Consider the following 144179-nt stretch of genomic DNA (forward strand, 5'->3'; position numbering starts at 1 on the left):
CACAATGATGTTTCCACTTTGAAAGACAACATTGTTCCAACTTTCCTCCAACGCAAAAATGGGAGCTACAGATGCTTAAAATGCGTGACATGTAGTGCACTTGAAATCGGTGACACATTTCAGCACCCTAGAACTGGAGCTAAACTACAAATACGTTTCCCTTTGACCTGCAGCAGCCAATACGTGGTATACTATATAAAATGTCCCTGCGGACTACTGTATATCGGTAAAACGATCAGACAGTTTAAGGAGTGTATTGCACTCCACAAATCCAACATTAAGGCAGCCCTTGGCAGCAAAGGTTCAGATCAACCTGTGGCAAGGCATTGGAAGGAATACAAACACACCATACCCAGCCTTCGCTATAAAATGATTGACTGTGTCCCACCTAGCGTTCGCGGAGGTGATAGAGGCAAATCACTTCTCAGATTAGAGGCACGTTGGATACACAAACTTGGAACTGTCAAACCACACGGCCTCAATGAACTACAACCGATGTCCTGCTTTTTATAAATTAACATCCTTTCAGCATAACTGTCAGACCTTGATGTTAGTCACCCATATACCCTTATCCCATCGAGCCGTTTAGGCTGCATCCGTTATGTCGGTTACGCAGTTGACTCAAGTCCATCAATCCCATGTTGACATTATACTGGGCCAGACATGTGCACATCAGACACATCCATCAAACCGTTTAGGCTGAGTCTGTCATACCGTGAGATGTTGTTCACACGCACCACACGGACTGCTTGTCGACATCGCGTTGTGTTTGACACTGGTACAGCGTCTTGGATGAACTTTATTGTACCGGGTTTGGTTCGGATACCCCCGATACACTTACCTTCATGTTTATATGTCAGACTTGTTCAGTGCATTTGCTCATCTCCGTTATTGCCTGATTTTTATATTCTTTACATGTTTCATTGTAGATGCAAACGTCACCTGTTCAATGTTCCCCTAGTCACATAGTCTGGTGCAGTTCACTCACGCTGCACAGCGTTCGTTCACATTTTTTCTTGGTTATCTGGTTACCCTGGTTACCTCGGCAGCATCGGGCAGACACCAGTCAGAAGCCGCGCTCAAGGGGACTCCCCGGGCACCCTCCTGCCTCATACACAGCAGCCTGCACAAATGACGAAGATACACCTGCAGACACAGGACGCCGTCCTAAGCAGCTTCCATTACCTGTAGGAGACGATCCCAGTACCAGATACGTGTACGCTGTACACAGACAGGTACCACTTTCTCCCGCACTCCCCCGTTACCCTTCCTGACTTGTGCTTCCCCCCTCCTCCTTCCCTCTGTCCCCTTCTCCTGCATTTTCAAATCTATTCCCCACTTACCACACTAGCTGGCCTCCTGATAGGTGCCGCTCACCCTCCACCACTATTGAACAAATATATATATATGTGGAGGATAGCAGCACACCTATCCCAGCACTGACTGTAAATTCTACCTGGGGTTTACTCCCTGCTCGGGGAACACTCATCCGGGCATAGCACCCATGACTCACCCTGCACTGGTAGATTTCCTAAACAGGGAACTCTGAGTGCTCACCCTGACAGCAGTTTCCCCACTTGACTGCTCTCGTCGTTTAGCCCTCTGTTTGCGCCCACACAAGCCCGCTCACCCGCCATACCTCTAAGGTCTGTCGACAAACTGACAGTAACCGGCCCGGGGCGTCTGAAGGTACTATGAGATAAGGGTGACCTCTCTCAAAAACCGTACAATATTCCACCCCGAGCCCACAGGTATACAAAGCAGGGCAGCAGCCGCTTGTTATAGAGGTTCACACAGAGCATTCTTTCATTTTTCACCACTGACCCTACACCCTTAGGTTGGGAACATCCCCCACAATACCCAAATAAGCCCACTCTCACCAAGTGGCAGCTGACAGTCGGAGTAGATAACCTGCCAGAGGGGATAGGAGACTTTCCAAACTCCAACCAGGCTCTCCCTTCTGTTACGGGTATATAAAGTCGGTGGGACTACCCATACCTACTGGGCAGAACGGGATCCCAATCCTTACCTGTATTCCATTCTCACTCAAACCTGCTTCATACTTTTTTCTCACCCTCCCTCCTCCCAGTCCTATCCCTATCTCCTTGCGGGAGAAACAGTTAGCCTATACTGCTACCTTTTTCCTGTCTTGTAGATGTGTCTGTTTGAATAAACTTCACATTGGCCATTTAAAAACCCAGTGAAGTTTCATGTAAACCAAACGGTCTTTTGTGCAGCTCTCATGTGATTTTATGAGACAGAACGTTTATCTGCTCATCAGGCAGATCAAAAGAATATTCACCCTTCCAAGGGATTATTGGTAACCAGGCCTCAAAGGGCCCACATATTGTGTCCTCCTGTAGGATCAACTTGATCCATGAGTTATTGAAAAATTCCTTTCTTTAATAATTTAAACTGTGTTTAGATAGCATGACTGTTTCTGATGCCTCAGAATGTTGCAATTGTAAAATTAACACATTTCTGTAAACTGCATACATTGTAGTCAATTTCTGCATAAAGGTTAACTTTGCTGAGAACATCATTACTCAGGAAAAGAGATATTGTGGCTTAAAATAGAAATTGATGTCTGCACTGTGATTCCTCTCAGGGAGGTGAGAGGGATCTTAAAAGATATCTTGGGCTTACAGGTGTTGATATCCTCCTCGCAAAAATAGACAGGTGTTTATATTCTCCTCACTATAAAGAGGATATCCTGGTAAACAGGTTTTTGTTCATATTGGAATTTGTTGAGTTGACTATGAAAAATTGGCAATGTGTCATGTAAATTTCTCCGTATGTACTGAGTAATCTGACCTGAGATTGCCTTGAAGATATATCTCTGGCCAGACCTGGACGAATCACTTGTCTACAGTGCGGACGCAGATAGGGGGTACAAGAACCTAAGTATTTGTAACTTGTATTCTAATCCCCTAAGCGGCGCACACACCACACTCTTTGAGAAAGAGTGAACCCTATGGGGTACTAGATCTCCACCTAGCCCCCTTAGTAAAGTTTCTCCTTGCACAAATTGTAATCCCAGAATCAGGCTCACCCACTGCAACAACGTCTAAACCCCATTAGTGGAACCCCTGACCCTTCAGTAAAGCTACCTCTTACAAGGGACAGGACCTAACTATCCCTTAGGGGACTCTAACACACTACCTACCGTAGAGGAGGCATTACTCTTACCTGGGATCACGTACACTACCTACCCAGGTGGAGGTTAAACAGGAGGACCCAGGGCCCCATTAGGCACAGATACTCAAGGGTTACCTCAGTTTGTCTATATGTCTAAATGTTTTGTGTTAAACGTCTGCTAATGTCTGTCTAGATACTTTTTTACTTTATACCTAATAAAAGTTAATTTTTAAACGTAAAATAACTCTCCTGGAGGGGAAACATTCCTCCTCTATTACAATGTTCAACTAGCATTTTCTCACTTCACTTCATAACTTTGAGCTAGTACCCTTAATCCCACCCACATTTCATTTCAGACTACCCAATACCTTTATATCTTCATAGATTACTTAATGTAATCATTATACTAAGAGTGCCCCAACACCAAAGAGAGTCGTTCCTTCTTCATCTTTCCAATTGTATTTACTCTCTAGGGTGCACCTCCACATCTGTGACTTTCTAGGGAACCTCCTGTTCTCATAATTAAATTCTATTGTGGACTGCTATTATTATTTTTCCATATCTAGACTACCATACCTACCTGTGCACTGGCCCGTTTTCCTCTCCCCCTTCCCCTAAACATTACCCTGGTAACCCGTTACACAGATCGCTACACGCCCCCTCACAGCTTCACCCTGCTGACTCCCCGACGTCATCAGTCCCCCGACAGCCATCTGAACAGGTGATGGTTGCTCACGAGTTGCTGGATGTACAGTTCACTATAAATGTAAGTACTTTTTATTCACCCACATGTCTTGATAAAGGGCACACAGCCCGAAACGTTGACACCATACCCTTGTGTCGGTATCTTCTTTCTGAAAGAGTTTCACCTTGCTGTAAAATCCCTGGAGTGCCGGCTTCCAGTCTGTATCTATATATGTATATATAAATAAGGGTAGACAAAGAGAACAAACTTTTAAAAACAGTCGGGTCAGAACCTGCCGTGTGCTCTCCTGAAAAAAGGGGTGTGGATTCACATAAGGGAGTGTAGCTTCACAACAATGCCGTTATCGCGATCAAAGCCCCTGTAGTTCATCGCTATGGGAGGCATGGCCAGCCCCCTGTCCCTTTGTCTCCATGACTAGATGCTGTGCACATGTGCCCAGCGTCTATTCACCTTTGCTTTGCTCAGTAGAGCAGCGAGTGATAGGGACTCTCAACTGCCCCACCACCACCGCGGGACACTACCGTGGGACAGATGGGAGATATGATATATGTGTATGTGACAGGATGGCAAACTTGTTTAAATGTTTCAGTTTGTTTTCCAAACTTTCATCATATGTATGGAACTCACTCACAGAAATCCTTCCTTTGCCACTGTACAAAGGATTATGACCTCAGTTAAAGGGGAGCAGAAAGTCATACTTAGCATTTAGCTCTTTTACAGACAATATAAACCATGTGGGTACAGAGTTAATGTCTGGCTCTCGCAGTCAATCACTGATGTAATGTATTGTACAAAACTGTAGCTATCTATCTAAGAGATATGCATAGCTCAGTATACTAATATGTACTGGGTGAGGCTATCTAATTTCATTGTTTCTGCATTGTACATGTTTATAAAGTAGAATGCTTTATCTACTGAAGCCTTAGGAGGCCAGTACACGCCTTAAGAAGGTGTACATTTCCAGGAATGCCGAGAGACACACCACACACTTTGGCAGATACTGTTGTATTTTAATTATGAAGGAAAAAAATATTCTGTACAAAAAGATAAATAAAAGAGAGAAGCGCAACACCCACTCATAAACATTTCAATCACACATTCCTTACTTTCTGACTGTATTTATTTTATTTCCATGCCATTTTAAACTAGATAGTTCAGAGAATACTGAAATATAATGGGGGAAATTTACTAAGATCGCAGATTATGGCCGATCCGCGGTACGAGCGGCTACGACCGGTATTAGCCATAATCGGCTGAAATTTAAATAGATGAGCCTCGTGCAGGTTATAGAAATACCTAGGGACCCCAGCTTCCCCCCCCCCCCTGTACTTTTTTGTGCTGACATGTGGTATTTCAGGCCCTAGGGCATGTTGGGAGAATAAAATAGTGTGCCAAGCGTACTTTCAGTGTCCATGTCAACATTCGGGTAAAAAAAAAAGGTGAAAAACCCCATGTCGACCTTTTGACTGTTGACCTAACTCATGTCAACCTTCAGTCATGTCGACCTGCCTGCATGTCGAACTAATGCTTGTTGACCTAGTTGGTTTCTATCCAATGATCCATACCCGCAAATGTATTATGTGCAGAGAGAGAGAGAGAGTAAAGGCCCCCATACACTATGAGATTTATCTGACCTGTAAAATTGCATCTGATTTCCCTTGCACTTCCCCAGCAGCTTCCCAGGAGGCCTACATACAATTTGACACTTGATGTGCCATTTTTTACATCAAATTTGTGTCAGATAAATCACATATGATTTATCACATGTGATTAATCACGTGATTTATCTGACGCAAATTGGATATGCCATGAGATTTATCTGATGGGATGGCCCTAGGGAGTGGCCTGAACAGTGCTATACCTTGCAGGTATTACTGTTCTGAGGAAAGGAGAATGGCGGTATATTTATATGTAGTTCGGGGGGTGTCGTCACTCATACAAAAAGAGCATAGAGCAACATCCTGCACCGTCTGTACGCTGGTATCATCTGCTCCATTAAATGTTCAGTACTTGTGTAGTAGCACAGCGCCCATCGCATCGCATACCATTTGGCATGCGATGGTATGCAATGCGATATTGCGCGATGTTAACCAATATCATACAATTTTAAAATTGTATGACATTGGATATGGCATACAATTCGATGGGATGCGATTTAAACTTGTATAAGCACCCTAATGGGTGCTTACAATGTTAAATGCACCCCCACGCCACCCCCCACTATAAACGTGGCGAGCGCAGCGAGCCCGCGAGGGGCGGCGGTACGTGTCCTCCGAACTTTTCATACCCCCACTATCCACGTCGGCGTGGAGTTGATTTTATAAAGTGTGGCGAGCGCAGCGAGGGGACGCGGATACCTGTGAAGCCCGTGAGGGGACGCGGATACCTGTGAAGGTATCCGCGTCCGCTCGCCACGCTTCGGGCTCGCTGCGCTCGCCACACTTTATAAAATCAACTCCACGCCGAAATGGATAGTGGGGGTATGAAAAGGTCGGAGGACGCTTACCGCCACCCCTCGCGGGCTCGTTGCGCTCACCACGCTTCGGGTTCACGTTTATAGTGGGGGGGGGGGGTGTGTGGTGGCGTGGGGGTGCATTTAACATTGTAAGCACCCATTTGGGTTTTCATCGAATAGGGGGCAAAAATCGCATCGCATGCCATCGGTGCATGGCATGCGATGCGATCAAAACATTGCGCGATCAATATTGGGGGAGCCGTTATAATACACAAGTACCAAATGTTCTATATGTCCTTTTAGGGTCGTCTTATATGAAACATAGGTGTGCAACTGAAGACTGCACCTCCAGTATTAGAACAGAACAGACAGCATAACCACTAGCAGCAGACATCTGTGAATGTCTAATGCACAGTCACTGACACATATACTGTAAACAGGGTTGCCGACCCTCCCAGAATTTCCGGGAGTCTCCCGAAAATCGGGGCTCCCTCCCGGCCCCCCGGAAGGGTGGGCAATCCTCCCGGGTTCAGGGGGAACCCCCGCTGTCCCCCGGATCGCGGCATTAAAATGCCGCAATCCTCGGGTCTCAGCGGAGGGGGCGGAGCTAAAATGACACAATCGTGTCATTTTAGCCCCGCCCCCTCCACAGAGATCACTGAATTAGCTGGTTTAACAGCATGGGGGCGGGGCTTAGCGATGTCACGCTTAAGCCCCGCCCCCTGAGCGGCTACTGAATCTCTCCTCTCCGGGCTTCTCCCGGAGAGGAGAATAAGAAAGTCGGCAACCCTGTACTATACGTTTATGGTGATCATTCATAATCTCAGAAACTATTCACCTTTCCCATAGCCCCGTCTCCTAGTACTAGATAACAGACACCACTGTCTGACACTTCTCCTCACAAGCCAAAGTTTATTTACTTTTATACGAGCAGGGGAAAGGGGGAGGGGGGTCCGGGCTCTGCTGCCCGTGGTGTCATTAATTCATTCAGCAGGGGAGAGGGGGGGGTCTGGGCTCTGCTCTGCTGCCAGTGGTGTCATTCGTACAGCAGCAGGGGAGAGGTCCGGGCTCTACAGCCCCATGAAGAGTGCAGACATTCAGGAGAGAGGAGGGGGCTCTACACCCCGTTCTTATATTCATCAGCAGGGGAGAGAGAGAGAGTCCCTTCCATCGCGCCTGCCCCTTCCTGTGACGCCGGCTGCTGCTACTGTCACTGACTGGGGGTTGGAGGATGCGATGGCCGAGCACCTGAAGGAGGTACCCATATAGATATATAGCATCTGAAACATCGTGGTGCTAAAAAGCACCCACGATGGCTCAGATTCTGATATATCTTATGTTCTGCAGGTACGACCACCTGATCCAATCTGATGAGCAGGGCAACGCGCATCAGATTGGATCAGATGTCACAAACATGCGATTTTGGGCCGATTTCACCCGATTTATCGGCCCAAAGTGCCGAAATCGGGTGAAATCGGCCGAAAATCGCATAATGTATGGGGGCCTTTAGATTTGAGTGAGTTATTTTGTTTCTGTGCAGGGTAAATACTGGCTGCTTTATTTTTACACTGCAATTTAGATTTCAGTTTGAACACACCCCACCCAAATCTAAAGGCCCATACACACTAGAAGATTATCTTTCCAATTTGGTTAAAATGAAAATCTGGACATTTTTGGGAACAAATTACAATCAACCATTTGCTCCCAAAAGTTGGAAAATGGACAAAAACAATAATCTGCATAAATTGATTTAATTTATTTGTCTGAATGACTATTTTTGTCTTTTTTCCATGTCCAGATTTTTATTCCAACCATTCAGATTGGAAAGATAATCTTCTAGTGTGTATGGGCCTTAACTGTTTCTGCACATGTTACATCTTCCCAACCTGCAGTGCGGTATTGCCCATTTTTTTTTATGCATTTGTCCTGTGATCAGGTCTGAATAGGGCCCAGTCCCACTTGGGGAAGGGTTTTATGTCCACCATGGGCCTTTCCATGACCTGGTAGTGCTGGACCATTGTCAATCCTCTATCCCTTTCCTAACTATGCCCTAAATTAGTGGGACTTAACTCCCATCTGTCCTCCAATTGACAAAAAAAGCTGTTGGGTGGTATGACTTTACCTGTAAACATGTTTCTCCCTATGGTCATATTCTAAAAACATAGCACACACTCCCTATCACCAAAACACATTACATTGTCCCCTAATCTTCAAGTCACCATGACAATACTAAACCACCCTAAACAGAGAACATCAACCCTCATACCAATCACACATCCATCTCAGTTTTCTACTCCCTTGATTTGTGTTGATTCAAGCTTAAACACCAATTTATATTTAAAGGTTCTAAATTTAACTTGTACTGGCTTATGTGTTGTAGTTGGACAGTTAATATCTAATTAACATAATGAGAAGTGCAGAAAAGCACCTGGGCATTGAGCGTAAATAGTGTATCACAGGGTTGCCTACCCTCCCAGAATGGCCGGGAACATCCCGAAAAGCGAGACCTTCTCCCGGTCCCCCGGGAAGGTGGGCAAGTCTCCCGCTTTCTGGTGATAGCCACTGCTCCCGCAGTTTTAATTACAGTAAATTGCAGGTCCGTGGTGAGAGGCGTGGCTTAAATTACGCGATCGTGGCCTGCGAAGCCCCGCCCCTCTCCGCGGCCTGCAAATCACTGCGTTTTCCGGCATGGGGGACGGGGCCAAGTGATGTCAGCCTTGCCCCCGCCCCCCTGACGTGTTGCCGCTCCAGGCTTCTCCCGGAGAGGTGAAATCTAAAGTCGGCAATTATGGTGTATCATATAATGAATGCCTGAATAACAACATGATATCCTGGGGGATTACAAAGTGCCCCCACCACACAGTGGGCCCCAACACCTAGCCACATTACCATCATCATACTGGTCTATGTGAGACACAGTTTGACCCAATAAATTACACTTTGACAAGTGGCATTGTCAGCTGGGCAGGACAAATTATGTTGAATAATATGAAGTGGGAGCATTCTGTTGAATTATGTGAACTGGGGCCAATGTATTATAATAGGGAGTGGGGCAATGTATGTAGCAATGTAGCATAAAGAGAACTGGCAATAGTGTGTGGCGCAATGTGAACTGGGGGCACTGTTTCATCATTGGGAGTGGAGGCACTGTGGCAGAATGAGAACTGGAGGTACTGATACTTATGGGGACTGGGGGGCAGTGTGTGGCACAACGTGAACAAAGGTACTACAGGATGTTCAACAAAATTTTGGTGTTAGTCGTTACACATTAAGGAGCTTTTCTAGTTCACACGCAAAGGCAAGTTCCTTCTCAAATGGACAAAACCATGTGCACTGCAGGTGGGGCAGATGTAACTTGTGCAGAGAGAATTAGATTTGGCTGAGTTATTATGTTTCTGTGCAGGGAAAATACTGCCTGCTTTATTTTTACACTGCAATATAGATCTCACTTTGAAGTAAAACCCAACCCAAATCTAACTCTCTCTGCACAAGTTAAATCCCCCCTCCCCCCCCCTGCAGTGCACATGCTTTGGTCCATTTGAGAAGGAATTTGCCTTTGCGAGTGAACCAGAATAAGGGCCTAAGTATGCATTTTTTTAATAACATTACAAGCATGTCATTTTGACACAATTATTGTGATAGGGGGTCTTGACAAGTGAATTTGCCCTGGGGTCCCCAAAAGCTGACCCTGTATATAATCTCATGGTGGAACCAGCAGGAACCAGCGAGGAGGAGCAGGATGTCTCCTATAACAGAATAGAAAAGAGTCTGAGACAGAGTGGCTGATGTAGAGGTCCTTCATGCAGCAGATGGATTGTATGACTGATTGTATGATGGATTGTGAGTAGATTGTGTGTCCAAAAACCACAAAGGACTGCCAGGGATTTCAAGGGAAATTGTACACAATCATGAGCACAATCGATCTTAAGATCGATCTTTCTGATGTATGGCCAGCTTAAGTGTGCCCTGAGGACTGTGGTTGGGAATGCCTGTGCTAGATAAATGGTAAGAAGAATCTGATTGTTCGCTATGGGCAAAATCTCCATTTCTAAAAATACTGCCGCTGTCACATTTTGTAGTTGAGGGTTGGGGCTTTCCAATGAGCCTGGCTCCGTGTCGCTAGCCCTCCGGGAACCGGAGATACCTAGCTAGAATGTTTTCCCCATAGAAAAACATGGGACCCGCTTATTCTGACCCCCACCCGGTTCCAATGGCTGCCAGTTCCCCCTCTGGCATCACAGAAGCTCGAGGTTGATCTCATTCGAACCGAAATCGCTGGGCCTTCAATGCAGGCTGGTACATATGGGTTAATTTGTTCCAGAGATATTGCGGGTGAACCAATTTTTTTTTTCTGAAATGTAATTTCATGGCTGTTCATGTTTGAGGGCAGATATCTCTGGAACCAAACGGCCCAGTTTGACGGGACCAAAATCATTTGAAGCCCACTTAAAGTTTCTTCAATATAATACTGGTCAGTTGGTTCCAAAGATATTGCCGGTTGGTTAAAGGGGAGAGGGGGGTGGTTTTCTCTCCCCCTCACACCGTAAAATGCAGGGACTAGGCTGGTGTAAAAGAAGAATGTCCCTGCATGATCCTGGGACCATATTCCAGGGTAAGTCCCACCATTTTCTGGTGTGAAAGGGGTATAATTTCAAATAGCCAGGACCTGCAGTGCTCTGAATACAGCCAGGCAGCCCCCTGCTCTCTGCCCGGCTGTCATGGGCTGTCACTTCTGCCCAGCGGCGGCTGGCCCCCAATTACCGCGAGCATGTATTCCCCCTTGGCAATGAACATGGAACCCCTGGCAATGAGCATGGAACCCCTGGCAATGAGCATGTAGGTAAGCAGCACTTATGTAGCATAATTTTTTATAGACATTATGGTGTTTGGCATAATATGTAATGGACATTATGGTGTGTGGCTTAACATGTAATGGGCATTATGGTGTAAATTTTTAATGCCCCTGTTTATGAAGCATATGATGAAGTTTTGCTCAATCCGTGTGGCAAAATGTGATTTTTGACTCAATCCGTCTGCCATAGTGTAAATTTTGGTTCAGGTGGTGTGAATTTTGGCTCATTCCATGTGGCATAATGTGTAAGAGGCAAGTACTTTATAAGGGAGTTACTATTGTTTTGCATGATTTGTATAAGGGGTAAATGGTGTGGTAAACTAATGCCCCTTTCAGACCGCACTTTGTAAACGGTATATTGCCGTTTTTTTACCGTTTTAAAACGGTAATCTGTGCGGTCTGAAAGGTGCAGGACCACTTAACCGGTTAGAAAATACCGTTTTTCTAACCGGTTAAAATGCAGGGTCCTACCTGTTTCAGAACCGGTATTTTAGGCTCAAAATCGGCTCTGAAACGGTATTTAGGACCCAGCCAATAAGCTGGGTCCTAAATTCAGTGCAGTGAATATTTAATGCGCTCATTAAATATTCATTGCGCAGGAGGCCGCCGCCCCCCCGCACGCGGGTTAACACATACAAACCCGTTAACCCCTCCGCACCCCCACCCCCGTTAACACCCCCCCCGCATTGTGTTTAAGAACACCCCCCCCTGAAGCCGGTACCTCCTCACATTGCAGTTGATCGGCAGCCGCAGTACTGTACCATGGCTGGCTTCGCGTATGAAAAAAATAAGGAACTTTCTGAAAATGGCTGCCCCATAGGAAACCTCATTTAAAAAAACTGTCTTTTGTATGGGGGCAGCCATTTTCCGAAAGTCACTTTTCTTATAAGAAAAGTGACTTTCGGAAAATGGCTGCCCCCGTACGAAAGACAGCTTTTTTAAATGGGGTTTCCTATGGGGCAGCCATTTTCAGAAAGTTCCTTATTTTTTTCATACGCGAAGCCAGCCGTGGTACAGTACTGCGGCTGCCGATCAACTGCAACGTGAGGAGGTACCGACTTCAGGGGGGGGGGGGGGTGTTCTTAAACACAATGCGGGGAGGGGTTAACGGGGTTGGGGGTGCGGAGGGGTTAACGGGATTGTATGTGTTAACCCGCGCGGGGGGGTCGCTGAAGACTGGCTTTGACCCTGTATTTGGAAGGTTTCCAAAAACGGGTCTGCCAGTGCAAAAAAACCGCACTTAAACGGTAATATACCGTTTAAGAGATGCGGTGTGAAAGGGGTTTTACCTGGCAGACCCGTTTTTGGAAACGTTTCCAAATACAGGGTCAAAGCAAGTTTTGCGGTCTGAAAGCAGCATTAGGAGACCACATAAAAGGTGCTGAAATGTTGTCTACCAAGTTTTGGCTTTCAGTATTTTTTTTTTTTTATAACTGGAGTGCCGCCTCACCCCACAAGTATGTTAGGTCATGGGCGCCTTGCGGATGCACCTTTGCAGGGCACCCGCCAATATATCTCCCTGCATCCCGTGAGTGTTGGGAATTGTTATATATAATTTCGTCCGATGCTCTCAGTGCTAGTGATACATAGTCGGTACTGAAGCCCAAAGTATCTGCAGCTTCTATTTTCCCTCTTTTCTGTGCCACACCCTTGCATATGCCAACCTCTTTGCCATTTTCCACCCTATACTGTACTAAACCCTTTGCATTTTTTTCTATGCCAGCCCCCTGCCTTTTCCAGGCATATATATTAATTAGTTGAAAATATTTACACAAATAGAGACACACCCATGAGCAGACCACACAACCAGAACACTGGTCATGCCCCCCACATTATTAGGTGCTGGCCACAACCCCTATTATTGCACATAATAGGCCCTTGATAATTTTCAGCTCCAGGCCCATTTAGACCTTAATCTGGCACTGGGGACGGCGAACAGGGACTTGCAAGCAGCTCACTCGAGAGCGTGTCCCCATCAGTAAGGCAGCAGGGAACTGGGGACAGAAGGCTTCCCTGCCCGTTTCTGCTTCAGGGAGACAGGCAGGGAGCGGAGGCAGAGCGTGCAGTGAGCGGAGAGAAGGGCAGAGGACTGCAGGGCTTCCGAGAGAATGGGGAGCGCGATCGTCTCGTGTAAACACGTGTCCCATTCTGTCGGACTTCGGTGGCTGATGGGCTATGGCGAATGGCGATCGCCAGGAGCGGCTCCATCTGTATACCCATAATAGAGTTACATTAATATAAAAATATGCACAATAAATAATAATAATTCTATTAAGATAGTGCCTAGCATTACAGCAAGAAGAAAATCTAATGAAAAACAGTGAACATAGCGCTTGATTCAGAACTGATCGCATGACTGCTAATTTGCAGCGGCCAGCAATCAGGTACTGTATATGCTGCCCCCACCGGAACAAAATCCTGCCTTGCGAATTGATGTGCATGGCATGAGAATACATAGAAGGAATGCAAATAGTCTCAAATCAATTTACAGCCCGCTCACATCTAAAGATTTTCCCATTGTGTGCGGACTCTGAGTAGCCCTGGACTTACTATGTGGCTGCGGTGGAAACTGGCTAATCGTGGCCAGAGCTACCGTCACACACCCTCCCCTTAAACGCCTTGGCACGCCCATTAAATGGGCGGTTTCCTGTCAATCACCTTGCGAACGGTTAATGATCAAAAAAGCCGACATTCATTGCAGGACTGCGTTCCACATTTCGGGCCAGACGAATGCGCAGTATATTGATAATCGGCCACTGTACAAATTCCCACAGCAGCACTCAGGACTAAATCAAGCCCATAGTGTACATCATGAACTTGATGCAGGGTTGGTACAGCCATTTAGGGCGCACTACATAGGTTACCCTATGTGGGTAACGATATTATGGTACACAATAGCTACTCTTCATACATCACCTTTAAAGTATATAAAGTGTTGATCAAAAATATGCTAATCAATACTATTATATATGTAATGAAAATAATTGTATTAGGGGACAAAAATGCACCCATGCAGTCAACCCTTAGCAGCCAGAACAGTGACAATTGACTGCATAAAGTATATATAAGATGTCAGATGGTCTTCATTCATGAGGTTTGGCTGCCACCTGCTGGATAATCTGTGTAGTGCAATAAGTAAAGATTGTACTATTTTGTTAGTTACCTGGTACCCTTTTATAACAACAGTCAGAGGCGAAATTACCATTGTTGCAGCAGGTGCAGTGCTTCTGGACCCCTTAGGACTAAGAGGCCTATTGCTGCTCCTGTCACGTTTCCCTTTGCCTGTCACCCTCTGCCTCTCCCTGTCTCCCACTGCATATTGTCAACTTGGGTTGCAGTGGAGGAGTGGAGGAGGGGGGCTAAAAGTTCCACCATTGACAACAGTAGTAGGTTTTGGAAAAGGATGTTCTACCCTGTGAGCTTAAATTGGCACTCAAATCTTTATCAACATCCGGCGCAATACAGAATTTTAAAATTTAATTTAATGGATTTACCTGGGCATGTTTTAACAAAACACCAAGATACATGGAAATAAACATATCTTCCTTAATAAATAACACAAATTATAAACTCATGAAAGAAATGTTTAATTCATTCAGTACAAAGTTCTATAAATAATGAAAGTATAGCACTACATTCTGGGCTACATTCTCTAACATCTTCTTATTAGATCATCATTTATCGTCTCCACTGGTTGTAAGATCTAGAATCTTTATGAAATCTGTTCCATTTAGGGTTTTCAAATTCCATCTGAAGATTGCTCAAAGTACATTAAATCCTGAAAACAAAATATAAATTTTAGACATTGGTATTTATTCCAGAATAGAGTACCATAACCTGCTGACATTATTATATTTATTTGATAAAAACTGTAACGCAAAATGTTAATTGGGCAGGTTCATGCGCGCTTTAAGACCCAGTTATGCAGAAATGTCTGATGTGCTAGGTGGATCTAGTCTTACGTCACAGTACAAGCATTTGTGGAGAAATACGGCTGAGGAGCAGCAAAGGCTGATGGGAGGAGATGTGTCCACAGACTTTCCCCTTTCACATCGCTAAGCAGGGTCGGAACAGGGATCGTGGTCTGACCCGGGTCCGCGCTTTCAAACTAACCCTTCTTATAACCCGAGTTGGTCAAACCAGGTAAAAAGCTGTGATGCTTTTACACCACACCTCGAACCAGGTTCATACATCACCAACCCGATCTGTAATGTGAAAGAGGTAATAGAGAGTATTTACTGTAAATCTGTACACAGTTTATGGGTCACTGTTGAAAAAGATTTTTAATTGGGGACCAAGATTGTTAAAATCAGATAAAGGGGTATATAGCGTTTATGTTAATGGTATTTATACCCATGTGGAGGGCAAACAGTCAATTTCCAGTCCTTAAAAATACTTACAATTTTATCTAGTTTGTTTGAGTTGTGGCCTATAATTTGGATGCAACATATTTTGCTCCTGACTTTTGCATATTGGCATAGCATCACATTACAACTTGCACTCCGACATATACAGTACAATACATATCTTCACACACCAAATTGACACTTGATTAAATAATTCAATCAATAGGCTTAAACTACTGTAACAGTATTGCTGTCAGAATGAATTGAAGGTGAAAACAGAAATGTTTTATTTACTGGAAGGTGCTCTAAAGTTCTATGTGTTTGGACATTGGTGTGGTGGTAACACGTTATATTGGAGGTTTAATGTGTTGTTCCTTTTAGTTTTCCGATTAAACCCTTCTGTCTTGTACAGTCATTGTATATGTAACATGCCCTTTGTAAGTGCGCACTATGGGACTGGTGTACTAAGCCTTGGAAAGTGATAAAGTGGAGAGAGATAAACTACAAACCAATCAGCTTCTATCTTTCACTTTTCAAACAAAGGGCTAGATTCTCTAAGCTTCAAAAGTGATAGAATGGAGAGTGATAAACAGCCAGCCAATCAGCTCCTACCTGCCATGTCACAGACTGTGCTTGAAAAATGTCAGGCAGGAGCTGATTGGCTGGCTGTTTATCACTCTCTATTTTATCACTTTTGAAGCTTAGAGAATCTGTCCCAAAGCCATTAATCTGGCAGCTGATTAGCTGGGAAATTATATCTGTCCACTTTATCTCCATGTAAAGCTTAGTAAATGGACCCCTAAATCTCTCCCCAATTTTTCAATCTCCAAAGCTAAAGGTGCGATTCTTGCTCATGGCCAATGTTGACAATATAAAATTTTACTGTGCTAAATTTGACTATCTTCCCTTACAATTTGGACTAATTGCTTTTTGGCCTAAAGCTAAAAACACTCTACACATAGACATAGTCAAAATTCTCTCGCATACACGGTCAATAGGGGTGTACACACAGTGCGATTTGGGCAGGCGATTTTTAATAGATAGTCAAAATCGCCTTGAAGGTTAGCCAGAATCGCTCCGTGTGTACACAGCTTTAGTACATATGTCCTCATGTAATATATAAAGCCTTCATTTTTTACTCTTCATAATAATATATTGTAAGCTAAAAATATTAATAGCCTGTGCAGGCAAGGCAGTTGTCACTAAGCCGCCGCACACAGTGTATTTGGCCGCGGCTGGCGATGGCAAGATGTAGTTAGCCATATATATCTCCGATGGCTAACTACCTCTTGTTTTTGACTTAGTTGCCGAAATCCCCATGTCTGGAGCCCGAGTGTACACAGCTTATCCCTACTTGCGATACCAACCTCCCAGGGTCTCGTATCGGTATCGCATGCAGCATTAGCACTGTGCAATTTAGGCCAACTTACTCAGCTTTAGTACATATATCCTCAGGTAATAGATTATGCTTTCATTTTTACTCCACACAATAATATGTCGTAAGAAAAAAATAATAATTAAAATAAAGCAGCCAACTTTTTCTACACAATGATCTCATAGCTTAAAATACTAAAATATTAAGCTAAATCTCATGTTTATCGTTTTATAAAAGTTTGTTTTGTGTTACTTCATACAAATGCATCACCTTGTACATCTGTGCTTAAAATACTTTACTTTTTATGTTTTAAAGCTTGTACGCAGCTATGCTGTACACAACACATCTTGTCAAGTTTTTGTTTGTAAATTTGCAAAACCAATAACATTGATTGAACCACATTGCTCTTGCCTTCCTTTGTATGCGTATATATTGTGCAATGATCGCCATCTTGTGGTCAAGAAATAGATTTAATACCATAGACTTGAGTTGCATGACCCAGGTCCTTCCTGTATCAACCCTGCAAGCTGGGCTTTTTTTGGGGGGGACCCTTTCATACCGAGCTGTGAGCTAGGCTAACCTGGCAATATAACCAGAGTTAAGTAGTGGTGTGAAAGGGCTATAAAAGTTTTCCATGGATGATGTAGGGCAACACATATTAATGAGAGTGTTAAATGTAAAATATTATAGTATGCTCATTGGTCACTCTTGCTAGGCGATAGATTGTTATTCATGTACTAGTAGCACAGCAGCAGCATAGAATTCTTTGACATTGTATTTACACAGGGTCACTTCTAGAGGCGGACAAGCCGTGCGACTAAAAGGGGGCAGCACAGCTGACTGCAGGAGGAGGAGCTGTGCCATTGAGCTACTTGCTGTAGGACTCTGCTGTCATCGGCTCCCGCAGCCCTCCTCCACTCTCTTCACCCCAGACTGTCACCTCTGACCACAGGTATGTTGTAAATCAGAGCCTGATTTTTTATTATGTCCGCAGATTGCCCAATTCTGGGCTGGCGCTGATGTCATGTAATGTCAGTCACCCACCCCCAGCAGACATAGCCACACCTGCATATGCAGGGGAACACCCAGTCACAGATGCACAGACTCAAGGAAGGCCACAACTGCATCCAATAGAATAAGGCCTTATGAGGAGGGGTCCTGCCCCCTTTGGCAGATCCCACCCCCATTAGGACTGCTTCCGTAAATTTCCCAGGCTGGTTTTTCCTCCCAATCTGCTCCTGCAAAAATACTGAATAATAATATTATTTTCTGTACTTACTATGAGGAAGCAGGTGCCAATTAAAGCAGCTTTCAGCTTTACATCAAGGTCTAAAGGGAATTCTATTCCAAAATTATCGGCATTGGTGAAAACGTCATTTACAAATCCTGACCAGTATTTGGAAATCTTTCCAATTATTGATTTTTCATTTAGTGTTTTCACCTGCAGAGTGTGATAGAAAAGGTGTACAGTTATTCAGTAGCATTCTGATTCTTTTAATAGCAAACAGATACAAAAATGCAGAAGTGTCCTTACTATAAACTGTAATAAAAGCATTTACAATAATAGAAATGTAATACCAAAATAAATAACAGCAAATGGAAAAACCCAACAGTTCCAGGCAGTGGATACTCATCAGCCAGGATCACTGTGGATTTTGGCTGCTCTTTATTGAATTTGAATAAGGTGCATAAAAATAGTTTTTTCTTAACAAATTCCATTATAATTGATTGATTTTTTAACAAAATTGTATATACCTTTTTAGTTTATTATGTGTTGTCTATATACGTATATCACTCAATAAATTTAAGCCAGGTCAATTAATGACGCATAGCAATTAATGAAATCCCATATTGAGACCACTTAGCACTGAGGTGATACACCTTTCGAGCGTATTCTGGTTGACTCACAAAGCTGCGAAATTCGCAGCTTTGCGTGTCATTTAAAAACCACCCGCACGAACGCCCATCCCAGCTCACACACCGAATAGCATATACACCTACAGTTTTCGCAGCCTTGTGTGCAGGGACAAATCATTGGATGGTCGCCAACCATTGCATAATTTTGCAAGCGCTCACAGATCTAAGACTCCTCTATGGTGTCTTAGATCTGCGGGCTCTCTGTACGGGAAGCGGGTGGGCAGTATTTACGTGGCACATTTACATGGGAATGCCCAGCGTTTTCATGGGGACGTCCTGGACAAAAGATTTTAGCTTAACGTACATTTTCCAAATACTTATTTTAAAGATCTGGGGCGAAATGTAATGGGTGGCGGTTTTTTTTTTGCGTTTTTTTCCGCAAAATATGCGGTTTTCGGGCATTTCCTGAAAATCGCATATTTTATAGGGTGCGATTTGCAGCAAAAAATCGCACTTTTTGCCACGAAATCGCACATATTGAAGTGGTGATTTTTAGTCACACTTCAATTCGCATCCAGATGTTTTCCCATTGGAAAGCATCTAACTCGCAACTTGTAATAGGGTGCGATTTTTGGTAAAGTTTACCATGGTTCTGTCAAACTCGCCAGCCAGAACCTGGTCTGGCTGGCGAGTTTGACAGAACCATCATCGTGATCTGTGCATGGTTCTGTCCAAAAAAAGGGTTAAAAATAAAAAATGGCAAAAAAAACGGCGTGGGGTCCCCCCTCCTGAGCATAACCAGCCCCGGGCTCAAAGAGCCAGTCCTGGTTTCATAAAATCACAGAAACAAGCAAGTCGGGGTTCTGTGGATTTTATAAAACCAGCACCAGGCTCAAGGGACTGTCCTGGTTCCCAAAATACGGGGGACAAAATGACTAGGGGTCCCCCGTATTTCAAGAACCAGCACCGGGCCCAACCTGCCAGCAGGGTAATGCCACAGCCGGGGGGAAACTTTTTATACAAGTCCCCCCGGCCAAAGCATTAACCCTACCGACCGCTCAGCATGGGCAGGGGTCCTGGGGAAGTGGGGACCCCCCCCCCAAAGAAGGGCTGTCCTCGATGCCCCTGGGCGGTGGGCATCGAGCTGATGATTGTGTAAAAAATAGAGAAAAACTATTGTATACTGCTGTGGAACTATGAGTCCCAGCAAGCCTGCACCAGATGCAGGGACTTGGAGAACCACAAGTCCCAGCATGTGGGGCAATAAAGGGCCCACTGGGACTTGTAGGGCCCACTGGGTGCAACGCAAAGAAAGTTCTGCAATAGTAAATGGGAACAATGCGTGTGGATGAGGGACGTAGATCTTGTGTGGAGGCATGAAGAGGCATGATTTTTATTGTAATGACCACCAGCTATATCAGGGATGGGCAACACCGGCCCTCCAGATGTTGATGGACTGCACATCCCAGCATGCCTTGCATCAGTTTCAGCATGGCCACATAGCAAAACTAATGCAAAGCATCCTGGGATGTTTAGTTCATTAACATCTGGAGGGCCGGTGTTGCCCAGCCCTGAGCTATATGCTCATTTCACACAAAAAATCATGCCTTGAATTGCATCTAAAGGTGAGTGCCCTCTTCAGCTCTTTTATTGGATTTAAGTGTTTACAATACAGAGAGGAATCCCAGCCCATGCTAGTGGAGAATATGAGCAGCACCTCTGAGGGAATCCCCTGCTAGATAGGATTCAGAATTTTTAGAGATGAAGAGAGGTAAGTTCAGAGGGCGCTAAAATCTATCAGAAAATCATTTCACAATGCATTTATGAAAACATATTTCATATAAAAATTGGGGTTGTCAATGTAGTAGGTCGAGTGGATACCACTGTTGATGAGTTAGGCTGAAGTATGCAGGATTAGTTTTGGGGTGGAGCTTAGAGTTAGAGGATCTGGCCACCAAATTAAATCAAATTAATTAAATAATAAAACAAAAATTAGCTTAAATTATTTTCAAATAAATTCAGCTAACAATTTCTGCCAAACCTATGTCTCCGAGTCTTTATTTCTGGTCCTGAGTGTTTTATTTATTAACTTATCATGCTACACATGCCAGGGGTCACACATCTGCCGTTAGAATGTTTAGTACATATGGTGATGAACCAAATAGATGAATTGTAACAGCAACAGGATGGAAAGGGTCTTTTTTTCTGCTTTACCATGGCAATGCCTCCATGCACAAAGGTCAAGTTTAGGACAGGAGAACTTGACAGGTCTTCAAAGAACCCTGACTACAACCCGATAAAACAGCTTTGCAATTAATTGAAAAACAGATGGTAAAATAAGCCTAATCGTCAAACATCAGTGCCTGACATGACTAATTATCTGATGTATTAATTGTAATTTTGACCCACCCGACTGCCGATGTAACAATGTTCTAATAAACTGACGCTGAGTTAATAATCTCTTTTATGATTGCGAAGAATGGTATGATGTAAAGGCAATGCTAGAAAACCATGGAAGCAGTTATGGTGTCATAATGATTCCAACTCCATATTAATACGAATATAATTTTAGAATGAAATATGAAACACATATTTCAGAAAATGAAAACATGTAATAAAGGAAGTAATTTTAGATATATAAAATAGGGTATGTAGTCTAAACCCTCGTTTCTTTCTTTATAATTCCCGATTCCTCTTATCCTTACACCAGTGGTTCCCAAATGGTGTGCCTAGGCACCCTGGAGTGCCCTGGAACACTTGCAGGGGTGCCTTGGATTGGTGGCCTAACACTATTGTGTGTGTGTGGCATGGAAATATCTATTATAAAGTGGCAGAGAGACAGTACATGGCCAGTGCAATATGTAGCATTCACCTTCACGTTTTGTGACTTGTACAAACCTTTAAATAGAGCTGTCCCTATCTTTTTTTTAATCTATATTTGTTATTTTCAATGAATGTTCAATGCATACAGTAGGTCAGAAATGGTTTTGATGCTTACTCACATTACATGCTTACAGCTCCCTACCTCTCTTCACTGATCTCTATCCACACACTGGAACAACCTCCCGCCACCCATCAGGCTATCTGATTCTCTTACCTCCTTCAAGCGTTCCCTCAAAATCCACTTTTTTTGACTAGCCTATCCCTCCTCCTAACCTCTTTTGATCCTCCTATCCTGCCTCCGTTCCCCTCCGTTCCTACTTATCCTATTGTATTTCGTTCGTCCACCCACCTATTTTTAGTATGTTAACTCTTATGAGCAGGGCCCTCCTTCCTCACGTACTCACCCTACCTCATTACCTCACCTGTGCTCCTGTCCTGTTCTTCCCTTCCTCTACTTCATCTTCAGTCTCCTTGACAATTTTGACACCTACTTCTGAACTGATGCTGATTTTAGTTCTACCAGCTATACCCCTATTTATACTGTATCTTTCAACACACCCTGTACGTTACCTTGTAATTTGTTTTTTTTTTGTTGTTTGCTATGTACGGCGCTGCGGACACTTTGCGGCGCCTTATAAATAAACGTACTACTACTACTCACATTCCTGTCTATTGGAAATGCTTTTCTCATTGTTCCCTGCTAGTCCTGTCACACTAGCCTGCTCTAATGCAGCACATTGCAGCCCTCACTCTTGTTTTCCTGTCGCTGGATACTGGAACCTTCACATTGGTAACACATTACTGCCAGCTCCGAATTCATCATAACGTAATCTGAGAGAAAGGGAATTTTTAATGCGTTTTTTAGTCAAATCTTCAAAGCTCAAAGCAGACGTCTTTGCCTCGTAGGCTGTTTTTAGTCTTAGATTTACTTCACTGCACCTGCAATGCATGCTGGTTTTGGTGCCAACAGAAAGAATTTCAGAAACAAAGATCCACGTGAGTCAGTCATGATGATAATTAGATGCAAAGCCAGTAGCTAGTGAGATTTACCAAGGACTCAACGTAACATGTTATTGCTGCTTGTCAATAACTGGCAAATGCAATAGAGTACAGGATTTATAGCCAGAGGATACAACTGATAGATGGTTGAATATGTTTATTATATATAAACATTTAAGGTTATTGAAAAACAGGAGAAATTTGTGCCATGTTGTATTGAAGGTAGGACAGATTTAAAAATGTGCAGAGAGATTTACATTTGGGAAGGGGTGTTTGTTAATGCTTAATTCTGAATTTCGTTATCAAGTAATTGCCATACTGTACTTGTCAACTTTTTCACAGTAAAATGACTGCCCATACTTTCCCAAAGAGGAGCAGTAGCTAGGCACTTCTGGGGGCGGGGCCAGTCATTCAAAGCATCACGGAGAGGAGCAGCAGCTAGGCACTTCTGGGGGCGGGGCCAGGCATTCACAGCATCACGGAGAGGAGCAGCAGCTAGGCACTTCTGGGGGCGGGGCCAGGCATTCACAGCATCACGGAGAGGAGCAGCGGCTAGGCACTTCTGGGGGCGGGGTCAGGCATTCACAGCATCACCAGAAATCTCACAAATCACGGGTCATCAGGGAAGGGAATGGGCTAAATAGTGAGGATTTAAATCATTTTTGCCGTCTCCTCCATACGGACCTATGATTTTCAACATTTTCTCCCTATGCTGCCCCCTAAACATGGAAGTGGGTGGGATGCGGGAGAAGTGCCCACTATTCTAGTGGGTGCAAGGGACTATCCAAAAAATCATAAGTCTTCTGTGACTTCCATGAGCGTAGGTAATACTGCCCAGTATGCAAAAATCTAAATGCATTTTCACCCCTTTGCTCAAAAAATAGTTTGTTCCAGGTTCGAATTGCTCATAGTTGTCAGGTCTTCAGAAATTGAGCAGCCCGGGACTGACAAAATAGGCAAGGCCCCCCTTCCCTTTCTTGAACACCTGGAATGCCTTGTGAGATCTCAAGTGTCCTCAGCACTGGCTGCACTACTCCACCTCTACATTGCATCAAGGGAAATGTGAACTTTGTTTATGACAAATTATACTTTATAAGGTCATCCAAGGGTTTATTAGGAATGACTTTTCTATTAAAGAACTAACTTCTATTTTCCCATTGGATGATAAATAGTTGTTTTTTTATACAGGTAAACGCTATGTCCAATGGTAACCATTGGTTTTGGTTTAGAACCGAACCGATGTTTAATCTGATTGGTTGGCACTTTTATCTCTCTCAATTTATCAGTTTTTAAGATTTAATAAATCTTCCCCTACAGTATATGTCATTTGTTTGTGCAATGCATTAATTTCCCATATAGGGACCTATTGGTGTACAGTTTGTATTTTCTCTATGTGTGTACTCTGCTTTTCCATTTTTCTCTGTGTGTGTGGTGTGTGTGCACTGGCATGTGTTAAGGAATTGTGAATTTAAGCTGATATGAATGACAACTACATGCACAACGCTATGTAAAATGGTGGCACTATACAGGTTGAGTATCCCGTATCCGAGTATCCGTTATCCGAATTATTCCGAAAACCATACATTCCAGAAAGTGAAAAAAAATATTTTTTTTTGCTAAAAACTCACTGGGGACATTTGTAACAGCCCTACTGAGGACATGATATGTAACTGGCACTATATATGTGCAAGACAATGATTGCTTGGCATTCAAATTCAATATCTGAGATAGTACACAAATTTTGTTTCATGTTTGGAAACCTTGTTTTTTGAACAAATACAATATATTTGTGTGTATTTTATGTGGTAATAAAATATATTTGTGTGTATTTTATGTGTTTATACAGCATACATGCAAGATACTTCAAAATACATAATTGAAATATTAAAATATTCCGAAATACGGAATAATCCGTTATCCAAAATTCTCCTGGTCCCGAGCATTTTGGATACGGGATACTCAACCTGTATTATCTATATAAAATTATTGATATGGTCAGAAACCAATTAACCTACCAGTATTTAAGAGTAGGACACACAAAGGAAACATAAAAGTATTTGGAGAAATCAAATACTTAATATTATTATTATTATTATTATATTTATCATCACCGGTATTAAAATCACCATCAACAACAACTTGACATAGTCTTTGGATCGTCAATAGGAAGGCATGCCTATATAATAACTGAGTGGTTATTATGGTCACAACTTCCAATCTTACAGTTATACTGTAGTTGATTCCTGTGGAACATTTATGTTGAGTGGATATGTCCCTTAAGGCTTTACGCCTGTTGCACTGTAATCTTAAAACACCACTAAACCTATTACAAATGCTGGAATTGGGTGGTCACATTATATGTGCTGTTTAATATTTGCCAGAGAACCACGTACACACTGAGCTAGCATAGTGTGTACCGGCTGTAAGGAGGATGACAGCAGCTAAAGCTGGGGACACAGTTACCAGATCAACATTAAACCCCATACACACTAGACAATTCGCTCAATGAGTTAACAATATCGTTCAGTGATGTACATGCACTGGATGACTATAGTTAAAATTGAGCTACTGTACATGTGCAGAAGACAGAGAACATCTTTAATGCTATTGAGCGTACACACGAATGAGAAATATAATTTATAAGATTGCTTTGCTTAGTGTTGTATGGGACTTTAGTGATGTCTTCTGTCAATCGGCAAAGAAAGAATTGCATCCAGAACATGCTTCCACAACAATATGTATATCTTCTCTGTAGTGTACTCCTGGGGCTAGGGGTAGACTAATGGTCTTCTAAGACTACAATAAATGCTGTTTGCTTTACAACAAAGAATACATTAAAAAGATATAATGATTGTTAATAGATGAATTTTAAAAAGGAATCTTCTGTGAATTTTACTAGTCAAAGATGTTGGTACGGTACTGTACCTATTGGAATTGCTTTTCAATTATTACAGCGGTGAGATGACCTCTGCAGTACAGGGTTGCTCTCTACAGACAGGAGACATAAATTATTTGCTTTAGGCTACAATCAGGGTCCATAATAGGGATTCTGTCCAATAATATGGCAGCATAGAATCAAACGCAATAGTGCACATTTTACATCCCCATTATCTCGTTCAGGTATTATAGCAGTCATCCATAAACCAGTTTATACTCCTTGGTTCAAATGAAGGAATACAAGGTAACGATTAGTATAATACTAATATTATCTCTATGGTGTGTGCAGTCTTCGGAGCATATTGCAATCTAGTCACTGAACTTTATTGTTGATAATAAAACATTTGATTGTATGGCAAGTGGTTATTAACAGGATATGATGGAAAGGCTAACTTGTAGAGACAGAGAGCATTTAGGTGTACGAATATTCATTGGACATTTCAGTCAAAATTGTCTATAAAATGTGCGGATTGTGCGGCCTTGTATTATGTTCTCCAGAAAAAAAGGATTTTCACAATTGTAATTGCGTAGTTACATATTGGTTAGGATGTTTGAGCGCTAGGTAGGGGTGTGGATCATTTGGTCTACAACAACTGGGTCGACAAGCATTGGGTCGACATGGGTCTAGGTCAACATGGATCTATGTTGACATGAGTTTAGGTCGACAGGTCATTAGGTCAACACACACATTAGGTCAACATGGGCAAGGTCGACAGTCAAAACGTAGACATGGGGTTTTTCACAGTTTTTTTACCCGAATGTTGACACAGTTTGAAGTGCACTGCATCCCCTCGCATCGCTCACTGCGCTCACCATGTTTTGGGCACACTATTTTATTCTCCCACCATGCCCTAGTGTATAGTAGGGCATGAAATACCGCCTGTCGGCCCATGTCGGCTCAGAAAACCCCATGTCGGCCTTTTGACTGTCGATTTTGCACATGTCGACCTAATGCTTGTGTCGACCAAGTAGTGTCGACCCAATGCTTGTCGACCTAGTAGTTGTAGACCAAATGACCGTATCCCCTAGGTAGCATTGTTTTTTTGCAATACTGATGCTAAATAAGACCCAAGAGAATGTCAATAATCATTATTTCCATAACACATGATCACAAATAACTCATCCTACTGCCTACCATCCAAGCATAAACCATACCTCCCAACATTGGAATATCTCTCGGTGGGACCCCCATGTGCAGCAGCTCCTGGAAAGGATATATAAAACTTTATACTTGCTGCTTATTATAATTGTTATGAATAATTTCCATACCGTTAGCTCTCTCTATATAACGTTTAAAAACATTGAAATGTACTTTACCATCTGATCAAAATATCTGATCTTTGATCTCGTTCTCTTTAATGTTCTCTAGTTAGATTGGGATTCTCTATATAGGCTTTATACTTTGGTCGAATTACGCATTATATCTCTTTCTGTCATTGTAGTGCATACATATGTCCGATGTTCATTTGATGCTTCCATCGTGTGGTCAGATTTTGGAACGCATGTGCGCTCCAAGTGTGGGAAGAGATAGTTTGAATGATCGGAGATCCCGTTCACGTGGCTGTTCACGTCAAGTAATGACGCTGTAAATGACTAGTGCACACGGAGGATAGCGCTGTCATATGACGCGACCCTCTGTGTCTCCCACGTGACAACTCATCCTTCAAAGCCGCTATATACTTCCGGGGTATAGGCGGAAGTAATTGTGCCCCACTGTATTTGGAACGCATTATGCGTTCCACAGTCACGCTTATTATATATGTCGTGTTTATATACACTTCTACGCTCCCCTATGTCCTTCACAATATTTATGCTGCTGATTACGCTATACAACCATCTGGAAACACCTATAATTATCCCCTTATATGATGAATATTCCTCTATATAGTGTGTTAGTATTCCGATCACGTGACCTTCTCAAGTCACGTGACCGGAGTTGATTGTTAATAAAAGTCTCTTTTCTGTATACAATTTTGAATGTACACTAAATTACTAATATTAATTGATATGATATATGTCTGCCTACCTACTTTTTATATTGATTTTCTGCTTATTTTGTGAGTTTGAACTGTCAAATTGCATCTCACAGGTGCACTAACTTACTCATTAAGGAAGGTATATATACCTGAACCAGGTACACAGTCCCCCACACCTTTGATAAAGCTGCAGGACGCAGTGAAATGCGTTAGGTGAATTTCCCCCCCTCCTTGCCTCAGGACATTGCTGTGAAATCTACTCCATTGTGGACATCTATTTACTATCTCTCATCTGGACATCATACAAAGGCGGACACCGTGCTCCAAGACACCGCTGGTAACAACATCTAAACCAGTGAGGTCATCTTCTTGGGCACGGAAGCCATATCGTATTCATTGCTGGAACTGTACTGGTCATATCGCCACAGTAACATCCCTCCGGTGTTTGAGATACTCACCATCTGTCTCACACCCCACAATAGAGGACTGATTCCATCCTGCGATCCCTGACTCCTCCAGCGGCATATCAAGCAGCCGCATACATCGTGAGGATTCTCCAGCTACAATACCACTTCTCAAAAAGGATCCAGAACTTCTTGCTGGTAAAGTGCACTTACCTGCTCTCCACAATTAAGTGATCACACTATTTTTTCACCTCATAAATGTCCACTGAGGCGGGATATCTTTTTTATACTTGAATTCATTAATTCCAATTTACTTTTATTCCCCACCTTTCCCATTTTATTAAGTTGTATTTGTTATTGTTTTATTCATACGAATGTATAATTGTATTTATATGCATTTTTAAACAGTAAAATTTATACCTTTCATACGCAATTTGGTATATTCATTGACATAAGCGCTGCCTTAACTCGCCTTGTGTGAGTATTTTTTCCTTTTCTACCAGTGGGGAGTGACTACCCTCACACCCAGGCAGCTGCTTATATTGAAGGATCAGCTCATTGTCAAAGCGCCTGATTATTCCCAGTGAATTTTCCTTCAGCTCCTGGAAAGAGGCATTTCTTTGCAGCAATGCTTCTTTCACAAGGCCACGCCCTGGCAACTGTAAGGCTGGAGGGCAAACACAAGTCAGTGGCCCTGACTTTTCTGAACAACAAAAGACATTAAAACCAGTGGCGGTTTTGAGACTGCACTGGCTTCACTGTAACTGGCAGTGATTTCCTTTTGGAAGTCCGACCTGCCAGTCACCAAGGCAGTCCCATTGGGAGGTGTTCCCTCCTATCAGGACGCCTTTCTGTGGGCTGCTGTGCAAAATTGGCAATTGCGCATGCGCAGTACCTATATCGGTACTGTGCACGGGCTGGTCCCGGTGCCTGTCATTTGTATTGTACAGGTGCCGGGACCAAGATTCCTTCTATGGGCTGTTGCTGAAGCAGCCCATAGAAGCTGGCCACATGCGCAGTACAGATGTTTGTCACGGCGAATGTCATCATAACACAAGCGCCGGGGACCAGGAGGAGAGCGGGTCTGTGCAGCGGCAGTGACGGCTGCGACAGGGGGAAGGGGGTCCCTGCATCATGGTACCCCTGCAGAGGCTGCAGCCAGAGGCAGCTCCCCTCCCCCAAGAAGGTACGAGTCACCACTGATTAAAACACACGTGCATGGAGCAGCCAATACTTTCCAAATGTCACATGAGGAAGTCTAAAAAAAAAAAAATGTCAGGCTCCGATCCGATACACACATACACATAGGGCCTTATTCTAGTCCACTCTTTCTGACAAATTCCTTCTTAGATGGACAAAACCATGTGCACTGCAGGGGGGCAGGTGTAAAATGTGCAGAGAGAATTAGATTTGGGTGAGTTATTTTGTTTCTGTGCAGGGTAAATACTGACTGCTTTATTTTTACACTGTAATATAGATCTCACTTTGAAGAAAAACCCCACCCAAATCTAATTCTCTCTGCACAAGTAATATCTGCCCCCCTGCAGTGCACATGGTTTTGTCCATCTAAGAAGGATTTTGTCAAAAAGAGTGAACTAGTATAAGGCCCATACAGAGGTCGAAGGGGAGTGTATGGAAAACTGAAGGCCGGAGATGTGGCCACTCAAGGTGTGTGTGGCCTGTAGTGTTTATTACACATTATGCCACATGGAATGGAAAGAGTCAAAATTCATATTATGCCACATAGAATAATCCCAAATTACATGAAATGAGCCAAAAATTCACGTTATGCCAGACGTAATAAGCCAAAAATACACATTATTCACGTTATGAGCAGAAAAAAAAAATAGCATGGAATGAATCAAAATTCATGCTATGCTACACGGATTGACCCAGAATTCACATTGTGCCACAAGTGTTGATCCAAAATTCACTTTATACCACACAGATTTAGAAAAAATTTACATTCTGCAATACGGATTGAGCCAAAATTCACATTATGCCACATGAATTGAGCCGATATTCCGGGACAGAGAGAGGGAGGGTCAGCAGATACAGAGACAGTGGGGAAGCAGGGACAGTGACGCATTATAACAGGATGTTTACTTTTCAAGCCTACCAGGGGTCCAGCAATGGTGTCTAGCGCTGCCATTGCACAATTTTTAATAGAATTTTTTTTTAATAAAAACACTTACGAAGTTTTAAATACTACTTACTGGTATGCCATCCTTAAACCAGTGGAGTGACTTAAACAAGTAGCTTACCCTTCATGCTGTCCGCTCTGCTCTGTCCATGACTTCCTAAATTTTCCTTGCAGCAGACTCATGCATTCTGATTGGTGGAAAGCTCCAGCCATCCATCAATCAGTGCAGCAGAACGGAAACTTCTTTACATGTCCTCCGTCACTCCTGCTGACTTCCAGTGAGTGATATGCCTATGCGCAGCAGCACAACTGTATCACACACTGCATTGTTGGTATGAAGGGACCTACAGGGCTTCCATAGTCCTGTAGGATAACAAGGGAAGAGCGGTGAACAAGTGATTGCAGCTGCTTTTTGATTGTGGACCACCGGCAGCAGCCGTGGTCACCTGATCATCGCTCTTCCCTTGTTATCCTACTGGGCTATGGAAGCCCTGTAGGTTCCTTCATACCAACAAAGGAGTGTGTGATACAGTCGTGCTGCTGTGCATAGCCACATGAAACACTAGACCAACAGGGCACTGAACTGTTTAAGGAGCTAGCCAGAGACTCTCAGTGACAGAGCAGCCCGGGGGACACCCTGCCACCTGACCCAGCCTGCCACTGGCCGGGCCCCCATTGTGGCCACTGTGGGATCATGGCCAGTACTCTGTAAGCTGCTGGCTGTGCCCCCAGCACTGTCTCTGAATAGATGCTGCTTTGCTATGCAGAGCAGCACTGACAGGGGGGAATCCCAACTAACCCCTTCCCACCATTGGACACTACAAGCCACCAGTGGGATGCAGGACAGTCCCCCAAAAATGGGACTGTCACATGAAAATCGGGACAGTTGGGAGGTATGCACAAAAACAAAGGTGTGTCCTCTGCACTTTGTGCACCAATTAGTGCAGTGTCCATGAATGTAAAATTCCTGGTGGATACACATAATAGTAACAGAGGCATAGTTCATGCAAATAACGTTTATCACCAAACACTCAGTATATGCTAACTACTACCCACTGACCTTTTTCCCCTGAGAGGAAAACTACCACTAGATACAGCAACTTTATCTTACAGGGATCATAGGCAAAGGAGGGGGGGTCACCTTCCAATCCTTGCACATTTGGATGCATGGCTGTACACCAAGGAAGAGCTTTTTAATGACTTCCGCAAGTCGCAGGTGTGCAAGTGGCAAGTTACGGATACACGAATGTGTCTATGTGTCATAGTGAGCTGGAACCCAGCACCCACTGCAATAACCTGGGGGTCTGACCAGCTGCTTTTCCCTATGAACTGGCTTTCTTGGTACCATGTTTCCGGCACTAACAAGTGGTTGCAGCTACCAGGTGTGCCAAAAATGTGACATCACATTTAATGCTAAATTTTAATCCTGCCTATAAAAGGAAGTCCCTGGGCATTCTCCTGTGCCAGAGTATATACTCTATACCATACTCCAGTGGTACAGCCTTCCCTGTGCTTAGTCCCTGGTTCCATAGGTTCTGCCCCTGCCATGCTAATGTCTGCTCCTAGTTCCTCTTCCATTTCCTGATCTTCTGCCCAGCTCTGACCCACTCAGTATGTGTCTACTTGTTTCACATCAAATCTCCTAGTACTATCTCCAGTGTGTTCTTGGAGGTCATTCTAATTTGATCGATCCCCCACGTGTTCGCTCGGGTGTCCAATGTTTCTGCCCTGTGCATGGATATATTCTCATATGCACATGTGTAGGGTTTCTGTGCGGGTGCCTTCACCGCCCTGCACTGTTAGTGTGGTGCTCGCACAGGGTGGGGGGGAGGGGTGGGGTGTGTGCAGGACAGGGGTGTTGGTGGTGCTCCAACATGGGAAAGCCCAGCGTTTCATGGACGTTCCCATGCAAACGCAGGTTATTCCCATGTAAATGCGGCCGTAACACGGTGTGCCAGGGGCGGGCAGCTGACGTCACATGACGTCCGCTGCCGCACTGTCTTCTTCCTAGAGCCCGCAAATATAAGTCAGTTTCCACTGACTTATATTTGTGAGCCCAGGAGAAATCATTTGATGGTTGACGACCATCGAATGATTTCTCCTGCTGCGGGCACAGACGAGGGGGTGTGTTTTCATAACACATCCCCACGCATAGTTTTTTCAGTGGGGCGGGCATTCTGGGACTGAGTAAGCTGTGATCTTCGCAGCTTACCGAGTCAACTAGGCCCCTGTGCGTTGGGCACAGCAAATCCCAAACCTTCTTGCAGGGATACCAGGTGAACACAACTGGCATGTTATGCTCTGCTCTGTTCTGGGTCTCTGCCAATCCTACAGCACTGGATAGCATCCACTAATCCATAGCGACACTGCATCTGACTCAAAATCCACCCCACTATGTACATTTTATGCCACTTACCACAATTAGAACAGACTTCACAATTAGATCCATTAGATTTGGCTCCTTTCCCGGGAGTCCCGGAAGGACATACATTTTTGGGAGCCTCTCAGCAACTGTTCTTTACACACTGCAGCTATTTTATGGAAAATGGCAACATCCAAATTGTACGAATTCACACCCTAGGTCAGGGCTGGGCAACACCGGCCCTCCAGATGTTAATGAATTACACATCCCAGGATGCTTTGCGATCATTTTTCTATGTGGCCATACTGAAACTGATGCAAGGCATGCTGGGATGTGTAGTTCATCAACATCTGGAGGGCCGGTGTTGCCCAGCCCTGCCCTAGGTGATATTAAGTATCACCTAAATGGTTTGTGGAGCAGTTTTTGTGGAAAACAGCTTCAAACCCTTAATACACATGACTACACAAGTGCTGTTGCTTAGAGCTTGCCAATGTCCGTATTTATCCCAATCCGCATCCGTGATGCTGATGGGATGAGATAAATTTGACCAAAATAGCATTGCGATAATTGAATACATTGACAGGATATATCAATCATATATGAGAAAGCTCCGTCCATGCAAATCTGTTACCACAATTTTCAGGGAATTGTTTTGTGAAAAAATCTTTCTATCTTAAGGTCCCCATACACGGTCCGTTTATCGATCCATTTTGTACTTATATAGCACGCATCGCATTGCATGCCTTGTGCATGCAATGCGATGCGATGAAAAGCAAGTACAAAAAGTATGTGCAGCACATACTTTTTGTACTGTACGATGAGATGCCGCTGGAGCGCTCATCTCAAAGTACAAAATGGACCCGCCGCGAACGGACCGTGTATGGGCACCTTAAAACTAAAAATAATTAGGGATTTTTTCATGCAATCTGTTGATCATTCATTACTACTATAAACTTACATTTTATTACTGTTATTTTATAGTAAAACATAAATCAATTGTACCTCAAAATGCACATCCCCTAAGCAACTGAATGTTAAATATGGGCCAACAATCTTCAGTACGTCTTCTTTACTTTCATTTTGAATTGTGAACTTTGGCACAAGAGGATCCCATTTCTGTACAATGAAGCCCACTGTTGTACCTGGAGGAGCTTGCACTTCCAGCTAAAAGAGAAAGTTCAGTTAGCCATAATGTCTGAGGTAAAAGTGCATCCAAAACAGTAACTTTCAATACCCTTGAAATTTGCAGAACACAGAGGGAGATTATTACTTAGGGCTGGCTGTCAAAGCAAATTATTCAGTAATATCCGTCTTCTGTGATATGTCCATTATAAAACAAAGAATGCTGTAATTTCTTTTGTGTGTGTCAAAAACCCTCGCATATGTAGCAAAGTGTTTAATTGTGCACAAAAATGCATTACTCAGAGCTCTGTGCTTCTGAATGAGTAGCAAAATAGTTATGCACATGCCTGTGTGTCTATATATATATATATATATATATATATATATATATATATATATATTTACTAAATGCTTTGAAAGGTAGATGTAGTTTCACTTGCTGCCAACAGATGGTAGTGTTTTGGTGACACACGGACACTAGACATATATATAGATGATTGTTGAGCAAAGTCGATTTAAAAAGCTTGTAGAACTGTATCCCCCAACTTGTTAATTTCATTATTACAACTTACTTTGGCTCAGAATTATTTTAATTTTAATGGAGCATTCTTTCTCCACACATCTGGCTGTGCCATGGGGTCACATTGGCATCATCCCTGGCTAAACACTATATGTGTTTTGTAGAAAAAGATTTTGTATTTTGATATCTTGATTTCACAACATTTGTTTGTAAATTTACTATATACAGTATAGATAACCTTCTTTGGTCTGGACCAAATGAATATCTCATAAAAGTGCTGGAAGAAAACCCTATAAAATGTACATATGAAATAGACAATGTACAGGAACATTACTTAGATGTTCTGATTATTAAATTCAGGTCAACATTAGAAACATCTATGTTCTCTAAAAGTACAGATTGTAACAATATGTTACATGCTAAGAGTTTCCACCCACCCAGTATGAAATACAGTTTGCCATACTCACAATTTATACATTGCTGTAGGATTAATAGGGGTGCCAACGGGGTCCGGACAGTCGGGATCCCGACATTCATTTACCCGGTGTCGGGATCCCGACTGTTAAAACACTTACAGACGGGTTCCCGACGGCTACCCGCTATTCTCCCTCATGGGGGTCCACGACCCCCATAGAGGGAGAATAGAACAGGCTGGGAGCATAGCAAGCCACAGTGCCCGCAGCATGGCGAGGGCAGCAAGCAGCCATGCTGTCTGAGTCCGGCCAGTCGGGATCCGGACGTCGGGCTAATGACTGTCGGAACCCTATACCACACCCCATTAATAGCAACAGAAAAGCACTTTGAACAACTGGATGTGTTGTTCAAAAAAATGTACAAAGGGGCTGAGATACTCAGATTCTATTGCAGTAAAAAACAAATAAAACCAAATACCTACAACAACCAAGAAATTTACTAGTTCCCTCCAAAACATCCCATGGCCTGCAGTCATGTATTCCCTGGGTGACTGGGTATAATACAGGCAGTAGCACAATAAGAAAATAGGTACGACAACATTGGCCATTCATTTCATCTGATTCGGAAAAATAGGTACGACAACATTGGCCATTCATTTCATCTGATTCGGAATTACCGTCCCTAAACAAACTATCACACATTGTCACACTAGGGGTAAAAGCCTGGATGATTTATTAGTGAAGTCTGATGTCTCTCCATCAGTAACCAATAGTGGGCAATATTACAAACTAGGCTGCTTTAAATTGCCTTATTGCAGGTCATTAATTCCAGGAGAGAGTTTTAACTATCCATCCCCGAACAGGCAAGAGATATATCAGGCCCAGACTAACCTGCACATTGCAATTAGTGATCTATATAATCACCTGTTTTTGTAGCAAATGCTACATGGAAAGACAGCGTGAATGTTTAAAGAGCATATGGAGCTTCATATAAGTGCGATTAACATACTTCTAGAAAAAGGTTCAGCCGACCAACCTATAGCAAGACATTTTTTGGACACAGCCACATAATCTTTCAGAGCTTAGATACATATAATAGATCAGGTACCTGCTATTTTCAGAGGGGGTGATAGGGGTTGTAAATTACTTAAACTGTAATCCAAATGGATTCATCTTTTGGAAACGCTAGCTTGGAAGGGCTTAAAGAACAATAAGGATTGTATTGTTTTCTTTAATGTCATGGCTTTGTCATGTCAATGTCTTTATTTGTCCATGTCATTTGTTAGTATACTGTAGCTACTGTTAGAGAAAATACCTTGTGTTGCTAAATTTTACATACAGTATTAGGGCTAGTTACTAACCAAATATGATGGATAGATTGAACTGGTCTTCTTGCTTACAGTATCTATGCTAGTGTAACTTTTATTTGCAACATTGTTTCTAATGCTGTTTCCAAAAGCTATTGGAGGAAATTTACTAAGCTAAAATCGTAAAAAATAGGTGTTTTCATATACAAAAATCCCCTATTTTTTACGAATTCGTATTTTCGGGATTTACTATCATTCATGGCGCATTCGTATTTGTATTTACAAATACGAATGTATAAGCCAACGACAGAATACGAATAGGAATTACCACTCAAAAGAATGGTGATTCCTAATTTACTATTATTGAAAATACAGCCGCTAATTGGTGGAAAACGTCTGCCAATTCCTGGCCAAATACTCCAGTAAATACACTTAATTTTCCTGGCATATTTGGCAGAAGCCTGCGTGGATCAGTCCGATCCGTGCAGGCTTCAGTGTAAAAAAAAATAGAAAAATAAATAAACAATTTAAAAAACGTCGTGGATCGGTTTTTTTTTTTTTTTTGCCAAGTCCCTCTGGATGCCTATAAGGACAGAAGCGGACCGATCTATGCCGGAGGACCCTTGTAAGTATAATTTCCTTCCACAGGTACCCCTATGGATTTCTTCAGGACAAATGGATAGATGGATGGCGACCTACGGGCTCAAGATAGGTAAGTATCTGTATACTAATACAACACCTTTCGGAAAGGGGCGAATTATGATGGTGGGGGGGTCTGCACATGCGTAAGCGCGTATTTGCGCATGTTCAGACCACGGCAATGAACGACTTCCGTAAGTTACTGACTCGCCAGGCCATTCTTTGCAGGGATGGAGGGACAGGGACCAGGAGCGGGCGGGAATGGGGCGTGAACGTGACCATGGGGACGCCCAGTGTTTCATAGACGTCCCCATGAAAATGCTGGACGTTCCCATGAAACAGAGGTGGGCTGATGCCGGCCGGGGGGCATAATGCTCCTAAATAAAAGTGAGTTCAGACTTTTATTTCCAAAGCCAGAAGAAATCATTGGATGGTCGGCAACCACCAAATGATTTCTCCTGTTGGCAGATGCATGTGAGGGGATGTGTTAGCATCCCATCGCATGGTACCGAGGGGATTCAGGGGCAGGGGTGGCGGACGTTTAGTGGGGCAGCATTAATCTGCTCGAACGACTGCTGCTTACTGAGCGGTCTTAAATCACCCCCTGTATGTGTTAATGAGCGCTGGCAATGTGTGTGTACAGTATGCATGGGTGTGTATGATTGTTTGTATGTGTGCTATTGAGTGTTGGCAGGATGTGTGTGTGTGTGTGTGTGTGGCATACTGTATTAGTTGGGGAATTTCTATATAGTATATTATGAAATCGGGACACTGCTGTGTGGCATATTATAAACTGGGGACACTGCTGTGTGGCATTTTGTGAATTAGAGGGAGCATGGATGGTGGGTGAAATGTAGCACCTAGGGTGCCAAGGGACCTTGCACCAGCCATGCTCTTTTCAGCAATTTTGGCGTTCAACGTTGCTCTCGCCATGAGGAATCTCAAACTTTTTTCTTAAAATAAATAAATAATAATAATAATTGTCATTTGCACATGGTTTATTCAGACTTGAACCATTTGACTGTATGACGAAGATTAAATGCTCACTTCCTCAATTAGTTACAATACAAGAACATTTATCCTTCTGTTGCTGATGAATGGAATACACAGTGATTAGTTTGTGTACCTCCACGTATTTCAGCTGCAGTGACTGAGGAGTATGTAATTAATTAATGTGGAGTGGAAAAAGCACAAGTAGCAATCCCCTACATCACCAGTAACCAGCAATCCCCTACATCACAGTAACCAGCAATCCCCTACATCGCCAGTAACCAGCAATCCCCTACATCACAGTAACCAGCAATCCCCTACATCACCAGTTACCAGCAATCTCCTACATCGCCAGTTAACAGCAATCCTCTACATCGCCAGTTACCAGCAATCCCCTACATCGCCAGAACCAGCAATCCCCTACATTGCCAGTAAACAGCAATCCCCTACATCACCAGTAACCAGCAATCCCCTACATCACCAGTAACCAGCAATCCCCTACATCACAGTAACCAGCAATCCCCTACATCGCCAGTAACCAGCAATCCCCTACATCACAGTAACCAGCAATCCCCTACATCACCAGTTACCAGCAATCCCCTACATCGCCAGTAACCAGCAATCCCCTACATTGCCAGAAACAGCAATCCCCTACATTGCCAGTAAACAGCAATCCCCTACATTACCAGTAACCAGCAATCCCCTACATCCACAGTAACCACCAATCCCCTACATCCCCAGTAACCAGCAATCCCCTACATCACCAGTAACCAGCAATCTCCTACGTCGCCAGTTAACAGCAATCCCCTACATTGCCAGTTACCAGCAATCCCCTACATCACCAGTTACCAGCAATCCCCTACATCGCCAGAACCAGCAATCCCCTACATTGCCAGTAACCAGCAATCCCCTACATCCACAGTAACCACCAATCCCCTACATCCCCAGTAACCACCAATCCCCTACATCACAGTAACCAGCAATCCCCTACATCACCAGTTAACAGCAATCCCCTACATCGCCAGTTACCAGCAATCCCCTACATCACCAGTTACCTGCAATCCCCTACATCCCCAGTAACCACCAATCCCCTACATCGCCAGTAACCACCAATCCCCTACATCACCAGATACTCGCAATCCCCTCCATCACCAATTACCAGCTATCCCCTACATCACCAGTTATCAGCAATCTCACACATAACCAGTAACCAGCAATTCCCAAATCCATACTGATGAACCATCCTTGAATGGCTGGGAGGCTACAAAAAAAAAAAAAAGATGTTGTTCCCAGCCCCCCGGAAAGGTGGGCAAGTACAGTATGCCGCTTTCCCCACAAACCCCTTTGGGGTACCTGGTGACACGTTTCACTCTGAATAGCATCATCATAGCCTCGCCTTCTGTTGTGCAGTGTCTGCCTTTTTTGGCACTGTATCGTGGGATGCAGGACCATGATGATGTTACACACCCACAGGCCCCTTTGTGCCTAACTCGCTGCCCCCTACCCAGAAGCTGGGAGAGGCTACATTTTTTGGGGTAATTTCTCGCAGCTCTGGAAGAGAAGAAGACTCTCCCACATCCTGCCCATTTGAAGAAGACACTATTACATGTTAATCACTAGTGAAGAATTCACGATTGCATGTTACTCACCAGTACTTGCGGGAGCTATGGGAAGGGGTTGGGGCTAAATGACTGAATCCCATCATTTAGCTTCACTCCCTCACCGCGGACTCATGAATCATGGACGTTAACCTATATTGGGGGAAGGCCTAATGACCAGACCATTCGGCCCTCCATGGTTGGAGACTTGCATAGTATGTAAGTTTGCCTGAAACTGGAATAGTATTGTCTAATGCCATACTGGCTTACTTTTGAAAAAGCAGTTCAGGCAGAACATGAAAGTAACACCTATAAGCGGGTGTGGGTTTTTAGGTCTACACCAACTAGGTCGATAAGAATTGGGTCGACACCACTAGGTCGACAGGCAGCAAGGTCAACATGGGTCTAGGTCGACATGGGTCAAGGTTGACATGTGTCTAGGTCGACATGGGATTAGGACGACAGGACATTAGGTCGACACAATCATTAGGTCGAAATGGGCAAGGTTCGACAGTCAAAAGGTCGACATGAGGTTTTTCACTGTTTTTTTACCCGAATGTCGACACAGTTGACATGGACACAGTGTGAAGTGCACCGCATCCCCTCGCATCGCTCGCCATGCTTCGAGCATGGTGCGTCGCTACGCTCGGCACACTATTTTATTCTCCCACCACGTCCTAGTGGATGGTAGGGTATGAAATACCGCCTGTCGGCACATCGGCTCAAAAAACAGTGAAAAACCCCATGTCGACCTTTTGACTGTCGACCTAGCCCATGTCGGCACAATGCCTGTGTCGACCTAATGACCTGTCGAACTAGACCCATGCCGACCTAGACACATGTTGACCTTGACCCATGTCGACCTTGCTGCCTGTCGAACTAGTGGTGTCGACTTAATGCTTGTCGACCTAGTTGGTGTAGACCTAATGACCGTATCCCCTATAAGCATATCTCCCAATTGCCATGTTTTTCGCGGGACAATCCCCTTTGGGTCGGTCCCGCATTCCAACCGGAGCTAGCAGTGTCCCACGGTGGTGGGGCAGTTGGGAGTCCCCCTGCTACCCGCTGAGCAGCAGAGCAGTAGTGAACAGACGCTCAGAACTCTCAAAAGATTACTCAGCCCACAGAGCTGTGTTAGACCTGTTCTCCGGTGAGGACACTGACCGTGCCCTGTGATTAAGTAGATTTATCCAGCATGCTGGATATAATCGCTGGGCAATAGTTATGGCCCCTACACACGGAGAGATGTAGGGGCATTTTCTAAGCGATCTAGTGAGATCGTTTGAAGATGCCCGAAATCTCTGCATGTGTATGCCCCATTAGAGCATTTGGTACTTGTTTCTTATCACGGCCACAATCGCGGGCATCGTGTGCCTTAACTTTAAGGCACACGATGCCCACGATGCCCGCGATTTCCTTTGAAAAAAAACTGTACTCGGGTACATTGCGTCGGTCGTGTGCCTTAAGAAGGCACACGACGCGACCGACGCGATGCCCACGATTTCCCCATAGGCTTCAATGTTAAAATATTTAACATTGAAGCCTATGCGATGGACCCGATTTGTCCATAGGCTTCAATGTTAAATTATTTTAACATTGAAACTGAGTCCATTTAACATAGTAAAAAATGGGAAAAGGCCGAATAAGGGCCATTTCTCATTGGGTATGGCCCCGTCATGTGTGTAAAAAATAATGGCCCCCCATTGTGGCCACCACGCCCACGATTGACGTGAACCCGAAGCGTGGCGAGCGCAGCGAGCCCGCGAGGGGCGGCGGTGCGCGTCCTCCGACCTTTTCATTCCCCTACTATCCACGTCGGCGTGGAGTTGAGAATAGATTAGTGTGGCGAGCGCAGCGAGCCACTGAGCCCGAAGCGTGGCGAGCATAGCGAGCCCCGCGAGGGGACGCTGATACCTGTGAAGCCCGCGAAGGGACGCAGGGATCTGTGAAGGTATCAGCGTCCGCTCGCCACGCTTCGGGCTCGGTGGCTCGCTGCGCTCGCCACACTATTCTATTCTCAACTCCACGCCGACGTGTATAGTAGGGGAATGAAAAGGTTGGAGGACGCGCACCGCTGCCCCTCGCGGGCTCGCTGCGCTCGCCACGCTTCGGGTTCGCGCCAATCGTGGGGGTGGCGGCCACAATGGGGGGCCATTATTTTTTACACACATGACGGGGCCATACCCAATGAGAAACGGCCCATATTGCCCATTTTACCATTTTTTACTATGTTAAATGGACTCAGTTTCAATGTTAAAAAAATGTAACATTGAAGCCTATGGACACGATGGACACGATTTCTCCATAGGCTTCAATGTTAAAATAATTTAACATTGAAGCCTATAGACACGATGTACCCGATTTCTCCATAGGCTTCAATGTTAAATTATTTTAACATTGAAGCCTATGGAGAAATCGGGTACATCGCGTCGGTCGCGTCGTGTGCGTTTTGGTATGCACCCGACGCGACCGACACAATTTTTTCCGACACAACCACCACGATAGAAATCGTGGTGGCCGTGCTAGGAAACAAGTACCGAGCATTTATTTTATCTTCTAAAGCAGGGCTGGGCAACACCGGCCCTCCAGATGTTGATGAACTACACATCCCAGCATGCCTTGCATCAGTTTCAGCATGGCCACATAGCAAAACTAATGCAAAGCATCCTGGGATGTGTAGTTCATTAACATCTGGAGGGCCGGTGTTGCCAAGCCCTGTTCTGAAGGGTGCCAACAAATTTGTCTGAGTGAAGTGCTTGGCCGACGCCTCACAGAGGTCCAGAGACATGTACCACAGCCAGATGCCGTGCTCCGAGTCTGGAGAGACACATATCTCCACACCGCAGTGTGAGTAAAGCAACCAGCTGCCCCATTGCCACCATTCCTTTCCAAATCCAGCGAATAACCTCCAAAGGTACTGTATATATGGGACCTAAAACCTTTTGTCAGCACTTACTCTCACAGAGTTTAAAAAGGGATAAAATAGAATTAACAGCACACAAACTTGTGAACTAATTAATCTATACAAATATTGGGTGACAGTTAACTGACACTGGGACGACAGTGTGGACTGTCAATTATCTTATCTATCTATACGGTGCAGACTCTATCAAGAATTGTTAGTTATACATAACACGGATTTATTTTATGCCATTTTATTTTCCTGCAAATTAAAAAAAAAAAACCCTCAGGGCCCTGATATATTATTGCTCTATTGTGCTAAACTATTTATATTGTTACTTTTTGTGTTTTTGCTGTGACATTTGTGGAATGAATAATATATTGTACTTGAAAGTTTATCTTTGTTTGGATTAACAGATGACCAAAGTGCCACTATATTTTATATCTAAATAAGTGTGTAATAATCCTTTTCATTTCTTTGAACCTATTAAGAGTCTGGGACCAGACTCTTTAATCACTAGCAGTAGGGGTAATTACAATTAAATTTAGAAATAGATTGCAGATACACCAGTTAAACTATATGAGTGGAAATTAATAGACTGATAGATTCAGAAAAAGAGAGATTTGGTAAGAAATCTCCAGGGGTTTTTTAAAGCGGCAATCATTTACACACAAAGTGGTTTTGTAGTGTAAATGATTGCCGCTTTAAAAAAACTGGAAATTTCTTACCAAATCTCTCACTTTCCAAATCTCTCATCCTATAAAATTTCCCTCTATATATTTCCATTTTTCTTACGCCAGGAGAGGTAGTGCATGTACACTACCAGACATTTTCTACCCAGGCCATTTTAGAATATTTATTAGAGAATAAGCAATATGTATGAGGATGCATCTGTAGTTATAGAGTTATGTATATAATTTATGTATAGAATGAAACCTGATTATTCAAAATGGCTGCTGTACATTGCCCTTCACACACAAATAAAAAATCAAGGGGATGCACATACAGTACTTACTAAAACATTTCTTATTTATTAAAAAATGGGTATAGTCACTGTAGAAATAAAAGGGATTCACAAAATTCATTCAATTTCAGTGGCACAGTTAAGGTTTATTCAAATAAAGTGGTCAAAGCTAATATTTACTATAATAGCGGAGGATCATTTACTCTTGTTTCCCTGGAATTCCCCAGTCACAAATACCAGAAGGGGGGGGGGAGCAATGCTACTTACTATTGGTTTGAGCATCTCTAGGTGTGTGTGTATATTCATTTGGGGATGAAGACCAGGACTAATGGCAATAGTTTCTAGAAACCACATTCAGTTTTCTTAAACCGGATGTGATGTAAGAGTTTTAATAGATGCAAATTGTTGGAAAATGTAGAGGTTTGGAGGACAGAACTCCTAGCGACAATATGTGTAGATTTGGGAAAAACTGAACCTTTAATAAATTGACCCCTTCCTTGCAAGGAAAAAAACTCTCACCCCTTTCCTCCCAATAACCACCTTGACGAATAAAAATCCCATGCGCAAAACCACCATCATCAACAGATGGCCCGAATTCGCTGCTCTACGAGCAGGTCTGAATGATATCGGCCCCATAGTGAGGAATTCTGTTTTACTTACAAGCATGCATTAAATACATTTAAATTGTTATAAAGTTAAGCTATCGTAAATCTGTTTCTTGCTGCCCTTTCTCTTTCAAAGATTTTACAAAATGAATCATGTTGGACTAATTACTAAAAAATGCGGCAAATTAATTATTTTTTTTTACTCTCTCATTGTGTTGTTTTGTAACATATATTTTCATCACTAAGCCAGAATTGGCTGATCTAATATTCTCTGAAAACCTATTAATATATAATGTTATTACCCTCTGAAACTCTTTTTATAGTTACTAGGACATCTAGGAAGGTTTAACGAAGTACATATTCTGCTCATCAAAAAACTGGAGTGATTAGAACAAGCGTGATAAAAACACAAAGTCACTAACCTCTTGTAAGTAGCAGGGAAAGCAGCAAGTAATGCACCTCAAGGGTCTAATAACTGTGATTACTTCCCGGCCTGTGTTATTAGAAATGTGCATAGTGAAGGGCCGCAATGGCCCACACAAGTTTTTATTAAGATAGATGTTTTCTTCCCTTGCAAAATAAAGTCTTTGTCCAAAGTTGTCTTTTATCTCATACTTGTTGCTCTTTTCAGTACCAAGAAAAACTGAAAATCAATAAAAAATGACATTACTGCATTATCAATGTTACATAAAGTTTTTATATAGGCAGTGGTAACAAATGATATCATTTACAAGGTTATCATATATATGTCCAGCTTTCGATGTGTGGTGCAGTTTTAGTTAGGCTATCATAACCTCAAACCTTCTACCAAGTAAAAAACTCTGTGTTCCTGCAGTTACCTTTTCATTTACAATTACCATCACCTGTGTTGAAACTCCTTTCTCATCAATTCAGCAGATGTGCCTTCAATCATAAATTAAGAGGGAGCAGAGGCGTTTGTAGCTCATGGTAGGGACTATGTTGGAGGGTATGGGACAAGGTTCTCCTTCTGCATTTTTTGGTTTCCTGTCTGTAAGCACTAGTAATATCATCTTGGGGGGAGGTGGAGGTATTTGGTCCTAAGAAATGGATGGAAGTGCCGCTGGCAGTGTCGGATTTGGGCTTGAAGTGCCCAACTGTGGATTATAACTAAGAGGTAGAGGCCCAGGCACATGGGAGTGGCCAGTCTCCAGAGAGGTTTGGCTAAATGGTCTAGGCCCATTAATCAATTATAGCTATCTATCTATCTATCTATCTATCTATCTATCTATCTATCTAAGAAACTAATAACCCTGCACTCTCACCATTAACCCAGGCGTCCGCTGGGGTGCCGTTTAGAGAGTACTGTAATGAGTGAGCACTCCGAATTACATACCCAGAAATCCCAAAAGAGGGAAAAACAGCACTCACTGGTCTTCTCATGAAAGTATAAGTCCAGAGCTTAATCCAGTCGATAGCCTGCCGACGTTTCGGTCCTGGTGCGGACCTTTGTCAAGGCGATAGCAATATAAGCAGCAGTAGTAAACAGCAAACCAACAATGGGGTAGGGGTACTTGGACAGGATGCTCACCCCTTGTCCCAGTACCACTACCCCATTGTTGGTTTGCTGTTTATATTGCCATCGCCTTGACAAAGGTCCGCACCAGGACCGAAACATCGATTTGGATTAAACTCTGGATTTATACTTTCATGAGAAGACTGGTGAGTGCTGTTTTTCCCCTCTTTTGAGAGAAAAAGAGCTAAAACATGTGACAGCTGATAGCCAGTAAGATCCCATTTTGAGATCCGGGTTAATCCGGGTAAATCCAGGTAAATCTGGATCTGCACATCCCTAGTTTATACCTTTTGATCTCATGTACATTACAGGTACAGAATAATATAATGCAGACCCATGTTAAAGTTGGGGCATGGCCATATCCTCTTGGAAACCCATTCCCTGAGAAGGCAATGTCTCATCTCTGTGGCTGACTGGAGCTGTCAGTCTCCCCAGACAACCCCATAGTAATTTAATAAGTACAACTAGAAAATAATTGATAACTAATTTTTCAATTGAAAAAGAAAAAAGGAGACTGTCATTACATTATAAAATTAACTCTTAATATGATACAGGTCATAAAGTTAATGTGACACTCATTTGAATTACAGTGCCTTCTTTGGTACTGCTTTCATATGGGAGCCTCAACTGCCTCTGCCTTAGGACTCTCTGACACTGCCGCAGAGCGTCACATGGTGATGTTAAATACAGTATGTCACATAGTCATGGACCAGGTCAACATAGGGTCAAATATTACCATTACAAATGAAAGCACCACCTACTGAAATATGTTCAATAAATAAATAACTTTATAAAAAGAAATACATACTATATATTGTCTTTGACATTTAGCTGGCCATACTATACTGTGTGAATATAATTGCACTGTGTAACTTTAAATCCTATGCTGATTTGTAATTGTTTTACCCTACGACTCGTAACGTGCTGTTTTTCAATCAATTTGTAATTTAACATTTAGCTACTGGTTAAATTCCTCGAGCAATATTTAAATTCTGTGCAAGTAGCTAAACCAAAAACAGCAAAGTGAGTGATGAGGTGATGAGTATAGCATTTAAAAGCTTGGGGGATGTTTCACAGTTCCTATCATGGAGATTCCATCAGTGAATATTATATGAAATACAAAATATGCATCCCACAGTGATCGATCAAGCTTGAACAGTTTCTCTTTTTAACCACCCCTCCCCAATACTACTCTTTACGTGATTATAGAAGGCAAACCATTAAATATCACAGTCTTTGCAACAACAAAAAAAAACGAAGGCATCAAAGTTTGTATCGCTGTAGGCAAGAGTATCTGCATGGAGTCAGTTACAAGCTGGGCATGTTCTCTTGTGGGCTCCTTCAGCTATGTTGTTTAATACTTGTCTCCTACTAAGACACAAGTCTTAATTGAATCTAAGACAAAACGCCCTTTTGTTCAATCTCTCTATCATCATGTACATTATCGTATTCATTTTCGTTCCGGAAATCTTAAAGCTAATTGGTGCCAGTTTTCCTGTAAATACAACTTGCATCATGGCAGGAGTGAAATATCATAAAAAAAGCATAACTAAATGGCACAGTTTCCTTGTTATATTTACAGATGTACAGTGATCCAAAAAGCTCTAATTTAAATCCAATTTACTATTCACAGAAGGTGCCAAATTTGAATGCTAGGAAGAACCATATGTGGAAATCATGTGGGAAGATAGATTACACTTATAGCATTGTGTGCATTTTATATCTTGTATTTATGTCTAGAAATTTTGAGCTCATTTCGCTCCTTATATCTGTGAAGGTTTTTATTTAGTTCTTTTCAACTAAGCTACATATTTCTTTGTAATGTAAAGAGTATACATATATATATATATATATATATATATATATATTAGTAGTATATAGTATATATATATATACACACACACACACACACACACACACACACACACACGTGTGTTTATGTGTATGTGTAAATATATATAGATATATATATATATATATATATATATATCTATATATATATAGATATATATATATATAAACACATTTTGCTTAGAATGCATATGAAATATATTGGATTCTGTAGAGTATATGTGCCTAATTAGTGGCATATTTCTAATGGGTGCAAAGGGCCCTCCTATACTTGCATCCTTTAATGCATATTTCCATTTATATCTTTGAAAAGATGGCATCTGCAGAATACCTAGCAACACCTATGTGGTCTGTAGAGAACCTAGCAACACCTTGAGGGTCTGCAGTGAACCTAGCAACAATTCTGGCATCTGCAGGAAAACCTAACAACAACTCGGGTCTGCAGAGAACCTAGCAACAACTCTGAGGTCTGCAGAGAACCTAGCAACAACTCTGGGGTCTGCAGAGAACCTAGCAACAACTCTGGCATCTGCAGGAAAACCTAGAAACAACTCGGGTTTGCAGAGAACCTAGCAACAACTCTGGGGTCTGCAGAGAACCTAGCAACAACTCTGGCATCTGCAGGAAAACCTAGAAACAACTCGGGTTTGCAGAGAACCTAGCTACAACTCTGAGGTCTGCAGAGAACCTAGCAACAACTCTGGGGTCTGCAGAGAACCTACCAACAACTCTGGCAGCTGCAGAAAACCTAGCATCAACTCTGGTACATGTCAGAGTCTATAGCAGTGATGGCTAACCTTGACACTCCAGCTGTTGTTGAACTACACATCCCAGCATGCCCTGCATCAGTTTTAGCATGGCCAAATAGTAAAACTGTAGCAGGGCGTTCTGGGATGTGTAGTTCAACAACAGCTGGAGTGTCAAGGTTAGCCATCACTGGTCTATAGTCTCATCTACACATGTACCATCTTTTCGAAGAATATACTCTCGGTAAAAATGGTGCTTAAAACAGGTATGGAGCAATGGCACACCCTAGGGGGGTTTTAAGTGTACAATTTGTTTCTAAGATAATGTTACAATTCACATGATGGGGAGGGTGGATGGCCAATATGACCCAATATTATAAGAATCACAATAGATGCTCGTGAAATTAGTTATAGATTTAGGTAATTTTTTTATTAAAAGTCCACTAATAAAATCCTGTGACTCCTCTAATTCAGTAAATACATATCTTGTAGGTAACTATTCAAGGTTACATGTCACTGCACAGCACCACTGAAATGGAAACAGTAATACCAGATCAGTTATTTAATTGTCCATTCTACCCACATCGGAAAGGTTGGTGCACTCACACTACAGATATTACACAACTGCAATTTCTGGAAATCCAATATAACTACCATGGGAATGAGGCCAATTTGGGCTTATACACATTGCAACTTGCAGCCAATTAGATTTAAAAGAATCTAACTGACTGCTAGTATCAGAGCTTCTATGGGCATTCTACCACTTTAATGCCACTATTACTACAGCATCCACCTGGATAGTTTCATAAGCAAAAAAAATTTCATCATTTTCTCTCTACTTGTAGTCTCCTCAGGATTGTGTTAGAATTTATTCTACCTATATAATAAACGGGTTCAGTATGATTTACCGACAATTGAAATACCAACAATCACTTGGCCGATACTGTTATACCAGCAGGTATAATGTCAGAATTTTGATGTTGTCAGTATTTCAATTGTCGGGTTCTGTACCTGACGGTATTTTGTCCCCCCGGCATTTGATTGTGGGAATTCTGTCAATCGTCATTTCATCCATCTGCAACTTAACTACATATCTAATACATCTTTATTAAATGTGTTTTTGCCATGTTAACTGCAGATACTACTTACCTCCCAAGAGCTCCACCTGCTGGTGAATAATGATCTGTTGTATCTACAGTAAACAAATAAAAAAGAAGCAGCTACTCAGTATACTGTACAAATTAACATAAGGGTGCATTTACAAAGCAAAGCTTTTCATAACCTCTGTTTGTCTGTGACTCTGGACATAGGAAATTAAAAGAAGTGTTGACAACATTTTCAGTATGTTATAGACATCCAAATTAAGGCATCATACTGTATATTCATGTTTATAGAATGCAAATGTATTTATTCCTGAATAAATACAGAGTTGCTTTTGAGGATGCAACTTTCCAGATGTGTGTACTGGATGTGCCCATGAAGTAACTCCATATTCTATCGCATACAGGGCCGGCGCCACCACTAGGCAGCTCTAGGCATTTGCCTAGGGCGCCGGCCACTGGAGGGCGGCAGTTTGGAGCTGGTCCCCCATGCCACCACATCACCCGACACCCCCCGCCCCTGGCAACCCCACTGGAAGGATGCTGTGGCCTGCCACTGCAATACCCGCCGCAACCCCCGTGTGGAGTGGCAGCACCCCTTCCCCCCGGGGAGCGGGCGAGCACCGGAGAAGCCCCCCTTGAACAATGCTTTGGCCTACCGCCGCAATGCCCGCAACCCCTCCGTGTTGAGCAGAACCCCCTCCCCCCCGGGGAGCGAAGGAGCGGGCAAGAACCGGAGCAACCCCCCACCCCCTCCCTGGAACGACGATGCGGACGCAATTTACTGTGTCTGTCGGCTCCTTCCTGTCTGTGCTGCCGCCGAGGAGAAGCAGCAGCCCTGACCCAGCACAGCAGAAGCCGCCAGCCTCCCGCCAGTGCTGTGTACAGGTGGGGACAGACTATAACCAACGCTGCCCTTTCAGACACCTCATTCATACTGTGATACACACCACACCTCAGCTAGCAATTATTATTATTATAAAAAAAAATTTGGGGGGGGGGGGGGGGGGGCAGACAATTTGCCTAGTGCAAAGAAGTCTTGCACCGGCCCTGATCGCATACTACAGTACATTATCAAGCTATATGTTTGACATATCCAACAAAAAGAAAGGTTTAAGAGTGTAAACGTAAAAGTACAAGGGGCATACGGAAAATGTGAGAATGTGGATTATCTATGGCATAACGTGCCAGATGGATTATGTCATTTTTATTTAAATGTCTCTGTGATTCCATGTAAGTGGGTAAAACCAAAAGGACTTTTCACAAGAGGATGTCTCAACATCCTAATTGATTGGCCTTAAATTGGGGTCAAACTGATGAACCGGTAGCGGCACACTTTTTGGCTATGGGCCATCAGGTTGCATCTCTTAAATACATGCTAATAGACTGGTTACCACCTCCCCTACGCGGTGGTGACAGAGGCCTCACGTTATTGAAGAAAGAGGCAAAATGGATCCATATGCTGGATATCGTGTCCCCACGGGGCTCGGTGGGTATAATCTAGAGATGTGCAGACTCGGATTCCGGAGATCCGAGCCCCCACAGACGTCATCATTCCGAGCCCGGTTCCGAGCAGCGCTCAGAGATTCCCGCCTGACTCGGGTCCATCCGCGTGGTCAGAACGTCATCTTCCGGCGCCTGATTTCGTGAGGCTTTAAAAGCGACTGCTGCGCCCGCTATCTTCACTCCAGTCTAGTAGTGGGTTGGGAGAGGGTGTGTTGGTGCTGCTGCTGGGACATAAACTTGAGCTTGACCTTGAACGCAATATTTTTTAATCGCTGGGGCTGTCTCTCAGTGCTGCTGTGTAGTCTAACTGTGTACTTGTAGTACTACTGTCTCCTCTGTGCGGTCTATCTCTGGTGTGCTGTGCTGTAATTATTTTATTCGCTGGGGCTGTCTCCCTCAGTGCTGCTGTGTACTCTGTTCTCCTCTCTGCTTAGGGTGGGATCTCCCTAGCAAGGAGGACAGTCTAACTGTGTACCTGTAGTACTACTGTCTCCTCTGTGCTAGGGCCTACCTCTGGTGCTGTGCTGTAATATATATTATATGAATAATTAATTATATTATATATAGCCCACTGGTGCTGCCTGCACTGAATCTGCCAGTATTATTTAGTTACTCAGTCCACTGTTGCCACTGGCAGTGCTACTGCCTATCTAGTGTACCTACCTAGTACATACTAGGCTGCTTTATCTAATTTAATTAAAAAATAATACTTGTGCTGTGTGGGACTGTAAAAAATAATTTCATGCTGCTGGTGCACTGATGTGTGCCACTGAGTGCCACTGCCAAGCAGTACCTGATAATAAAATGAATTATTATAAATTCTGCTGGTGCACTGCATAAAGCTACTGGTGGTGTGTAATATAACTACCTTTTGTGATGACCACTGGCAGTGCTACTGCCTGCCTGCCTGCCTACCTACCTATTAGTTTATTTTCTCTACCTACTAGGCTGCTATATTATTAATAATTAATTTAATGATATATAGTCCACTGGTGCTGCCTGCACTGAATACTGTGAATAGAGGTTGCCAGTATTATTTACTCAGTCCACTGTTGCCACTGGCAGTGTTACTGCCTAAGTGTACCTACCTAGTAGTACAACTACATACTAGGCTGCTATATCTAATTTAATTAAAAAATAATACTTGTGCTGTGTGGGACTGTAAAAAATAATTCCATGCTGCTGGTGCACTGACGTGTGCCACTGAGTGCCACTGCCAAGCAGTACCTAATAATAAAATTAATAATTATAAATTCTGCTGGTGCACAATACTAGTATTGCTGACGTATATACCTGTCTTGTGCCTAGTACTGTCTTATCTACCTGTCTGGTGCCTAGTACTGCCATATCTACCGTTTGGTCTGGGGCTCACTGCCTAATACTGGCGTATCTACCTGTCTGGTCTGGGCCTCACTGCCTAATACTGCCGTATCTACCTGTCTGGTCTGTGGCCCACTGCCTAATACTGCCGTATCTACCTGTCTGATCTGGGGCCCACTGCCTAATACTGTCGTATCCACTGTCTGGTGCCTAGTACTGCCGTATCTACCTGTCTGGTGCCTAGTACTGCCGTAACTACCTGTCTGGTCTGGGTCCCACTGCCTAATACTGCCGTATCTACCGCTGCAGTGTCACTCTTACATGAGCCACGTGTTTGTGCCGCACACTTGTGTGGCTTAGCATAGTTATCCAGCTACCTCAGTGCAACCTTTTGCCCTAAAAACAATATTGTAAGGTGTGAGGTGTTCAGAATAGACTGAAAATGAGTGGAAATGAATGTAAAGCCCCCCATACACGGTCCGTTAATCGGATCCGTTGTGTGCTTAAACAGCACACATTGTATCGGATCGCATCCCTTGTGCATGCTTTGTGCATGCACTATGATCCGATACGATATGTACCTAGTACAAAAAGTATGTGCAGCAGTTTTTATGCTTTTTTAACAAAAAAATCAGAACCCAAAACCCAAGAAATCCAAACACAAAACACTTAGGAGGTGTTTTGGCAAAACCCATTAGAACCCAAAACCCCAAGGTAATCAGAACCAAAAACCCAAAACCCGAAAATTGGCCGGTGCACATCCCTAGTATAATCATCGTAATATATTTTTTGAGTCAGTGTCAATACACAATTATGTGATTATACTGGAGCTGCATGTGCTCTTCACCTGATACCTGTACAAATTGTTTTTGTGGCTATATATATATAAGAGTCCAAAAGAACAGCACTCAGGAGGCAGTAGGTAACAAAAGATAAAGTCTGTATTCAAAGAACGAGCTTTCGGGGTGTGACCCCCTTCATCAGGTACAGACATATATATAGCAGGCGATTATACCGAACCCAACGGACTTAGCATCAGTTTGGAATAAGACTCAAAGTCGTTTCTTAACCAGCAACGTTTCGGGATTAATTTCCCGTCCTAAGGCTGTAGAAGTCTGTGTCTGTTGTTCTACAGCCTGAGTGTCACACGCAGCCGCGGCGGTGCGCGGCGGGCATATTACTCACCCATTCGCGCCCGCCGTTGGCTAGCGTGTAGTGGTCTCCGGGTCAGCGGGCAGCGGCAGTCTGGTGGGCAGCAGGCAGCGTGGGACGCCGACAGGTGTAGCAGTGTGTGCTGTAATGGCGCCGGGAGGCCGGCGCCGCCATCTTGGTTAAGGGCAAATAGCAGATTGGCCCAGGTCTGAGGTTTCCGCCCATACTGACCTGACAGCCAATGGCAGCCGCCCTCTTGGGATATAGGGGATCTGCCTAGGGCTGTTCAGTGTCAGTACAAAGAGTCTCCCGAGGCGTTCACAGCTCCCAGCTGACTCCGGCTCTCTGACTCACCTCTCCTGACCTTGGTGCCTTGCTCGTGCTCTGTGCTGGTCTAGGCTACTGCTTAACCCCATCGCTGCCAGTTCTCTCCACAGTCTGGCCTCTGCCTGTATCCCTGAGCTTCCTGGCCTAGCTCTTCAAGTCTCCTGCTTCCAAGCAATTCTGCAATCTTCATTTCATCATTCATCTTCTTCCAGTCTTCAAGGATCCTTCATTTACCATCAAGTACATTCTCTTTCCGGATCCTCTTATTCTTCAAGACCCCTGCCTGTCGTCCTGTGCTATTGAACTGTCATTATTCAAATGAACTTTCTTCTTCTAAAAGTGCCTTGCTGGCTCAAGTATTATTTACCACTAACTGCCACTTAAAGAAAGTATTCAAGTGTGTATTGTTTCCATTGATGAATTCTATTATTAAACCTGCACGATTTAATCCTTCCTCCTCTGGTCCGCCCTTCAGTTGTGACACTGAGGACCCCACTGTGTCAGTGTATCATTTTATGAAGCCCCCAGGAGTGCCACTGTACCGGTCTCTATCTTATCCCCCTGAGTGAAGCACCCGGGCAGTTGCGCTTTGTGTTTCCTGGAGTGCCAGTGAATGCCCACTTATATATATATATATAGACAGTTGGGTTCTCAGGTTGGCACTCTGGTTAAAGATAAAACTGGCCAGGCACATAATGTGGTTAATAGAAAGCACTTACCCCCTCGGAGAAAGGATTGGAGCCGGCACACGGTAGTAGGTGAAGAAAAAAAGGGTTTATTGCAATTACATCATTGCACAAAGAGACAGCTGCCGACCTGACAGCCGTTTCAACTGCATGTGAAACTGCTCACTGATGAAAACTGCTCACATGCAGTTGAAACAGCTGTCAGGTCGGCAGCTGTCTCTTTGTGCAATGATGTAATTGCAATAAACCCTTTTTTTATTCACCTACTACCGTGTGCTGGCTCCAATCCTTTCTGCGAGGAGGTAAGATGCTCTGTATACAAGATGCTGGGGGGGGGGGGCAGCGGCACAAGATGCTGGGGGGGCAGCGGCACTCAGAAATAAGGACAGGAGACAAGCGGTGTGGGTAACCGATGTTTCAAAAGCCCGCAGGCTTTTTTTTATCAAGGTGCTGTGGTGAGAACACTCACCACAGCACCTTGATAAAAAAAGCCTGCGGGCTTTTGAAACATTGGTTACCCACACCGCTTGTCTCCTGTCCTCATTTCTGAGTGCCGCCGCCCCCCCCAGCATCATATATATGCAGCGTGGAAACACACTCCTTGTTGCCTGATTATAGATGTGCCCAGGTGCCTTCCTCCTTTCAGCAGGTGTGATCCCGTTAACCATATACAATAACAAACCAGGCGGCACTCTAGGATACTTGCAAACAAAGTAAACCTCTAAAGGTTTATTGAAACTGACGGCAACGTTTTGGGGCTGCGCCCTTTTGTCAAACCATTTTTTTATTTTGGTAAATAGTGCTGCCTGGTTTGTTGTTTTTATATGTGTATATATATATATATATACAGTCCTGGGGCACAGCGATGGGCACAATTTTTTGCCCCGGGGTTCGCCAACCTCTATTTGGGAGAATGGGAGGAAGAGTGTATATATAGAAATAACTCCTTCGCAGCCAACATAACCCTGTACAGATGATATATCAATGATATTGTTCTAATTTGGTCAGGGTCTGAACAACTATTTGTAGAATTTGTTAAATACCTTCAGAATAATACGTATTATTTAAGCTTTACATATAAATTCGCTAGTACAAGTATTGTATTCTTGGATCTCACGTTAACCGCAAGGGAAGATTCTAAGGTAATTGACACTTGTACCTACATTAAACAAGTGGATAGTAACAACTATGTTGAATTTGATAGTTGCCATTTGAACAAATGGAAATCAAATTTACCATATTCCCAGATCCTCAAAGTGCAACGTAATTGTAGTACCATACAACAATTTGAAGAACGGGCCGAAATTTATTGTTTGCGCTTCAAAGAAAAAGGTTATCCGTCACAGTTAATTGAGGAGGCTAGAGATAGTTGCCGTAAAATGGATAGAAAATAAATTATACAGCATAAGCAAAAACAGAAAATAAAATATTTTGTTCGTTCATAACTCAATTTAATGCAAAAAGCAATGAAATAAGGAAAGTCTTGACAAAGCATTGGTCCATTAAAAAGATGGATCCAATACTGGGAGAAGTAGTTGGGATACGTCCATAATTGGTATTTAGGAGGGCAAAGACATTAAGAAACAAATTAGCCCCAAGTATGTTATCTATAGAAAATACTTCCAAAAATACAGTAGATTCCCATTCTATTATTCCATCATTACATTTTTTTTTTAATTGTGGTAAATGTAAGATGTGTCCGTACTATTTTATATATTTTTTTTTATTTTTAAATTAATATTGCACTTAAATATGCACTATTGTTTTGGAATTCCTATTATATATGTATTGGCACTTTAACTTATTATTATTCATATGTTGTGAATATATAGGCAATTGCACTTTAAATCATTTATAATTGTACAACACTTTTGTTGGTAAGCTGCTCAATCAGAGGTGTGTCATTCAGGTGCCAACAGGGAGGGGTAAATCTGGTTAGGAAAAAAAAAAAAACAGTTTGTATCCCAATTGCACACTGAATGAGAAAATAACTACATATTATTCAGATAATACAGAGATCTTGGTTGCATATATCTGCAGATATAGGGCTAAGCCCCCAGGCCGTGCGTCAAGGCCTCTCTGTCACTGGGGGTCCCTAATACTGGGTATGGGTCTGGGGTGTGGGCCCCCAACATGCCGACACAGGCTGAGTACTCCAGGGCAGCACACAAATGAAAATTAGTAAGGGTTAATAAGAAGCACATAAGTGCTATGTAGGGAAGTGAAGGTGGGATTAAAATACAAAATATATACAATGTGATAGGAAAAATAAGAGTTAATAAAGTGTTAGGGTGTGCTGACCTGGAGCAGACCAGCCCTACCAACACAGGGGGAACCACATTCAAAAACCCATCCCATAAGCAATAACATATATGTCTGGGCTTAATAGCCCAGTGTAAGGCCACATGATAATGGCTTATAACGTCTGAGAGCCAGCTTACCTGGAGATACCCCTGGCTTCTCCAATGGCACTCAGGTGTCAGCAATCCCTCCTAATGCTGACCCATCTATGCCGCTCAACTGCACAACACTTTTGTTGGTAAGCTGCTCAATCAGAGGTGTGTCATTCAGGTGCCAACAGGGAGGGGTAAATCTGGTTAGGAAAAAAAAAAAAAACAGTTTGTATCCCAATTGCACACTGAATGAGAAAATAACTACATATTATTCAGATAATACAGAGATCTTGGTTGCATATATCTGCAGATATAGGGCTAAGCCCCCAGGCCGTGCGTCAAGGCCTCTCTGTCACTGGGGGTCCCTAATACTGGGTATGGGTCTGGGGTGTGGGCCCCCAACATGCCGACACAGGCTGAGTACTCCAGGGCAGCACACAAATGAAAATTAGTAAGGGTTAATAAGAAGCACATAAGTGCTATGTAGGGAAGTGAAGGTGGGATTAAAATACAAAATATATACAATGTGATAGGAAAAATAAGAGTTAATAAAGTGTTAGGGTGTGCTGACCTGGAGCAGACCAGCCCTACCAACACAGGGGGAACCACATTCAAAAACCCATCCCATAAGCAATAACATATATGTCTGGGCTTAATAGCCCAGTGTAAGGCCACATGATAATGGCTTATAACGTCTGAGAGCCAGCTTACCTGGAGATACCCCTGGCTTCTCCAATGGCACTCAGGTGTCAGCAATCCCTCCTAATGCTGACCCATCTATGCCGCTCAACTGCACAACACTTTTGTTGGTAAGCTGCTCAATCAGAGGTGTGTCATTCAGGTGCCAACAGGGAGGGGTAAATCTGGTTAGGAAAAAAAAAAACAGTTTGTATCCCAATTGCACACTGAATGAGAAAATAACTACATATTATTCAGATAATACAGAGATCTTGGTTGCATATATCTGCAGATATAGGGCTAAGCCCCCAGGCCGTGCGTCAAGGCCTCTCTGTCACTGGGGGTCCCTAATACTGGGTATGGGTCTGGGGTGTGGGCCCCCAACATGCCGACACAGGCTGAGTACTCCAGGGCAGCACACAAATGAAAATTAGTAAGGGTTAATAAGAAGCACATAAGTGCTATGTAGGGAAGTGAAGGTGGGATTAAAATACAAAATATATACAATGTGATAGGAAAAATAAGAGTTAATAAAGTGTTAGGGTGTGCTGACCTGGAGCAGACCAGCCCTACCAACACAGGGGGAACCACATTCAAAAACCCATCCCATAAGCAATAACATATATGTCTGGGCTTAATAGCCCAGTGTAAGGCCACATGATAATGGCTTATAACGTCTGAGAGCCAGCTTACCTGGAGATACCCCTGGCTTCTCCAATGGCACTCAGGTGTCAGCAATCCCTCCTAATGCTGACCCATCTATGCCGCTCAACTGCACAACACTTTTGTTGGTAAGCTGCTCAATCAGAGGTGTGTCATTCAGGTGCCAACAGGGAGGGGTAAATCTGGTTAGGAAAAAAAAAAACAGTTTGTATCCCAATTGCACACTGAATGAGAAAATAACTACATATTATTCAGATAATACAGAGATCTTGGTTGCATATATCTGCAGATATAGGGCTAAGCCCCCAGGCCGTGCGTCAAGGCCTCTCTGTCACTGGGGGTCCCTAATACTGGGTATGGGTCTGGGGTGTGGGCCCCCAACATGCCGACACAGGCTGAGTACTCCAGGGCAGCACACAAATGAAAATTAGTAAGGGTTAATAAGAAGCACATAAGTGCTATGTAGGGAAGTGAAGGTGGGATTAAAATACAAAATATATACAATGTGATAGGAAAAATAAGAGTTAATAAAGTGTTAGGGTGTGCTGACCTGGAGCAGACCAGCCCTACCAACACAGGGGGAACCACATTCAAAAACCCATCCCATAAGCAATAACATATATGTCTGGGCTTAATAGCCCAGTGTAAGGCCACATGATAATGGCTTATAACGTCTGAGAGCCAGCTTACCTGGAGATACCCCTGGCTTCTCCAATGGCACTCAGGTGTCAGCAATCCCTCCTAATGCTGACCCATCTATGCCGCTCAACTGCACAACACTTTTGTTGGTAAGCTGCTCAATCAGAGGTGTGTCATTCAGGTGCCAACAGGGAGGGGTAAATCTGGTTAGGAAAAAAAAAAACAGTTTGTATCCCAATTGCACACTGAATGAGAAAATAACTACATATTATTCAGATAATACAGAGATCTTGGTTGCATATATCTGCAGATATAGGGCTAAGCCCCCAGGCCGTGCGTCAAGGCCTCTCTGTCACTGGGGGTCCCTAATACTGGGTATGGGTCTGGGGTGTGGGCCCCCAACATGCCGACACAGGCTGAGTACTCCAGGGCAGCACACAAATGAAAATTAGTAAGGGTTAATAAGAAGCACATAAGTGCTATGTAGGGAAGTGAAGGTGGGATTAAAATACAAAATATATACAATGTGATAGGAAAAATAAGAGTTAATAAAGTGTTAGGGTGTGCTGACCTGGAGCAGACCAGCCCTACCAACACAGGGGGAACCACATTCAAAAACCCATCCCATAAGCAATAACATATATGTCTGGGCTTAATAGCCCAGTGTAAGGCCACATGATAATGGCTTATAACGTCTGAGAGCCAGCTTACCTGGAGATACCCCTGGCTTCTCCAATGGCACTCAGGTGTCAGCAATCCCTCCTAATGCTGACCCATCTATGCCGCTCAACTGCACAACACTTTTGTTGGTAAGCTGCTCAATCAGAGGTGTGTCATTCAGGTGCCAACAGGGAGGGGTAAATCTGGTTAGGAAAAAAAAAAACAGTTTGTATCCCAATTGCACACTGAATGAGAAAATAACTACATATTATTCAGATAATACAGAGATCTTGGTTGCATATATCTGCAGATATAGGGCTAAGCCCCCAGGCCGTGCGTCAAGGCCTCTCTGTCACTGGGGGTCCCTAATACTGGGTATGGGTCTGGGGTGTGGGCCCCCAACATGCCGACACAGGCTGAGTACTCCAGGGCAGCACACAAATGAAAATTAGTAAGGGTTAATAAGAAGCACATAAGTGCTATGTAGGGAAGTGAAGGTGGGATTAAAATACAAAATATATACAATGTGATAGGAAAAATAAGAGTTAATAAAGTGTTAGGGTGTGCTGACCTGGAGCAGACCAGCCCTACCAACACAGGGGGAACCACATTCAAAAACCCATCCCATAAGCAATAACATATATGTCTGGGCTTAATAGCCCAGTGTAAGGCCACATGATAATGGCTTATAACGTCTGAGAGCCAGCTTACCTGGAGATACCCCTGGCTTCTCCAATGGCACTCAGGTGTCAGCAATCCCTCCTAATGCTGACCCATCTATGCCGCTCAACTGCACAACACTTTTGTTGGTAAGCTGCTCAATCAGAGGTGTGTCATTCAGGTGCCAACAGGGAGGGGTAAATCTGGTTAGGAAAAAAAAAAACAGTTTGTATCCCAATTGCACACTGAATGAGAAAATAACTACATATTATTCAGATAATACAGAGATCTTGGTTGCATATATCTGCAGATATAGGGCTAAGCCCCCAGGCCGTGCGTCAAGGCCTCTCTGTCACTGGGGGTCCCTAATACTGGGTATGGGTCTGGGGTGTGGGCCCCCAACATGCCGACACAGGCTGAGTACTCCAGGGCAGCACACAAATGAAAATTAGTAAGGGTTAATAAGAAGCACATAAGTGCTATGTAGGGAAGTGAAGGTGGGATTAAAATACAAAATATATACAATGTGATAGGAAAAATAAGAGTTAATAAAGTGTTAGGGTGTGCTGACCTGGAGCAGACCAGCCCTACCAACACAGGGGGAACCACATTCAAAAACCCATCCCATAAGCAATAACATATATGTCTGGGCTTAATAGCCCAGTGTAAGGCCACATGATAATGGCTTATAACGTCTGAGAGCCAGCTTACCTGGAGATACCCCTGGCTTCTCCAATGGCACTCAGGTGTCAGCAATCCCTCCTAATGCTGACCCATCTATGCCGCTCAACTGCACAACACTTTTGTTGGTAAGCTGCTCAATCAGAGGTGTGTCATTCAGGTGCCAACAGGGAGGGGTAAATCTGGTTAGGAAAAAAAAAAACAGTTTGTATCCCAATTGCACACTGAATGAGAAAATAACTACATATTATTCAGATAATACAGAGATCTTGGTTGCATATATCTGCAGATATAGGGCTAAGCCCCCAGGCCGTGCGTCAAGGCCTCTCTGTCACTGGGGGTCCCTAATACTGGGTATGGGTCTGGGGTGTGGGCCCCCAACATGCCGAAACAGGCTGAGTACTCCAGGGCAGCACACAAATGAAAATTAGTAAGGGTTAATAAGAAGCACATAAGTGCTATGTAGGGAAGTGAAGGTGGGATTAAAATACAAAATATATACAATGTGATAGGAAAAATAAGAGTTAATAAAGTGTTAGGGTGTGCTGACCTGGAGCAGACCAGCCCTACCAACACAGGGGGAACCACATTCAAAAACCCATCCCATAAGCAATAACATATATGTCTGGGCTTAATAGCCCAGTGTAAGGCCACATGATAATGGCTTATAACGTCTGAGAGCCAGCTTACCTGGAGATACCCCTGGCTTCTCCAATGGCACTCAGGTGTCAGCAATCCCTCCTAATGCTGACCCATCTATGCCGCTCAACTGCACAACACTTTTGTTGGTAAGCTGCTCAATCAGAGGTGTGTCATTCAGGTGCCAACAGGGAGGGGTAAATCTGGTTAGGAAAAAAAAAAACAGTTTGTATCCCAATTGCACACTGAATGAGAAAATAACTACATATTATTCAGATAATACAGAGATCTTGGTTGCATATATCTGCAGATATAGGGCTAAGCCCCCAGGCCGTGCGTCAAGGCCTCTCTGTCACTGGGGGTCCCTAATACTGGGTATGGGTCTGGGGTGTGGGCCCCCAACATGCCGACACAGGCTGAGTACTCCAGGGCAGCACACAAATGAAAATTAGTAAGGGTTAATAAGAAGCACATAAGTGCTATGTAGGGAAGTGAAGGTGGGATTAAAATACAAAATATATACAATGTGATAGGAAAAATAAGAGTTAATAAAGTGTTAGGGTGTGCTGACCTGGAGCAGACCAGCCCTACCAACACAGGGGGAACCACATTCAAAAACCCATCCCATAAGCAATAACATATATGTCTGGGCTTAATAGCCCAGTGTAAGGCCACATGATAATGGCTTATAACGTCTGAGAGCCAGCTTACCTGGAGATACCCCTGGCTTCTCCAATGGCACTCAGGTGTCAGCAATCCCTCCTAATGCTGACCCATCTATGCCGCTCAACTGCACAACACTTTTGTTGGTAAGCTGCTCAATCAGAGGTGTGTCATTCAGGTGCCAACAGGGAGGGGTAAATCTGGTTAGGAAAAAAAAAAACAGTTTGTATCCCAATTGCACACTGAATGAGAAAATAACTACATATTATTCAGATAATACAGAGATCTTGGTTGCATATATCTGCAGATATAGGGCTAAGCCCCCAGGCCGTGCGTCAAGGCCTCTCTGTCACTGGGGGTCCCTAATACTGGGTATGGGTCTGGGGTGTGGGCCCCCAACATGCCGTGGCCTTACACTGGGCTATTAAGCCCAGACATATATGTTATTGCTTATGGGATGGGTTTTTGAATGTGGTTCCCCCTGTGTTGGTAGGGCTGGTCTGCTCCAGGTCAGCACACCCTAACACTTTATTAACTCTTATTTTTCCTATCACATTGTATATATTTTGTATTTTAATCCCACCTTCACTTCCCTACATAGCACTTATGTGCTTCTTATTAACCCTTACTAATTTTCATTTGTGTGCTGCCCTGGAGTACTCAGCCTGTGTCGGCATGTTGGGGGCCCACACCCCAGACCCATACCCAGTATTAGGGACCCCCAGTGACAGAGAGGCCTTGACGCACGGCCTGGGGGCTTAGCCCTATATCTGCAGATATATGCAACCAAGATCTCTGTATTATCTGAATAATATGTAGTTATTTTCTCATTCAGTGTGCAATTGGGATACAAACTGTTTTTTTTTTTCCTAACCAGATTTACCCCTCCCTGTTGGCACCTGAATGACACACCTCTGATTGAGCAGCTTACCAACAAAAGTGTTGTGCAGTTGAGCGGCATAGATGGGTCAGCATTAGGAGGGATTGCTGACACCTGAGTGCCATTGGAGAAGCCAGGGGTATCTCCAGGTAAGCTGGCTCTCAGACGTTATAAGCCATTATCATGTGGCCTTACACTGGGCTATTAAGCCCAGACATATATGTTATTGCTTATGGGATGGGTTTTTGAATGTGGTTCCCCCTGTGTTGGTAGGGCTGGTCTGCTCCAGGTCAGCACACCCTAACACTTTATTAACTCTTATTTTTCCTATCACATTGTATATATTTTGTATTTTAATCCCACCTTCACTTCCCTACATAGCACTTATGTGCTTCTTATTAACCCTTACTAATTTTCATTTGTGTGCTGCCCTGGAGTACTCAGCCTGTGTCGGCATGTTGGGGGCCCACACCCCAGACCCATACCCAGTATTAGGGACCCCCAGTGACAGAGAGGCCTTGACGCACGGCCTGGGGGCTTAGCCCTATATCTGCAGATATATGCAACCAAGATCTCTGTATTATCTGAATAATATGTAGTTATTTTCTCATTCAGTGTGCAATTGGGATACAAACTGTTTTTTTTTTTCCTAACCAGATTTACCCCTCCCTGTTGGCACCTGAATGACACACCTCTGATTGAGCAGCTTACCAACAAAAGTGTTGTGCAGTTGAGCGGCATAGATGGGTCAGCATTAGGAGGGATTGCTGACACCTGAGTGCCATTGGAGAAGCCAGGGGTATCTCCAGGTAAGCTGGCTCTCAGACGTTATAAGCCATTATCATGTGGCCTTACACTGGGCTATTAAGCCCAGACATATATGTTATTGCTTATGGGATGGGTTTTTGAATGTGGTTCCCCCTGTGTTGGTAGGGCTGGTCTGCTCCAGGTCAGCACACCCTAACACTTTATTAACTCTTATTTTTCCTATCACATTGTATATATTTTGTATTTTAATCCCACCTTCACTTCCCTACATAGCACTTATGTGCTTCTTATTAACCCTTACTAATTTTCATTTGTGTGCTGCCCTGGAGTACTCAGCCTGTGTCGGCATGTTGGGGGCCCACACCCCAGACCCATACCCAGTATTAGGGACCCCCAGTGACAGAGAGGCCTTGACGCACGGCCTGGGGGCTTAGCCCTATATCTGCAGATATATGCAACCAAGATCTCTGTATTATCTGAATAATATGTAGTTATTTTCTCATTCAGTGTGCAATTGGGATACAAACTGTTTTTTTTTTTCCTAACCAGATTTACCCCTCCCTGTTGGCACCTGAATGACACACCTCTGATTGAGCAGCTTACCAACAAAAGTGTTGTGCAGTTGAGCGGCATAGATGGGTCAGCATTAGGAGGGATTGCTGACACCTGAGTGCCATTGGAGAAGCCAGGGGTATCTCCAGGTAAGCTGGCTCTCAGACGTTATAAGCCATTATCATGTGGCCTTACACTGGGCTATTAAGCCCAGACATATATGTTATTGCTTATGGGATGGGTTTTTGAATGTGGTTCCCCCTGTGTTGGTAGGGCTGGTCTGCTCCAGGTCAGCACACCCTAACACTTTATTAACTCTTATTTTTCCTATCACATTGTATATATTTTGTATTTTAATCCCACCTTCACTTCCCTACATAGCACTTATGTGCTTCTTATTAACCCTTACTAATTTTCATTTGTGTGCTGCCCTGGAGTACTCAGCCTGTGTCGGCATGTTGGGGGCCCACACCCCAGACCCATACCCAGTATTAGGGACCCCCAGTGACAGAGAGGCCTTGACGCACGGCCTGGGGGCTTAGCCCTATATCTGCAGATATATGCAACCAAGATCTCTGTATTATCTGAATAATATGTAGTTATTTTCTCATTCAGTGTGCAATTGGGATACAAACTGTTTTTTTTTTTCCTAACCAGATTTACCCCTCCCTGTTGGCACCTGAATGACACACCTCTGATTGAGCAGCTTACCAACAAAAGTGTTGTGCAGTTGAGCGGCATAGATGGGTCAGCATTAGGAGGGATTGCTGACACCTGAGTGCCATTGGAGAAGCCAGGGGTATCTCCAGGTAAGCTGGCTCTCAGACGTTATAAGCCATTATCATGTGGCCTTACACTGGGCTATTAAGCCCAGACATATATGTTATTGCTTATGGGATGGGTTTTTGAATGTGGTTCCCCCTGTGTTGGTAGGGCTGGTCTGCTCCAGGTCAGCACACCCTAACACTTTATTAACTCTTATTTTTCCTATCACATTGTATATATTTTGTATTTTAATCCCACCTTCACTTCCCTACATAGCACTTATGTGCTTCTTATTAACCCTTACTAATTTTCATTTGTGTGCTGCCCTGGAGTACTCAGCCTGTGTCGGCATGTTGGGGGCCCACACCCCAGACCCATACCCAGTATTAGGGACCCCCAGTGACAGAGAGGCCTTGACGCACGGCCTGGGGGCTTAGCCCTATATCTGCAGATATATGCAACCAAGATCTCTGTATTATCTGAATAATATGTAGTTATTTTCTCATTCAGTGTGCAATTGGGATACAAACTGTTTTTTTTTTTCCTAACCAGATTTACCCCTCCCTGTTGGCACCTGAATGACACACCTCTGATTGAGCAGCTTACCAACAAAAGTGTTGTGCAGTTGAGCGGCATAGATGGGTCAGCATTAGGAGGGATTGCTGACACCTGAGTGCCATTGGAGAAGCCAGGGGTATCTCCAGGTAAGCTGGCTCTCAGACGTTATAAGCCATTATCATGTGGCCTTACACTGGGCTATTAAGCCCAGACATATATGTTATTGCTTATGGGATGGGTTTTTGAATGTGGTTCCCCCTGTGTTGGTAGGGCTGGTCTGCTCCAGGTCAGCACACCCTAACACTTTATTAACTCTTATTTTTCCTATCACATTGTATATATTTTGTATTTTAATCCCACCTTCACTTCCCTACATAGCACTTATGTGCTTCTTATTAACCCTTACTAATTTTCATTTGTGTGCTGCCCTGGAGTACTCAGCCTGTGTCGGCATGTTGGGGGCCCACACCCCAGACCCATACCCAGTATTAGGGACCCCCAGTGACAGAGAGGCCTTGACGCACGGCCTGGGGGCTTAGCCCTATATCTGCAGATATATGCAACCAAGATCTCTGTATTATCTGAATAATATGTAGTTATTTTCTCATTCAGTGTGCAATTGGGATACAAACTGTTTTTTTTTTTCCTAACCAGATTTACCCCTCCCTGTTGGCACCTGAATGACACACCTCTGATTGAGCAGCTTACCAACAAAAGTGTTGTGCAGTTGAGCGGCATAGATGGGTCAGCATTAGGAGGGATTGCTGACACCTGAGTGCCATTGGAGAAGCCAGGGGTATCTCCAGGTAAGCTGGCTCTCAGACGTTATAAGCCATTATCATGTGGCCTTACACTGGGCTATTAAGCCCAGACATATATGTTATTGCTTATGGGATGGGTTTTTGAATGTGGTTCCCCCTGTGTTGGTAGGGCTGGTCTGCTCCAGGTCAGCACACCCTAACACTTTATTAACTCTTATTTTTCCTATCACATTGTATATATTTTGTATTTTAATCCCACCTTCACTTCCCTACATAGCACTTATGTGCTTCTTATTAACCCTTACTAATTTTCATTTGTGTGCTGCCCTGGAGTACTCAGCCTGTTTCGGCATGTTGGGGGCCCACACCCCAGACCCATACCCAGTATTAGGGACCCCCAGTGACAGAGAGGCCTTGACGCACGGCCTGGGGGCTTAGCCCTATATCTGCAGATATATGCAACCAAGATCTCTGTATTATCTGAATAATATGTAGTTATTTTCTCATTCAGTGTGCAATTGGGATACAAACTGTTTTTTTTTTTCCTAACCAGATTTACCCCTCCCTGTTGGCACCTGAATGACACACCTCTGATTGAGCAGCTTACCAACAAAAGTGTTGTGCAGTTGAGCGGCATAGATGGGTCAGCATTAGGAGGGATTGCTGACACCTGAGTGCCATTGGAGAAGCCAGGGGTATCTCCAGGTAAGCTGGCTCTCAGACGTTATAAGCCATTATCATGTGGCCTTACACTGGGCTATTAAGCCCAGACATATATGTTATTGCTTATGGGATGGGTTTTTGAATGTGGTTCCCCCTGTGTTGGTAGGGCTGGTCTGCTCCAGGTCAGCACACCCTAACACTTTATTAACTCTTATTTTTCCTATCACATTGTATATATTTTGTATTTTAATCCCACCTTCACTTCCCTACATAGCACTTATGTGCTTCTTATTAACCCTTACTAATTTTCATTTGTGTGCTGCCCTGGAGTACTCAGCCTGTGTCGGCATGTTGGGGGCCCACACCCCAGACCCATACCCAGTATTAGGGACCCCCAGTGACAGAGAGGCCTTGACGCACGGCCTGGGGGCTTAGCCCTATATCTGCAGATATATGCAACCAAGATCTCTGTATTATCTGAATAATATGTAGTTATTTTCTCATTCAGTGTGCAATTGGGATACAAACTGTTTTTTTTTTTCCTAACCAGATTTACCCCTCCCTGTTGGCACCTGAATGACACACCTCTGATTGAGCAGCTTACCAACAAAAGTGTTGTGCAGTTGAGCGGCATAGATGGGTCAGCATTAGGAGGGATTGCTGACACCTGAGTGCCATTGGAGAAGCCAGGGGTATCTCCAGGTAAGCTGGCTCTCAGACGTTATAAGCCATTATCATGTGGCCTTACACTGGGCTATTAAGCCCAGACATATATGTTATTGCTTATGGGATGGGTTTTTGAATGTGGTTCCCCCTGTGTTGGTAGGGCTGGTCTGCTCCAGGTCAGCACACCCTAACACTTTATTAACTCTTATTTTTCCTATCACATTGTATATATTTTGTATTTTAATCCCACCTTCACTTCCCTACATAGCACTTATGTGCTTCTTATTAACCCTTACTAATTTTCATTTGTGTGCTGCCCTGGAGTACTCAGCCTGTGTCGGCATGTTGGGGGCCCACACCCCAGACCCATACCCAGTATTAGGGACCCCCAGTGACAGAGAGGCCTTGACGCACGGCCTGGGGGCTTAGCCCTATATCTGCAGATATATGCAACCAAGATCTCTGTATTATCTGAATAATATGTAGTTATTTTCTCATTCAGTGTGCAATTGGGATACAAACTGTTTTTTTTTTTCCTAACCAGATTTACCCCTCCCTGTTGGCACCTGAATGACACACCTCTGATTGAGCAGCTTACCAACAAAAGTGTTGTGCAGTTGAGCGGCATAGATGGGTCAGCATTAGGAGGGATTGCTGACACCTGAGTGCCATTGGAGAAGCCAGGGGTATCTCCAGGTAAGCTGGCTCTCAGACGTTATAAGCCATTATCATGTGGCCTTACACTGGGCTATTAAGCCCAGACATATATGTTATTGCTTATGGGATGGGTTTTTGAATGTGGTTCCCCCTGTGTTGGTAGGGCTGGTCTGCTCCAGGTCAGCACACCCTAACACTTTATTAACTCTTATTTTTCCTATCACATTGTATATATTTTGTATTTTAATCCCACCTTCACTTCCCTACATAGCACTTATGTGCTTCTTATTAACCCTTACTAATTTTCATTTGTGTGCTGCCCTGGAGTACTCAGCCTGTGTCGGCATGTTGGGGGCCCACACCCCAGACCCATACCCAGTATTAGGGACCCCCAGTGACAGAGAGGCCTTGACGCACGGCCTGGGGGCTTAGCCCTATATCTGCAGATATATGCAACCAAGATCTCTGTATTATCTGAATAATATGTAGTTATTTTCTCATTCAGTGTGCAATTGGGATACAAACTGTTTTTTTTTTTCCTAACCAGATTTACCCCTCCCTGTTGGCACCTGAATGACACACCTCTGATTGAGCAGCTTACCAACAAAAGTGTTGTGCAGTTGAGCGGCATAGATGGGTCAGCATTAGGAGGGATTGCTGACACCTGAGTGCCATTGGAGAAGCCAGGGGTATCTCCAGGTAAGCTGGCTCTCAGACGTTATAAGCCATTATCATGTGGCCTTACACTGGGCTATTAAGCCCAGACATATATGTTATTGCTTATGGGATGGGTTTTTGAATGTGGTTCCCCCTGTGTTGGTAGGGCTGGTCTGCTCCAGGTCAGCACACCCTAACACTTTATTAACTCTTATTTTTCCTATCACATTGTATATATTTTGTATTTTAATCCCACCTTCACTTCCCTACATAGCACTTATGTGCTTCTTATTAACCCTTACTAATTTTCATTTGTGTGCTGCCCTGGAGTACTCAGCCTGTGTCGGCATGTTGGGGGCCCACACCCCAGACCCATACCCAGTATTAGGGACCCCCAGTGACAGAGAGGCCTTGACGCACGGCCTGGGGGCTTAGCCCTATATCTGCAGATATATGCAACCAAGATCTCTGTATTATCTGAATAATATGTAGTTATTTTCTCATTCAGTGTGCAATTGGGATACAAACTGTTTTTTTTTTTTTCCTAACCAGATTTACCCCTCCCTGTTGGCACCTGAATGACACACCTCTGATTGAGCAGCTTACCAACAAAAGTGTTGTGCAGTTGAGCGGCATAGATGGGTCAGCATTAGGAGGGATTGCTGACACCTGAGTGCCATTGGAGAAGCCAGGGGTATCTCCAGGTAAGCTGGCTCTCAGACGTTATAAGCCATTATCATGTGGCCTTACACTGGGCTATTAAGCCCAGACATATATGTTATTGCTTATGGGATGGGTTTTTGAATGTGGTTCCCCCTGTGTTGGTAGGGCTGGTCTGCTCCAGGTCAGCACACCCTAACACTTTATTAACTCTTATTTTTCCTATCACATTGTATATATTTTGTATTTTAATCCCACCTTCACTTCCCTACATAGCACTTATGTGCTTCTTATTAACCCTTACTAATTTTCATTTGTGTGCTGCCCTGGAGTACTCAGCCTGTGTCGGCATGTTGGGGGCCCACACCCCAGACCCATACCCAGTATTAGGGACCCCCAGTGACAGAGAGGCCTTGACGCACGGCCTGGGGGCTTAGCCCTATATCTGCAGATATATGCAACCAAGATCTCTGTATTATCTGAATAATATGTAGTTATTTTCTCATTCAGTGTGCAATTGGGATACAAACTGTTTTTTTTTTTTTCCTAACCAGATTTACCCCTCCCTGTTGGCACCTGAATGACACACCTCTGATTGAGCAGCTTACCAACAAAAGTGTTGTGCAGTTGAGCGGCATAGATGGGTCAGCATTAGGAGGGATTGCTGACACCTGAGTGCCATTGGAGAAGCCAGGGGTATCTCCAGGTAAGCTGGCTCTCAGACGTTATAAGCCATTATCATGTGGCCTTACACTGGGCTATTAAGCCCAGACATATATGTTATTGCTTATGGGATGGGTTTTTGAATGTGGTTCCCCCTGTGTTGGTAGGGCTGGTCTGCTCCAGGTCAGCACACCCTAACACTTTATTAACTCTTATTTTTCCTATCACATTGTATATATTTTGTATTTTAATCCCACCTTCACTTCCCTACATAGCACTTATGTGCTTCTTATTAACCCTTACTAATTTTCATTTGTGTGCTGCCCTGGAGTACTCAGCCTGTGTCGGCATGTTGGGGGCCCACACCCCAGACCCATACCCAGTATTAGGGACCCCCAGTGACAGAGAGGCCTTGACGCACGGCCTGGGGGCTTAGCCCTATATCTGCAGATATATGCAACCAAGATCTCTGTATTATCTGAATAATATGTAGTTATTTTCTCATTCAGTGTGCAATTGGGATACAAACTGTTTTTTTTTTTCCTAACCAGATTTACCCCTCCCTGTTGGCACCTGAATGACACACCTCTGATTGAGCAGCTTACCAACAAAAGTGTTGTGCAGTTGAGCGGCATAGATGGGTCAGCATTAGGAGGGATTGCTGACACCTGAGTGCCATTGGAGAAGCCAGGGGTATCTCCAGGTAAGCTGGCTCTCAGACGTTATAAGCCATTATCATGTGGCCTTACACTGGGCTATTAAGCCCAGACATATATGTTATTGCTTATGGGATGGGTTTTTGAATGTGGTTCCCCCTGTGTTGGTAGGGCTGGTCTGCTCCAGGTCAGCACACCCTAACACTTTATTAACTCTTATTTTTCCTATCACATTGTATATATTTTGTATTTTAATCCCACCTTCACTTCCCTACATAGCACTTATGTGCTTCTTATTAACCCTTACTAATTTTCATTTGTGTGCTGCCCTGGAGTACTCAGCCTGTGTCGGCATGTTGGGGGCCCACACCCCAGACCCATACCCAGTATTAGGGACCCCCAGTGACAGAGAGGCCTTGACGCACGGCCTGGGGGCTTAGCCCTATATCTGCAGATATATGCAACCAAGATCTCTGTATTATCTGAATAATATGTAGTTATTTTCTCATTCAGTGTGCAATTGGGATACAAACTGTTTTTTTTTTTTCCTAACCAGATTTACCCCTCCCTGTTGGCACCTGAATGACACACCTCTGATTGAGCAGCTTACCAACAAAAGTGTTGTGCAGTTGAGCGGCATAGATGGGTCAGCATTAGGAGGGATTGCTGACACCTGAGTGCCATTGGAGAAGCCAGGGGTATCTCCAGGTAAGCTGGCTCTCAGACGTTATAAGCCATTATCATGTGGCCTTACACTGGGCTATTAAGCCCAGACATATATGTTATTGCTTATGGGATGGGTTTTTGAATGTGGTTCCCCCTGTGTTGGTAGGGCTGGTCTGCTCCAGGTCAGCACACCCTAACACTTTATTAACTCTTATTTTTCCTATCACATTGTATATATTTTGTATTTTAATCCCACCTTCACTTCCCTACATAGCACTTATGTGCTTCTTATTAACCCTTACTAATTTTCATTTGTGTGCTGCCCTGGAGTACTCAGCCTGTGTCGGCATGTTGGGGGCCCACACCCCAGACCCATACCCAGTATTAGGGACCCCCAGTGACAGAGAGGCCTTGACGCACGGCCTGGGGGCTTAGCCCTATATCTGCAGATATATGCAACCAAGATCTCTGTATTATCTGAATAATATGTAGTTATTTTCTCATTCAGTGTGCAATTGGGATACAAACTGTTTTTTTTTTTCCTAACCAGATTTACCCCTCCCTGTTGGCACCTGAATGACACACCTCTGATTGAGCAGCTTACCAACAAAAGTGTTGTGCAGTTGAGCGGCATAGATGGGTCAGCATTAGGAGGGATTGCTGACACCTGAGTGCCATTGGAGAAGCCAGGGGTATCTCCAGGTAAGCTGGCTCTCAGACGTTATAAGCCATTATCATGTGGCCTTACACTGGGCTATTAAGCCCAGACATATATGTTATTGCTTATGGGATGGGTTTTTGAATGTGGTTCCCCCTGTGTTGGTAGGGCTGGTCTGCTCCAGGTCAGCACACCCTAACACTTTATTAACTCTTATTTTTCCTATCACATTGTATATATTTTGTATTTTAATCCCACCTTCACTTCCCTACATAGCACTTATGTGCTTCTTATTAACCCTTACTAATTTTCATTTGTGTGCTGCCCTGGAGTACTCAGCCTGTGTCGGCATGTTGGGGGCCCACACCCCAGACCCATACCCAGTATTAGGGACCCCCAGTGACAGAGAGGCCTTGACGCACGGCCTGGGGGCTTAGCCCTATATCTGCAGATATATGCAACCAAGATCTCTGTATTATCTGAATAATATGTAGTTATTTTCTCATTCAGTGTGCAATTGGGATACAAACTGTTTTTTTTTTTTTCCTAACCAGATTTACCCCTCCCTGTTGGCACCTGAATGACACACCTCTGATTGAGCAGCTTACCAACAAAAGTGTTGTGCAGTTGAGCGGCATAGATGGGTCAGCATTAGGAGGGATTGCTGACACCTGAGTGCCATTGGAGAAGCCAGGGGTATCTCCAGGTAAGCTGGCTCTCAGACGTTATAAGCCATTATCATGTGGCCTTACACTGGGCTATTAAGCCCAGACATATATGTTATTGCTTATGGGATGGGTTTTTGAATGTGGTTCCCCCTGTGTTGGTAGGGCTGGTCTGCTCCAGGTCAGCACACCCTAACACTTTATTAACTCTTATTTTTCCTATCACATTGTATATATTTTGTATTTTAATCCCACCTTCACTTCCCTACATAGCACTTATGTGCTTCTTATTAACCCTTACTAATTTTCATTTGTGTGCTGCCCTGGAGTACTCAGCCTGTGTCGGCATGTTGGGGGCCCACACCCCAGACCCATACCCAGTATTAGGGACCCCCAGTGACAGAGAGGCCTTGACGCACGGCCTGGGGGCTTAGCCCTATATCTGCAGATATATGCAACCAAGATCTCTGTATTATCTGAATAATATGTAGTTATTTTCTCATTCAGTGTGCAATTGGGATACAAACTGTTTTTTTTTTTTCCTAACCAGATTTACCCCTCCCTGTTGGCACCTGAATGACACACCTCTGATTGAGCAGCTTACCAACAAAAGTGTTGTGCAGTTGAGCGGCATAGATGGGTCAGCATTAGGAGGGATTGCTGACACCTGAGTGCCATTGGAGAAGCCAGGGGTATCTCCAGGTAAGCTGGCTCTCAGACGTTATAAGCCATTATCAGTGGCGTTACACTGGGCTATTAAGCCCAGACATATATGTTATTGCTTATGGGATGGGTTTTTGAATGTGGTTCCCCCTGTGTTGGTAGGGCTGGTCTGCTCCAGGTCAGCACACCCTAACACTTTATTAACTCTTATTTTTCCTATCACATTGTATATATTTTGTATTTTAATCCCACCTTCACTTCCCTACATAGCACTTATGTGCTTCTTATTAACCCTTACTAATTTTCATTTGTGTGCTGCCCTGGAGTACTCAGCCTGTGTCGGCATGTTGGGGGCCCACACCCCAGACCCATACCCAGTATTAGGGACCCCCAGTGACAGAGAGGCCTTGACGCACGGCCTGGGGGCTTAGCCCTATATCTGCAGATATATGCAACCAAGATCTCTGTATTATCTGAATAATATGTAGTTATTTTCTCATTCAGTGTGCAATTGGGATACAAACTGTTTTTTTTTTTCCTAACCAGATTTACCCCTCCCTGTTGGCACCTGAATGACACACCTCTGATTGAGCAGCTTACCAACAAAAGTGTTGTGCAGTTGAGCGGCATAGATGGGTCAGCATTAGGAGGGATTGCTGACACCTGAGTGCCATTGGAGAAGCCAGGGGTATCTCCAGGTAAGCTGGCTCTCAGACGTTATAAGCCATTATCATGTGGCCTTACACTGGGCTATTAAGCCCAGACATATATGTTATTGCTTATGGGATGGGTTTTTGAATGTGGTTCCCCCTGTGTTGGTAGGGCTGGTCTGCTCCAGGTCAGCACACCCTAACACTTTATTAACTCTTATTTTTCCTATCACATTGTATATATTTTGTATTTTAATCCCACCTTCACTTCCCTACATAGCACTTATGTGCTTCTTATTAACCCTTACTAATTTTCATTTGTGTGCTGCCCTGGAGTACTCAGCCTGTGTCGGCATGTTGGGGGCCCACACCCCAGACCCATACCCAGTATTAGGGACCCCCAGTGACAGAGAGGCCTTGACGCACGGCCTGGGGGCTTAGCCCTATATCTGCAGATATATGCAACCAAGATCTCTGTATTATCTGAATAATATGTAGTTATTTTCTCATTCAGTGTGCAATTGGGATACAAACTGTTTTTTTTTTTCATTTATAATTGTATGTAACACATATAGTCATTATTTAATTATTATATATATTGATCGTTAGCTAGGTATGTACCTTTAAACTAGTAGCAGCATGCACAATATATTTGTATGTTTTTGTGAACCCATTTGAAACTTTTTTTTGTATATGATAACTTGATAACTCAGTTTATCCTCTATGTAATTCACTATTCACTTTTCAACATAGTCCCCATCCCTTTCCACGCATGTGCGGCAACATTTGATGAGTCGGTCAAACCCGTTGGAGAGTAAAGCTGGTGGTTGTTGTCGACACCAGGACCGAATTGAAGTTTTCAATGTGTCATCAGAGTTGAAGTGTTATTCACAGCATCAGTGTGTGGCTGAAAAGCTAACACACTCCACGAGAGAAGTCCAGCCATCTGTGCTGAAGTGCCGCTAGGATCTCTGGCAGGCAGTGGAGTATAGGAGGTTACTACACGTCCACATATCCTAGGCAACCTACGATGCGGGTGAAGCCATGCCTCCCTTGGTGCCGGGCCGTTAGCGTGGATGCACAGGAGTGGTGTCACTGGATTCCGGGTGGGAGCGATGGGTGCTCGCTATCTGTAAGTATGTCTTTTTCTGTTTAAGTGTATGTTGTGTAGTTAATTTTCATGTCTTAATAAAAAGTGAGCCCCTGAAATGTTGACACCGACTTGAGAGAGCCTGCATGATTATTTCATTTCACCACCCACAGACTTCTATATCTTTATCTTTGGGATCTGCACCAGAGAAAGGTGTTTGGATTATGAAGAAGTGCCAGATCCTAATTCCCTCTATGTTTGGAAAAATACAGTTGCTCATCCTTCAGCTAAGGAAATATATAAAGCTGTCGCACAAGGCATATTTATTAACCAAGCTAAAGTTGTTTTATTTGCCAACAATAGCTATAATGGCTCTGACACAACAGAAATTCATAAAGTATAAATATCAACAAATCATAACCTTGCTCAAATGTTCTAGACCAGGAGGTACCAGGAAACAGTATTCTGGCGGTTTCTTATTGGAAGTTTTTAATGGTGGAAAAGAGTCTGTCTTCTCGGTTTGTTCAAGAGGAGTCCCAGGCAAAAAATTATGAAAATCTTTGTCCAGATGAGCTTGATTTTCTAATAAAAAGGAAAAATATGAATGTAAATGTTCATTTTACATTAGTATCAAGGATGCCTCCCGACATCAGTGCATGTGTCCCAGCATGGTGCATGCTTCCCAACATTAGTGCATGTGTCCCAAAATCAGTGCTTCTCTCCTAATATTGGTGCATGTCTACCAACATTAGTGCAAGCCACCTAACATTGGTGCATGTGTCCCAGAATCAGTGCATGCCTCCCAACATCAGTTCTTGTCTACTAACACCAGTACTTCTCTCCTAACATTGGTGCATGTCTACCAACATCAGTTCTTGTCTACTAACACCAGTGATGCTCTCCATACATTGGTGCATGCCTGCCAACTTCAGTTCATGTCTACTAACACCAGTACTTCTCTCCTAACATTGGTACATCTCTACCAACATAAGTTCATGCCTGCGAACATCAGTGCTTCTCTACTAACATTGGTGCATGTCTACTAACACCAGTGCTTCTCTCCTAACATTGGTGCATGTCTACCAACATCAGTTCATGCCTGCCAACATCAGTGCTTCTCTACTAACATTGGTGCATGTCTACCAACATCAGTTCATGCCTGCCAACATCAGTGCTTCTCTACTAACATTGGTGCATGTCTACCAACATCAGTTCATGCCTGCCAACATCAGTGCTTCTCTACTAACATTGGTGCATGTCTACCAACTTCAGTGCATGTCTACTAATACCAGTACTTCTCTACTAACATCAGTGCATGTCTACCAACATTAGTGCATGTCTACTAACACCAGTACTTCTCTACTAACATCAGTGCATGTCTACCAACATCAGTTCATGTCTATTAACACCAGTATTTTCTCCAAACATTGGTGCATGCCTGCCAACATCAGTCCTTCTCTCCTAACATTTGTGCATGTCTGCCAACATCAGTGTATGTCTATGAACGCCAGTGCTTCTTTCCTAACATCAGTGCATGTCTACCAACTTCATTTCATGCCTGCCAACACCACTGCATGCTTCCCAACATTTGTTCAAATATTCCAACATTATTGCATGCCTCCTATCACCAGTGCAATTCTTCCAAAATCAGTGTATGGTCTCTCAACATCAGTAAATGCCTCTCAAAATCGATGTATGCTTCTCAACATCTGGAAGATAATATATATTGATAATCATATTCTGGTTATGCATGTCTAGATCGCAGTCGCCATACATCTTCAGTTTTTCATGAAATTTGCACAAACTTGCAATTGGTTAGGTAAGAGTGTAGTTGACAAGAAAGGTATTTATTGCACCTTTGTTTTACACTACTGTTAATGTCCTGAAGACGGGCTCAGCCCGAAACGGCGTAGACATTGCGCACTAAACTTTTTTTGTGATTGACACCAGACCCGGAGTGACGTGCATCTTTGCTTGGCTGTACATGTCGGTGAGTTTTCGCCCTCAGCACGGGCACCTGGGCAAGTAACATAGCTGCACCTGTCAGCGGAGGAGTTGCCGGACACTACCCTTTGTATATATATATATATATATATATATATATATATATATATATAAAATCTTTAATGCACAATGCTCTTTTTTACCAAATAAAGACTAAATATGTATCAAAATGAAAAAATGAACAGGATGAATTGTCATTGGTTCCTATTACTGTTCTACCTTATGGGTATAAGGAATTATTTGCTCACTAGACTGTCATGGCTTTTCATGCAAAGACTATGGTATCCTTAGGACTGGTGTGGCTCATAGGGTCGACAGGCATGAAGAAGGCAGTGTCCAGGACTACCCCAATATGTTGACATGCGCAAGGTTGGTATGGAATTTTTTTTGACACTAACAAAGATTGACACAGAAATGGGAAACACATGAAATGATCGACTAGCCTTTTTCCTATTTTTCTGGTGTCGATCTGTACATTAGAGCACATGGACCCCCAATTAGTGTACCACGTCCCCTCTCATGGCTCACTTTACTCGCCATGCTTCAAGCCAGGTGGCTCATTCCGCTACTGCTGCGCTTGGCACACTTTACCGCACCCAATAATGAAAAAAGTGTCAAACTTTTCCTAACGTTAACTTATTGTCTATGTTGACAAAATGCATGTTACCCCAAAGTCCGTAGCCCCCCGGGAATGAGAGAATAGGTGTGTTGCAATCTACCACTAGTGTAATCTACCACTAAGGGGCTAATTCAGATCGATTTGTATGGGTTCAAATTTGTCCCCTCTTCCAATGGTCGGGGTCTGCGCATGCGGGTATATGACCCCCTGTGTGAACGCCTTTGGCGAGTATCACACTTGCTGAGGTGTTCACTTGGGCAGGGGGCAGCATGAAAATGCTGGACGTGATGCGGGCGTGATGTTGTCTGCTCAGGGCGAGTGACTGACGTCACCTGATGTCAGCTCCTGCCCCATATTTGACGATCAGCGGCGGACATAAAAGTCACTTTAGACTGATTTTTATTTCTTAGGGGAATGAAATCATTTGATGTTCGGCGACCATCGGATGATTAATCTCCACTTCGACCGCTTGCAAGAAGATGTGTTCTCGTACACATCCTCTCCCATGCAAGCATGGGGCGATGCTGACCTGTTTGCTAGGCTGCGAGAATATGCAGCCTAGCAAACAGATGTGAATCAGGCCCTTCGTGAAAAAATTTGCTGATCCAATGGTCATTTTGTAAAAGGTTTCTTCTGTGGGCTATTTTATGTATGTATTTATTTGTGTGTTTATTTTAAACCGATCCCATTTGACAACGGCAATATTTCTAGGAAGAGTACGGTCCCCTCCCCCCCCCCCCCCCTTATCTGAGAAGTGGAGTGTCAGTTCTGTTATCATTTGCTTCCATTACTCTGTTAGCAACGGCTGCTTTCTTCTAATCAGTCTGAATAATTGCTGTACTGACATCCTTAATGCCTGTGAGTGAAATGCCTTTTGTGAAGTCCTTTTCCAGCCTAGCTGCTCTAAACATGAGTGAATGGAGTAAATGCCATTTACTGCACATTGGCTCTTATGTGTTAATTAGCCATAATGGAACAGAAACACTTCAGCGTCTGACATCACAAGAGAGCCTCGCAGTTACATATCACTTTCTCCTGCCAATGTTTCTTTTTTTCTCCATTATTTAGTGCCAGACCACCCTGAAAAAGTTTCCAAAACCTCTTTGAGTTTCTATTTAAAAATGTATAAGTATGCTGTAAATAATTCATCCCCTGAGCTCAGTTGTGCTGTCTTCAGCGTCTCATTGCTCTATTCCTCTGTGTTATAGATGAGAAGTAATTAAATTAGATGATTTTATGTAGTAGTTTAAAAATCATCTTGTTCGTCAGTATATTATCATGTTCATAAATAATAGGGCAAGAGTTCAGTTATATGGGTTTTTTCTGAGCAATGTTCCAGCATGCTGAATTCCAGAGCTATTGTCGGAGCTAATCTAGAAATAACACCTGGATGTATCAATTGTTTTAATTAATTAATTACCATTTGAGATCTACGTCTACGAAAAATGCAAATTGATGCCATGCACAGTAGAGCCTTAATAGGTGATTATTATTATATAAATACTTTACTACCTTTTTGTTAAGAACATAATATGCCATAATGCAAGGTAACGGGGGGGATATATCGCCGAGCAATATAGCGCTCGCGATGAGCGATATATATTGCTCAGTGCCCCATTTGCATCAGTGACCAGAGATGGTCGCTGATGAAAAAGAAACTGGCGGGCGAGCCCGGCAGTGGAAATCAGCTGGTCGCAGGAGCATGTTCCCGCGACCAGCGATCACTACAGGGGAGAAAACGGGAGCGCGCACCCGGCGATATATCGACCATATTGCCTGTGATATAAGACAAAATCTCCCCTGTGTGTACACAGCCTTAGAGATGGAGTCTTTGTATGGCAGACTACATCATGCTGTCCTACTATAAGATCATGGGACTACATAGTCAGATTGGTCCTCATACTGGTCAATGTGATATAATATTATTAGTGGAAATGTATGAATATGATCCTAGCAGCACTTCATGAATATTGAATCACCTATAGTAGCTTCCAAATAACTAAAATCAGAGGCACAGACAATAGCTGGTTGGTTAAGTACAATGCTGAGTTAAGGCCCCCATACACATAGGCGAATCCAGAATTATGGTAATGGGTGGTCCCAGATCTAGACATAATAGCAAGGGGACCTTGAGGCAAAAAGGGGGCGTGGCATCATGGGAAGGAGGCGTGGCATCACAAAAAGGGGTGTGGTATTACACTTTAGAGTAGACCATACACAGTAATGCCAATTACACATATTAGCAAACTCCGTAATACCCATTACACATAAAGCCACACGCCGTAATGCCAATTACACATAAGGCCACACACCATAATGCCCATTACACATTGTGCCACACATCATGATGCCCATTACATACTATATAACACACCGTAATGCCCATTACATATTTGCCACATAAGTGCTGCTTACCTACGTGCTCATTGCTAGGGGATTCTTGCTTGATGGCACCATAGTACCCATTACACATGATACCGCACACCATAGTACCCATTACACATGATGCCGCACACCATAGTACCCATTACACATGATGCCGCGCACCATAGTACCCATTACACATGATGCCGCACACCATAGTACCCATTACACATGATGCTGCGCACCATAGTACCCATTACACATGATGCTGCACACATAATGTCCCTTACACATGATGCTGCACACATAATGCCCCTTACACATGATGCTGCACACATAATGCCTCTTACACATGATGCTGCACACCGTAATGCCCCTTACACATTAAGCCACACATTATGCGTAAGTCCCCCAAAAACCGCCACTTTTTAGCGTCCCTTAAGCAATGCCCCCAAAAGTGCCACTTACTGTAAATTTTTATATGAGCCTTCGCTGCTGCTGCAGGGAGAGATGGAGAGCGGTGCAGCCAGTGGCGTAAGTTTGTTCCAGTTGCCCGGAGGAAAGATATATATTGGTGCCCCCCCCCCCCCCACACACACACACACACACAAATACGTACACACACAACCCTACATAACCTTATATAAAATATATATATTCTGTTCAGCATATAGATAGATCGATCGATCGATAGATGGATAGAACATGTATATATATTTCAGAACTCAGCCACAGAAGCAATATCGTTGGCTTTTAAATAACTGATTTAAACTTCCAGGGAGAGGTGCCCCTTTGGGAGCAGGAGCCCGGCGGCAGATGACTCCATTGCCTCCCAGAGTTCTGCCTCTGGGTGCAGCTGCTTCTATGGGGAGAGGAGCAGAGCGCAGCGCAGAGCACGCTCCCACTTCCCTCCTGGTGTCCCCTCACAACAGAAAATGCAGGGATTTACCCGGGCTGACCCCTTATACACCAGCCTAGTTCCTGCATTTTCTGGTGTGAGGGGGAGAGACAACCACTCCCCTCTCCCTACCCCCCTTTAACCAACCGGCTATATCTTTGGAACCAACTGACCCATTTACATGAGACCAGTATCATATTGAAGAACTTTTGAGTTGACTTCGAATGATTTTGGTCCCGTGAAACTGGGCTGTTTGGTTCCAGAGAAATCTGCCCTCAAAGAACAAAAACAGTCATGAAATTACATTTAAGAAATGAAAAAATAAAACGGTTTAACCTCAATATCCCTGGAACCAATTAACCCATATGGATCCAGTCTGGTTTCAGATTGAAGGCCCAGCGATTTGGGTTCGACTGAGATCAACTTCGAGCTTCAGTGATGCCGAAGGTGGAACTAGCAGCCGTTGAACTGGGTGGGGGTCGGAATTAGCAGGTCCCATGTTATGGGTGGTTCGGTGCACCCCCGGACCACCCCCTAGATTCGCCTTTGGCCATACAATATGAGACTTTGGTCTAATTTCACCCATGCCCATCGGATCAGAGTCAGAGGTTGGCTGGCTTATGTGCAGCCATCAGCAGCACAATGCGGGTGCTAAGCACCAGCAATATATTGCATTCAATGGTGCAGGTTTGCATGGTGCGGGTTCTGGGGTGCAGTGGGTGGGGTGTGGAAAGTGAGGTTCAGCGGGCGGCGAGCGAGGTGCGTTTGAACGGTGGGGAGAATTGAAAAATCCTATTCAAAAGACTGGGGGGCCGCTGATTGGCTGAGATTTATCATGTAAAAAAAAATGGCACATCAAGTGCCAAATCTTAGTGAGCTCTCTCGTGGAGCTGCCAGGGGAGCTCAGGGGAAGTCAGGGCCTACTTCTCTTTAGGACAAGTCGGCCTAATGTATGGGGTCCCTTAATAAGCGATGTTTACTAAGGCCTTCTATCTCAGCCAGTGTGCAACACATGCATTGAAAGGTCCCTGAAAGAGCAGCACAAGCCTCTGTCTACGTCTGCTAGAAAATTGTTAGCTACCATGTTAATGTTTTCTTTTTTCAGTCAGCAATAGAAAATAGTTACTTTTGGGTCATATTGATACACTGATTGATAAAATGTTAAATTGACAAATTGCTTAAATCTATTTGACTAAACCATTTCCTCCGAATTATCATTTTGTTGATTGTCAGTTGCTCCCATACATTAACAGATTTCGGTTCCAACCAGAAAGTTCGGACAGATAATCTTAAAGTGTGTATCTAGCATTAGACTGAACATACTGCTAAAAAAAAAAAAAAAAACCCTCCCCTGTGCCATTTCAAATTTCTCACAGGTCACCCCCCTCCCCACAAACATTTAAACGTTGGTCATTTATGAAGGATCACATTTACAATGTGATTTGGGTGGAATAATACCACCCAGAATTTTATTGTAAAATGCGATCCTATCACTGGGATGTCTTATCCCATGCGTGCAGGCACAGGGCTCTGAAAGGAGCTGGTCACTGTGATGTGCTGAGCTGGGTGCCGGGGGGTCTGCGCATGCGTGGTTAGCTTTATTTTGGGAACTTAGATTTTTATCTTAGCTTAGATTTTGGGAACAGGATGGTACATCCTCACTGCACTGTCACCAACTGAAAGTGGGAAAAAGACTGGGCCTTCTTAAGAGCATCAGGGACTTGGCAATCCTCCTATTAGTGCCTCTGTGCACAGTGGCATGCAGGGCACATGCCCCACTGGGCCTCCTTTGTTCTGCCACTGAGCAGCCCTGCCCCCTGCCAGCTGCTGAGCCTGAGATTGCAATCTGCACTAGCTGGCTCTCCCCCACTGTTCCAATCCCCTCCCACACATGCACACAATGCTAATGAGCCTTTCTCCAGCTGGCTCTGCCCCAGCACCAAGGCTCAGACTGCACACGCAAGAGCAGAGCCAGTGGGGAAGGGGCATCTGCCAGGGGGGAGCAGCTCGGCCGGACAGCATCACTCAGTCCCAGGGACCATCACCTGGCTGCCGCCTCACAAGTGCCTGGTGAGCTCTTAAGCACATGTGGCAAAGTGGCACTAGATGGGATTTGAGCAATGCTGACTCACTGCTATCATGCCCCAGCAGCAGGGGGGGTGACAAGGCCGCTGCGATCTCTCAGAAGACCACCACACATGCAGATGTACAATCGCTCAGAAAGTGGCTGAATATCACTCTATGTGTAGGTCTCTTTAGAATGTCATTCCAAAGATGCAGAGTTTTAGCTGGAGTTTAAGCTGGATTTGGACTGGATATTCTACCCTCTATAAGCTCAGAAATAGTGCAAGATCTCAGGCATTGCAATCCCAGCTTGCTACTAGTAAGGGCCATTTTAACAACATTGGCAAAAAAATGCACTAAGGCCACTAAACCCATTCACTTGAACCAACATCATAACAATCTCCTCCTTTGGTTCTGAAGCATCTCTCTACATGCTGTCATAGCTCCAACCATTCACTGTGGCACTACAAGTATCAGTATGGTAGCACTTGTTACTATGTTTAAAATGACAGTGTTTAGTCAAGGCCCTCCCCCATTTATTTTGTACATGTGTGCTTGGACTAGCACCAATCCCACCAGGCCTAATGTGTTTTTAATTAGCATAGGGTGACTACTTGGTTGTGGATCACTAGGTCGACAGTCATTAAGTCTTAATTAACCCATTTAATATGTCGACCATTGCCATGTCAACCTACTGCTGTGTCCAACTTTCGGCAATGTTGACCTTTTGACCATGTCCACCTTTTGCCTATGCACCTTTTGACCATGACCACCTTTTGCCTATGCACCTTTTAACCATGACCACCTTTTGCCTATGCACCAGTGTCGACCTAACACATGGAACCACATTGCTTTTGGAGTAGCCACTATGAATGGTCACAACGCCGTTATCGTTAAACGGTCAATTTATGCGTACACAACTTGTGCTGGCATCATGCAAGTCTGCACTGATGGTGTAATGATTTGTAATACTGCCTCACAGCACTAAGTCATGGGTCCGATTCCAACAATAGCCCTAACTCTACATTGTTTTTATTATTATTTTATTTATGTGTCATTTTTGTGTATTTCTTAATTATTATTAAATATACTGTAAAGATCATCCAATTTCCAACCATTATATTTATTTTTGCTAGCGCTGCTTTCTTTTTCTCGTGACCAACAATACACAGGAGTAACTAACCTGTATACAGCAGCTGTTGAGGGCCCACACACACCGAGCGCCCAATTAGTCCCTAACCCAGGGCTGGGCAATTGCGGCCCTCCAGATGTTGATGAACTACACATCCCAGCATGCCTTGCATCAGTTTCAGCATGGCCACATAGCAAAACTAATGCAAAGCATCCTGGGATGTGTAGTTCACTAACATCTGGAGGGCCGCAATTGCCCAGCCCTGCTCTAACCTATCCAAGGTTAGGTTCTAGTCATTCCATTTTTCCTAACATTGCTGAGTTTGTATATTCTCCCCGTACTTGCTAGTGTTTCCTCCAGTACTCCAATTTCCTCCCACAATCCAAAAATATAAGGGTAAGTTCATTGGCTGCAAACAAATGAACCCTAGAATGTCTGTGTGTACGTGTACATGTTGTAGGGAATATAGGACCTTATTCTGGTACACAAGTAAAGCTGCAAAATTAGCAGCGTGGATTAAACGCCGCCTGCGCGCATGCCTTTCCCCCCCATTCGCACACCGTGTGCCCCCGTATGCATGCAAATGGGTGTTTAGCACAAACATCCATTTGCAGTTTGCATGCAGGGAGGAAATAATTTTATGGTTGCTCTTAGGTCTGTGGGTGCCCTGTGCGGGAAGCGAGTGGGCAGCTGACATCCGCTCATGTCCGCTGCCCACCCCAGCACCATCGTTATTACCATGGGAACGCCCAGCATTTTCATGGGAATGCCCATAAATGCATATGCGATAAACATCGCTGCCCCATGGTAACATGAGGGGCAGCAAATCAATTCAAATAAACCCTCAGAGTGCAAGGTCCACTGGGGCAGAAACTGATGTGAATGTTCAAGTGTTCTCTATACAGCGCTGCGAGATATGGGGCCTGACTATGGTTCACCTGCAAAAGCAAATTCTCTCTCTAATGGACAAAGCCATGTGCAGTGCAGGTGGGGCAGATATAACATGTGCAGAGATAGACAGATTTGGGTGAGTTATTCTGTTTCTGTGCAGGGTAAATAGTAATACTGGCTGCTTTATTTTCACACTGCAATATAGATATCAGTTTGAAGTACAAACACCCACCCAAATGTAACTCTCTCTGCACATGTTACATCTGCCCCCCCCCCCCCCCCCCTTCTGCAGTGCACATGGTCTTGCCCATTAGAGAGAGAATTTGCTTTTGCAAGTAAACCAGAATCAGGACCTATGTGTGCGCTATATAAATAACTGGTAATAAATAAATAAACAATTCTGCATATTGTAGGTACATATGCATAAGCCAATTTTCTATTTTAATGCAGAGTGATTACACATATACAGTAGGGGGTAATTCCGGGTGACTCGCAAAGCTGCAAATTTCGCCACGTCTGTTTGCAAACAAAACCTGCACATGCTTATGCGCAGAAGCAAAACATTGCTCCCCCTGCGGAGCGAATAAACCAGAATGACCTCCATACTATATAATGAAAATATTACTTTTAATTTGCATAGCCCATGTACATTATATAATTATTGTTATATTTTACTAGCATTGCAAATAATTCAGATATCTCGTTTTACTGTGATGTCATTACTACAAAGCGTGGATTGAATGGAAAGCAATTGGAAATCAAGTGACACATTTGATAAATAAAATGCATTTAGCTGAACGATAATGAGATACAGAGTAAAACAGTAAGATCAGCTTGTAAAATGCCTTATCTGACATTCATAAATATGTCTTATCTTGGTTTTCTCGCCTGATGTTATTGCTCATTACGTTATCATGATGGATTGTGTGACTGCATAATATATACCAGTTTAAAGTTAAGAAGCATTGTTTATTGACTTACCTTGAGAAGCCATGGAAGTGCCTAAGCCACTTCTTCAAAGAGAGCTAGGTTAAAAGCAATATCTTCTTCTCTCTGCCATATGGAAGGCAGATCTCAGCAGGTACAATAACTACAGAGGCTTCCAACCTGGTATTATGTTCCACAAGAACAGGTAGGAAGCAACTTTCCCGTCTCATGTTGCATACTCATGTATATCACCGGTACAGCTCACAGAAAAAGAGTCAATTAGAAGAAATATTCATAGGTAGAATGATGTCAACACTCACTACATATTGTATACATATAAACATGAATTAGACAGCGCAGGGAAAGGGATATTGGACTAACAAGTACAGTTGTGCTGTTTTGTTTATGATCTTGTGCAGTCAATTATTCAGTCATTCGCAATGAGAGCGTTTCACAGGGTAGAAATTACACAGACATCTCTTGTATAATGTTGTCACTCGTAACAAAGAGCTGAAATGAGATCTAAAAGAAGAGTTGAAATGAGTTTGTCTGCAGCTAAAGACATTTTATTTGATGCCATCATTTGTGAATGATTGGAGTAATTAATAAATAATAAAAACACAATGAAAACAATTACATATTTCACTGCTCAAATTATAATTCTTGTCATACACATGACAAAGGTTGGTGTGCAGTGGGGTGAGGCAGGTGAGGCACATCCTTTCCTGTCATACTAGCGCATATGACGGCGCTTTGAATTGATAAAGTATGTCAAAAATATAAATAATTTATAAAAATATTCTTATTTTTATTATTCTAATCATTTTTATAGTCAAAACGATGGAGTAAAAAGTCTATGGCAGGTGAGGCAGTGCCTCACCTGGCTACCTTTTCTGCACATCTCTTATCAAAACTCAGTGATTCTCCAGCAATACACACTGCTTGACATGTGTATAATGCTGGTATGTACCCCATGGCTCATATATTGTGTGCATATCTGGCTCTGGTACTTGCCAGGGACTCTTGAGCCATTTACCTCACCGCACGTAATTTACGCAGCTGTGAGCAATACACCACCCCCTCTTCTCTCTGTGCCAGCTACAGTTCTTCTTACCACCTCCAATACAGACCACGCTCTTCTTAATCATTTTTTACACTGTACTTTAGACTAGATGGGCCAAGTGGTCAAACTGGATGGGCCAAGAGGTCAGACTAGATGGACCCAGTGGTCAGACTGGATAGGCCAAGGTCAGAGTGGATGTGCCAAGTTTGCACATGGAGGTGCAGAATGCCACATAATGGTTGTCAAAGAGGTAAGTACACCACTTTGGCCCAGTATCTCCAGGTTTACAATGTTCATTATGGTGAATGCCAGAGGCGTGTCGGCAAAGAGGTAAATTCCCCACTGGGGTCCAGAATCTCCAGATTATTAATGCTCACGATGGTGCTTATTATAGTACTTATCCCCATGATATGGGCAAACATTTACAATTAGCCTATCTCCCTTAACCTCTAACATGCTGTAGGTTTTTCTTTGGAACATTTTCAAAAAGAAGCCTGGTGGCTGCCAATCATAAAATGTATGAACAATACAGCTATTTTCCCCACCACATAACTGAACCTGAGGGTGACAGTTAAGCACAATTTATTTCATTTTTTTTTTTTTTTACATAAGAAACTTTTTTATTAGGAGTGCCTTGAACAAATGCTGATATTCTAGGGCGCCCTGGTCAGGAAAGATTAGGATTCAGTAACATACTGTACATGTTAGAATTTGCAGAAGGTGCCACCTTGTCCAAGACACTGCAGCCCAGAGTGAATCATCGGACTGAATGGGTTCGGATGACAGTCCGACAGTGGAGATACCAACAATCAGTATCCCGACATTGGGATCCCGACTGCCGGTGCTCCGACAGGGGGGATCCCAACACACAGGGGCTATTCTTCCTTGAGGGGGTCCACGACCCCCATAGAGGGAGAATATAACCTGTGGCAAGCGTAGCAAGCCACCGGGCCTGCAGCGTGGCGAGCGCAGCGAGCCTGAAAGGTGCACTCGCCCCCCTGTTGGAGCACCGGCATTCGGGATACTGACTGTCGGACTGAACACACTGTGCTTCACATGTTGTAAAGTATATACTGTTACCATGATTATTTAAACTTCTGCCATGGGTGCTGCTATTCGGAATCACTCAATGTATACACCTTCTACCACATGTCAAAAAAAGAGAGGGGGGGGGGGTAGTTGCGCTGAAAAGGTTAATACAAAAGTAGCAATTGTAAACTATACGTATATATGTACATATTAACGAAAAGGCTGTTAGTCCACAAATATGTATTAAAATTACAATAACAAGGAAAAGTGACATTTTGCGTACACACAGAGGTGCCACTAGTGACTGGGTGTGGCAACTCTGCAGTAACACCCCACCCCACAAACCTGGCAACCCAGAAAGGGGGCATGGTCTAATTTAAAGGGGCATGACCCCATTGCAATGGAGATGCTGGCCCCAGGAGAGGGTACGAAGATCCGTCAGTATCTGCAAAATCGTTCATACTATTGTCTAGTGTGTACCCAGTTTAAGAGTTTGTTTAATTTCCAATCAATCACCTCTGTATGTTAATGGAAAATGTCTCATCTCCCTGCCACTTGCCCTTGCTGATTAATTGGCCCTGTTACAACATTTGTTTGTTTATGCCTTCTATACTGGTTGAATTCTGTCCTTAAAATATATTGCATTGTTAGATTGTTTCATGTATTCTGCAATCTGGATTATTAGTGGTTCATTACAATACACTCAATTACATTGAAACATAGAGTTTGATGGCAGAAAAGAACCACATGGCCCATACAGCCATCTTTAGGGTTAAAATATAAAGGTTAGTCATTTAGGGGTTTATTTTAGTTCATAAGCCTATTGTATATTTACTGTGTTCTACTTTTTGGAGTTTCATTTTATGTAGTAACCCTAATGGTACTTATAATTATTTACAACTAATTTGTTTAACATAACACCACTTTTCCACAATAATCCCGGGTCAAACCCGAAATGTTTGACTCGGGAGTTTTTCAGGTCCCCCCACTGGGGTCCCTGTTTCCACTGCACTGTGTTCCCAGGTTTATCCAGGGTATACACCATTTCTACTTAAGAGAAAACATGGTAAAGCAGGGCAGTGGATGGGGACCAGCAGGCATCGTTGGGCATTGGAGGAGACCGGAGGGCATCTGTGGATGTGTTGTGAGCATCAGCGGGGACCAGCGGGTGGGCAGTAGGCAGTAGGAATTGGCAGATATTGGGCATCAGCGTGACCAGCGGGCAGGCAGCAGCGTGCATTGGCAGTCAGCCTCCCCTGCCCGGTCAAAATTCCCAGGTAAGAGCCGTTTCCACTGCCCTTTACCTGGGTTTTACCTGCTAAAAATCCTGCTTGGATTTTTACCTTGTATCCACTCCACTAACAAAAATCCTGGGTAGGTGTGCATCCCTATAGATTGTAAGCTTGCGAGCAGGGTTCATCCTACCTATATGTCAGTTTGTTACTACTCAGTTTGTTTTATCACTGTTTCAATTGTACAGTAAATCGCAACTGTATATATATATGAGAGAGAGAGAGATGAAAAATAAATAAATGATAAATATAGGTACTTGTGTACTAGCACGGCGTCCATCGCATCACAGACCGTATTGCATGCGATGGTATGCGATGCGACGCGATATCGGCCGATGTTGTACAATGGCATACAATTTTAAAATTGTATGCCATTGTATATGGCATACAATGCCATACAATGCGATGCGATGCGATTATAAATTGTATAAGCACCCTAATGGGTGGTTACAATGGTTAAATGCACCCCCACGCCACCCCCAAGTATAAACGTGAACCCGAAGTGTGGCGAGCACAGCAAGCCGGCAAGGGGTGGCGGTACGTGTCCTACGACCTTTTCATACCCCCACTATCCACGTCGGGGTGGAGTTGAGAATAGAAGCATGGCGAGCGCAGCGAGCCCCGCGAGGGGACGTGGATACCTTCACAGGTATCCGCGTCCCCTCTCGGGCTTCACAGGTATCCGCATCCCCTCACGGGGCTCGCTGCGCTCGCCACGCTTCGGGCTCAATGGCTCGCTGCGCTCGCCACACTTTCTATTCTCAACTCTACGCCGACGTGGATAGTGGGGGTATGAAAAGGTTGTAGGACGCGTACCGCCGCCCCTCGCGGGCTCGCTGCGCTCGCCACGCTTCGGGTTCACGTTTATACTTGGGGGGTGGCGCGGGGGTGCATTTAAGCATTGTAAGCACCCATTAGGGTGCTTATACAATTTAATATCGAATATGAGTTAAAATCGCGTTGCATCGCATCGCATGCCATCCGGTGTATGGCATGCGATGCGATTCGATTAAAAAATCGGGCGACTAATTATCAGGGCGCCGTGCTAGTACACAAGTACCTAAATATATTCATGTGCAAAAACCTGGGATTAGTTGGTAGTTGAGTAATACCCCTTTTCTACTGCCGCAGTAACACAGGTTATTGCTGGGTCTACCCAGGTGGCAGCTTGGTGTAAAAGGGTCCTACAGTAGATAAATAACCTGGTCAGATCCAGAAAGGACATGGGTAAGGGTGCAATGTAAACAGCACAAAATGTGTTATCAAACCGGGTTCACCTTGAAAATGCTTGTTTGACCTCCTTTGGCTCTCCATCGTAATGTGATCTCCAAAGATCACACAAAGCACACACAGCATGGTTATGGACTGAGGCTAAAGTTGAGGAGCTGCTGGCTATTAAGGAGGAAAATCAGAATCAGAAGGTAGAGACTGTCACAGATGCACCTGTCTACAGACTCATCTCACAGATCCTGATTCCTGGAATCCAGAGGCATTAACAGATCCCAGCAGCAGGCTGTAAATAAATTCAAGGCACTGCACAAACATTTTAGCAAGGTGTACAATCACAACCACAAAAAAAAAGTGACGCTGCATTTATTCCCCGACTGCATGTATTGGCATTATTGCCTATAACTACACTCACCAACTAATATCCATATACCCAAATTTCTACTGGTATAAAATAAATAACCAAAGGGAGTCCCCAATCCAGCTTTCCCAACACTCAATGCAGCCCACCATCCCAGTTGAATTATGCCAGATGACCTAACTGACAACAGTGAGTTGGAATCCTCCACCAATGATTGTCACGGCCTGCAGCAGGGGGACGTCAGCGCAGCGGGGCGTACCTGTGCGGGCACTCTGGAGGGGCTCCACTGGCGGGGGTACGGGGTGCTGGTCCTGTGTGCAGGAGAAATCTGGGCTGTCTGAGGACGGGAGTTACTCTCTGAGCACCGGACTCCCGCAGCTCCATCTTGGTTATGGGCAAACAACAAGTTTTGCCCTTACTTCCCTCCAGGATGTCGCAAATGGGTTGGAACCGCCCTAAAGGGTATTTAGGAGAAAGGCCTGGTACAGGAAGTTGCCAGTGCAACGTCTCCACAGTCTAGTACTGTGGCCATAGTTCTCTGTGCTCCACTGCAGTTTTTGACTAAGGGTTCGGCTTCCAGCTGTTCCAATTGGTCCAGTTGCCAGTTCCTGCTGAGGTCCTGCCTGCCAGTATATACCTGCCTGCCTCTACCCCATACTCCCGGTGGTCCTCCAAGTCTCCACGTCTGGTAAAAACCCGCCATCAAGTGCCAACCCTCGCGTCAGCAACGTCGACAACCCAGCGGGTGAACTCTCTCCTTCTGTCACAGTTCTTCCAGTAATAAACCTCTTCAAAGTCAGTCATTTGTCCAGCACGTTTGTTATACCGAAGTCCAGACACCCCTGACGTTCCTGTGCCAGTACCGGGTCCACAAATTCCACCAAGCGTGACAATGATGACTCCAAGGCCACCATTAACGATGCTGTTGAGCTGAAGAAATGGTGCAATCCTATTATGAGTTATGTGCAAGTTTATTTTGGCAACTCAGCCCTACAGATGTAGCGGGATTCATCTTTTCAGGGGATGGCGATGGCGTCGCCATCGCCATCCCCTGCCCCGCCGCCATCCGCGTCCCCTTCCGACGGTGCTGCCCTCGGTCGCCCAGTGCCCACACCGGGCGACCGCACCCCCCCCACAGTGGCCAGAGGTCCCCCCCCAGCCCTGTCGAGCGGGAGGAGGACAGTATTGCGTCCGCCTCGCCGCCCCGCCGCCCAGATACTGAGACGTGCGTGCGTGGGGGACGCACGCGCGTCTCAGTCAGATAGAGGCGCCGTGTTGCTGCAAGAATAAGGCCCGATACATCTGTAGGCACCACCATTTAAAATAAAACTGCAACATAGTATCATAAACAGTATCTGCTACAGAATGTGTGCAGGTAGGAGAAGGCCTTACACATGTTCACTAGCATACTGCTATGTTTATGTGATACAGATGTGTCCACATTTATCTTAAGTTCTATTTTCTCCTTGTCTGCAAAAAATATCTGAGTATACAGTATGATTAGGGCTCCATTCAATTAAAGGCATTCCACCCTTGCGCTGTATTGGTGCTCTGCCCTGTGTGTTTGCTTCATTTAATTAATTATTAAAGGGGTCCCACCCTTGTGCTGTATAGGTGCGCTCCTATGTGCCCATGTGTGTTCGCCCCATATACAATTAAAGGGGTTCCACCCGTGTGCTGTATTGGTGCTCTGCCCTGTGTGTTCGCTCCATTTAATTAAAGAGGTTCCACCTGTGTGCTGTAGGGGTGCGCTCCCCTGTGTGTTTGCTCCATCTACAATTAAAGGGGTTCCACCGGTGTGCTGTATTGTTGCTCTGCCCTGTGTAATTGCTTCATTTAAATAATTATTAAAGGGGTTTCACCCATGGGCTGTAGGGATGCGCTCCCCTGTATGTTTTCTCCATTTAAATAAAGGCATTCCACCCATGTACTAAATTGGTTCTCTGCCCTGTGTGTTTGCTCCATTTAATTTAAGGGGCTCTACCCGTGTGCTGTATTGGTGCTCTGCCCTGTGTGTTTGCTCCATTTAATTTAAGGGGCTCTACCCGTGTGCTGTATTGGTGCTCTGCCCTGTGTGTTTGCTCCATTTAATTCATGGGGGTTCCATCCATCTTCTGTAGGGGTGCTCTGCCCTGTGCTCACTCCATTTAATTAAAGGGGTTCCACCCATGTGCTGTATTGGTGCTCTGCTCTGTGTGTTCACTCCATTTAATTAAAGGGGTTTCACATGTGTGTTGTAGGGGTGCTCTGCCTTGTGTGTTTGCTCCAAATCAATTATGGAGGACAACAATTTGGCAGATGCAATAGGGAAAGATAAAGAACCACTCAGTGCTTGAAGCTGCTGCCACTAGTCATGAGCATGACATAAACTATAAAAGGCTAAACTATAAAAGGCCTTCAACATCGTCTGCCAAGGCCGATGACCAATGTCATAGAAGATGGCATGTAAGATCCAAAAAAGCCAGATTCCAGTAAAATTATCAAAATAAATTTTAATTGTTGGAGGAGAAACATAAACTTGGCAATATGCCATTTATGACACGGAGTGATAAAGCCCTGGCCTATGTTTATGTCTAGTGGATCAGCTTCACATGAAGATGGAAGCCCTGCTCCCGCTGGCAAAATGAAAAAAATGAAGCTGGTAAAACCACTGCAAGAAAACTGTACATTCTACTGAGAAGATATCACAAATCCCCAAGGAGAGTCCAAATGAGACTCAGAAGTTGTGGATGGGCAAGATAGGAGACCATACTACTGGATAGAATTGCTAGTACCGCAGTTACAGTGGAGAAATCTTAGAACATTTAGATCTTTTGATTATATCCTCCTCATTCTGTATACTGTATGTGGTTTTTAAAGGAATTTTATTTGTTATCAAACGTCCAGACATTTCATTACTATTATTCACCTATTGGACTTACCCCTGATGAAGTCGTAATATGAAATACGTTGGGTTTCTGATAAATCAGCTGCATCTAAAACTGTACCTTACTCATCTGTAATCATGGAAACATACTGATGTTGGACATTTAAAAGAGCGATCTTCAGTTTCTGATAACATGGGCTTCTATGGAGCTGCGCAGAGCCTATCAGGTGTCTATCAAGCCCGATCTTGATTGGATGAGGGAAGACCCGCTGACTGACATTACTGGGGGGCTGCTTGTGTAAATAAGCAGCCTCTTGGTTTGCTGGAACCTGGTATTCAGTGTGTTTTTTTTTATATCCCTGGATGCCAACCAAATTAAAGAGGACATGATCTTCACCAGATGGGATGGTGAGTATGATTTTTATTCACAGATACCGATGTGGATTCTATTGGACAAGAGAGCAGGCCTACGATGTGTCATGAGCCACCGCTGTGGCTCATTTTTTATGTCAGTTTCTGTGAGCTTTCCAAGATTCTGTTTCTGGTGTGGGACTCCCTGTTGGCCTCCTGTGGTATGTCTGTGCTATTGCAGCTCTATTATGTGTGACTGTTTTGCATACAAGGCTGTTGCCTGATTGAGGTCATTATCTGGTCTGGCAGCTCACCTGGTGGTAATCTGTGCTGCAGGGGGCTGGTTCCTCTGCCGCAGTGTTTATTGGTGCTTGCTGCTGTTATAGGGACTGCAGACACAGACCCTGATGCCAGTGATAAATTCAGTTCCCAGATGCTATCTTTCAGCTAGTAGATTCAAGTAGTGTCCAGTATCCAGCTTCAGTTCTACCTTTGTGGTAGTCACCTGCCCTCCTGTTTGTTACTGTCTCAGCAGTCACCTGCCTTTCTTCCTGCTATACAGTATTATGGTTTTCCTGGCTATTTAATTCCAGCCTTCCCTGCAGTCACCCTCTGCTTCGTTCTTGGCGTTCATCCATTCCTGGACACCTGCCGCATACCTGGTTCTTGTAAACCGTTAGAGCTCCATTGTGGAGCCCGGGTGTTTCTTCTTTATATTCTTTACCTGTCCATAATCTGAGTATAGCCACAGGTTTTTCACCACTACTTGGCATTTACCTCTGCTCGGTTATTTTCTGTTACGGTACTTCTGGTACCTTATTGTGGTTTGCTGTGCCTTTTGTGTGGTGGTATACTGTGTTTTTGTGGGATGTAAAGTCCTAGATATAGCAGGTACCAGTCATCTTTCAGGGGAGGCCAACAGAGGCAGAGTAGGGTGCGCTGTGGCCATTCTAAACAGCAGTCACGGCTGTGGGGTAACACCCAAAAATCATAACATGTTGGACCCTATAGGTAAGTATGTATGAATGTATGCATTGTGGTTTTATTTTTACACGTGTGTGTGTGTATGTTTGTGTGTATGTTTATTGGATCCAGCAGGCCCTTTAATGCCCCGCATGCTGGAACTTGTGGTTCTCCAAGTCCCAGCATGCGGGGAAGGCATGCTGGGCATTGTAGTTCTAATACAGAACACAATATCTATTTTAATTTTATTTATCTCTTTTTTCACACAATCAGCCCAGCATCCACATCCCAGGGATGCCGGTGACAGCCCTGGGCTTCAGCCTGTGATAGGGGCTCCCTGGAGGGGGGACCCCTTTATTTGGGGGGTCCCTACTCCCCCAGGAACCTGGCCCGAGCTGACCAGCCATTGTGCTCATGCTTTGGCCGGTGTACCTTATGTAAAAAGTGTCCCCTGGATATGGCATGACACGCTGGCTGTTTGAGCATGGTGCTGGTTTCCAAAATACGGGGGACCTCTACTTCTTTTGGGAACCAGGACCGGGACAAAAGCCTGGTGCTGGTTATAGAAATGCAGGGGATCCCATTTGATTTTCTCCCCTGTATTACTACAACCAGGACTGGTTCAATGAGTCTGAGACTGGTTATTCTCATGGGGAGGTGACCTCACGCCATTTATTTTAAAATTTTTATTAATTCATTATTTTTTTTTACAAAAAGAAGCCTGCACGGTTCTGAGTGATCCATGCATGTTTCAGCCAAATATGCCAAATTCAGCAGTATGAATGATTGTAAATTAGCGATCAGATAGAACTCTATGGCCATATATGGCCAAGTTCTCTCAATGATATATTCATTTGTACAGCCAAATTTGGCTGAAGTTGACGCTCGTAAAATAACAATCCAGCTAAATTTGGCTGATTGTAAATTAGTTGGGCACCAGTCCTGGCCGTATGTAACATAGAATGGGTACCAATTGGTGCATTCGTACCCCTTCAATCTTAGTAAATTTCCCCCATAGTATTCAGTGGCAGCATATTTATTGCACTGAAATGAAGGGAAGTTGGTCTTGAAAAAGATCTGCTTTGGACTTTTTATGGCATTAAATACCTTTTTTTCTATTTTGTATGTGGCGAGTGCCCCTTTTTGCTTTCCTCATGCATGCACACAATACATAGAAGCTAAACATTTGCACTCATCTCACTGCTTATGTTTACTGCCCACCTCCTTGCTGCTGCTTAGTGCACGCCACTGCTGTAGTCCCGATTCCCATAACTGCAGGGCCTCCTCTCACACTGCTGCCAATTACCTGCCACTGCCAAGTTCCCAACATGGCTGAAGACCCACAGCTCCCAACTGCGCTCCCCCTAACTTCCATGCTACTGTTGAAGTCCCCCTGCTCTTGGCTGGCCACCTACCCCAATTATCAGCTTCTGCTGAGGTCCCCGCAGCTGCACACCTCACCCTCCATTGCAGAGTGCTTGCTGCTACCACCGCAGATCATTGCCTGCTACTCTGCTCTGCCATCTTCCCGAGGAGTTGCAAGCAGAAGGCAGAAAAGCTACTTCTTCCTACAAAAAAACAACAACAAAAAAGCTGGTCTTCAGAGCAGATTATGGGTACTCAGAATTCCCTCTGAGTGTGCCACTGATACTCCTTTTACTGCAAAATCCAGGATCCAACTCTGTATCCTGTAATATGGTTCCAATCCAGGTTGGATTTAAGATTTGCCCCATTTACACTGTGGTGCCGACCCAGAATATTCCTGGGCTGACAGTGTTTACACTGGACATGGGTGCAGGTGGCGGCACTTGGAGATTACATAATCCCCAAGAGCTGGGACGGCTGATCGCCACACCGGGACTGCCGTTTGCAGCTCCAGGGGCAAGCCCAGTACCAAGGTAAGCTGAGAATGTATAAATCTCTCCTGGCTATGTACTGTACAGTTATGCAGCACTGAGATGCTCCAATAACACAGTGACAGAATGGGCATAAGCAGACCCTTTATTAGAGATAGAGTCACATAAACAAAATGCACCTGCAGTTAAATCAGCCTCATCTTTAAGTCTGGTGGCTCAGACATGTGAATATGGATAAATCATTTAACACTACAGCTTGTAGCATTTAACCTTTTGGTACTTGTGTATTTTGGCGGCGCCCATCGCATCGCATACCATAAGGCATACGATGCGTTATCGCGCGATGCTGTACAATGTCATATAATTTTAAAATTGTATGACATTGTACATGGCATACAATGCCATACAATGCGACGCGATTAAACATTGTATAAGCACCGTAATGGGTGCTTACAATGTGAAATGCACCCCCACGCCACCCCCCACTATAAACGTGAACCCAAAGCGCGGCGATCGCAGCGAGCCAGCGAGGGGCGGCGGTACGCGTCCTCCGACCTTTTCATACCCACACCATCCACGTCGGCGTGGAGTTGAGAATAGAAAGTGTGGCGAGCGCAGCGAGCCACCGAGCCCGAAGCGTGGCGAGCGGACGCGGATACCTGTGAAGGCCGCGAGGGGACTCCGATACCTGTGATGGTATCCGCATCCCCTCGCGGGGCTCGCCTCGCTGCGCTCGCCACACTTTCTATTCTCAACTCCACGCCGACGTGGATAGTGGGGGTATGAAAAGGTCGGAGGACGCGTACCACCGCCCCTCATGGGCTCGCTGCGCTCGGCACGCTTCGGGTTCACGTTTATAGTGGGGGGTGGTGGCGTGGGGGTGCATTTCACATTGTAAGCACCCATTAGGGGGCTTAAAAGCACCCTTTATGGTGCTTAGACGATCTTTCATCGCATAGGGGGAAAAAATCGCGTTGCATCGCATCGCATGGTACACGATGCATGCCATGCGACGCGATATAAACATCGCGCGATGCACATCGCTGCTATAATACACAAGTACCAACCTTTTAACTATATTTAAACAATAATGAGAGAAATGGGCCAAATTCTGCCAGTGAAACATGCCTACTTTTGCAAATGAGCTGGATATTTTCTAGAATTTCTATAGAAGTTTTAAAACTTTTGTTATGTTTTTTTTTTTAATCAGCACAACGTGTAAAAATGTTCAACACTCAAGTTGGTAAACACTAAAAATGCTATAGCTACCATCTGTTTTATTCGTCATTGTAGATGTGCTTTTGCTACAGTGGAGTTGGACTTGCCTGTGGATAAAATGCTTTTGTTCGCTGTGAACTTTGCTGTTGGCTGGCTTGCTCATTGTTGCAGAAGTGCTGCCTGTCAAAATGATTTTCTAACGTTTACTTTCCCTATCAGAGCAGTGTAATGGGTTGGAACACGCCGTTTTACTTTTTCATTTTGGAGGAGAAAATGAACAGAAATATTGAGCTAATCTAGATTTAGAGCGCTCATGACCAACACAGGTTTTCACATTACCTGTCATATTTTATGAGTGAATTTTATTTTTCCTTTTTACTTTAATAGCTTCTGGTTCTCGTCCCATCATGCAAATCACTACCATAAGACACAAATGACTGGAGTAATACCTATTGTGCCTGCTTATATTATATATTGATCTTGTTCGTTTGTCGTTAAGTTGACAGCAATGACAGAGAAATACGACTGTTGCCACCTAAAGCCCAAGAACCTTTTATGACCAGGCGCAGATTAAACGGTCCACTTAAACTGAACTCTTATTGACACATATGTAATCAGTAAAATGAACTGTACTGCATTATGATTCATTAGCAAGGTTAAAATAAGGTTTAGAAATACCAACTACTAATTACTAATATATAGTTGTCATAAGAAAATGAGAAAATTATGGATAGTGCTACAGTACATGGTTTAAATCAGAATACATAGCTAAAACACAGGGCCTGACTCAGAGATCTAGAACACAGCCGCTGTGTGTTTGTACTACAGGCGTCTGTGATCCACTACTGCGTCCAGACATTGGATCAACTGCGGGACCATAGAACAGGGGAGGAACCCTAAAACTAGTCAGGATGACCAGTGAAATTAAGATGCCGGGGGCCACTGAAGCTGTGCCTAAGGCTGCAGCCACTGGCTTCAGCACACCTGGAAAACATGGAGAACACCCCCATTTTTTTTAATGCTCTGTGTGTCGCTGTCCAATCTCTCCCCTTTAATTCCATCAAAATGTCACCTGCTGCTTTGGAGAACTGCGACCAACATGCAGAAGCTAATCTGCACAAGGGGTGAGCAGCTGCTGCACATGTGCAGATCTGCAAACATCGGAATCTTACGTAAATTTCAAATATACATACACCTAGATTATTGTATAATACTCCTTTCTGCATTGATGCCAGAGGGGCTATAAGACAAGTAGGGTTGGTCATTGACCATCCATGATTCAATATCATCAATGGTCTATTACCATTGTAAATTACTTTTACCATTGATGGGGGAGAATCACATGGTTTCCCCTCATCGATAATAAAGAAGCAACTGAAAAAAAAAATGTCAACCCTATATATACACATTAATATACATTGTATATTGTATAATAATTATATATTGTATAATATAATGTAGAATAATATACATTATGTGGATGCCATAATGTTGGCATTCTTTGGGTTCATGGTTCCATGCTGCACCACTGGGGACATAAACTGCCACATCAAAAAGATAACTAACTTCAAGTGCTTCAGAATTTGGGGTTAGGATTAGGGTCCACCGACCATAGCCATGAGTCCATACAGGCAGAGGAGAAGCCCTCAGGATCGATGCTACATTCTAGGATATCCTACCGCAGAGGAAAGAATCTAAAGGATGTCCACATACATAATGATGTCACAGGGATGGATATGAATAGACCAAGCCACTTCTTGACCGGAAAGAGACAGAGACAGGAAAAAAATGAGAACCCAGTATAAATAACAAAAATATAGGACCTCCTTCTGAGTCAACTGCATCTGTGGCAACCTTCTTACCACTCTATGCTAAATGCAAATATCTGCCTTTTTTATAGTGAATATCCTTTCTGCATTGATGCCAGACGGGCTATATCACAAGTAGGGATGGTCTTCGACCATCAATGATTCAATATCATCAATGGTCTATGACCAATGTAGAGAACTTTTACCATTGATGGAGGAAAATAACATGGACTTACAACTGGTAAGTGCCTGGTGCAAAATATGGTGCAAAAGATACCATAAACACAGGATTTTGATTTTTTGAGCATGGATGTTGACCAACAAAAAAGTTATTTATGAGAATCTAAAACTAATCCCAAGCACCTTATAGGCCACCCATTCCCTCAGTGTGTGTCAATAATGTCCCAAGCTACATAGCCTAATGCTGTACATTCACTCACAACAATGTGGCGACCACAACTTCTCATCTGCTGTTGATCCGGCACTGGCTAAGTACTTGACAGTTGTTGAAGCCTCCTGCTCCTAAAGATGAGTTTTAACCAACATTGGGTCCTGAAACCCCAAATTATTGAAGATGCCAAAGCTTAGTTTATCTATTGGTGGTCTTTCAGTTCCCGGGTGAAAGGGCACTTGTCATTTTAAGGAAATGTGAAGATCTCTCAACTATTACATACCTTTTATCAAGATATCTCAATGATGTGACATATGTGACATCTTGATGGGGGGAGGCCAACAACACCAGGAAGTTGAGAACTGCTTGTTGTACCCTAAGGTGCTCTTAAGGCATCAGAAGCTTCTTCAAATAACTTGTGCCCTGACCACAGTGTATACTGTAGGGCTTTGAAAGTCAGTAAATCAATCATGAAATAAATTTGCCATCTTACAGGAAGCCAGCAAAGAGAGTGGAGAATGTGTTATGTAGCTGATACAGGTCTGCTGCATTTTGTGCAGCACAGGTAGAGGACATTGTAATAATTGCATGTATGAGTTTTGGCAGATTTTTTGAGGGAATCAAGTGCTTGATTCTGGGTATGTTCCTCAGATGAAAGAATAAATATTTGATCATGGATGACAACTGATGTTTAAGGTCGAACCACACTACAGGATCATATGCGCCGATTCTGTGGGTGCTCCGGGGCCTGAGCACCCATGGATATTGTTAAGCACCCACCAGCCCCAACAGAGTCTGTGGGGAGCGCCGGGTCTGACAGGCAGTCGCGGCTTGCAGGAGGCTCACAAAAGCACTCCTTGCGCCGCGTAGTCTCTGTCTCTCCAGCAGCGTGTTCCCGGCGTTGTATGCCATATCATATGTACCCCCGAGTCAAGCAGCTGTCATTTTTTCTAAGTAAAAAAAACCCACCGCCTTGGCCGTGTATTATGATCCCCGCCGCGGCCCGCCTGCCCGGGTGCAGGCTCCCTCATGATTAGCTCCTGCACACACTTGTAGTGCTCAACAGCAGTGAGATGGGACTGGACATCAAGTACAGACTGTGCGGACATGCACAGTCTGTACTTTTGGACCCAGGACTCGCCCGCCTCCTTCTCCTTCACTGCTGTCCCACACGCCCGTGGAGGTTTTGCAGTGCCAAACTCTACGGTCAGGATGCAGGATGCTTTAAAATGCAGCCAAACGCTCCAAAAATACCTTTTTTTTGGTGGTTTTCCCACATACCGTATATGCACCAAGTTCAAGAATTTGATTGATTATGGGGCTGGAATGCAGTAGGCAATGCCATCCTCAGCCTATGGACTTCTATCACACAACCCCTCTCAGAGGGATATAATCAGATCCCACAAAGCATCACCCCTAACGTCACTCAACTCATGCACAGATAAAACCCCAGGTCATAAAATGGAAGTTTTATCATTGCAAAGTACAGCTCTTACTGCCAGAGCTGTCCTTTGGAATTATCTTCACGAATACCGTTAATAAAGACAAATATACATGTGGTGAATTGTGGGGTGCATCAAATGCAAAATGCAATGCTTGGTACATCTTGTCCCAAAGCCTCATTCTTTGACAATGAGCTCCCATTAAAAGTACCTCTGTTTCACCAGGAATTGGTACACCCGATATGATATCTGTCTTGTCACTGACCAAGTAATTGGTCATATAACTAGGTCAGAGACTTCTAGACCAATCTATAAAACAACATGCAGAAACTAATTTGCACAAGGGGTATGCAGAGTATGAACAATTTTATGCATATAAAAAGGAACGACTTGCAGGAATCCCAGAGTAACATAGAAACATAGAATTTGACGGCAGATAAGAACCACTTGGCCCATCTAGTCAGCCCCTTTTTTAAACATGTTACCTCAAACCATATTTGATCCTTATTTTTTTGTAAGGATATCAATATGCCTATCCCAAGCATGTTTAAATTGTACTACTGTATTTGCGTCTACCACCTCTGATGGTAGGCTATTCCACTTCTCTACTACTCTTTCTGTGAAGTAATTCTTCCTCACATTTCCCCTGAATCTTCCTCCCTCTAGTTTCAGTGCATGTCCTCGTGTTCTGTTGCTCCTCTTCCTGTGAAGAATGTCTCCCACCTGTACCTTGTTAAAACCCTTGATATATTTGAAAGTTTCTATCATGTCCCCCCTTTCTCTTCTCTGCTCTAAAGTATACATATTAAGATCTTTTAGTCTTTCCTGGTACATTTTGTGATGTAGGCCATGCACCATTTTAGTTAACCTTCTTTGTACAGTCTCTAATGTATTTATATCCTTCTGGAGATATGGCCACCAGAACTGAACACAATACTCTAGGTGAGGTCGTACCAATGACCTATACAGTGGCATTATTACTTCTTTCTTTCTACTGCTGATACCTCTCCCTATGCAACCAAGCATCTGACTTGCCTTCTTCATTGCTTTGTTACATTGCCTACCTGATTTTAAGTCCCCTGAAATAGTGACACCTAGATCCCTATCTTCTTCAGTAGTTTCCATTATAGTGCCATTTATACTATGTTTAGTCTTTGGATTTCTGAGACCCAAGTGCATGATTTTGCATTTTTTGGCATTAAACTGTAGTTGCCATGCTCTTGACCATTCCTCTAATCTACCTAGATCCTCAATCATTTGTTTTACTCCTCCTGGTGTGTCTACCCTGTTGCATACCTTTGTGTCATCTGCAAAAAGGCACATTTTACCCTCAATTCCATTTGCAATATCACCAATAAAGATATTCAAAAGCATCGGTCCAATTACAGATCCCTGGGGTACTCCACTTGTAACCTTTCCCTCCTTTGACTGTACTCCGTTTACTACTACTCTCTGTTTTCTGTCCTGCAACCACGCTCTTATCCATTCAACTATCTTAGAATCCAATCCCAAGCTTTCAAGTTTATTTAACAGTCTGCGATGTGGGACAGTGTCAAAAGCTTTACTAAAGTCTAGATAAGCTACATCTACAGCCACACCGTGATCTATTACTTTAGTCACCCAGTCAAAAAAGTCAATAAGATTTGTTTGACATGATCTTCCCCCAGTAAACCCATGCTGTTTTGGATCCTGTAAATTGCTGGTTTTGAGATATTCTACAACTCTTTGTTTTAAGAGTGTTTCCATCAATTTCCCTACTACTGATGTAAGGCTCACTGGTCGATAGTTGCTTACCTCTTCTTTGCTTCCACTTTTGTGCAGTAGGACTACATTCGCTGTTTTCCAGTCCTCTGGGATTACTCCAGTAGCTAGTGACTGGTTGAATAATTCTGTTATTGGTTTTACCAGCTCCCCTTTAAGCTCTTTAAGTATCCTTGGATGTATCCCATCTGGCCCCATTGATTTATCCACTTTCAGTTTTGAGAGTTCTGTGAGGACTTTCTCTTCTGTAAATGTACTTGTCTCTCCCTCAGTTTTCTGACTATACTTGCAACTTAACTGTGGCCCCTTCCCCTCTCTTTCAGCAGTGAATACTGAGCAGAAATAATTATTAATATTATCTGCTATTACATTGTCCCCCTCAAGAAAACTTCCACTCTCTGTCTTCAGTCTAATTATTCCACTTTTTGTTTTTCTCCTTTAGTATTAAGTTTAAAGGAATAACATCCAACCCATGCATGGATTTCCCATAGGATTTGCCAACATTGGTGTTTCTGGTCTGAGCCAGCAACAATGAATGCTACCTCTAGTAAGAACTGTTACGATCCGCCTCCAGCGGATCGGTGTTATGTACTATTCACATTTTCTGTGTGTAGTTCATGTTCTCCCTGGGTTTATCTCAGCCTGTGTGTGTGTGTACTCGCTAGTGGCATCCAGTGGTCAGCCTGGGCCACTGCAGGTTACTTTCAGTACTGTGTGTTCTGGACTCAGGTGTCTTGATTAGGCTCCTAGCCTGCAGTGCACACCTTTAGGCTATGTGTAATCAGCACCTCATTGTGCTCTCTATATAAACCCTCTGGTTGTTCAGTCCCATGCCGGTTATAGCTTGTACCTCAGGGTCTCAAGTGTTCCTGGTTCCTGCTTACCCACTGCTCCTGGTTCCTGTGTCCAGTCATCCTGCATCCTGTCATTGATTCCCAGCTGTGTCCTCCATCCAGTCTCCTGTCCTCCCGGTGTCCGTGTGTCGTCCTTATCCGTCTCCCGGTCCCTGCAGCTCCTGTTGGTCTTTGTGGGATTCCTTCTCCAGATTTTGATATCCCTCGGTTCCAGATAAGTTGGGAAGATTCCCCCTCTTTGTCTCCGTACTAATCATTTGCTTATTGTGTCAGCATATAGTGTATTGTTACACCTGTCAGCGGTTCTTAGTGTGTCAGCATATCGTGTATTGTTACACCCGTCAGCAGTTCTTAGTGTGTCAGCATATCGTGTATTGTTACACCCGTCAGCAGTTCTTAGTGTGTCAGCATACTGTGTATGGTTACACCTGTTAAGCATTAGCACAGCGGGTTCCTGTTTAGAGTGCTATCCACTGGCACCCCTCTCCACAGGGCAGGGTGGTTCTCGCCTCTTTGTTTGTAGATAGGTTTCCCCTTGTTCATCACTGGCCTTGGCGTGTGTGTTGTCCTTACATAAGACCAGGTGGCATCGAGGTGGGAGCCTGACTAACGGGCTCCCACGAACGCGGCTATTATTGGTGAAGCCTAGCACCCCGCGCACACACACGTCAACTCCATCTGAGTACAACGGAGTCAGGTTGGCGAGGCTGCCCTGGTCCTGTCACTATCTCCTTCCAGCCAGTGTCACGTGGTGTCTCGCCAGACAGCGGGGCACAGGAGATCCTAACAAGAACACTATCTTTCTAGCTCTGGAAGGTGGGGATGAACAGTTACTGTATTTGCTCAGATGAATGAGTTATTCTCACTGGGTTCAGTTTAAGTGTAAGTTCTTTTCCTGCAATTTTGTCTTGATAAGTGAATCACAGAGTAAGTTGATCTCAGAATTAGTGGATCAAAAAAGTATTTTTTTGGACAATAGCTTCCAAGATAGGTACTGCCTAATACAGAGGCCTGTTATAAATTCAGAAATTGCAGAGTCTTGATTCTTATAACACATGCACTACAGAGGACAGACTTAATAGGGCATTCCACAGGGCTGGGCAAGTTTTCTGTCCAGAATGGGTATCCCAGGAAAGAGAGATACATAAAGAAAATTCAGATTTATGTTGCAGAATAACGTGGCTTATGTATCTTCCATAAGGATACATAGGTCTCATTGGGAAATTCTACATACACATAAACAAATATCCCTAAGCACCAATATTTTGCTTGTTTGTATACCTGCTATATTTCTTTGTATAATGTATGTATTCTAATTCCAATTTTCAATTTAGGCAGTTGGGTGAATTAGGAAGTGCTGAACCCTTTGAGTGTCAACATCTCTGTGAGAGATGCTCAAAGTATCCGCTAAAATGCCAAGATTATATTTCCTATGTACAGTAAGGTAAACATTACAGGTCATGAGGAATAAAAATGTTTTCTTGGCAATTTTCTCACCTATTTTGACAAATGACCTTGGCAATCCAAGCGTTAAAAATATAATTTTTTCTATTTTATTAGAAAATGTAGTTCCCCTGTTAGGTAGAAGAACAAGAGGCGATTAATTGAGGAAGAAATGTAAATATAAGTAGGTGTCAGGAAGGCACATTCTATAGTCTGTTATTGTTGCACGAAGCTTTGAATGCTTCAGAACATAACCAGTGGCATCACTATCCTTTGTGAAAATTGGTCCAAGTGAAAGGCACCATGCGCATGACACATACCCTCCAACATGACCCATTCTGTTAGGTACAAAAATGCTCTGCTTCTGGGCTTCTTCCTTAACCATTTAAGTGGTATGCCTGGAATTTTCCAGGCTCAGCTGCGCTGCCACAGTGGGCTGTCCTGGAAAATTTCCGGGCTTACCACCAATAGAAAGGTGTGCGCCAGTGGTGCCTGCAGCTGTGCACTAGTGGCGCTTTACATGTCTGGGCACCCCCCAGTGACCGCTCTACTTTCCCCTCCAGTTGTTCCCAGGCACCTCTTCGCTCCGGAAATTGTACGCCGGAGATCCCCTGCAGCTGCCCCCGCCGCCATTAGTTGTATTGAGCAGGCAACAGGCTCGGGGATGTTCAACGTAGCAGGCGGGGCCTCTGTAGTTCGGGCGCCCGAGTCCTCCTGAGCCGCTCCAAACATCCCAGAGCCTGCCACCTGTTGTGAATGGCAGCCGGGGCAGCAGCAGTGCCCAGGAGCTCTGGCATACGGTCGCCGGCATAGAGATTGTCACGACTGGGGATTTGGGACCCGGGAGTGACCTTGGTGGCTAGCTGACAACCCAATGGAAACAGGACGGAGGCAAGTGGATACAAATGGGTAATGTTTATTGCATATAATGAACTGGTACAGGGGACATTTGAAAGTCTGTAAAAGTCTTTGGAAAGCTGGGAACTGATAAGTTACTTGGAGGCACGTAGTAGAGGCACGGGAGCACAGGAGCTGGAAAGCACAGAGTAGGGCCACTGGAGTGCAGGTGCCGGAAGCACGGAGTTGGACCACTGGAGAGCAGGTGCCGGAAGCACGGAGTTGGACCACTGGAGAGCAGGTGCCGGAAGCACTGTAGGCAGTGGTGAAGGTGGTTGCCGGTGCAGGTACTGAGGCACGCAGAGACAGGTGGACACAGGTGCAGATGCTGGAGCCTGCGGGTGCAAGTGGTCACAGGTGCAGGTAACTCGGAAGCACAGGTGCAGGTAACTCGGAAGCACAGGTGCAGGTAACTCGGAAGCACAGGTGCAGGTAACTCGAAATGAAGGAACGGATGAACACTGGTGCAGATGAACACAGGTGCAGGAAACTCGGAAGCACAGGTGCAGGAAACTCGGAAGCACATGTGCAGGTAACTCGGAAGCACAGGTACGGATGAACACTGGCACAGATGAACACAGGTGCAGGCGACTCGGGAACACAGGTGCAGGCGACTCAGGAACACAGGTGCAGGCGACTCGGGAACACAGGTGCAGGCGACTCGGGAACACAGGTGCAGGCGACTCGGGAACACAGGTGCAGGGACAGGAAGCAGGTACTGGATACAGGTACAGGGTAACACTGGTGCAGGTACTTGTAATGCAGGAACAGGTGAACACTGGTGCAGGGTCTTGAAGGCACACAGGTGTAGGAACGCTGGTGCAGGGTTTTGGAGGCACACAGGTGTAGGAACGCTGGTGCAGGGTGTTGGAGGCACACAGGTGCAGGGTGTTGGAGGCACACAGGTGCAGGAACGCTGGTGCAGGGTCTTGGAAGCACACAGGTGTAGAAATGCTGGTGCAGGGTCTTGGAAGCAGGATACAAATGCTGGGTAACTATAATGAAAAGAAAAAGAGAAGAGAAAGGGAAAAGAAATCTGGTTTTTTCATATTTATCTCACTGTATATGAATGATATAATTATCTAACACTTATGTGTCACTAACTTTAGATAGTAAAGACGTATAGTATGAAGGTATGACTGCAACCCCATCACCAACACGTAACGATAACAGAATTAGGTGGCAGGACCTGAATATAGTTTTATGTGAACGTGCAGAATAGTATAAACGCAAAAACTACCAAAATATAAAAAAATTGATACTAGACCAGCCAGGCGGGGGATGGGGGGGGTTTGTAACTATAAATATGGATTATGTCAAATTTCCTTTTAATATGTCAATTTACTTTTGTAACATTAAAATGTATAAAGAGTTGAAATTGATATATGTATATATGTGATATTAAAATGGAATAAAGATTATATTTAAAAAAAAACAAATGCTGGGTAACTGGAATACCACAGAGCTAAAGCAGGAACACAAGCTGAAGCTTCCTCCCAAGTTATTGACAACAATGCAAAAGCAAAGTGTCTATGCAGGGCTGGGAGGATAACCCCTCAGAGCAGCACTGATTGGCCATCCGGGTGATTGGGAATGGCCACACCTGGAACAGTCTCTGGATGAGGCCAACAGGGAACTTGTATCTTTCAAGTGGTAACCACAGAGTTAATGGCTGAATCAGAATCACCCAGGTGCTCATTACAAGCAAATACTCAGATCTTGCTGCAGCAGGCTGAGAAACAAGACTGACAGGCAGGTAAGACAGGACAAACACACTGAGTTCTGGCAGAATTGTGACAGTACCCCCCCTTTACGGGTGGCCACCGGACACTTCAGGAACTTTGAAGAAAAGTCACAATTCAGCCTCATCATCAGAACAGGTGGACCATCCATCGTCGATGTAAACGGAATTCCCATTCCATTGGACACGATAATGAGGATGACTTCCATCCTGGACGAAGAGGACCACTGGAGAAAGACGTAGAATCAAATTCATCAGGGATAACTGAAGTATTTTTGACTGGAACTGAGAGACGAGAAGATCGGGCCCTTGAGGCTAAGGCACCACTAAGACTCAAATTAAATCTTGTTTGATATCCAGGGGCTTTCGGATAGCCATCTTTAGCATCTAACTGAATTTTTCTCAGAGGTAAGACATGGCAAGGTGAAACAGGATTTTCAAGGAAAGGGGTAGAGTCATAATCCTCATCATACTCGGAATCAGAATCCATGTCTAGAGTTAAGACTGCCTTGCTCTGACTGGAGGTTTCAGAAGACTTGTTGGGGCAAGGTACCATAGCAGATTCCACTTGAGGATGAGACAGAGAAACACAGCCCACTCTTAAGCTCATGGGTACAGACCTTGAAGATGTGGGATATTCAGCAGAAAACTCAAAGGAATCTTTGGAAGGAGACAGAGCCATATAATTTAGTTCCATATCTATGGACTGAGTCTTCGGTGACGACTGTGAACCAGCCTGTTTTCTGGCAGCCCGAAAATTTTTGATATATTGGTCAAGAAGAGCTTGATCTTGTTCGGGGAGTTCCATCTTGGAGGACTGAGCTAAATCTGTGTTAAAGTATAGAGTCTCTAGAGTACTAACTGTTTTTTCAACACAGTGGGAGTCGATAGAAGACAGGCTGGAATTATCAGGATCAGGTAAGTTTGGAAGAGTCTCTGGGCTGAAGGATAGTACAGACTTGGAAGTAGACAAACTTGGACCAGCTGGAACCGGAGGACATCCGATTGTACTTGAACCAGCTAGGACCGGCAGGGACTCAGGATTGATGGATGGCAACGGATGATCACTGAATATACTTGAACCGGCTGGGACCGGCATGGACTCTGGACTGACGGTTAAGACCGGATGAGAACCAGAGGTGTCGGAATCGGCTGGAACCGAATGAGCCTCCTGACTGACGGCTGGAACCGGATCATCAATGGAGGTACTTGAACCGGCTGGGACCGGAGTGGACTCTGGACTGATGGATGGGACCGGATGAGCCTTCTGACTGACGGCTGGAACCGGATCATCAATGGAGGTACTTGAACCGGCTGGAACCGGAGTGGACACAGGACTGCGGACCCCCTCTTGGGGCTGAAGACTGCGGACCCCCACTTGGGGCTGAAGACTGCGGACCCCCCCTTGGGGCTGAAGACTGCGGACCCCCCCTTGGGGCTGAAGACTGCGGACCCCCCCTTGGGGCTGAAGACTGCGGACCCCCCCTTGGGGCTGAAGACTGCGGACCCCCCCTTGGGGCTGAAGACTGCGGACCCCCCCTTGGGGCTGAAGACTGCGGACCCCCCCTTGGGGCTGAAGACTGCGGACCCCCCCTTGGGGCTGAAGACTGCGGACCCCCCCTTGGGGCTGAAGACTGCGGACCCCCCCTTGGGGCTGAAGACTGCGGACCCCCCCTTGGGGCTGAAGACTGCGGACCCCCACTTGGGGCTGAAGACTGCGGACCCCCACTTGGGGCTGAAGACTGCGGACCCCCTCTTGGGGCTGAAGACTGGATGTGGTCAGAATCACTTTGTTCTTGGGCTTCCGGAGTGAACAATTCTCAATGAAGTGGTCTGGATTACCACAGTAGAAACATAAATGGAGAGACCTGCGTCTTTGGCGTTCAGATTCTGAAAGCTGGGACCTCCGCTTGCCCTGGACAGAAATTTCGCTCTGAAGGTTGGGAGGCCTTTCAGATTTCACAGGCACTGTCACTGAGACTCCTTTCACTTTGGAGCTGCAGCTGATGGGCTTCACAACCTCAGGAGTGTAACTGAGTAACGTAGTTATTATGGGAAAAAATTTTGCCAAAAGTTCTTGCAGCTGGATAAGTGAGTGGTGGTAGGTTCCCATTGGTATTGCTGTCAGATTTTGCATAGCCACTTTAAAGTCACTAGCCAAGTCCAGGGGCTTTTGCATACTGTCACGACTGGGGATTTGGGACCCGGGAGTGACCTTGGTGGCTAGCTGACAACCCAATGGAAACAGGACGGAGGCAAGTGGATACAAATGGGTAATGTTTATTGCATATAATGAACTGGTACAGGGGACATTTGAAAGTCTGTAAAAGTCTTTGGAAAGCTGGGAACTGATAAGTTACTTGGAGGCACGTAGTAGAGGCACGGGAGCACAGGAGCTGGAAAGCACAGAGTAGGGCCACTGGAGTGCAGGTGCCGGAAGCACGGAGTTGGACCACTGGAGAGCAGGTGCCGGAAGCACGGAGTTGGACCACTGGAGAGCAGGTGCCGGAAGCACTGTAGGCAGTGGTGAAGGTGGTTGCCGGTGCAGGTACTGAGGCACGCAGAGACAGGTGGACACAGGTGCAGATGCTGGAGCGTGCGGGTGCAAGTGGTCACAGGTGCAGGTAACTCGGAAGCACATGTGCAGGTAACTCGGAAGCACAGGTACGGATGAACACTGGCACAGATGAACACAGGTGCAGGCGACTCGGGAACACAGGTGCAGGCGACTCGGGAACACAGGTGCAGGCGACTCGGGAACACAGGTGCAGGGACAGGAAGCAGGTACTGGATACAGGTACAGGGTAACACTGGTGCAGGTACTTGTAATGCAGGAACAGGTGAACACTGGTGCAGGGTCTTGAAGGCACACAGGTGTAGGAACGCTGGTGCAGGGTTTTGGAGGCACACAGGTGTAGGAACGCTGGTGCAGGGTGTTGGAGGCACACAGGTGCAGGAACGCTGGTGCAGGGTGTTGGAGGCACACAGGTGCAGGAACGCTGGTGCAGGGTCTTGGAAGCACGCAGGTGTAGGAATGCTGGAGCAGGTACTTGGGAGACACACAGGTGTAGAAATGCTGGTGCAGGGTCTTGGAAGCAGGATACAAATGCTGGGTAACTGGAATACCACAGAGCTAAAGCAGGAACACAAGCTGAAGCTTCCTCCCAAGTTATTGACAACAATGCAAAAGCAAAGTGTCTATGCAGGGCTGGGAGGATAACCCCTCAGAGCAGCACTGATTGGCCATCCGGGTGATTGGGAATGGCCACACCTGGAACAGTCTCTGGATGAGGCCAACAGGGAACTTGTATCTTTTAAGTGGTAACCACAGAGTTAATGGCTGAATCAGAATCACCCAGGTGCTCATTACAAGCAAATACTCAGATCTTGCTGCAGCAGGCTGAGAAACAAGACTGACAGGCAGGTAAGACAGGACAAACACACTGAGTTCTGGCAGGATTGTGACAGAGATGAGGTGGAGTGACAGGAGAGGGGGAGTGACAGTGGGGTGGCCCTACACTCTGTGGTGGGTTTGCTGGGGCAGGACAAACCTGCCTGGTAGGTTTGTCCTCATCCTGCAAAACCAACCACTCAAGGGGTTAATGTAGGATTGCCTTCATCTGTGCTGAAACACCATTATCATCACTGAACTAGCTTAACACAGGTGACTGCAATTATCAATAAAAAGGGAATTCCAGAAGCAGAGCAATTTGTACCTAATGTAATGGGTCATGTTGGAGGGAATGGTGACATAGATGTGTGTCGTTAAAATGGCCTTGGCTTTTTTCCTGGAATGGGCATGGCTTTGATGGAGTGGGCATGATTTTGCAAGAAGGGGGCATGGCCCACCTCTTTTTCAGCATTTTGGGCATTCTATAGATGCTGGGCTATCCCCAGAAACAGTACAGATGGAGCCATCCTCATCTAGCCATCTCTGCATAGACATGGTGAGCCATGGCTATCCAATGCCTATTGTTCTCAGCTTCAATACAATACATAGAACCATACAGTAGGGGACTAGCAGAGTAATCCTATTACCCACTCAATCATATTAGAGTGCTAGATGAGGATGGAGATCTGTATGCCTGCAGTGACGGCTCCTACCTTGTGACAAGAGCTGAGCGCTGCATGTAATGTTACAGTGCAGCTCCCAGCTATTGTCACTGGAGAGGATCAGTTGGTGACACCCCGGAGCGTCCCGAACCCCTATACTGACGCCGCTAGACTACATCCTGTTCATATTGCCATTAGTACTGAAGTAAGCACAACAGCGATGCTGCTAGGAGTGACTCATTGGGCCTTATTTTGGTTCATTCTTTCTGACAAAATCCTTCTTAGATGGACAAAACCATGTGCACTGCAGGGGGGGCAGATGTAACATGTGCAGAGAGAATTAGATTTGGGTGAGTAATTTTATTTCTGTGCAGGGAAAATACTGACTGCTTTATTTTTACACTGCAATATAGATCTCACTTTGAAGTAAAACCACACCCAAATCTAATTCTCTCTGCACAAGTAACACCTGCCCCACCTGCAGTGCACATGGTTTTGCCCATTTAAGAAGGATTTTGTCAGAAAGAATGAACCAAAATAAGGCCCATTGTTCCACTGCCATTACCTGAGATTAGGGGTGGGCTGCACTAATTTCTAAAATATCATAAAACCCTAAAAAACACAGTATTTTTTCCATATGTACCAAGCTTCGTAATGCAAAGCATTCTGGAGATTGGTCCTGGCAGGTAACTTTCCTCTTTGTGTGACATTACCCAATAGAAGTCTATGCGCAATGGGGGTTTCTGGCCTAATGCACATTATTGGGGAAGGGGTGCTGGGCATATTACTGGGGCTGTCTGGTCTGGTGCATTATTACTGGAGCAGTGGGGGCTCTCTGGCCTGGTGCATAATATTGAGAGAAGAAGGCTGGAGAATATTATTACTGGAGCAGTGTGGACTCTATACTGTATAATATTAAGGAGCAGAGAAAGAGGAGAATCTGGGATTATATACTGGGGGACTGTCTTTTGCTTATTATTGGGGTAGTGGGCTGGAGCATATTACTTCTGGGACAGTGGGTGCTGTCTGATTTAACGTTTCTACACACCCATTGGGAAAGTGCAGTAAACATTGACAAAGTGATTGACCTCGTGGTGAACAATGGAAAACAAAGACTGGTGTTTGTGTTATAAAAGATTTTCTTATTTTTATTTATTTTTATCTACTTCTTTTAATGAATATTCTGGTTTATTTTAAAAATGTCATGAAAATGGGAGGGACAGAACTGTAAGTGGGAGGAGTAGTGAGAATGAAAGGGAGGAGTCTTCATTAATTCTTAAACTGACCCCCTAAAGGTGAATTCTAGATCTGCCACTGGTAACAGCCAACCACTGTACTCCTCTGCTCTGCAACCTAGGCCTCCAATCAGCAAAAAGCTGCCGTCCATAAGGATAAGATAATGCCCCTTTCAAAATTGTAAATGATTTGCAAATTCATCTAATTACTGTGCATAAGTAATTATGCAATTCCTGGAACTTCAAAGAGTACCTGCCACCTGTGCAATTTTAAGTATGAGGCTCCCATTAATCTGTTACTCAGACAGGTTGGAAGTGGTCAGTGCTGATATCAGAGACCCACCCTAAAAATGTCTAGGTATGACTGTTTTTTATTCAAATACACCCAGAAAACTGCACTTTTCTGTTCCCAATGTCGCTTCCTGTCTGTCGCACTGCAACTGGATTGTGAAGTATTCACATTTTCAGTTGCAATTTGAGCCTGTACATGCGCAGTGCGAACGATGTGCATGTGCAGTTGTTCAATAATTGCTTGATTTATTTTTTAATTAACAGTTTCTTATATAGCGCACACATATTCCGCAGCGCTTTACAGAGAATATTTGAACTTCACATCCATCCCTGCCCCAGTGGAGCTTACAATCTACAATTCCCTACCACATATACATGCACACATAGGGTTAATTTTTGGTTAGGAGCCAAATAACCTACCAGTATATTTTTGGATTGTGGGAGGGAACCGGAGTACCCGGAGTAAACCCACGCAAGCACGGGTAGAATATACAAACTCCGCACAGTTAGGGCCATGGTGGGTATCGAACCCATGACCTCAGCGCTGTGAGGCAGTAATGCTAACCATTACACCATCCGTACCATTCCTTGATGAGTGATCCATGCTGAATCCCCTTCATTGAAAATAATAAGACGTGCCATCTACAATATTAAACTGAGCATACATTATACAATTATCTGGGCAATCCCCATAATATGAGCGGATTATTGGATTTTTGCACATATGAGATGAATATAAAAATATTGGTCTGTCAGGTATGCAGAATTGTCCGACATACTGTATCCAACAGATGCAGTGATTTGGGTGATGCAAGTCGTCTGCATCAGGTAGTGTGTGCTGCCCCCAGGGCCGCCGACAGGGGGGTGCTTTGGGTACAGCTGTCCCAGGCACCGGCCTCTGGAGGGGACCGGGCAGCTGCCCACAGCAGCACGGTGCCACCCCCACGCCCGCAACCACACACTGCCTCCCCCAGCCAGGCACGCACAATACCCAGTGCAACCTGCAAAGCGCCGAGCCTAGGACACAGAGGGGCTCGGCGTTCTGCAGGCTGCACTGTGCAGTGTGCGCTCCCGTGGAGATGTGCCGCCAAGGAGATGCGCCACCGCAGCTAGTATTGGCAAGTAATGGTACTCGGGAGGGGGGTGGCCGTAATGGTACTTGGGGAAGGGGGGGGGCAGCGGTCGTAATGGTACTCGGGGGGGCAGCCCCGGGCTCCGCGATTCCAAGTGTTGGCCCCGGCTGCCCCTGTCCAACATTTCCCCTTCTCTATCACATAGTAACAACCATAGGTGTGCACACATTGAGTGTTAGGGGTGCACAGGCACCCCCAAATGCTGTGCCCACCCTTATGAACAACTCCCTGCCGCTAGCAATACCAGCAATACCTTTTACCAAAGTCTTTTGCTTTTTAGATCTGTATGCCATTAAAATTAGCGCCCATCAATCGATTGTGTGTTTTGCATTGTTAATTGTACTAGACCGTTGTCATATCACTACATTCCTGCATCATCCATATATTTTTTGGTACTGGTGTAGTATCACGGCGCCCATCGTGTCGCATCGCATACCACTAATTAAGGTATGCGATGGTATGCCATCGCATGCGATGGACCCGATTTGAGGCTTTTCCCTTGAAGAGTGTACAATTTTAATATTGCGTCGCATCGCATGCCATTATAATGGCATGTGATGCGACGCAACGCGATTTCAATGTTAAATGCCCACCCAGAGCCGATTTTTAATTGTATCCCCACCCTGATGGTGAATTACAATGTTAAATGCCCCCCCCCATTGTTAACGCCACCCCACTATCAACGTCAACCCGAAGCGTGGCGAGCGCAGCGAGCCCGCGTGGGGCGGCGGTACGCGTCCTCCGACCTTTTCATACCCCCACTATCCACGTTGGCGTGGAGTTGATTTTATATAGTGTGGCGAGCGCAGCGAACCCGAAGCGTGGCGAGGGGACGCATAATACTTGTGAAGTAATGCGCGTCCCCTCGTGGGGCTCGCTGCGCTCGCCACGCTTCGGCCACACTATATAAAATCAACTCCACGTCGACGTAGATAGTGGGGGTATGAAAAGATTGGAGGACACGTACCGCCACCCCACGTGGGCTTGCTGCGCTCGCCACGCTTTGGGTTGGCGTTAATAGTGGGGGGGCATTTAACATTGTCAGTACCCATCAGGGTGGGTGTACAATGTAAAATCGGGTCTGGGTGTGTGTACAATTTAAAATGGGGTATAATTGCGTCTCATCGCATCGCATCCGATCATATGGCATGCCATGCGATGTGACGCGATTTTTTGGTTGTAATACACAAGTACCTATTTTTTTTTACTTTATATGCATGTACTGTTATATACAGTCATAAGAATAGTAAAACTGAAATAGGCTGGAGATTATGTTCTGGCCGAGAGACATTTTATATTTTAGCGAGTACCAATAGATGATGGTAAACATGCATGATTGGCAGTGTTAGACACACCCAATGGGCAATGCTAGACACACCCCTTTGACGGTGCACCCCCTAATAAAATGGGCTGCACATGCCTATGGTAACAACAGGGAAATGTCTCCTCACCAGCGAGGAACACAGATATTGTGGTCAGTACCAGGGCTGTGGAGTCGGAGTTGGAGTCGAGGAGTCGGATGAAATTTCGAGTGCCTGGAGTCGGAGTCGGCAAACAATGCACCGACTCTGAAAATTATAATTAATAAGTTCTCTACTGTAAGAATAAAGACCAATGCATGCAGTGCCTCACGTAACCGCAAAACGAACCCGTTAAGTGACCGTGAAAAAGCATGCTTTTCATGTGCTTCACTATATGGCACGCAACGCACAATTCGGAGCACCAATAATTATAAATGTATTCTCCCTTGTAGTTTACAACTTATTTCCAACACTCAATAAGGTTTTCAATACCTCATTGGTAGAAATCACCTGGTGTAGACTCGAAAAATTCATTCAACCAAGCTCTCCCACCATACGCACAACATCTTTTTACGCGGATGAAGATCTTGTTTCATGCGCTGGGTCGTTTGTTTACCTTGGCTAAGCCATTCCTTACGCTGGTTCATATTGATGTACAGGCACCATTTTTCGTCGCCAGTAACGATTCGGTAAAGAAATCGTTCCTTGTGTCCATGAATTGAACAGTGACGAGCAAGCAAACCAGCGGAGATTGTGGCTCGTTGATTTTTGTTGTCGACACAAAGCCTACGGAACTCATGCTCCACCACTTCTGAACCTTTCCTATTGTTTTTGTTCCCAAAACAACCAAATAATGTGGTTTTTATCTTTGAACTGGTAAAGTTCCTGTTCCTGATGTTTATGCCTACTGCTACTATCCAGCCATTTAATTAATTAATAAAAAAATTAATAAAACTTTGTTTTCATTGTGTTTGTCCTTTGCTTAAACTGTTCAATACAGTAGACTGTTGGCTTCCCAGCCTCTAGTTTCTGTAGTAATAATATGTATGTTGCCTTTCTTTCCTTTAAGGAATGTATCAAATACATTTGCTTATTAATACAGAGGAGTCGGAATCGAGGAGTCGGTGGCAGAAGTACGAGGAGTCGGAGTCGGAACATTTATCTACTGACTCCACAGCCCTGGTCAGTACACTGAAATAGCTCACAGTGTATGCCCACGATATGTGCTAGGTGACAGCTTGTGAAATAAATTGTTGCCGATCTGACACTCATTTTTTCTGACCGTACAGTAAACTGCCATTCCCACGTGGATTTAAAGTACCACTGCTCTTGGGTTTTATGCTCACATTGGCCAGAGATGCTGTGAAAGTTAATCACTCTCTATACAGCACTGCTAAATAAAATAACGGTTCCCATTGAAACCCATGTTAAAAATGGAAATCGTGTCGGTCGCGTCGCGGCCGGCCATAAATGTACCCGCGATGCCCGCGACGCGATGCTCCCGATTTCCCATAGGAATCAATGTTAAAAGGCGCGATGGACCCGATTTTACTGTTAAATGGCTCAATGAACCCGATTTGGCCATAGAAATCAATGTTAAATGGGCCACAGAGCCCATTAACCCTTAAATGTCCCCCCAAATTTTTAACGCCACCCCACGATCCACACCAACCCGAAGCGTGGCGAGCGCAGCGAGCCCGCGAGGGGCGGCGGTACGCGTCCTCCGACCTTTTCATGCCCTACTATCCACTAGGGCGTGGTGTGAGAATATAATAGTGTGGCGAGCGCAGCGAGCCACCGAGCCTGAAGCGTGGCGAGCGCAGCGAGCCCCGCGAGGGGACGCGGATACCTTCACAGTTATGCGCGTCCCCTCGCGGGCTTCACAGGTGTCCGTGGCGAGGCGGACACCTGTGAAGCCCGCGAGGGGACGCGTCTACCTGTGAAGGTATCCGCGTCCCCTCGCGGGGCTCGCTGCGCTCGCCACGCTTCGGGCTCGGTGGCTCGCTGCGCTCGCCACACTATTATATTCTCACACCACGCCCTAGTGGATAGTAGGGCATGAAAAGGTCGGAGGACGCGTACCGCCGCCCCTCGCGGGCTCGCTGCGCTCGCCACGCTTCGGGTTGGCGTGGATCGTGGGGTGGCGTTAAAAATTTGGGGGGACATTTAAGGGTTAATTTGGCCTATTTGGACCCAAATCGGGTCCATTGAGGCATTTAACAGTAAAATCGCGGTCAATCAGCCGTTTTAACATTGTTCCCTATGGGGAAATCGCGGTGATCGCGGTCATCGCGGGCATCGCGGCCATCCCGATTTACCCGCGATGCCCGTGATGACCGCGATCACCGCGATTTTTACCCCCAACGACCGCGATTTCAATCGCTGGCGCCCTTCTAGGTAAAGAGTACCTAAATAACAAATACAGGTAAAAAGCAGGTAAGCACCAGCATAATTGGTAGAAAGCACTGTTTAAAAGTAAAAACTAATATCAGCGTCAATTTGATCCAAAAGGAAAAATGACCCTAAAACCAATATGATTTCATCTGACCCTAAAGTACATTTCTAGCAGTGATTTTGTATACAGAGTGTGGCCTTTTAGTACTTTATTTATAACCACACAATGCACAAACGTACACACCATGGCGATAGCTCGGCACAAACTGCTTCATTATTTTAGTAACTTATCTGCTTTTTTGAACAGCAGTACACCCTGCAGTTAACAATGAAGGGGATCTCTACACACTGAGAAGAAATAAAAAATAAAAGTAGGGTACACAAAGAAAGGATCTAAGCCACAGCTGGCATTTAAATCAAACATTTTCTCTGAGGTCAGTTGCTGGTTTCTTTCCATGTTAGTAGCTGGTATAAAAAAAATACTTTTAAAGCTATAAATCTCACAGTGTACATATAAAGAATTCAAGCTTTTAAAAATGTTGCCTTTGAAGCCGTACAGTATCACATCAAAGTATTTTCAAAGCAGTGTTTCTTACAAAATAATTTAATAACTTTTCTTTCCATAGAATAGGCGTTTCATTTTCCTTTGAATTATATAAGAACACAATCATTAGGTGGCTTCATTTATAACACTGGTTTGCAGTAAGCAGTGGTTTTGTACTGGTGGATCTGTCAGACAAGGTTTGCCTTGTGAGTATCTATGGAATAGGGACTGCGGAGGTCAGAACAGCGTTGGTATAATCTGGTTTTAGTTTCACGTAACACAGTGCATATACTTGTGCAGAATTAGATTTGCTGTTGGGACAGCTTTACACTTGCCAGAAGCTACTGTGTACTTATTACTAGTATAATTATCACTTGATGATACAGGTTCAGTATCCCTTATTGGCAGGGCCGGTGCTAGGGTGTCCGGCGCCCTCCTGCAAACCATACATTTTGCGCCCTTTCCATTGCAACAAGCTGCAGCCCGATTGTGGGAGCGTATGAAACATGCAATCCTATGGAGAATCTCGGGTGCATACACCATCTCAGTGCTGTGTCCGCAAAATGTAGCAGGCGATCCGAAAGCAGTACAAAAAGTATGTGCAGCACTTGTGAATGAGGGGGAAAGGAGGGGCGTAAAGGAGGAGATGGAAGAAGAGGGGAGGAGATAGAGGGGGCGGAGTGTTGAGTACTGGCAACGGCACTGGCACAGCACACTGAGAAGAGGGAAGGAAGGGGAGGCGGCGCTTCTGCCTGTTCGTCTTTTGATTGACAGCTGACAGGAGACAATGGCTAGGGGGCGGATCCAGACATGACGGGGTAAATTTACTAAAGGAAATTTGTAAAAAATAGGTGTATTTGTATCCAGAAATACACTTATTTTTGACATTTACTATTCCGAAAATACGGCAATTCGTATTCGTATTGATAGCACATCAATACGAATACGAATTGCCGTATTTTCAGGATAGTAAATGTTGAAAATACGTGTATTTCTGGATACAAATACACCTATTTTTTACAAATTTCCTTTAGTAAATTTCCCCCGACATGTCATCCAGGCATTCACAGACAGCCCTACATGCCTCAGTGCAAGTGTCCATGAGGAAGAGGGGGCAGGTCGCAGGAGGAGAACAGTGTGTGTGCAGTGCAGGGAGCTGCTCAGCTTCTCCATACTGCCGCCCGCTGTCAGACATGCGCTGCGGGTGGCATGCAGGAGGCAGTGACAGTGAGGGCTGAGGCAGCTTTAGCAGAGCAGGGAGGGAGACAGCGCCTTTTCAGCATGGCGCCTCCCTGCTTTGCAGGAGCTGCTGAGTGGGTAGCGCCGGCCCTGCTTATTGGGATATCTGTTATTCAAAATATTCCAAAAACCATAGTTTTAGACATCTTTTTTTTTTTTGCTTAAAGTACAACTGGGGACATCTGTAACTGGCAATTCTGGGGACATAATGTGTAACTGGCACTACTGGGTACATCTGTAACTGGCAATTCTGGGGACATAATATGTAACTGACACTACTGTGGATATCTGTAACTGGCAATTCTGGGGACATAATATGTAACTGGCACTACTGGGGACATCTGTAACTGGCACAACTTTGAACATCTGTAACTGGCACTACTGGGGACAAGATATGTAAATGGCACTACTGGGGACATTTATAACTGGCACTACTGGGTACAGGATACATAACTGGCACTACTGGGTACAGGATACATAACTGGCACTACTGGGTACAGGATACGTGACTGACATTATTGGGGACATAATATGTAACTGGCAGTATTGAGGACTTCTGTAACTGGCACTATACAGGACAGGATATGTAAATGGCACTTCTGGGGACATGATATGTAACTGGCACTAGTGGGGACATCTGTAACTGGCACTACTGGGGACATGATATGTAATTGGCACTACTGGGGACAGGATATGCTACTGGCACTACTGGGGACATAATCAGGGCCGGTGCAAGAATTAGTGGCGTCCTAGGCAAAATGTCAGCCTATTGCCCCCTCCCCCATTCACCCAGTTATCCCCTTCCCAGACAGTAGGGAATATATCACACACACACACACACACACACACACACACACACACACACACACACACGTGTGTGCATACCATCCCCCACACTGTACACCTGACCCCGTCCCACACAATGTACATCCTATCCCCACACTATACATCTGACTCCACCCCCACACTGTATACCTGACCCCATCCACCCACACTGTACACCTGACCCCATCCCCCCACACTGTACACCTGACCCCATCCCCCACACTGTACACATGACCCCATCCCCCACACTGTACACCTGACCCCATCCCCCCACACTGTGCATCTGACCTCATTCCACACACTGTACACCTGACCCCATCCCCACACTCTACACCTGACCCCATCCCATACACTGACCAGCCTATCCCCCCACACTGTACACCTGATCCCATCCCCCACATTGTACACCTAATCCCCTCCCCCCACACTGTACACATGACTCCATCCCCCACACTGTGCAGCCTATCCCCACACTGTACATCTCCCATCTCCCAACACTGTACACCTGATCCAATCTCCCACACTGTATACCTCACCCCCCCCCCCCACACTTTGTACACCGCATCCCCTCTCCCCACAATGTACACCTGACCCCATCTTCCCATACACTGTATCTTTCTGACCTCATTCCACATGCCACACACCCTGTCACTCCCAGTCCCCATCCATGCACTTACCTACAACAATAGCAGCTGGAAAGTTGAAGGCACCGAGAGTTGTGTTCTGTCTTCATTCCTCACAGCTTGCTAGCAGACGGCTCCTCTGAGGTTGAGAGAGCCTATGGGCGGTATTCAATGACCTGAATCGTTGGTCACAGCGATTCAGATTTTACATTCGCCAGCCATTCACCGGTTTTTTACGTCGATTCGCCAAGCGTCGGGAGTCGCCGGGACTAGCTGTGTCACCCTATTCAACGTGGCTGAGAATCGCCGCCCCCAACGGCGATTCTCAGCCAATCCGGCGTTTCCCTAAACAGCTTCAGTACTGTAAGAAATTGCAGGGAAATGCAAGAAAAATGCAAATTACCCTGAAAAAACGATTCCAATACAGCAGACTGCAAAAGCTGTGAATTCTCCTCAAAGGCCAAACGAAGGAGTGAGGTGGGGAGGAGAATCATGGGTAAGTGAGGTGCACCATGGGTAAGAACAGTGCGTTGTGGGAGAAAAAAAAAATACCAGAAAAAATTAAATATATATTTGTATAGCACTTCTACGACCATCACATCACACAAGGGCAGCAAATAATAATACATTACACTTGCAGAGTTAAATTGAACACTTAAAACCAATTATTTCACAGGTTCCTATAAAAGTTCACCACAAAAAGATGACGAGGGACACTCGGTGAGGAACGGCGATATGAAACAAGAAATAAGAATCGCCAACTTCTCATTGAATACACTTTTGGCGATTCATGGTGATTCCCGTCGACTACCGGCGAATCCCCATGAAAATTCCTATAGACAAAAACCGGCGATTTGTAGAGAATAACATTTGGCGATTGGGGCTTCATTCACCGGTCGTCATCGGCGAATAGAGGTCATTGAATAGGGTGATTCGCTTTTTCAGCTCCAAAAATCGCCGGCACACACGAAAAAAACACAGAATCGCCATAAAACTTGGCGATTCTGCCTCATTGAATACCGCCCTATGACTCATCGTCAGACAGTGCAGCTCTCAAGCCCCAGCAGCGTCATGTTGCTTTCAACAGAAGCCTCAGCACAGTGTCTGCTGCAGGATTTGTATGCTGCACGCAGATGGCTGTGCCCCCACAGCTCTAAACATATTTAGACCCCTCACTGGCTTGCACAAATTAAAAGAAGGATGACTTCCTTCATTTTTTCGGAATAACAGATGTCACAGCGCCCTCTAGTGGCCAGCGCCCTAGGCAGCTGCCTAGAGCTGCATAGTGGTAGCTCCAGCCCTGGACATAATATGTAACTGAAACTACGGGGAGCATCTTTAATTGGCAGGACTGGGGACATGATATGTTACTGGCACTACTCTGTACAGGATATGTAACTGGCACTACTGGGAATATCTGTAACTGGCACTACTGGGGACATGATATGTAACGGACACTAATGGGAGCATCTTTAGTTGGCACTACTGGGGACATGATATGAAACTAGCGCTAAATATGTGCAAGAAAATAATAGCATAGCATTCAAATTCAGTGTCTTGTTTCATGCACAAATACTTGTCTTTGTATGTGTATGATGTGTTAATACAACATTAATGTATTTTGTGTTCCCACATCCTCAATATATACCTCTTTGTAATATAAAAATATTCAGAAATGCAGAATAATAAATTAATCAAAAAAATCCTTCTGGCCTTCAGTATTTTGGATAAGGAATACTCAACCTGTATATGTGGATGACAGCTTTTAACCTGCCTGTGCTACAGTACTGAAATACAGCAATTATTGGTTTTACTATTAACACGTTTGTATATAAAGATAAAAATCAGCCATCAAGCTGATCCTGTCTCTATATACCAACTCTTAAAATAAACCCTTTAGAGATGTAAATGTAAAGGGGTTCATTATGTATGCAGAAACAGTTTTACAAATTTAAATAACAGACCCATTCACTATTACACTAAAAATATACCGATGGGTTAATTGGCTCCCAAAAAATTAACCCTAGAATGTCTGTGCGTGCATGTACATGTGGTTGAAAATATAGGACCAGCGGGGCCAATTTCATGTATGGGTGAATATCAGTGGCGTAACTACATTTTGGGCGCCCCCCCGCCGTTAAAGGGAGGGCGCCCAGCCACTCACCCGCCCCTCCGCCCGCCGCACCAACCCCTGCAGTCTTACCTAGGTTCAGTACGCGCTGGTCCCGGCTCCCTTCTTCTGCTATGAGGACCACCACAAAATGTCCGCCCCCATACAGCAGACAGTTTCAGAGAACTGTGTGCTATATGGGGGCGGCCATTTTGTGGTGGTCCTCAGCAGAAGAAGGGAGCCGGGACCGGACCAGCGCATACTGAACACAGGTAAAGACTGGGGATGGGGGGGGGGTTGCGGGGGTTGGTGCGGCGGGTGGCGGGGTGTAACGTAACTATAGCACTGCAGCTCCCGGCGCCCGCACATGCATAGCGCCCCCCGCGGTTGTGGGGGCTGCGGTGCTATAGTTACGCCCCTGGTGAATATGCGCATGTGCAGACCCCCTGTGAGAACGCCTTTCAGCGAGTATCATATGCAGCAGGCGGTAGCAGGGCCACGCCCATCGCTTTATAGGTGTCCCTACGAAAACACGGCGCGACGATTCCTGCTCGAAGTGGACAGCTGAAACCACATGACATCAGGGCCCGCTCCCTTTTTGGCCATCCCCATCAGAAATAAAAGTCTAGACTGCCTTTTATTTTCAAATGGGAAAACAGTGTACCTCTCAGGATTCACGCTTCGGGGGGGGGGGGGGGGGGGGGGTGTATTCGGGCAGGTGGCATTCACCTGTTCACTATGCTGCAACATACGCAGCCTAGCGAACAGGTCTGAATCAGGCTCATAGATTGCTCCACTGGGGCAGGGACTATAGTGAATGTTCTGTACTCTGTAAAGCGCTGCGGAATATGTGTTGGGAAAAGGATCACATAAACTGGATTCAAATTAAGTATTTTGTTTTATTGTGCAAGTCAGGTCACAGCATACAAGATTAATTCCACAGGCAAATGTAGTTACAGGTTGTCAAAGCATATAAAAGACTCTTGCAAATGCTCCAATGGTCCCTACCATAGCCAACACCCTGGCTTATTGCTTCGACAGCTAATCCACCATCAAGAGCATTAGCACTCTGCCCTGGAAACACTTATCAGGAGATCACAGGTGCTGCTGATCACACAACCTTGCTTCTGCTACTGCTCCAAAACCTGGTCTGGATCCTCCACATTACTCTCATGCAGAGAGATGCCACCCTCCTCCACCCTTAGCTTCAACCACCCTGGTGAAGCTACAGAATTTTCAGGTAAGCTCTAAATAATTTAATTATGGGAACAAAAGTGAACAAGCTAAATGGATGCTTAATGGAGTTATTATAGGGAATTTTGCTGTGGGACTTGGGGGTCATCATAGATGATACATTGGGTAATAGTGCACATTGCTCAAGTGCAGCAGCAAAAGCAAACAGGACCCTGGCATGCATTAAAAGGGGAATGGATTCAAGGGATGCCAATGTGATAGTGCCTCTTTACAAGGTATTGGTGAGACCACACTTGGAATACTGTGGTCAGTTCTGGGCACTGCACCTTAAAATGGACATAAATGAATTGTAATAGATTCAGAGAAGGGCGCCTAAAGTAGTAGAAGTTCTCCAATTGCTAGAATACAAAGAATACTCAAATAATTAGAATACTGTACAAAGATAGGTTAACTAGGCTAAATATGTTTTCACTGGAGAAACAGAGGTTGAGAGTTGATATCATTAGTATGTTCAGATACAGGATTGTCTACTTTTAACAACCGGCATAAATCCTTCATATCCTCCATAAGTTTTAAAAAGAAAAGGGGTACCTTGGTCTGTTAAGACCAAGGTACCAAGACTTTCGGTGTTCCCAAGCAGGTATATATGGTTAGTAGCTCTCTGGCATTTATGCCAGATTTTATATTACGCAGGGTTATAGCCTCTGAGTACCTGGTGACAGAATCAACTACCACCAATATATATTGGGGCCCTCGAGCAGACTTTTCCACTGGCCTCAATAATAGGGAGGGATATCAGTGAAACCCTAATTCTGGCCGTGGGGTGGTAGTTTGGTGTTTTCTCCTCACCCAGATGGCCACCCCATAAATGCGTTTGTGCAGATTCTAAAACCAACTGCACCAGTTTTTAGGGAACTAATATCTGATCTACTCTTTTCCCTTCTGAAGTAGCAATACAATATAGCAAATCCTTTTTCAATACAAAATATGGCACACCCTCTGATGGTAAAGCATCAATTACTCTACCATTAACCACTTTTACATTCTCAAAGGAGTGTACCAGATTGCTGTCATCACGATGATCTTGCCCAAAGTCCCGCAGTGATATCTTCTACCCAACCGGGTTCCACTGGGCCTCAGACTCGGTCTCTTGGGTTAGTTCAGGAACTGCAGTAGCTCTACCAAATGCCAAGCTTTGGTAGTCTCTGGTCTCTGTCTCCTGAGTTGCTTCAGTGGCTAACGGTTTGTGTCACAGGTGGTGGATTAGAAGATGTAAGTTTAAAACTAGCAGGTTTAATGAAAGAACTCATATATAAATGACATGAACTTGAATCAAATACTTCTTTGATAAGCAGTCACAAATCATAAATAATAAGTCTTTGCAATAACCTTGGAAAGAACTGAGAAACAAGCCTTTGCATAAATATGGGAATTGGTGTTTGAAGATAGATTGGACGATTGAATGATTGGATGACTGAAGATTGGACTATTGAAGATTAGACGATTGAAGATTAGATGATTGGATGATTGGACGATTGGAGATTGGACAATTGGATGATTGAAGATTGGAGGTGGATTCCGGATCAGGAGGTAGAACCAGAGGGTACCGTGATGGTCCAGTGGCTCCCCGGGAATGGAGGTGGATCAATGGACCGGATACCAGGAAGAGGCTGAGAAGAGGTCAGAGGCCAGCAAGGACTACTGACTGACAGGACACAGTGAGCAGAGGCACTAGCAGGAGTCAGGATCTTCCCAGAGCTGTGTACTGCCCAAGAGACTCTTTGCACTGACTCAGGATAGCCTAGGCAGATCCCCTTTATGGCAAGGGGGTTGCTGCCATTGGCCACCTGGACAGAGGAGGAGGGAAAGACCCAGACCTGGCCAATCACTGTTTTGCCCTTTTCCAAGATGGTGGCGCCGGCCTCCCAGCACACAGACTGCCATGCCTCCAACAAGCCTTTCAGAGCCAGCATCCTGAGCCGCCATGACCTGCTGCCGCCAGCCCGACCGAGGACACCACTGGACACATGCCAGCCGGTGGCGGACACGGACGGGTGAGTACTGTGCCCACCGTGTCTCTGCACGGTGGTGTGTGGCAGGTTTGTTTGTTCCATGCCAGGTAACCAGCTCCTGCAGCAACTGGAAGTCATGGCCCAGGAACAATGCATAAGGTGGTTTGGAGTTCATTGATGCTACGACCTTTAATGGGCAGCCTAGAATGATCAGGGGTAAGTATATAGGTGGGCACTCTTCCACATCACCATGGATACACAACATGCTGCTAGGAGGTAGGACCTTGTCTTCTCCTGGAGGAACCACATTGGCAATGACAATGGTGAGTTTACTGCCAGTATCCACCAGTACCCAGTACTGGCCTTACAACTGTATCAGCACCTGGAACAGGGAGGACTCTGCTTGGGATATGCCCACACCTCGCATTCTCCACCAATTTTGAAAAGGATCACATACACAAGATTATTATTATTATTATTATAATTTTATTTATAAGGCGCCACAAGTGTTTTGCAGCGCCGTACAAAGGAACAATACAGGGAGACAAAGCTTGGCATAACATTGAATAAATAACAAGAATACAGTACAAATAAAGAGCGCACAGTTCAATACACATTACAGCTTGGATATAAGTAGTGAGAACTCAATCAACATACAACTAGAGGCTAGAAGCCAATGATGGAGATGAGTATGCGGACAAAGATGGTCACTGAGTGTTGGAGTATAGGAGAGCTGTGAGTGACATGTGAAGAGAAGTGGGCTTTGACAACAGGAGGGAAGAGGGCTTCAAATTAAGTCTTTGGTTTTTATTTTGTGAGGCAGGTTTCAGCATACAAGATCAATTCCACAGGAAAGTGTAGTTACAGGCAGCAGCATACAGGTTATCAAAGCATATAAAAGACTCTTGCAAATGCTCCAGTGGTCCCCAACAGAGCCCACACCCGGCCTATCACTTGTGCATCTAATCCGCCATCAAGAGCATTTGCACTCTGCCCTGGAAACACTTATATCCGGAGATCACAGGTGCTGCTGATCACACAACTTTGCTTCTGCTACTGATCAAAACCTGGTCTAGATCCTCCACATTAACCTGCTGCCTCTGTAGCATGCCATTCATTCACAAAGATTGACTACGGGAACTAACACCGTCTACCAATGTCATTAACCTATTGAGCATACTCATTACAAAGGAAAGAGACCCTGGGACTGAAGAGGGATCCATTTGGATCCCTCTGATTACTCCATCCCTCACTTGGTGCATGTCTGAAATTAAGCTCAAGCATGTGCAGTATAATTGTTTATCAGTGTAAAGCTTTACCACCAAGCGTGGTTGCTAGAACATCTGCTTTTTGGAGAAGCTGCCCCTGCATCAGAGCCCTGCAGAATGACTCTGTTGGATTTATGTCTGTTTCCGTAAACCAGCGTGAGTTTTATACAGTACTGTACATATGGTTTGTGGGGCTAACATTATTTGTAACACTGAATAGACCCCTAAATCATGTGGGCAGAGAAAACGTTAATACATTTGGTAGCTGTTCATAAGTTTTAGCCTAGAAGTCAAGTCAACCAAACTGACCTAGTGCGTACCATTGCCAAGTTGAGAAAGAGGCTAGGTAATCACAAGACTGCCGTCCAATGGTATACGTCGTTAGGTCGACAGCACTAAGGTTGACATGCATTGGGTCGACCACTAAAGTTCAACATGCATCAAGGTCGACATGGGATTAGGTCTTCAGGGTCATTAGGTCAACACACATTAGCTCAACATGGCCAAGGTCAACAGTCAAAAGGTCGATATGGAGTTTTTCACTTTTTTGTGAGCCAACATGTGGTATTTCATGCCCTACCATCCACTAGCATGAGGAGGGAGAATAAAATAGTGTGCCGAGCGTAGTATGGCCATGTTGACCAAATGCATGTGTTGACATAATGACCCTGTTGACCTAACCCCATGTCGACCTTCAGACATGTTGACCTTGATGCATGTCAACCTTCAGTGGTTGACCCAATGCATGTCGACCTTTGTGCTGTCGGCCCTATGACCCATACCCCCACAATCCCTCTCGATTCTCACTGGAAATGCAGTTTATTCATGAACAGACCGTTTTTAGCAATACGCAGTAGCAGAGCTTGTGAGTGGCGAGCACATGTGCATAATTATAATTTGGGCTCCCCTCGTCCACCCCAACCCTGGTTCACAATATGCACAGTGGGTGGCAGAGAGAGGCAGGAAATACAAAGTGTGACAGGAAGAGGGTGACAGGGGCAGCAGTGGGCTCCATAGTCCTTAGGTATTCCAAGCACTGCACCTGCTGCACCAATGGTAGTTCCACATCTGGCAATGTGTATTTTATAGTGACATAGGGGGTTATGCTGGTCCATTCGCAAGGAGCATACGTTTGCATGGGGACCGATGTTTTGCATATGCACATGTGCAGCCGCATTTCTGTGCATGTACATACACTGGGTGCATGCGGACATGGCAAACAGACTGTTTGTTGGGTTTATGTACCCAAGGCTGCGGGCGGGGGGTGGCGTCAGATAGTCATGCCCATGGGAACGCACAGTATTTCATAGGCGTTCCAATGAAAATGCTGGACGTTACCATGGAAATTGCCAGGTGACGTGGGCGCCAGGGGTGGGCAGCTGACATCATCAGATGTCAGCTGCCCGCTCTCTTCCTTTTGAATGCCTACGCACATCCCAGGTTACCTCAGAGTAACCTTAGATGTGCGTGTGCCTTCCACTTTATTTGCTGGTGGGCAACCATCAGATGATGTGGGTGTTTCCCCACAGCCTACAAATGGATGTTAATGATAAACATCCATTCACAGCCCCTGCGTATGAACGCGGCATGCAAGGGGGCGTGCATTTCGAGTTTTGCAGGTCGGCGTCTGGTGAATTTGCAAGGCTATGAATTCGTAGCCTTGAGAATCAACCAGAATAAGGTCCATAGTGGACGATTTATCACCATCCATCATCTGAGGATGTGCATGTGATGTCATTATATCGCCAAAATCTGCAATGCAATAATTAATTGTATCATATGGATCTATCAATTATCGCATGCAGGAACAGAGCTTGTGATAAAGCTCTGACCCTGTGAAGGCACTGTGTAGCATCTTTGGGGTATTTTTAATGAATATGAGTACACATACACCACCGCCAACATCGCTGCTGATACCACCAATTGGCACACCGCCTGTGGCGACTATACCCTCCCCAACCAGAATCAGGCCCATAATCACAGGACCCATTCCCAATAATTCAACATGAATAACCCCAATGTTTTTCCTGTGAGAACCATTGTGTTTTATTTATTTTTTTCATGGAGGGAGTCACTATGTTTTATTTTTCTTCCTGTGGGGTCAGTGGGTTCTTTTTTTTTTTTTACTGTGCTGTCTTTCTTCCCTGCAGGGGCAAATATCTGTGTTTTTAATAATAATAAAGTATAAATTGTTGATATAGGGGGTATTCAGTCTGTGCCGATATTTACTGACAGGGGAAATATCGTCACTCACCTATTCAATGCTGCCCTTAATGACCTTAATGATTGCACTGAGGAGTTTCAGAAACAGCTGCGTATTGTCGAATTCACACCAGTTTTTCACGAATCTTCATACTTTTCGACACTTCACAGCCGGAATATAGAACTCCAGCTGTCATGTTGCAGTTGATAGAAATGAAAATGGCCTGTGATTCAAACTGTCGGGACATTCCGACAGTCAAAAGCCCAGATTGAACACTAACCATAGTTGGTTGGGGGGGGGGGGGGGGGGGGGATTTCTCACACAGGGTGCTAGAAGGTCTAGAACTCATTGGGGGAAATTTTATAGGATTAGAGATTCAGAAATTCAGAGATTTGGTAAAAAGTTTTTTTTTTTAATGTGGCAATCATTTACTCTGAAAAAACTGTTTGATTTTGAAGTGTAAATGATTGCCAAGGGCCGGATTAAGGGGGGGGGGGGCACAGGGGGTCAGTCTCCCTGGGTCCCCCTCTATCTATTTTTATAAAGAAAAAAAAAATTTTTTGTCTTTTTTAGCTAAAGGTTTTGTGCATGGGAGTGGGGGAGTGCTGCAGCTACACCTATCTGCCAATGTGACAATGATTAATGGTGCTGAGCATCAGGAGCCAAGGCACACTGACTGCACAAGTGTGCAGTGCATTACTGGGAGTTGACTAAGTCCCATGAGACTTTGCACAAAAGGCCAGAAGCTGAGAGGCTTGTGCTTTGCTCTGCTTGGTGGAGCTCATAATATGCTTCTCAGGCCCATGGAGGATAGCAGCAGCATGGAGGTATGATGCCATACATGTGGGCCCCATAGCAAAAGTTTGGAAGGGCCCCTATTTATCACCTAATGCTGAAAAATCTATACAGCACATGTAACTTTAACAGGCAAATTGGACCCCTCTCAGCTCTGGGCCCCATATCAGCTGCACCCACTGCACCTATGGTAGTTATGCCCTTGTATGATGTTAGATCCATGAACCAGAGGGCACCAGAGAAGCTGAGCATAGACTTAACATGTGCCGTAAGCAGAGATCAGTACAGCGTAGCAAAGAAAAAAAGTTGTCAGAGTATGGGCCTTTGCAAAATAAAAAACGCCAATATTGGCGACAATGGAGCCAGCATCGCAATGTCATACACACATATGTACAGTATTTGCCAATGCCTGTGCGAAAGGGAGGGATGGTGGAGAGTGGCGGGGGGAGCAACGGCATGGCTGGATCTCCTTTGTGTTTTGGATTTGGATTGGTTTTGCCCTTGTGGGTTTTGTCCTTTGCTTACAATAACTAATGTATTTTCAGATAAACAAGCCATATGATCTTCATTTGTTGGCCAATATATGTTGTATAAGGTTATCTTTTCTTGCAAGACCATGTCCCTTCCAATAAGGTCATTTTCTATGCAGTGAGGCCACACCCCTTTTTTGGACGTGCCTTCTGCGTGCGCAGTTAGTTTTTTCACGGCATGTGAATTTTGGAACTGGGTCCACTCATTAATAACATTATAGATTTGCCTATGTTAACAGCAGGGACGTGCAGTCAGGGGAGGCAGGGGAGGCAGTGCTTCCCCTGTCAATTTGTTTTAAAATAATACAAAGAATATACCTATGACACATGTTCTGTGTCATAAGTATTTTCTTTATATTATTTTACTAGTTTGAATGATTTAACCTAGTTTGGGAGGCACGATAAGCGTGCCTCCCAAACAGAACTGCAAGGGGACGAAGCGGGGGCGGGGCTTGGGGCAGGGCTAAGCAGTGGTCTGAAAAATCCATTAAAAATAACACTAAAAGCGGCACTTCTATAAGTGCCTAATTGACAGGGGCTGCTGTGATTGGACAGCAGATCCAGCTGCTGTCCAATCACAGCAGCCCCTGTCATGTAAGCCGACAGTGCCGCGTTTGCTCCCTATGCTGTGACCTGTGCCACTGCCGGCTCCCGAGTCCCGGTTCCCTGCCTGTGTGGCTGCTGCTCCCCTCTCCCCTGCCCCCTGCCCAGTGAGTATCATTTTTTTTCAGGGGGGGGGGGGGTACAGCGGGCGGTACAGCGGGCGGGGACGTAGGTTTGCGACAGGGGACGGGTGCTGGCTGCTGCTGGAGGAGGGGGGCAGCGGGTGTCGGCGGCAGCCAGGAGGGGGGGTGCGGTGCGGTGGTGGCTGTGACAGTGCCTCTCCGTTCACAGCCACCACCGCATGTCACTGGTTAGTGTGCACACAATCATCCAATGTTGGCCCCGGGGGATTGGAGGATTGCTCCTCTGATTTGACGTGCTGCACATCAGATCAGTTAGGATTGGGAGCAGATTGTATGTGCTTTTAAGCACATGCAATTTGTCTTTAGATGGCTCATACAACCAGAGTCATGTGACAATACCTCTCTGACTAGCAGAGAAGAGAGGTGTAGCTTCTGGGTGTCCCGCGGCAGTAAAAACGCTGGGAGCCGAAGAAGTTTCCAAGCGGCAGATGGGCGGGCTGCTGAAGAGAGCACTGGATGTCCTTTTGCACAATTCTGTCACTACTCTTTCAGAGGATTGCTTCATTAGGGCTATTTAATAATGGGATAACACAGCAGATGTGGGCAGATAGGTAGTTGCTGGCAACCTGTAAATGAAAAAAATAAAAAACAGGATTTTTGTTACTCCTATCCTTTTTAATCCTAGAAGCCCAGCCCCCTATTTAAATGAAGCTTCATTCATACAATAATGCAGCAGATGGATTGTATGACGGATTGTATGACAGATTGTGAGTAAATTGTGTGTCTAAAATCCACAAAGTACTGCCAGGAAGTTGAAGGGAAATTGTCAGAACCCCTTTGTATATGTCTGTTGGGGAAGATGGAGGCTTCTTTCAAAGCTCTTCCATTTGGCTAGTTCCATTTCAAAAGGTTTCAGCTGAATCTCCTGGACCAATGGACAGGATCTCTCCTCCATATGCATAGGTTAGTGAAGCTGGCACCAGAAACCCATCTTTCTCTCCACTAATGGCTAGACTACACTCACTGGTTGGAGGGTTGATTTTGAATTTGGGACTGGACAGTGTTAACAACAGATGCCACTCTCAGAGGCTGGAGTGCAGAGGCTCTGATTCATAAATTCCAGGGTCGGTGGTCCAGTCAGGAGGCCAATCTCCCCATCAACATCCTGGAACTTCAGGCTATTCACTGGGCCCTCGGTCAGGTGGATCATTAGAGTTTGGCCATCCGGTTTCAGTTGAACAATGCCACGGCTGTGGCATGTCAATTGACAGTGATGTACACACAGACACTGAGCAATGAGGGAAATTTACTTGATTTTGCTTTGGGGTGGAGCATTATGTGATAGACCTATTGAGAGTTTTCATTCCTTGGGTGGAGAAATGGGAGGCGGATTACCTCAGCCGCCAGGATCTCCATCTGGGAAATGGGCACTTAATTTATTCCTATTTCAACAACTGACCCCAGATTGACTTGATGGCATCCAGACTGAACTACAAACTACCAATCTATTGCTCCCACATGTAGTACCCAGTGGCAGCCGTGGATGTCCTTTCAATTCTCTGACATTACGATCTGGTCTATCAGTTATCTTAGTTGCTCCGGATAGGCCTTTATGAGCTTGGTATATGGATCTACGTATCCTTCTGGTGGATGAACCTCAGGTGTATTAGGCTTCGAGAAGACCTCTTGCAATAAGGTCCATTCATTTACCGAAACTTACCACATCTTTGTTGAACCCACATTGTTAAGTAGGCACAGTATTCCTTAACCCATCATACTAATTATACCTAATGTTAGCAAGATGGTTACTATAGGATCTGGAAGGCTTATGTGTCATTGTATGAGTCATGCAGACTACTTACAGCCATATTTAGTCTATCCCAGCTTCTATGTTTTCTTGCAGTGGGTTTGTCTGCAGGGCTTTGATTGGTTTCCTTGAAGGTCCAGATTTTGTCCCTGTCAATAGTCTATTACCGACGTTTAGCCCTTATACCGTAATTTTAAATGTTTGTGAAGGGTTTAAACTTCTCTGGATTCAGCCACCATTTGTGGCACCTGTGGAACTTTGGGACTTGACATTGGTCTTTTCTTTCCTCCAGTCAGATGTATTTGAGCCTCTAGAGCATTGGTTTCCAATTTGGAATATTCTTACACCTGGGGGTACACTGCAGATCGGTTGGATATGATTGAAAATAATATAAGTAATGGTGTGGAAAAGAACCATGTCCTGTCACTTTCTGTTCCATCTGCAGCACCATCATCCTCTCCTCATGATTTTGCTGACCATCAATCCAATGGGAGCTACCCGTGCTGCCCTCAGACATCAGTGATCATCTGTCCCACACTGACATGGGTGGAGGAAGCAGTAATCCTACAGGCAAGAACCCCGGAGACAGTACACAGCCAGCAGCTAGACACAGAAGAAACAAATTTCTGAGTAGACTCTACTCCTAATCAAGGGGTATGGGAGAGAAAAATGGTTGGGAATCACTGCTTTAGAGTCAGTGGTTATTGACATGGAAAATGATTGTTGTGCTGGCATTGGCATCAGCCAGAAGAGTCTCTGACCTCTGTGTCCTGCGACCTCAAGCATGAAGTCCCTGGCATTGTGAAATAAACTCAGAGCAATGAGCATGTGGGTAAGTGGCACTTACGTGGCATATTATGAAATGGGCATCACAGTGCATGCCATAATGTATAATGGGCATTAAGGTTTGTGGCATCATGTGTAAATGGTATTACAGTGTGTCGCGTCATGTGTAATGGGAATTACGGTGTGTTGCGTCATGTGTAATGGGCATTCCGTTGTGTAGTATAATGTGTAATGGGCATTACGGTGTGTGGCATCATGTGTAATGGGCATTTCAGTGTGTGGCATCATGTGCACCGGGTATTATGGTATGTGGCATTCATGGCCACACCCCTATTGTGATGAAGCCACTACTCTAGCTTTGTGTGACCATGCCCCCTTTTACGTGGCCATGCCCCCTTTTCTGAACAACTTTCTTAGCTTTTCCATACCCCCACTTCAAAATGGCTGTGTCCTAATATCACACCTGCCCATATCATACTCCAGTATGTCTACATCAGCTCAGCCTACTATGGAGCATATATTTTATTCCTTAGCTCCTCCTCCTTGTCTTTGCCAGCTCCTACAAAGATGTAGTGACATTATCCCCTGCCTAGCACCTGCTAGTCTCCACCACCTACATCTTTTTTTTTCAGAAGGACAATTCCATCTTGCTCCTCTTTTCTTTGCATTATGTGCTCTTTTGAGCATTGGCAACTTGTTTTGTGGAGCCCCAAACAAACCAATCATTTCAGACATTCGTGTGGCAGATCCTGTCACTCAAATTATTGGTGTGTTAAAGTGTGCATGTCCTGTTTATACAACATAAGGGTGGGCGCATACCTCCCAAGATGACCCTCTCCAGGAGGGACACAATGCTCTGCTTCTGGACGTTCCTCTTAATGTATGATTGCTATCACCTGTGCTGAAACACCTTTCTTATTAGTAAACCTGTTGAACACAGATAAGGGCAATCATATATTAAGAGGAAAGTCCAGAAGCAGAGCAATGTGTCCCTTCTGAAGAGGGTCATGTTGGAAGGTATGTGGGTGGGAATGCCCAAAGACAATTCCATTGTGCACCTCTTTTTCTTTGCACTATGTGTTTTTTGGGGCCTAGTTTTTAAAACTGCAATCGGGTCTGCCACTGCAGTGCCACTACTAAATGTGCCACGTGTTTGTGCCGCCCACTTGTGTCCCTTAGTTTAGTTATTCATCTACAGTACCTTTATGCAACCTTTTGGCCTAAAAACAATATTGTGAGCTGTGAGGTGTTCAGAATAGACTGGAAATGAGAGTAAATGAATATTATAGAGGTTAATATTACTGTAGGAAAAAAGCTTGAATTCTGTGATATTAGCTATTTTTTTTTATTTATTTAATGGTTGCCTACTTGACCCTCTCCATGAGGGAGAAAATGCTCTGTTCCTGGACTTCCCTCCTAATGTAGGATTGCCATCACCTGTGGAGAGCTAGGTAATTGATAAGAAATGTGTTTCACCACAGGTGATGGCAATCATACATTACCAGGGAAGTCCAGGAACAGAGCGTTGTCTCCCTGAATGAGAGGGTCAGGTAGGCAACCATGATTTATTATTATTATTATTATTATTATTATTATTATTATTATTATTATTATTATTTAAATACAGATCTAATGTCCCTTTCCCACTGCAGGTCTTAAATGGTAAATTGCCATTTTTTTCCCATTTCTAAACGTTTAAGGCTGCAGTGGGAAAGCGCCAGAGTTGATTTACCGGTTAAAGTTAACCGGTGTTTCAACCCGTTTAAAAAGCAGAGTCCTAAATGTTTCAAAGATATTTTTTCTGCAATGAGAATGCCTCTTAAACGGTATTTAGTGAAAACAACAGTCTGCAGACCTGTGATAGGCTGTCGCCAGCGTTATGACACTCGCCATATTTTCTTTAGCTTGAAACGTGTTGAGGGGATTAAACGGTTTACTGTGATGTGAATGGTACTTAAACGGTATTTAAAACAGTAATCTACTGTAATGTGAAAGCTAATACCGTTTTAAATACAGTTTAAAAATACCGGTTCTTTAAATGGCTTGGCAGTGGGAAAGCAGTATAAAACTAAAACCAATCCAAAACACGAAAGGAGATCCAGATCCAAAACCAAAACACAAAACAAACTGTCTGGTGTAAATGACTCTGAACTGACAAAAGATACAAGCCAAGACTTGGTTCCACTTAGAACCCCAAATTTATTTTGAACTGGGAATTGATTCAACTCAGAAACCATACATTCAGGTGTGTTTGTATTTTGGAATAGTTGGTATAGGGGGTTATTCTGGTTCACTCGCAAAGGCACAATCACTCTCTAATGGACAAAACCATGTGCACTGCAGATGGGGCTATTGTAACGTGTGCAGAAAGAATTCGATTTAGATGGGGTTTGTCCTTCAAACTAATATCTATATTGCAGTGTAAAAATAAAACAGCCAGTATTTACCCTGCACAGAAACAATAAAACACCCAAATCTAACTTTCTCTGCACATGTTACATCAGCCCCACCTGCAGTGCACATGGTTTTGTCCATTGGAGAGTGATTGTGCCTTTGCAAGTGAACCAGAATAACCCCATAGTACACAATCTGAATATAGTAACTGTTTGATTGGATTCTAAGAAATCAGAGTAAAATACCTTTCTGTTATCAAACATCAAACATATTTAATGGACAAAATCATGTGCACTGCAGGTGGGGCTGATGTTACATGTACATGTGTAGATTTCAAACTGAAATCTAAATTGCAGTGTAAGAATAAAGCAGCCAGTATTTACACTGCACAGAAACAAAATAACTAACCCAAATGTAACTCTCTCTGCACATGTTACATCTGCCCCACCTGCAGTGCACATGGTTTTGTCCATTAGTGAAGGAGTTTGCTTTTGCAAACCAAACTGAATCACCCCCATAAATTCCAGTACTGATACACACACACACGCACAGTGAATATTCTACATACCACATTACAATGTAATCAGTTGGATATTTTGTTATAATACAATCTGACAGCGCTGCAAACAATTGCCTTTTTCTTTTTTTTTTTAATAATGTTTAGTTACCTAGGCCATGATTATTCTTGGAGCTTAAATTATTAATATTTATAGGCATAATTATCATTAGAAAATCATGCAACAAAGGAGATGGGCAACTAACATGTCATTTCATGCGGAAAATTAGTAAGTGGCAAATCCTAGGCAGGTGTGCAATTTCTTTCCAGGGAAATCAGTTTTGGAAAGTCCAAGACCAATAATATACTTTAATATATTAGCAAAAGAGCCATTAAAATCTGTATTGTAATATAACAGATGTACAAAATGTACAAAAGATGCATTTTTGTTTATATGCAACTCACAATACCAGAGATCCATTATACAACAAAAAATATTAATTTGGGATTTACTGTAAACCAGACTGGGAAGAATGCAGAAATGCTGCACATTTCTGAAGTTCTCTCTACTACTGTACCATGCACATATAGGGTGAAATTTAATAGGATGAGAGATTCAGAAAGTGAGAGACTTAAGGTGCATACACACTGGGCGACTATGCCCAGCTTGTACGAACAGCGATGATGCGTGGGGAAAGCCGCTCAGTGCATACACACTGAGCGGCTTTCCCCCTGCCCATCGCCGACGGAGGGGGGGAGGACGGCATTGCATAGCGCAGCGCAATGTAAAGCCATCCTGAAAGCCGCTCATCTGCTGGTATAACCAGCAGATGAACGGCTTTCCCGGCGATGTTGCGGGAGTGCGCAGCAGCGCTTACCGCTCATCGCCCGGGCATACACACTGGGCGGCTTTGAGCTGAAAGCCGCTCAAACCTGCTGTTTTGAGCGACTTTCAGCTCAAAGTTGCCCAGTGTGTACGGACCTTTAGTAAGAAATCTCCAATTTTTTTTAAAGCGGCAGTCATTTACATGGCAAAACCAGTTGGATTTTGCAGTGTAAATGATTGCCGCTTTAAAAAAACTGGAGATTTCTTACTAAATCTCTCACTTTCTGAATCTGTCATGCTATTACATTTCACCCACGGTATATAGGTCACCACCACCTTCTGCTTTTTAGATGCTAGTCTGTGTAGGTGTTTGCAGAACATTTTGCTAATTTAGAATATTTAACTGCAATGTTGGCAGGCATTGACCTACTTAAATTTATGTAAAACAGTAAAAGAAATTGTGTCTCACAGTATTGCATTTTGGTATTTACTTACACTAATTTAGGTGTGTGTGTGTTCATGTATAACAGTACCTTTGTGAAAGGAGCCTAGATAGAGGAAAAGCTGCCCCCTTGAACCTCAAGTTAAAAACTACTGCCACTGCTGGCAGAATGTGTAAACAGCTCCCCCTTGTGTGCTGATTCAGAGGAACATGCAAGTCCATATTGTGCCTAGAACTGGTAGTTTTTCACATTGCCCATTCTTCATTGACTGATATAAGCAACTTTGAGCAGCTATGGGGTTTATTCAGACCTGATCACTGTTGTGTGCATTTGCAAATCGAGAGATTATTGAATGACTCGGCATGCGTACGGATTGTAGCGTGCATGCACGAGGTCAAATAGCAACAAAAATGAGTAATAACTTATTTTGCAATTCCCTCGCAACTTGGAGTGTCTGTCAACATAAACGCAGGCATTCCTAGGCATTTTCAGTGAGGGTGTGTGTGTCAGCTCCGGCCTCAATTATCCTGTTTCTGTTACAGAGTTATGGTTGAGTCAAAGTTACTCACACTTGCATAGACTGGAAGAATCATTTTACGGTGAGTGAGTTGCATATGGATTTGCAGTTGGCCGGGGATATTTTCACAGGCTTGCACAGGGCGGGTTTTCACTATATCTGGGTGGTGACTATCTGATTGCATTGCTCTGCAAATTTGCACAACAGTGGTCCTTTTTGATTCAGGCCGTATGTGCGATTCAATCATACAGTACACATCTCCAGCAGGCTTGCCTACCCTCCCGGAATGGGCGGGAGCCTCCCAAAAATCAGGTCAACCTCCTGGCCCCCTGGGAAGGTGGGCACATCTCCTGCTTTCTGGTCAAAGACCCCGCTCCCTTGCCCTCTGGATAAATTATCACGGGTCCACGAAGAGGGGCTAAAATTATGTGATAACGCCATTTTGCGCCATTTAAGCCCCACCCCTCTCCATGGCCCGCTCCTGCACTGTATTTCCCCCAGACTGTCCCCATTCACTTTATGTCCCCTACTCTGCACCCATTCACTCTGTCCCCCAGCCTGCCCCCCTTCTCTTAATGTCCATCAGTGCCTCCTTTCATTGTATGTCCCCAAGCCTGACCCTCCTTCACTGTATGACTCACATTCACTGTATGACCCCCATTCACTATGTACCCCACTCTGCCCCCAATCACTGTATGTCCCCCAGCCTGCCCCTGCTCCCCTTCTCTGAATGGCCATCACTGCCTCCATTCACTGTATGTCCCCCAGCCTGACCATCCTTCACTGTATGTCCCCCAATCTTCCCCCTCCCTTCTGTGTATGTTTCCCAGACCCTTGTGTGAGCCAGAGGAAGGAGAGGCAAAGCAGGAACTGCAAGGACAGGAGATGCTTGGGCTCCCGCTGCTGCCCTCCTCTGCTCTGCATGTTACGGGAGCAAGCTTCCCCCTTGCTGCCCCCCTCCCCACACACTGCTGTCACTGTGATTGTGGAGGAGGGTGATATACAATTGCAGCTGCAGGGGTTGGATGCATACTCACCCGAAAGATGCCAAACACATCTCACTGTGGCAGCCGGCACCTCCTCACTGCTGCAGACAGCAAGGTAAAGGCACGCACGCTGGGGCCCCACCTTTAGTGTCCTGTGCTGTGCTTCCCACATCTGGTGCTCTGCCCGCTTCCAGCTGGAGGCTGCCGGCCGCTTGAAATGACAGCACGGGCCGCAATTGGCCCCCGGCCTGACTTTGGGTATGCCTGCCTTAATGTGTTACCTCTCAGGGCTTCTCCCGGCACACTTTATTTTCGCCCAGCACCCTGAATGATAACAGCAACAAGATAGAAATCATATATGGTAACAAACTTCAGAGAGCTTGGTTACATATATTTGCGCAAATGTGTGAATAAGCCCCCAAGCCATCATCAAGGCTTCTCTGTGTATTGGGGGTCGCCAGCACTACAGTATATCTAGTTGTGGGGTGCAGCACCTCAAAAAATCAGCATAATAGTCACGTCTGAGGGGTGACTCTGGTCTGGAGCTGGAGTGTAGCAGAAGCTTGGTTTCTTGATGAACTTACACTGCATAGAGAGTAACATGAGTCTGTAGAGGAACCCCACACAGGGGAAGATAGAGTCTCTGAAGGATAGGATGAGCCAATAAGCAACTGGTAAGTGAGATTAGGCTAGGGCTTGCAAGGGCAATGAAGTCACTGCAGGCAAGTATGCGGTGTGTATCCCTATGGTCGTCACAGGAGAGGGTCACCGATGATGATAATGGCAACAGCAGGTATCTGGATTTACTGCAGATATCAATGTTAGTCTCTCTGACCTGTGATTTAACAGCTGTAGTGAGGATGATGAAATACTGGAACCAATAGCAGGTAGACTGAACAGCAGGTGTAGAAGGCAAACAGAGAAACAGGTATACTGGTAGATGATGCAACACTAGAGGGAGTCAGATAGCAGGTGCTGAATTATCAGAAGTATTGGAGAGCTGTGGAAGCTGCTACTCCTTAGGACATCATTGTACTGACTGATTCCTGGCTCCAGTCTCAGGATATATATATGCGGAGCTTGTAACTGATTGGCTGTTGCAGGATGATGTCAGAATAACCATTTCCAGGTTGGCTAATTAACTCCTGGGAATCAAACCAATATGGCCGCTCCCATGTTGGAGACACAAACGGTGTTTGGTGTGCATGTGGAAAGTCCCGAGGCCTGTAACAGAGAGAAGGCCAAGTGCTGGGAGTTGGTGAGCAACAAGGCCGCAGGCTGCGTTCAGTGACGCCTGCTGAAATGATAGTCTCTGAGCAAGTCTGACCAAGCACCTGGAGCAGAGGTAAGTATGTCTCAAACCCTGAGTTTGAGACATACTGAGTTTGTCTATAATGTAATGGTGTGCCACACTAGAGCCATCCAGCCCAACCAATCCAGGGGCCTCTGTTACCCTAATCTGGGTATACGTTTAACCATCAAGGAGCCACATGATAAAGGCTCATTACTTAAATATATCAAAACTAAGAGCTACATACCTTGGAGCAACTCCATAATGCTCCATGTGGCATATAAGGACCTGCATATCCTCCTAATGTAGGCTCCTTTCTGCCTCTCACAACCGACATAGATATACTGGCTTATCACTCAGTTGCTCGGAAGGGAGGGGTAATTCTGAGTAAGAATTTTTTTTGTTTTTCCCCAGCATCCTGAATGATACCAGTAACATGATATAAATCCTACAGATGAAGCCACGCTCATCTAGCACCAACTCACCACAGCGCTCCTAGTTGCATGGTAGCACAGTAAGTCCCACAGTTTGGCATATTGGGTTACCGGATGAGTGCAATAACAGCGATCATCCACCAGATGCTGCTTTTTGAAATTACCACTGCGCATGTGTCAGATGTCTAATGCAAAGTTATAGCAAAAGATTCCACATTGCAAATGCTTGAAGTGTCCATTACTGTACAATACTGTACTGTTCAGTATGGTAAATAGACATTTGTCTCAGAAAATACTATTGCATAGACATGCGTCTCTTTACGCTATTAATAAAGTGCTATGGGGACAAGTGTGCGAGTATACAGTTCGCCGAGAATGGGACGCTCGTACGTGTGAGACCCATTCTTGCCAAATGGCGTGCTGAGACTGGTTGCTCTGCGCGAAAGCGGCTAAGAGAACCGCGGATCCATACTGTAGATTTAAGCTACAGTATGAATGTCATATAGTACGAGCAGGCCAGACTCGAGCAGACTTTTGCTTAACAAAATGGCTACTGGGTGTCAGCCAGGGCTTCATGGAAGCCCACATCTATGGAGCTAGCAATGGCATAGGTTACACTTTTGTAAGGGTACTGCTGTATGTGTGTCTCATTATGCTACACTCACTGGTTAAACACAGATTTATGCTATAGCATGAATGTCATACAGTATGAGCAGGCCAGACTCAAGCACCAAGGGGGTTAACAAAATGGCTACCGGATGTCAGCCAGGGCTTCATGGTAGCCCAGATCTATGGAGCTAGCAATGGCATAGGTTACCCTTGTGTAAGGGCACTGTCGTACGAGCGTCTCAAGTGTTTCTTTCCAGTAGCAGCTGAATCTATTGTGCTGCAGTGCATTCAGCGTGTGCCGTTACCCTTCATCGGTCTGTTTTCCTTGTGCGTCAGAGTTCCAAAAGCGAAAAAACTAAACCAAAATGAAAAAAAAAATACGAAAAGAAAAAAAATACAAAAAAACCCCACCCAACACCCCCCAAAAAATTACACAGAAAAAATTGATTTTGTAATGTGTGATGTTACCTTTTTTATTGTTGTGCACCTGGTTACCTTTTCCCTACTGATTGTAACCCATATCATCTGCTGTAAATAAAAAGTGTTTCTTTCCAGTGACATATAATAATAAAGGTACTTTCCCATGCAGTAAAAATTTAAAAAATACAAAAAACTTTGTAATCAGATTAAAAAACAACTAAAATCTATATATTTTAAAGAAAACTTAAAAGCATGTCAAATATGACATCAACAAATCTGTGTACCACCACTCGCAGGAGGGCGATCACCCTGAGCAGCTATTCTGTGCGTGGCAACAATCCCAAATGCTAAAATCCCAACAGGGGTTCTTTTTGTACTGTATAGTACCCCTCTCCTAAACCTACTAGTACCCCTTCATGCTTAACCTAAGTCTCCACTGATGGTGACTAACCGAAACTTCACTTCCCATAGCCTAACCCTTACCCTCCCTGCTCCCTGTTGTAATCTCAGAGGAAGTGCTTAACCCCCCATCCCTGGCTGTATACTCCGCCAGGGAAGAAGGACTTCACATAGAGAGTAGTAG

At 44.6% G+C, this 144179-nt stretch overlaps 1 protein-coding gene across 1 annotated transcript; it reads right to left on the reverse strand.

Annotated features, from left to right (window-relative positions):
* Positions 1 to 14785: 14785 nt before the first annotated feature.
* Positions 14786 to 85977, reverse strand: LOC146062719 (phospholipid scramblase family member 5-like). The gene is made up of 7 exons (XM_083174767.1): positions 85643 to 85977; positions 75111 to 75271; positions 48774 to 48816; positions 43916 to 44136; positions 33436 to 33597; positions 18152 to 18313; positions 14786 to 14929 (listed from the first exon to the last, which is right to left on the reverse strand). The coding sequence occupies exons 1-7, from the start codon at positions 85653 to 85655 to the stop codon at positions 14891 to 14893; spliced, it is 801 nt and encodes a 266-aa protein (XP_083030893.1). The 5' UTR covers positions 85656 to 85977; the 3' UTR covers positions 14786 to 14890.
* Positions 85978 to 144179: the final 58202 nt, after the last annotated feature.

This window comes from Crinia signifera, chromosome 3 (assembly GCF_055691185.1).
Source record: "Crinia signifera chromosome 3, ASM5569118v1, whole genome shotgun sequence".
Classification (NCBI taxonomy): domain Eukaryota; kingdom Metazoa; phylum Chordata; class Amphibia; order Anura; family Myobatrachidae; genus Crinia; species Crinia signifera.

What these genes read in the sequence shown, in the direction of transcription:
- LOC146062719 (XM_083174767.1), bottom strand. An exon ending in GTCTAGAACATTTGAGCAAG is followed by an intron (nt 48,817 to 75,110) that starts GTTATGATTTGT and finishes TGTTTACTGTAG; the next exon opens with ATACAACAGATCATTATTCA. An exon ending in TTGGCACCTGCTTCCTCATA is followed by an intron (nt 14,930 to 18,151) that starts GTAAGTACAGAA and finishes TTTTGTTTTCAG; the next exon opens with GATTTAATGTACTTTGAGCA.